The sequence below is a fragment of the Falco punctatus genome (genome assembly GCF_963210335.1).
Source record: "Falco punctatus genome assembly, chromosome: 5".
In the NCBI taxonomy this organism is placed as follows: Eukaryota; Metazoa; Chordata; class Aves; order Falconiformes; family Falconidae; genus Falco; species Falco punctatus.
In genome coordinates this window covers 59,961,209-60,105,387 of record NC_137584.1, presented here as the reverse complement: position 1 = coordinate 60,105,387, position 144,179 = coordinate 59,961,209, and the positions used below count along the sequence as shown (strand labels likewise).

Sequence of the window (144,179 nt, the reverse complement as noted above, 5' to 3'; positions counted from 1 at the left end):
TACAGCCCTATTAATTAGCTTAAACAACTTGCTGCCTGTAACGAATCTCATTGTTAGGGCGTATCCAGGGGATACAATGCAGTTCTGTCTCAGCTGTAGTCCAGCTTCCAAGAAGATCCTTAGTCTTCCACATGTCACTGCTGTTGAGGGACAACCTGCTCTGTATATGTACAAAGATAAATGGTCATAAGATGTACACCTTATTTTTAATAACCTAAGCTTAATAGCATTACCTGCTGTTCTTTTGCCACATTTTGTGCTGTCACCATGTCCTCAGCCCCCCACCTGCAGGGCCTTCTCTCTGCTTTGGCATCCAGATTCCTACACCTACCTGCATACAAATGTATTGTTCAAATTAGGCCATGTCAGCCAGACAACTCTGCGGAAAAATCTTCACCTACAGCCTATAGCCAAGCACAATATTTCATCAGGAATTGCATCACGTGTTTTTGAAAGCCCAGAGAGATTTGTGGGGAGGGGAGAGGGGCTGTGGGCAGAACTGAGAGGAATTGCTTCTGTTTACTGTTATTCGTTCTTTTCCCATCCTTTCAGCTTTTACTGGAAGGATCCTAGCCCAGCTTAGTTAGCAAAACAAGCATGTTAACTTAAGGCCATCTTAAAGGCAGGCATTTTGCTTGTCCATTTAGCTAAGCTGAGGCCTGTCTTTCGTAAGACTTTTTCATGTGTTTAAAAGATCAGTTAGGTTACAAATGAAGAAGTATTTGTAACTCAAATGCCCAAGGCTGGACCTGATTTAAATGAACTTTAGGCTGCAATGAAAACCATTCAGAGTTCTGATTTCAGCTGATAAAATAGGCTTTGACTTCTCATTTCCATCTTAGATACTGAGATACAAATATGGATTCAGGGTGACTCTTATGACTGATCTTAAATAGCCGTCTGGGAAGCCAGCTCCCCAGAAAGTCCAGCATACTAAGAAGGGAGGAATTGCTCAAGACTTTCAGAACAAAACCTTGGAAACATCAACCAAGCGCAAATTTATTCCATGTCCTGAACTCCTGGAATCTAAGAGCAGACAAAAATGAGCGTAACATTTCTGAGGTGAGCCCTCTGTTAAACACTTCCCAGACTTTTCTCCACTGGAAAACTTTTGCAGTAAGCAGAAGCAAATGGAGAAAAGCAAATGGGATTTGAACATCCAGGTCCTTTAGGCCTCTTTGGATATCTTAACTGTGATGAAAACAATTTTTACAACAAATAGGTTCTAGAAAATAAATGCAATATATATTTGTACATATAAAATGTAATAAAGTGGACCAATGCTAATTGCATTACTTCACTTTTCCTGATTAGATTTTGTTCTGGTTAAAGGAAACACAGATCAGGTGTACTATGATACATAGCCTTCAACTAAATAAAATGCATTGAACTAAAATATATTAGGGTTTTTGCATGAGTGTGATGGGCTTTTAAATAAAATTATTAACAAACAGATCATTATGTTACATCAAGATATAATTTTAGGAAAAGAAATACCAAGCGGCATCCAGTAGAGATGCACATCAACTTCCAAAATCAGGGGCTTTGAAGAAAATTTTAAACAGAAGGCCCTCCAGTGCAGGCAGCACTTAGAGAACTTTAACCTTTTGTGTGTGTAGTAATTATCTGCTGTATCATCAGGTTATATAAAATGACTTGCGATATCCAGGAATGGTAACTCAGTTCTTCCAATCTTCCTGCTCTCTCCTTTGACTACCCATAAAACATGAATATTTTGAACTTTAAGGCAGTAAGTGAAACCAGACGATTATTTATTAACAACATCCAGCTGGGGAGCACTTTGATGGCAGAATGCAAACCTTTTTCAATATACACATGGCCAGATTCTTTTCACATTAATTGAGATTGACTGCTCTTCTCTAAGGCTCGCCTACAGCACAGCAGTAAAACACATTTTTCATTTAACAGCTCTGCATGCCAGCATGTCTCAAAGCACACTTCAACAAATTCACAACACACCGGGCAGTTCTCATCTAAGTCACGCAAGTCCGACTCAACACTAAAATGACAACCTTTTGTTGTTGGGGCATGTGAAGAGCACATCTGGCACAGGAATCCATTCCTCCATGGGTCTATATCGCTGGGGACACCCAGAAACCCCAAATGCTCTCCACTGCTGAGTTTTGTAAGGTGTCACACAACTGCCATGCTCCTGAGGACCGCAGGCAGGTTGGGCAACCTGCAACTTGTGATATGGCCATAGCCCCCATATTTTACTGATAAATGTACTGTGGGAATAGTTAGTGAATTGTGAAGGATGATAAAAAACATGCAAACAGATCCTGGGTTTTATATCAGGACGAATTCTATCACCAGCTTGCTGACAGTGGTTTAGTTCCGGCCCAGAATGAGAACTGGTTTGTCCTCAATGTAAAGGAAGAATTATTTTTTTTTCCATTGGAATCTATTGCTATGTTGGCAGTAGTGAATCAAATGTTCCTTGGACCTTTCTCTGCCATCCAGGCAAACCAGCACAGGAAAGCTCATCCACATTAATAAACCCTCCTACCCCAACAGCAAAGCTAATTTCAGTAAACAGAAATCCTCCCTGGTACTGTGCAACTTACCAGTATAAACATAGTCTATGCAAGACAGATTGCATCCTTTCATTGAACATGCATTGTAAGAAACCTTACTAACACCCTAGACATCAATCGGGACAGAATTTAGCCAAACAGAGCTTATTCAGTTTCAGCAACAAACATAGTTACCTTTCTATAAGATGGCTGGAAGATTTGATTCTAACTGCTTTGTGGACCCTGAGTATTCAGGGAAACTCCAAACAAGAAAGAACCCTTTCCGGCAGCTTGCATACAGCTACTAAGCTCATCTAGAAAGAGAAATATCCCTTTGGATTCAGTAACTGCTCTCAGACTTCGTTATTGCTGACTTGTTTGCACTTGGAACTCAAAGGCTTTTTTGCCCGTTGCTGGGCTTAGAGAAATGTCTTTGCTTCATCTGTACAACCTGACAGGCATCCCATTGCACAGATGGTTTGCAGTCACCATGTTTTTCAACATACGTGTGCGTACACCAAACCCCAGTCTCAGTTGTTCAGCCTTCCTGCCCCACAGACCTTTGTGCCCTTGCCAAGATATTGGACATTCCTAGGAGAACACAGATCCTATTCAGCTAAATAAAAAACAACCTCAACACATAGAAATCAACTACAAATGTTCAGGATAGCGAAACAAGCCAAAATGTGCTTTTCTAATTTATTTTCCATATTTTAAAAATGCACTGAACATTTGCAGTCGATTTGTAATATTATGACTTCCTTTACTGTATAGTTTTAATTTGTTTGTCTTATAGTTAACCATTGTTGTCCGTTGTTGTCTCCTGCTGCTCATTCTTTTACCCAGATTTGGAGCAGACCTTGAAGACTGCCTCACTGGTTTAAGATAGAGTTTATTATGATAGCTGCCATGGATATGCTCTGCTAGATGTTGATCTGTTTTAAGGAGAGATCAAGATTTGGCAAAATAAATGAGATAATTCCTGTCTTTGTTTAAAAGGATCTAACCCTCAAAGCACATTCCTGTTACAAGTACACACATTTACACATTTTTATGCTCGACCTCAGAGTAATTGTGTGGAGGAGTGCAGCCTTTCAGTCAGATAATGGATGTAACACATGATAGAGCACCGTAGTACAATGTTTTTTCTGGCATGAGCTTAGGTTGACTGCACTCATTAAGAGTGAAGCCATAGTATTAAAGGACACACTCCCACATTAAGTAGAAGAAACCAAAATAAGCAATCTAGTTCGTAACTATAAAGATACTGAAGTTAATTTAAAGGTTAGCAATTATATACATGTATAATGCATATTCTTTGTATATAAAAAAAATATGTAGGATATACATAGGGTATATATATATGGGATAGGCTACATTTATAGATAATATAAAGTCTATAAAGAAGCTCCATGGACCTGATTCTGTTCTAGTCATCACAACATGTTAAATTTCACCCATATGTTATAATTTTGACCTTGACCCCCTGCACTGCATTGCATCTTGCATGTGACCAGCTCTGTCCCACCAGGAATGGAAGGTTTGAAATATCTGGAGTCAGATTTTCTTTTTAGGGCTGTAATATTTTCAGCACCATTGATTATAACCCAATGCAATTGCAACTGACTACCCAACTTCAGCCCAAAGATGCATGATGAAAACTGTAACATTACTGGGTAAAAGTAACAACTTGAGGGGTCAGGGATGAGGGCAGCAGACAGAAGTACGTGTGAGAATTGACAGTGAGGCAGCAAATGAATGAAAAGAAGCCAGAAAACACTCAAAGGCTATGTTGACACTGTCTTAAAGAGGAGAGTTACAAAAATAAGCATTTTTCTGCATCTAGTTTGCCAGCAAGAGAGCATCTGTCCTCCACCTGCCCACCCTTCAACATTTCAGACCTTACTAGGAAGGAGCCTGGCCAAGCTAATTGCCAGATGTTGACTCACCACGTCATGAGATGTTTGACAGAAGACTTGGGGAGACAAGCAAGGCCCCCTGCAGATTTGGGTGTGCAGCAGCCTCCATGAAGTGTCAGTTCCAGTGCACAAGGCTTGTCCAGTATTGATGCCTGATAGCAATGGGGCTCAATCACAGACCTGGGTTTACACTTTAAGACAGTATAGGTAGATTTTTAGGGACTAGCTGAAGTAGAGTCATAAACATAATTCTTAAGAATTGATTCTCAGGCCAGTAAAGTCAACAGGGGCTTTTCCCATAGGAAGCTGTATCCCATATAGCTTATCCATGTCAGATCTTCTAATAATCTCAAAAGCAAGCCTCTGTTGACTACGTGCAGCCATAAAAGAGTCAATTGAGGTAGATTATACTGATAATTTAGTAACAGATTGCAAATATCAATGTTTGCACTATTCTTGGGTGAGGGAGGAGTATTTTAATTTTTACTTTTTTTGTCTTGATCCCAATGGTAATTAGTTTCCATGCAGAGGAGGCTGCTTTCCAGTACTACATTATATACATAAACTTCTTATTCATGTTTATACGCAGGTGTGCAAAGCTGCAGATACCCCTGTGCTACATAATCCCTATCCAGTAGTTGACACTGAGACCCACAAACTACTGAAGTGCAGAAATATGTGAAAATCCCTACCGATTTCATCAAGACTCCTCAGAAGGTACAATAGTCCTCCCACACAAATCCAATTAATAGCTCCGCCCTTCATCATGCAGAGACCTTTAGTACCTTTGCAGATGAAAAAAATTTGCTGCAAGCCATCATCAGTTATGTTCTGGGGGGGGGGGGGAAACCTGCTCAGCCATTCCTCACGGGAAACAAAACCAAAAATTTACTTTAAAGCTGAACAATCTTTTCTCAAGGATAGCTTTCCTCTGTAGTTATTTCTACTCAGAAGTGTTTTCTGGCTTTCTTCTAGGATTAGAGAAGGTCTAAAGGGAATCTAAAAGCAATCTCTTTCCTGAAATTACTAACAGCAAGGAGTATACCTTCAAGTTTATCTCCCTGTGATGTTAGTAGAGATGGTTTTCTTTTGTCTTTCCACCATGTTCCATGACAGGCTGAGAGACAGCAATCTTCCCTGAAATTCTAGTCCTGAGTACTAAACAAATCTTAGTCCACTATCATAAAACAGCTCCTAAGCAAGTTAATGCTCTGAAACTTGATTTTCAGAACCCTGGGTCTTGAATACCCTTATGGCAACCTGAAAAGAAATAGAGTCCACCATTTGACAGTTTTGTGGGCATAGCTTAATTTCTTCCATGTATTTCACTATATACATCTACTTTTAGCTAGACGAACCTGTCAGGTTTTTATATCAGTTGTTGGCTAATGCATATTCCACTTGCTTTAGCAAGAGTCTTCATGAAAATACATGGAAGCCACCAGAGCAGGTGAACAGGCCCAGCAAAGCACTGAGAAGCTCCAAAGGGAAAAAAACAAGAAAGGTTATTCCAATATTGCAAAACGTAAATGTAAAATTTAGAAAACTCAGAACTGGAGGTGTTGGGGATGTGAAAATACACTACAGTGATTTTCTTTGCCTAACAGTCACTTTTCAAAATTCACTACTGCCTAACTGGGTATTTTTGGAGTCGTTCTGAGCTCCCTTTTCTCCTGAAGCTGAAGCACACTTCTGCAGAACTCTGCCCTGGTCCTGAGTGTGTTGGACATACCCATGGAAATGGCTGACCCAGAAAACCTCTCCATTGATTTTATGAACCACAGTTCTGTCCTATTTTACTTCTAAATTTGGGAAATATAATCTAAATATCTTTTATGTTACCACAAACTTCTAATTTCTTTGTACTTTCTCATCATTGGAGATCAGGAAAGTATTTCTGCTTTTAAAATGTCAGTGAGGCCTCTTGCTATTTTTGACAACCCTGTTAATCATGGGAACAGATCACCACAGACATTCACAAGACTATCTCTTTTCAATCTGGGAATATCATAAGGTAGCAAACAATAGCCTTGCCCTCATTCCTGAATTTAAGTCTTCCTACCATTATATGCCAAACCTAAAGCTTGGGCTTACTGCAGTATCTAAAGACAACAAAAGCAAAAACTTTGCAAAGTTGGCTCTAGAAATCACTGATGAAACTAAAAAGGTAGAATTGTAGAGTCATAAGACATCAGAAGTGAGGTCTGGAGGTCATCTGATCAAAGTAGGGCCAACTTCAAGGTTACCATAGTTGGCTCAGTGCCATCTCCAGTCAAGTTTTGAATATCTACAAAGGTGAAGATTCCACAGTTTTGGTGGGCAGCCTGTCCCCATGTTCCAGCAAGCTTTTCACAGACATCCAGGAATTTAGCTTTAATTTCAGTGCAGACTTCTCAGATTTCTGCTAGTATGAAGAACTTCTAATGGAGGAACCTATGAAAAGCTCTTTCTCAGAAAGATCCTGGGAATGAAGTCAGTGGCAAAACTTTGTCTAATTGCAACTGAATAGGGATTTCATTCCTGAATTCCACTTGCCAGTGATCTACACCAAAAGCCTAAACATGCCACTTGATCCTTATTTTCTTCCACACCAGGAGGTATGAAATAAAGAACTAAAAAGAGTTAAAAAATTAATTAATATTAGGCATCAAAAAACTTAATGGAACAGGAAGCAATAACAATTTCTCTGAAGAGCTAGTATTCACCACACAGAGAAAGAGATACCAAGTGAGCTTGAAACCTGATTCAACAACAGTCTGCTCTGATATGGCAATTCCATGGGTTTAAGTTTCTTCAAGGGTTTGCATCTCCCTGGCACCGTTACAGCTCAGAGGAATTACTCCAGTAATAGGAGTAGGAAGACAGAAATAAGCTATTTAAAATAATTCAGAAGAGCAAGTAGTATGGGTATAGGTTGTAAAGATTTACACATCAAAAAATCTGTAATTCAAATATGACAAGTATAGTGGCTAATTTGTTTGGTTTTGCATAAAGCAAGAAAGGATTTGAAAGAAAAGAGAAAAAAAATACACATCTGCTACTAGTGTACAATGTAGCTAGGAAGTGAAACCAAACACACATTTTAAAGAATAATAATAAACTGGAACATTTTACTAAAGGTAGCAGTTGAGTCTCTGTCACTTGCAAACAGTGACCAAAACAGAAATTAATTCAAAAAGTCCTATGGTCTATATTATGGCAAAAATCCAAATAAAAGATCACAATGGTCATTTCTGCTCAATTCCAATTGATTTTACCAAACATGATCACACTGTCAAGTAAGGTCAGTAGAAAACTAGGGAAACTAATAAACAGAATAAGGTAATAGTAAACGTAACTGTTAACTCCTAGTGAAGCCAGTATGTTCCTCTAAGAGAGAAACCTTCAGCATGACAGAGCCACACGTGTCCAGCAACTGTGGGAGGAATGAATGACTGCTCGGCTCTGGTGTGATTCTCCTCTCCCAGGTCTCAACAAATCTGGTTTTCAGTACAGGACACTCCCCCGAGCTTCACCATAATCAGGGCAGATCGAAAAGCATGTGTAGAAGGCAATACATCTCATATGTCTTCAATATCTGTTTTAGGATGGTAGTCCACTGGTTATAGAATGAGCCTAGAAATTTGGCTTGGATCAAACATTTAAGTTTCAAGTGGCTTAAATCTGCTGACTAGTTGGAAAACATAAAACTAAAATCAGGGGGAAACACTGTTGCTAAACTGGGGAATAGTCTCCCAAGACGCATACAAGAAGCTTTTCGTTTGGCTATTAAAAACAGAATTGAATTACGACAATGGATATACTAAAGACATATCCTGTCTCTCGCAGGCTTTGGTGGGTGGAACAAGTCCCTTCCAGTTTGAATGTTAAGGTACAAAGTCATTAGGGCCACCTTCCAGCAGTCCGTTGAGTAAGTTGCTAATCAACTTTTGCTGCAGGAAAGGGGGTGCAGGGAGGGAGGAGGAAGGCTGGACATTTCTTATCTCTAAAAGCTGTGTTCTGGTTGAAGCTTGAACATAATACTATGCTTCTGAGCTTCACAGGCAAAATACATTGCTTTCACAGCGCTGTCAGGAAACAGCACCGATGGAATAAAGCCACTGGAGACAGGAGGAAAACAAAATGGAAATTTTGTTTTCATTCCAGAGGTTTTGATGTTGCAACCATGATCTATGGCTTCTAACAACCTTCTGGGCAATAACTATTAAATAATGCCACGTAAATTCATTTATACTCTTGGCAGATCAGCATTCGCAAAAGGCTCCTGTTCTGTGTTTCTTCTTTCCAGGACAGGACAGCATTTTAAGAATGTTATTTCTAGGGCATTTTAAATCACAAATATGAAAGTGGAATAAATATTTGTTTTGCAAGAAAACCTTGATCTCTGCAGAAGAGACATGCCTTCCAGTTCTAATGTTTTTTTAAGTCAGAAACTAATTGGAGGCAACCAATCCAAAACCAAGATACAGTGATGGAGTATAAGCCTCTATGATCTGCACACTATCTTGCCCTCCATTTCTTTAATCCCCGGTTCATGTAATACTCATTGCTGCTTCCAAAGGAACAAGTTCCCAGCAGAGTGGTGTGTGGCCACTTGCCCACCAAATGAGACAAGAAAATCATCACTTGCTGCATTGATTTGGGTCAGACAGTGGGTGCTCAGAAGAAAGATGATGTCCACTGACTGACCCTCTGCTTGGATGGGATGTAATTATTTATTCAGATTACTCCATAAAGTGTTATTCACTTAGCATCAACGTTTAAGCATTGGCACCTGAAGTTGGAGTCCAGCAGATATTATATAGCTCTCCACCCTCCCAACAAGCCCCCACATTCTGTGGGAACTCTACCCAAGGGCAGATGGATGCTCATAGCCATGGAGCTGTGACAACAGCTGTGCTGCAGGAACACGTATTATTACACTGGTATTAACAGGAGGCCTGAAGTGCTATTAGCCCTCAACACCTATTCTCTTATTCTTCTACCTTGAAGATTTTTACAAGAATTACATATCATGAATGCAAATACCTACCAGGTAATAATAAAATAAATAAATAAATAAAAAGACAGTAGAACAAAATAATAGTAAAGTGTCCAAATAAGCACTGGAAGGAGTTACTTCCTAGAAGCGTTACTTGTGTCTGTTCCATCAAAAGGTTTTGGCAAAGCTGAATTGTGGATGTTGTCACATACAAAATCTGGTACCGGCTTTTCTGCACAGATCAGTACTTTTTTGTGCCCACAGAAATATGGATAAAGCCCACAGCGGTATTCTGGTTAGTGGGCCAATGCCACGCTGAAGGGGTAGGAACCTTTCTAAGATGACCCCAAATTGATTTCCTGCTGCAGCAGAAAAAGCAAGCAGAGAGGAGATAAAATGTCCAGATATGGGCAATGTTGTTTTGTTTTTGTTTTCACAGGAATTCTTATTTTTTCTTTCCCCTGACATATAAACTTTAAAGTATTTCAAGAATTTCTTGATTATATTTAAATGCAACTGGATGAACCAGATGCCTAAATAAAATGCTAAGTATTTAAAGCTGGTTTATATCCGCTGCTCTGAGAGTCATTCTTTTGTCATGGCTCTTGCAAGGTACAGTAAAAGGAAAAAATAATTGACCATGGTCAAGTAACATGTCCAAAAAGTTTCAAAGCCTGAATATCAGAGTCTTTGAACCATAAAAGCAGACATATTTTTAAGCACAACTCGTTTTCTTTGCCTATAAAAAGGTATAAGCTTGTTGCATAGGAAATGGAATATAATTTACAAGCAAAAAAGGACAAATGCCATTTAATGAACACCACTGTCTTCTAACATGGGTTTATTTCTTCATTATTAAGGAAAGAAGGAACTGATTTTGTATGTAGCAATGGTCTTGTACCTGTTATTTTGAGGCAGAAAGCAATATAAGGTTTGTAGGGAAAGCAAATATAGGCAAGTTTTCAAGCATATGAGATCTGAAGAAGGCCATCTGTGTGCAAAATTTTTTCTATTTCTTCCAACTCCACCTCTTGGTCTAATACAATATATTACAACCCCCATCAAAGCTTGTGATTTTGACATCAAATTTACTTTTAAGTGTTTTAAATCAGTTTTGTCTACCCAGAAACTGACTCTGGACTAGGGTAGGACATGTAAAGTAGGTTTAATAGCTAACACATTTTTAAATTAGACACACTATTTCATATAGGAACATCTACACAGGAAGCTATATGAAAATAATTAATCAAGAATAGTTATTTAAGAATAAATTTCCACATGTATAAATTCTGCAGAATACTCTTAAAGCTGACAGAGGTTTTTCTAGTACTTTAGTCAAATGAAATACAATCAGAAATTGATTACACACGGCACACAACTGTGATTTTAAAACAAACACATTCTAAAAAACAACAAAGATGTCCTTAATTCCAGTGTCTGCTGTTTGGTGAAACTCACCGTCTTCCTACTTGGAACACTCACAAACTGTGATTTGGCAGGTTAGTTTAATCTGTTAATATTTACATTGTCTGAGTTCAAATATTTTGACATTTCGGTGACAAAGTTGTGATATCTGTTATTTTAGAATGGAGTTATTTTTATCTTAACATAAGTTTCCTGGTTATACTGAGCTTGATATCATTTGTGGCAACGCTGTTATGCTGCAAGGAGCTGGTTAATAAGAATAGCTACTTAACTCTGGTCCTGATCCCAAAGATAATTTTTTTATTAGAAAGTGGAACACCAGTTTTTTGCAGTGCTGTCCCTGTTTCATAAAAAACAAAGACATTTTACAGTAAAATACAGTCTGCACCATTTCTGATTAAAGGCTTGTCTGAATGCTTGGTAATATGTGGGGTTTGCCTATTAATGGTTCAATCTAGTTAGCAGGCAACTGCTGCTAGGAAGCCTTGGTAAACAAGGTAATTTATCCTTGGACTTCTGCTGCCAAGCTTTTGGACATAATGGCTTCTAGGAGGAGGACAAGAAAAGATGTTCAAAGCTGCATTTATTCAATCTTTTCTAAGAGCACGTGGTAAAGCAGACCGTCCATAAAGAGGCAGCTGTATGAGACAAGCAGGCAAGGGAAAGGAGAGGGAATTTAAAGTCAATTAACTGTTTATGTAATATCAGACAGAAACCCAGCACAAATTACAAAATTCCACTTTGACCCCCAACCATGAATTAAAATAAAGACCAGTTCCCATTTAACCCACATCTCCATCTCCATCATAGAACCTTGTGAAATACATTTAGTAATAGTGTTTGTTTACCCTCTCTTTCCCTTTATCCCTCTTCCCTCCTTTCTATCCACACTTACTGGAGTGTGGATAGAGTACTTACTGTACTTCTTTGCTGGAGACATTGGATACCATCTTCTGTTGTACAACTGAGGTGGTATGTCCAAAGCCAGGGCATGGTCAGCAGAAGGAAATGAACTTTAAGGTCTGTGAATGGCATACCTCATTTTTATTATAGTATGAAAAATGAGATTGTTAATGAAATGAGAGAGGAACCATCATTTCCAGATTTGTTCCTTAAATCAAAATGAACCAGATGTTAAAGACTAAACAGACTCTTCTAAATAAATAGGAGAGTTCAACACTCACATGACCTGCATGCTTTTTATGGAGACAAATTGTTGCAGTGATATCCAGGATGCTGTGTGATGCTTCTCTCAAGAAATATTGCAATGCATGGGGTCATACTGCATGGAATCTCTTGGTAAAACATGGCTTTTTACTATCGGAAGTGTTTATTGTTGTAAAACAATAGTGGAAGTTGTTATACTGTTAACATGAGTGTGCCAAGTCTCCAGCTTCAACTTGCACATTTTTATAACAAACACTAAGGAAAAGAAATGAATTATTGTACCTCTGTATAAATTCCAGTCCTTCCTTATTACTCCAAGGCACCAGTGTCAACGCTGTCTTTGTAGGCAGGCACACCAACCTTCCTAGCACCACTTCCTAGCCTGGGCTCAGACTCCATCTCTACTGCTGATTTGGACATTGGAGCCTGAACAAACTCAGTACGTTGGCCAAAATTCAGGAATACATGCTTTTTTAGGGAGGAAGTTCACCTTCATCTGGGACCTTATCTTTGGAAGTATCAGATATATTTCACAACTGCTGCCCTGTTATTGCTAAACCCATGCATGAGCATACATTCAATTTTGTGTAAGTTCTACCTGGTCCACAAATGAAATGAGAATGGATAATAGCATTGCGTGACTCTCTCTAAGTGGAAATTTGCTGTGGGATAACCAATAGCATTTTAAAGATGTTTTTACTATCTGCTTATCAGCATTATGAGTTATGTACCATGAACTTCAAGTGCTGAGCTGCTGATCATTAAAGGCAATGGAATTATGATTTCTAGGTCAAAAGCCCAACTTGAGGAGCTAACCGTGGAGTAAAGGAACTAGGAAGTGAATGGTACACTTGATAAGCAAAAATGCTAGCCTAAACAAATGTCCAGATTCCAACTTGATAGAGCCAATTGTCCTGCTTATATTTCTCAACAACTTCAGTATGGTATGCTTCTGTAGAACCATACAAAATGTGTTTAATTTTGCCCTGGATTCAAAAAGGAATCAAATTCAGTGTGACTTAACTATATCAAAAATAGGTGAGTTTGACATCACTTTTTTGGGAACTATGATCTCTTTTACTTTGGTGTACCTTTTCATACCTTTAAAAAAAAAAGAGCACATTCTCGGTATATGTGTCGTAAAAGTTAACTCAGGACCCTTGACATAAAAGATTTTTGCTTTTTAATAGAATGTTCCTTGTACCACATACAGAAAGGCCACTAAATAAAATACTAAAACTCTTAAGGTAATATTCCCCTATGAAAAATTTGAACAATTTACTTTTTCAGAGTCCCCATGCCCCAGACTATCTGATGCTTCTGTCCAGCTGATTATCCTACAGCAAAACTCAACAACAAGCAATACCACAAAAACATGGGACAGATACAACTTCACAATAACTCCAATAGCTAATGAATAAAAGTGAGAGCAAAAGCTGAGAGATTGTCCTCTGAAAAAGCAGATTTTAGTAGCACTTTAGAGTCAGATCACTTAAAGAATACAAGCAGCAAAGTTGCTACTTTCATTCTTGAAAGGAAGGGAGAAAAGTCAAATGATAGGTGGGAGTTGTACATCTTCCCAAAGGCATGCTGATTTTATTTTATTTTATTTTATTGAAGAATCTGGGACTTCATCATCCACAGTATTTTGTGCGTGAATCACATTAGATGACCAATCTTCAGTGGTATCAGATGTGAAAAACTACAAAGTTTGGTTTACTTTATTGACTTTCTGTGACAAGTTGCTAGTAGCAGGTTTCATTTTGAAAGGTTTAACAGGCTGAAATTCTTGAACAAATGAAATCATTTGCTGTTAATGAGAAGGGTGACAATCACGTAATAGGAGCAAATAGCTTACATGCTGCCTCAGAGACCAAGTGCCTAAGACTTCAACCCCTTTATAATGTTTAAATATCACAAAAACCTCAATCTTTGGCTTAAACTAACTGTATTTCCATTATCTTATGTTCCAAATTAAATTTACGATAGGAAGCATGAGATTCCAGTTCAAATTTTAAATGTTTCAGGAAACTTGAGGAGATAAAACTGAGACCAATGTTTAAAATTCTTCAGTACGATTATTTTCATTTAAGCATAGGAAGCATAAGCACAACAGAATGTACCTAGTCCAGATCAAACACAGATATAGAACACATTCTTTTCCACAGGATTTTGTCTGTACATGTTCATCCTTGTGTACATGTTTATCTGAAAAAATATTTTAACTTATCTAAAAATGCACAGTTGCACACAGTTTTATTACTGAGACTGAGTACTGCAGCAAGCTCAATGTACAGATCAAGTTCACTGCTAGTTCATTAAACTTCTTATAAATATAGACCTGGACCAAATTATTTTTACGGTTCATAGATTTCAAGATAGACGACAGACAAAATCTGGATATTGCGAAGAGTCCCTGAGCAGCCTGGGGACAAGTGGGACAGTAAGACATTCCCTCCCCATTTCCAAAATCACGAGTTGGAGAGGAGGGTGTCTTGCAGAAAGACTTTGCAGGAGTTTCTGGAGCTTGCTGCTTTGATTTCTTGCCTTGGACCCTGTTTCTCCCTGCTCAGCATTGATCCTTGGTTTCTGGTTCTTTACATCCTGTTTTCTAGCATCCTTGTCCCAGCACCTGTTCCCAGCTTCCAAGTTCCAGCTCTGCCTTCTCAGTGTCTGATGATGCTATAAGTAATTTGTAATATCTGTTTGATGAGATTTGGAGGAGCAGTCCTTCCTGGGATGAACTTTACTCTACTTCTTAAGAAGTTTTGGTAACAATTATCTCAAAGCTTAACAGCTCTCTTTGCTGGCCTTAGCACGAGCAATAACAAAAAAAAAACAAACAAACAAAAAAAAAAACACAAACAAAAAGAAAAAACAGGATGGACATTTATTGTATTAAAGATGTTTTACAGTTTCAATTCCAGATACAATGGCTCTTGCTGTTTTTCCACTGGCCTTTTGAAACTGCAGCTATGTTTTTGCTTTGATACAAATATTTATGCTTCCTCAAATTGAAGACAAAATACCTTTTTTGGTCAGTGTTAGTTATGTTTGATGGCACTGAGGGTGTCCACAAGAACCAGTACATACTGCTCTTAAAACAATGGTCTGTCTTATAAACGATATGAGTCATCAAAAATATCTGCAAGCATTTCTTCACTTTAAGATATAATTTAACCAGTATCACTCCACAACTAGAAGAAACAAGAACATTTTTTTATATCATATAAAATAACATGAAAGGTAATCGTGGAGGCTACTGGCATTTTTGATTCCATGAAGGCTTAAATCTTATATAATTCTGAAAATTCTATAATTCTGAAATATAGAAACCACCCGCAGTGCAGAAAACCAGGCCCTTGGGAGGCTCTTGCGGGAGCGGACTGAAACTAGTAGTTGTGCTAGACCCGTGCTCTGCTGGTGTTAAGCTGGAGCAGAGACCCCAGCCAGGCGCACCTTATCAGCCCTGTTGGCTCCGAGTGATTGCTGAACAATGCAACCGGTTGATTCGTTCCTGTGGCAGCCTTTCCAGATAGGAATGTAGGCTTTTACCCTTAGAAAGTCAAGTTAGCAGAGCCTGTCAAATAAACAAATCTGCCTGCAGCCTCCTGGTGCCAGCACTGCACTAAATGTTAGACATAACAACATTCTTCCCTAGACAGCAAAATTCCCGAACCCTCACCAGCACCAGGCAGAACAGGCCTGATTCTCTGCAGCACTGCTGCAGAGCTGGAGCTGTGAGAGGTGGGGAGCCCAGTGAGGAGGCAGGTAGCCGCCCAGGTGAGCAGCAGCCCCAGAAGTCTCCATCCCTCCGGCCGTCCACTGGGTCCCGATCCCAGGAAAATGGATGGAGCAGGACGACTCTTACTGATTTCAGTGGACTGCAGCGCTGCTCTGGGCTAGAGTAATTTGACATTGTAGAGTGAAGCCTGCAAACCTTTCATCTTTCCTATTGCTTTGTGTCTTGCAATGATAATGTTTTAGACTGTAAACTCCAGGATACAATCCGTATATTCCACCCTTTCTGGGCACCAGTGAGCTCATTGCCTGTATTTAGCACATAATACATAGTTTTAAAGTACTTAGCAATGATTAGTAGGATAATATTTTCTAAGAATAGACATACTCTCCACAGTGTACTCAGCCAAATGGATTTCTCTTCAGTGTCAGAAAAATTGCTTCTCTAATGTGTCAGCACTTGCCACAGATTAAAAAAAAACAAAAAAAAAACCCAAAAAACCCCCCGAAGTATAATAGAAATTTTCAAGTTCAGTTTTTACTTGAGTATTATCTGTAAGGAAGGATGTGTTAGCCAAATTCCAGCTTGGCTGAAATATGTGTCACCTTTATGCAGCATGAGATTGAGCCAATAATGCTGACTCGGCACCTTTGGCCCTTTCCACTGGTGTCCAGTTGCAGAAGACCCTGGTTTCCCTCCCTGCTGTCCGCTCCGGTCTCCCTTCCTCTCCAGCAGCGATCACGCCAGCTCAGCTCTCCTCTCACAAATGTGAGTAAGCTAATGAGCATTTTGTTGGCTCAGAAAAGCAAGCACCGCTTCAGCTGCGCTCAGAGACCCAGCTCGAGTCTCTATAATCTGCTGCTCAGTCAGAGGCACGCAGTAATTTGTTCAGCTGGTTTTGGAAAAGTGAGATGTCTCTAAAACCACCAGCCTTTCTGCTCCCTGCAACTCTCCAGCTGACCTTCTTTGCTAATCTTTTGCCCCAGGTTATTGTTTTAAATTCAGGAATGAAAAACTGGACAGTCAGACCCTGTTTCTTCATCACTTTGTTTTCTTTGTACTTTGAGCACTGCACAAAATGCCGGAGGGACCTGCTGCGTTAATATGCTTCATGCATTTCTGTACTTTTCTTCTCCCTCTTTCTGAAAGAAGCCTCCTGGCATGCAGAAGAAGCTGGAGGAAAAATGTTGTACTGTTTGTTTTAAAAAAGTCATTTATTAAATGAGGTATTTCCCTTTTTTGCTCCTCTTGTTCAAAGCAGAGTTATTGTAATTTCTGAGTAAAGGTTACTTTTTTGGCTAAAGGCCATGTCATGCAGAGATATCCATACAAACTAACTGATCTGTTTTAGAAACAACACAGCCACATCAGAGCAGGGCTACTAGCCCTGCTCTGGGCTTTCTGCGTCGTTCAGTGTTTCACAGCTTCAGTATTTGATTCTTTGCAATCAGACTGGCTGTCAATATTAGGTGATAGACCACATCTCCGTGTTGCTATTTTGAAATTCTATAATATGAGATACTGGCCAGATAGTGATTTCATGGATGTTAAATTGATGATTTATTTTTACTTTCTTTTCCCTAGAATTAGATGTTTTATTCACCATTGACTCCAAACATACCCATGAACCTATATCTCTTTTTCAATGTTTGCGACCTCAAGCATACTCCATTTCCAAAATCATTTGGTAAGTACAATCCAACATGGTAAGATTAGCTTAGAGTGATGGAATAAAATAGTTTAGAACTGCTGTTCACATTTTTCCAGCTAACACAACAAGGCTATGCACACTTGCTGCAAGGGAACGGGGTTTTTTATAGGCTAATATGAGCAATTTGGCTCAACATGGCCTTTATTTTCAGCATCTCTGACAAGGTTTAACAGCTTTCTCAGTGTTACTGTTACTGCTCACTGAAGTCAGCAGGGAATATCTCTGGACCTTCTCAGATTTTTCTTTCCCTGAGTGAACTTCATGTTTCCTTCTAACCACATTTTTCTGCATCATCTTGCCAAACACTGAGTGTGATATCAACAGTTTCCCCCTTAAATTGACAATACAGGTGGCAAAACACTGTCCAAGCCATCTGTGCTCACAGCCTCAATGTTTTGCCTGGCGGGTTTCATCTGAGCAGTAGCTATGGCACTTCGGTTGCATGCAGTCCACCTGAGGCTGAACAGGACTTTGTGACCAGAGTGACAAAAACATAATCTAGATCTGCACTTAGCTTCACTGATGTTTTATTAAATGGTCAAAAGAATACACCTACATCTACCAAACTTTCCTAGGTTCATATGAAATCTCATACTGCCAGAGGATCAACACTCTCCATAGACACGTATTTTACCTGGGTAAGTTTTTTTCTTAGCAAATTCTAATTTTGTCAGGGATTAACTATTGACAACCAGTAGTCCTTCCTTTGGGTAGCATCCTACCATTTTGTTCTACTTTGTTCCCACCCAGCTTAATTGCAATATAGACCTGTCAGCCTTAATTTAGTTAGACTTTTTTTCATGCATCAGATTTCCTACGTATTCCAATGTTACATGATGGGACTTCAGTACTTCAGGTCCTTCTGCAGTATGATTTCATGGTTATTTTAAACATTTAAAAATCATCCAGGCATTAGAAACAAAAATGGTCAAAATAAACTATCTTTAGTCAGTATACTTTTTGCTTATGTGCAAATTTAACTCTCAGGCATCTTAAATGTTCTCCAGAGTTTAAACTAACCGCATTTTGGTTTCCTTGGGGGAGAGACAGTGCTGGTTTTCAACAAGTCAGTGTATAGCTGTTTTGTTTACAAAGAAAATCTCAAAAAATATTGCTGTCCATGAAATAAAAAGTCCAAGGGTAAAGGGGCTTTATTTATTTCTACTTATACTAAATCTGATGGCAATAAAGACACTTTAAATGTCACAAATTCCACTGTTCATCAAAGCATGGAAGAAAATCAGGAACAGCTCATACAAAAATAGCTACTTACTGCATTTGAATTATTACCCCTTGTAGTAGATCTTCAATCGTGCATTAATCATGCAAAGCAGTTGCCAAATAGTGCTGCAAAAGTGATATTTTTTTCTGAACAAGGATTCAACACTAAAAACACTTGGTTAGCAAGTTCTGCTTTTGTCCCTAGTCTTTCTCCAATTATGCAAACATTTGTGTATCTAGAAATAAGCGCAAGATTGCACTTTGAACTTGTTGTTTGCTTACCACACTGGTAAAGAAAGATTTGGCATTTCTTTGCCATCAGAGAAGAGTTTTGTTTTATTTGAAGAAAATCTGCTTGATAACACATTTCTGTATGAACATTTTTCCCATGTTATGTTCCACCATTACATTGTATATCAGGTTGATTAAGGCCACTGAAATTTTATGAGCAATTTCTGCACATACAGTCTTGCCAAAATAAGTACATGTAAAAGCTTTTTAAAATTACCTACACTATTGAACCTTAAGCACAAATTGCTACTACTGGGAAGTTTAAAAATCAAGACATTTTACCAGAGATAAGTACAATTCAGCTGTATTCAATATGCAATTTAACTACACATACCGTACTTTCAGGTCTTCTTGCTATATGTATAGTTGGTGATTACTTGAGCGTAGAAGAAACTGATACATCAGGTACCTCTTTGCTGTGCTAATTAATGACAGTTCTACTGAGACACTAGGAGCCTCTATGGCAACACTAACATCAATGGGAGGAGACCTCTCCAGCAGCCATTAAATACCACAAGAAAAATGGATCATGGCACCTCTGGAGGTTACCAAACATTACAAAAGTATTCAGGTAACGCATCTGGAAGGCAAACCCCATATCTGTACATTAAACCTACACAAAACTGCAAAAGCTTTGTGCCAGCAGGAGCCCTGGAACAAGGAACTCGATTGTGTTTTAGTTATGACCAGTCACATGTGGCATACACAGAAATGAAACTCGTGTGGGTGTGAAGCTTGGCAGTCCAATTCACCACTTTATGAAAAAAAAGAGAGCTAAATAGCTGCCCCCTCAATAGAGAGAAACATTCCTCTCCAGCAGGTCACAGATTGTCTTTTGATGGCTGCTGTTCATTTGTTATGCCCAATTATGAGAAAATGTGATACCCCACAGACTGTTTTTCTGGAAAAAGGTAGGGAAGTCTGCTGAACATTTTTAATATATCTTTATTAAAGTTAACTTTGCAGACCTAGAGTTTTATATGCTAATGGCTGCATGCCAGATGAATGATTACTGTAAATGTGTCAGTTAAATAGTCCAGTGACAGGTCCATATGTGCTCTATAAAGAAACTAGTTAAGCTGACCCTGATCAAAACCAGAATGATTGACTCAAAATTTCAGGAGCTCAGAAATACAAAGACTGGTTAGCAATTTGAAATAGACTTAAGCAGATTCCTATACCTGCTGCAATTCCACTCTTCCCCTCTGGACCACATCTATGTACATATACTCCAAACCTATACATCTGTGCCTGGAGCTCATACTCACTTTGCAGTTGACCAGAGCACTTGGAGATGCTGTTGCCACTGGATTGCTTCATGGTCCCTCCACCTGCTGGACTTGCCACTGGTGGGGACTGCAGGAACGATCAGACTGGGACACTTCTGCAAGCTTAGTACAAAACCACGCACCTCCACAGAGGTGATGGCAAATGTCGTCAGCTGCTCCAGAGAGATGCCGAAGGGGGCCACCCTGGAATCACATTGCTTTCTCAAAGAGCAGCACGGCACGGGAAGATAGTAACCTTCAAAGCAATGTCCCATACACACAAAGGGCATCAGACTACTGAACATCTATACTATTCTCAAACTGCAATATCTGCTGGCAAGTACTTCAGACAGAAGGTGCATGTATCTTAAACCGATTGTGTTTCTTCCTACAGAAATGACAGACTTTACAAAGATGGCCTTGCTATATATTCTGAGTCAGTTTGAGGTTCAGTCTTTGAAGTAGAGTAGCAGATAACACTAACTGAAAATAGTTTGGTATTGGTTTCAGAGCTAATTAGTTTCCCTCATATCATCAGCTTCAAGAGCTTCAATATGTTACTAATTTTCAGCCACAGAGCATGGCTTTTTAAAGCAATCAGATGATGAAAGAGCCCATGCCTGTTTCTTTTGTTCAATGGCAGACCTGACTTTGATATACTTGAAGACATTTGTACTGCAGCATTTTTCAGGCTCTGCTTTTCAAATTACAGTGATCACTTTAAGATTAATGCCCTCTCCATTGCCTCCTGAAAACTGATGATTTCTATTTCGTCTTAGCATAGAAATGAAAGAATACAGATTGACTCTACATTCTTTAGCATTACTGTGCATGCTGGGTTTAATCCAAAAAAGCTGCAACAGCTGCAAAGCACTACTGCAAGGCAAAGACTTTGGACTAAGCAAATCAAGGTAAGCTTCCACAGACATTGAGGTTTGACCGGTCACCATCAGCTGAGCAGAACCACTTTCTCTGTATTTATCTTAGCACGAAGCCTCCATCAGCCTTCTAGAGGTTATTTGTATTGGTTTGATACGCTCTTTTAAGAATCACTCTACACCATCTTCCTAACTCTTTTCTGGAGAATAGACAGTAAATACAGAGTGCAGAAGGACCAGAAGTCAGGAATGGGTGACAGTGAAATTGTTATCAGTGCACCTTTAAAGGATTAAGGACTGCAGTGCAAAAGTGGGCTCTATACTAGGGTGGAAAGGGTGCACCAATGGTGGGCTAGAAGCTGACCTTAAGATTGCTCTTAGTTGCTGCTGTGGACATATGCCAAGTGTCTTCTAGCCACTGGAAGCCAGGAGAAGCCACAAAATAGTTCCCTAATAAAAAAAGTGAAAAAACAATTAAAATCCTATGTGTCCCCAACTGGTAAGAAAATGCAAGCAAGAAACATTCTCTTCTGTCACAGTAGGACCTACTGAAACAGTGTCCTGAGTAAGCACACAGCAGGTAGGACTGGTTATTTGCTGGCATGTAGCCTGCTTAAATTCAAGTTTTTTGAATCATTATGCATGCTAAATTAGCTGGAGTAAAGTAATCAATTTTAGAGTGTCATCGTGGTTCACTTCATTAATAAAATAACACTATGCAGCAGGAGTAACAAAACACAGTTTACTGCCAGTATGCTCAGTATGCCTAGAGTCTAAAGAGAGAAGTCATTTCTCCCTAGGTACCATTTCACAATGGGCAAAGTATTGCTTTTTAAAAAAACATATTATTAAAATAGATACACACTTGACTTTTGTACTTTGTTGGCATATCTTCAAGTGCCATGTCTTCCATGGCTGTGAAATTAACAGCTGCTAAAACTATAGACTTGTGGCTTGGCTTGTTAAGATTTCGTGGAACTGCAAACTTTTTCCAGCAATGTCTTTGTGTTTGTTGATTATGGTTTCCTTTGAGGTACCTCTACATTTTTATGTCCATTCCTTTAGTGTCTAGTCTTTCTTTCCATGTATTTACTTAGCTGTGGTCTCACATTTTTTTCTTATTCTGAAAATTGACTTCTTACTCTCCCTAAGCAGTATTTTTATGTGTTTTAAAGCAAGTTCAGGTGGTGTTTAGGTCTCAGGATGTGTAAATTTTTGAGTTCTTTCTTCTTCTTTCTGAATTCTAACAAAGACCAGTCCTCTGTTTCTGACACTGTTGAAAAAAGAGCAGCAGCAAAAAAAGCTGGGTTACTCTGTTCCATGTTTACTTCCAGAATTATTTGGGTTTTTATACTGTGTTACAGCAGTATTGAAAGGCCCCAACAAAAAGAGGGTCCCTGAATTAAAAAGCGTATAAGTGACTGTGTCAGAAGTATGAAAAGGTATATTAAGTAATGTCAAAACATGTAACAGACAAGTTGTGAGATGACAGTACCATGAAAAATAATGTAAAGACAGTGGATGAAACTTGATTCTGTTAAAACTGTAGGATCCCAGGTTACAATGAAGACAGCAGTTCCCTTTTAAGGAGAACATCAGTAAAGCAATGTGCTCGTAAAAATGCTAACATGGTCCTTAAAATTATTCTAAACAGATACTTTTAGATAAGATATGGAAGTATTAAGGCTGTTGTGCATAGCAGTGGTGAGGCTTTATCTAGAATACTGAGTACAGTTCTGTTTACAAGAAGAGAAGTAAATTATTTTAGCTTGTTTAGGTGAGCAGAGAAAAAGCTGAGAGGGCGTATGCGTGCTGCCTGAAATGGACATTATTATGAGGACAGACATTAAGGAGGGGATGGCTATTCAACCAGACAACAATGGATTATGAACAAATGTACAAAGACAAACAGGGCAAGCTGTAGGCTGGCTGTCGGCAGAGACTCCCTGTGCAGCAGAGCGGGCAGATTCTGCAACTATGTTGGCAGGACCAAAGCCAGACTACTGCTAGGAGGAAGCTGGATAAGTTTATGAGGGTTATTGTAAAACATACTGCTGCAGCAGCAGATGTAATTTCAGCCCTGATATAGGCAATGGGGGCAACAGGATGTCTTCCAAAAGATTTCTTTTTCCCACATGTAAATTTTGCTTTCATGAGCTCTGAATTCAATGGCTCAGGAGATCCCTTCTAGTCTTGTGATCCCATTTTATACAGATATACTCCAGTGCTTGAAAGGTGTTGAGGGAAAGCACAAAAGTATTTTGGGAAAAAATTACATTGATAAGCAAGAAAGGATAATATCAATGATTCCTAAATGCAATTAAAAAAACCTGACATAACAGTCAGTTTTTCATAATGCTTGGGCTGACCCTACGAGCTAGTGGGAAACCAGGGTACTCAGTATATCACAGAAACTGCTCAGTAGTTTGAAGACTTAGCATCTTCTAAATAAATAAATTATTTCTGTGGTTTACAGTTCAGTCCTGGTCTGCTGACATGAAAGGCAATGTTTTCACTGATGTCAGCAACACAGGAACAGGACAGGTTTTTAAGTGAACTATGTACCTAATGAATCAAGTGCTTTGTCCCCACCGTTCATTATGATTTTAAACCAGATGCAATGTTTCATTTAAAAACACGATTTCTTCTTCTGTGATAAATGGCCTGCTTCTAAATCCTGAACTTTCATGAAAAGCTTTGGAGTTTTGCTTTTAATCTTCAAGGTTTTCACTGAGAACAGAAAGTTCAAACTCTCTTTTTGACTTTCCCTACAATTTTATTTTTGTCACTGAATATATTGAGAGAAATTGTTAGGATCCTTCCTCACAAAACCAAAGTGCTCCCATCCCCATTTATCTCTTAAACCTATTTACATAAAGTATGTTATTTTATGTAAATTGAATGCATTAGGGTTCTGCAAAAGAACATGTATTTTTCCTGTCCCCACTTTTTGTACAAATAGAATTTCACTGTTGTCATTCTTGAAGTTGTAGAGCTCCACTGACTGCTGTGGGACACAGAAATCTCCTCATAGAACATTAATAGCTTCAAAGCGAAGCACGCTTTTTTAAAAAAAAAGGCCTAAATTTTGGCAAAAGCAATTTAGGGGCTACACTGGCCTGATACACAGACTGGTTTGCAGACTTCGAACATGTGTGTTGCTGCCCCAGGGTGCATGGGGATCATGCCCTGATTTCCTCAGAAGACTCCAGAATATCTGGGCAGTCCTACTGCAGACAGCATTTTCCGGGATCTCTTAAGACCTCAGAAAATGTTTTTGTTGTGCCAGACACACTTACACGCATAATTTCCTTCTCTTCATTTTGAAATGCTTGCTGTGGATGGTGGTAACGTGAAGGACACCCTCTCAGACTCTCCATCACTTAAAACACTCTTTACCCCAAGGAAAAGCACACCAATTATTAGTGAATGGCACAGACAGACAACCATTAATGTGGCCATACAAACATTTTAGTTAATTGCTAAATTAGTCCTAATTAATTCACTTACTCCTACCTGGAATATTGCATGCTGCTAATGAGGAAATTTAACTACACAAAGGCCAGAACTTCAAAAGCCTGATGCAGTAGAGCTTCCCTGAAACTGAGAAGCTTTGGGCTAAGAATTTTGGTTCAGCCTCCCCTCTACTAGTAACTAAGGGTCCTGCAGACTGGTATCCATCAGGAATAGGCTTAGCAGGAGCAGAATAGCGGGGTACACCGTAGCTGTACCACTCTGAAATGGTTTCCTTTCTCATTCCGAAGGAAAAGGATCCTCCCAGAATAGTGCATGATGGAAGTTACTAACCAAGAATTACAGAGGTTATTTCTGGCTTGCTTGCCTCAGGCCACATCGTATTAGCTCCTATTAGAATATCTGTTTCAAGCAGCACCAATATTTTGATAAAGCATTCTATTCATGTAATGATTAATAAGGTTATACTAAGCACCCTGGAGGCATGATTTTCTTTTCGAAAAATGATAAACCATTTCCATGACAATATCTGTAATATCCTGAAGGCTGTAAGTAGTGCAGCAAAGTTCTATATACTCATTCAAAGGAATAAAGACTGTGTGCACACAACAACAGTAATTTATAATAAGGGCCAAGGGGGAAGGAATATCTGAAAACCATAGGAAATATTTTTTAGGACCTATTAATCATTTAAATTCATTTTAAATGCTTTTGAAGAGGTAGAGTGGTGTTTTTCAAAGTAACGTTTTCAGCAGTTTCCATTCCTTCTGCTGGATTAATAGTCTTTTTTTCTGGAATGATCTGTATTTCGTAGTTGGGAATTTTACAAGACTCCCAGCATTTCCTGTATGAATGGACAGAAGGACAGAACACCCTTTTTGTGATGATCATGGTAAACACACAAGTTCATCTTGGCTGAGGACATTTTTGATTTAGTTCTGTAAATTACAAATTCAGGATATTAAAGCCCTACAGCACAGAAGCTATGCTATACCATAAAGCAATATTTTCCCAGCATGGTTGGCACAGTCTGATTAAAACACACAAGACACAAGAGACTCCACACCTGAGGCAACAAGATTTGTTCTAGTCTGCTCCTTTGGTATCTTTAACCTTCTTCCCTCCCAAAGCAGGGAGGCTGTCCATACCTCTCCTCTCCTGGAATTCAAGAAGAAACTTGGTCTCCTTCCTCTTGCATCATGAGGCCTCCTTCAAAAGTAGCTAGATGTTTAAACACACTCTTCTGCACCTACATTACCTCTGAAATATGTTGTAGCCTGAACAGCCCCATACTTTGCCATCTTTCCTAGGGTTTCTTCAGCCTCCTTGCACTACACCACCTCCACCTTTGGATTTCCAGATCTCCAGGGTGTGGACCCCTCAAGCTCCCAAGGTTTTAACAAACATGTCGTCTCTTTCCTGTTGTCTCTTTACAGCTGTTCCTACTTTAAACTTACATAGCATTTCTCGGTCATGTGCTGCATCCAGATATTACAACACCTATACAGAATTAGCTTCAATAGAGTTATATCCTCCATGAAAAGCTAAAGAATGGACATGGGTCTAGAAGACATCATTATACCACCTGCATAATACACACCTTACCGGCCTTACTCACTAACTCATGAAATTACCCACTAATTACTGGTTAAGCAAGAGTGTAGCTTCTAGAAGTCTTGTGGCTGCCTCTCATAACTGCAGTTTCCCTTTCCACAGAGACATTCATTCTAATCAGCAGAGCACCATGAATAAAATTGATTCATATCAATATATATATATGCACGTTGGTCTCATAAAGGGGACAACATCAAAGTGTTTTTCAAAAAACGAAATAGTGAAATTGCATTTCCAAAAGAAAAAAACTCATTCTTTTCTTGTCTATAACAATTCTAGACTTATCGCTTCAGCTTCTGTTAGGCTTACCCCTTGCTTTATTCTGAGAAGACAATACATTCCAGCAACGAATACAAGTATTCATAAGCACACTGGGATCCTTCAGGCTGAAAGACATTTCTATAAATGTAATACATACAATACTAACAAGGCAAACTCCTTGGATATACCCAACTATGAGCAGATTTAGATGCAAAACAAACAAATTTATTACATTTAGTAAACTGTTGTAAGTTAAAAAAGATCAACTCTTTACTAGACATAGGTTATATTGGCTTTTTTTTTTTTTTTCCCAGCAAAGAGCAGATTATGTCCTGAATTTGTCAGGAATGAGCAGTTTTCCAAGGAAGCAGTCATCGTGACACATATTTATTTCATTTGAGTAAAATGCTCTGTTCCGAAATTTCCCTTTTTTTCTCCTTTTCCAGGAAAACAAGGAGTTTGGTTCATAGGACTGAGCTCATAACAGTATATACCTAAATTCTTTGCCTATGCTAAGGGTTACCCAGCTCACTAGAGCACAGTTGGAGGCAGCACTGGAAAAAGCATTGGGGATGGGTAGCTTCCAGAAAGTAGTTTACAAGTTAGTCCTTCTAATAGCATAGTAGTTTATAACATTGAGTGTTGGGTTTCTGACTCTATTCTTGTTATTTAAAACACTTTAAAAAAATAGTTAAGATTGACCATAAGGCTATGGGGTAACTAGGAAATTAGAATAAAAGTAATTTAAAATGTTGTGACTGCCATAATCTGTAATTGCAGTAGGCAAAGCCTTGTGCCTCCATGCAGTTCATCGTCAAATTGCAGCCTAATAACTGCATAATTAAGATTGAAATTATGAGAGAAACTATTTATATAGCATGTCCCTATAAAGCATAGTTCAGAAACAGAATAAGCTATCACAAATAACATTAGAAGGTTAAAGTATATGTACATCTTTAAAAAATTAAGTAAAATACACATTAGAAATCCTCCCCACTGTTAAGGAGCCCAACTTGATGAGCTACAGGATTTTTTTCCCCCCTGTAAATGAAAGAATGTAATTCACGCTAAAACAAATAAAGATGTGAACTGATTGTAACAGCTTTACAGAAAGTCCAAATGTAACTTAGGAAAAGAAGTTGCAGAGGTTCAGAAAAAGAAACTAAGATAAACCTCCCTTGAAGAAATGATGAGGGAAAAGCTTTAAGCTGGTACCTCTCTGTATTTTTTTCCATTATCATACAAGTCCCACAGGGGAACTTCACTGACAGAATCATCCAGAACAACAGCCATCATCCCTGCAGAGATAGGATTGGTGACATGTGAGAAGACATGTTTACATAAATGTGTTGTAACAAAACATTGTAATTATAAATTAGCTCCTTGAAATAGTCTGTTTATTGCTGTTGCTATATTCTCTATAGTATCTGGTCAAGCATGGTTCCTCTATTGGTTAGGCTTGTATGACATCTGAGTTGACATAATGGTAAGAAACCTACTGGGTTCACAAACATCTTAATAGTGCGAATTTAAAAAAAAAAAAAAGTTTAAAAAAAAAAGGATTAAACTGAAGATGAAAACCAGAGTAGAGACAGAATTTTTCTATTTCAGGCTCAGCTCAGGCCCCAGAAAAATCAAAAAAAATCTCACCACAGGAACTTCGCTTTTCTATTTCCTACAAGTCTTGCATGGGAGCAATTAGCTTAAAGCATATGACTCTGTAGAGCACAATTCAAATGGCACAGAATATTGAAGTTGAGAGCAGCTTGCCATTCAGAAGACATGCCAAAACCTCATAGCTAGTTTCTTGACATTTTTTTCCTTGTCTGAGAAGGTGAACTGCATGAAGAATTATGTTCAGATATTGCATTTTTATTAAAGTATGTTTACAGAACCACAGAGAATAGGAGAAGTAGCAAGGAGTGCACTTCTGGTAACAAACCGTACACATCTAGGGTACAAGGTTAATCTAAGAGACAATCTGTAAAAGAAACTGTATTCATTTTCATTCAGGCAAGGGTGATACAGGACTGTGCTATTTCAAACAAAAACTAGAAATCACTCAAGTGGAAAAATATTCTGCAAATCCTATGTTGTACATTTTTAGGGCATCTGGACATTCTTTGTTCTTTGCAATTCCCACTTGTCTTCTAAAGATCATTATTAAAGTGTCAAATAAAAACTGCTGGCAAGCCCTAAGTATTTCATAACACATTGTGCTATCTTATATGATAATATCTTGTTAGGGTGTGAGGTGATGAAAAACAATATGTGGAAAAACATTCAAATCAGCAATGTCAATACAAAGCAGAATAAAAGTAGGAAAAGTATTCTCTTTGCTCATTTTCAGTGTCCAGATAAGTTTACATCGCCCAAAGGAAATGGCAAGAGTCTCCTTGTGCCGAACAAAGCACCAAAGAATACCCTGAGAGGAAGGAACAATCATGAACTGAAGGGAAGATAAACAGATGCGCAAGAAAAAAACCCTCCAGACCTTAGTTTCTTTAACTTTTATGGCAACTCCCAAAATATGAGCATCCATGCCTTGGAATAAAATAAAATTTAAAAAAAATATTTAAAAAGCTGCCAATCAACTTTCCAGATTTGGTAAGTTTTTTAAATAGTCTATATGTTTCAGCTGCTATGTTTCACTCACTGGTCCTTTAAATCATCTCAACACCAGCATGACTTTATTGAAACCAGCAGGGTTACAGCATAACAGAGCAGAGAATTAGGCCCACTAGTGTGATTTCTGGTTGCTAGACTGAAAGAAAAACAACTTTTTTTGAGCTTCACATAAGTTCTTTTAATCACTACATGGGCTGAACTAATCCAAAATACATCAGGCAATTCCTGTGCTTGGAGGACATCAAGTGAGCTGGATTTCTTTTCTCCCCAGTCTGGGATGTTACTGAACTAGCATGACAAATATTCTGGACATCATAACACTCTGAAGACACTTCTAATCCCACAGATGTGATTAGCAAATTAACAGAATTGTATGTCAGGAAGAATCAGCAGGTCATCTAGTCTGCCCTTTCACCAGCAAATTTCTTCCAGTCTTTGAGGCCAGTAACCTGTGTGTCTGATTAAAGAATTCTCTGTGTTTCAGTCACAGCATATTTTCCCAAATGATAAACAGATCTTAAGATTTTGAAAGAGATTTACAATTTCCCCAGTGGTTAACTTCATGTTTTAAATAATTATTAAAAAAAAAAAAAAAAAAAAAGGCTTTCCAAGAACATCAGTGCAAAGACCAAAGCTAAATCTGGAAAATATGCCACATCACAGGTAATTAGTAGGTATTCAAGCCAGTAACATCTAGAAAAAACAGCAAATGGCTTTTACCCCTAGCAGGTGATGTGCTGCTGGAAGTGGGGCTCAGGACACCTTCTCAGGACAGCACCAGGAGTCTTCCAGGGCTGCAACTGCAAAAATTGCAATTCTAATACCATCCCTAAAGAAACGTCTCACTTCCAGGCTAAGTAATTCTCTGCAGCTGCTCAGGCTTCATGACACCAAATAGTAACTTGCCCTTCCCAGAATTAAATAGTTTGCTACAGCTGCCAACAGTCATTTGCAGGAATAGCCAGGGCTGAGAGATCCCCCACATTAAAATCTGTGTATAAAGGACGTTACATTGCTTGACTGAACTGTTCTTAAAAATGAGCATTTACTGTACAGTTTAACACACTATTTCTCCCTATATATCTAAAGACACTAAGTTGTTCCCATTACACAATGACAAAGGATTTTTGTGCTTTTTACTTTTTCCAGGCATTCTGTCTCCAGGTGGCAGAAAGTGCAGCCAAAGACACTGTGATTATTTCATTGCAAATGTGCTTCCAGTGTCCTGTAAATAATTTGAAGGGGCTGGGGGATTCTTTTCTCTTTAGTATAGAGACTGTAAAAAGTGGTTACCTGTCTGACAAAACTGTTTTTACTTCATAAACTCAGTTACAGGGAAGCTGGATTGCTAACAAAGAATATGTGATAGAAAAAAAGAAGATTTCCACCCCTCCCAACTGATCTGAAAACGCAGTTACTGAACACAAGCAGGTTTCTTTTCTTCAGTTTGTATGTAATTATTGTACAGAGGGCCCTTTTACATTTTTGAAAGCTGAGGAGCTTTGGGGAGTTTAGATGATGCTTGTTGTGGCAGAAAATGGGAGACAGTAGGAGCCTGCTGGATTTACAGCAGCAAGAGGTGGCAGCTACTGCCTAGGAAGGAGGCAAGGCCACCCCTGCCCTTGCCTTGCAGTGCAGAGCCCTAATGCCATCTTGACTCAGCCACATCCTTCCTTCTCGGCTCCCACTGCCATTTCCAGTCCAAAGTTTGGAGGCGGCTCATAGAATTGCATAACAGTTGAGGTTGGAAGGGTCCTTTGGAGGTTATCTGGTCCAACTCCTCTGCTCAAGCAGGGACACCCACAGCTGGTTGCCCAAGACCATATCCAGACAGCTTCCAAAGGTGGAGACACCACGACTGATGTTCGGAGGGAACCTGCATTTCAGTTCATGCCCACGGCCTCTGGTCCTGTCACTGCACACCACTGAAAAGGGCCTGGCTCCATCCTTTTTACCTCCTCCCTTCAGGTATTTATTTATATGCATTGATGAAAACCCTCTGAGCCTTCTCTCCTCCAGGCTGAACAGTCCCACCACTCACAGCCTCTCCTCATACCACACGTGCTCCAGTCCTTCAGCCATCTGTGTGGCCCTTTGCTGTGCTCTCTCTGGGTGTCACTTTCTCTCCTGTACTGGGAAGCCCAGGACTGGACCCAGCCCTCCAGCTGTGTCTCACCAGCACTCAGTACAGGGGAAGGATCACCTCCCTCGACCTGCTGGTGACACTCCTCCTAATGCAGGATAAGGAAGGAAATGCCAAGGGGCCTTATCTGCACACACAAGAGAAAGGCTGATAAGCAAGTACAGCATTGTTTGAAAGATTCTTCCTGCACATTTCGGCTGATGTCTCTTTAAAGCATCTTACAAAAGACTGCAGTTAAGAGCCTAAACTTCACAAAGCCCAGGCACCTTTTGTATTCAGAAGATGACTCTCATTCTGCAAAATTAGCAACATGAAGTTATTTTACTGGTAGCTGACTGATTCATATCACTGACAGTATCATCCCTCTCCCTGACAATGTCACCTTCCAGCTCGGTTTGAATTTGGATTATTTTTTTTTGTTGTTTAATTATTTTTTAAAAAATCCTGACGACCTGGAAAAAATTGGAAGTTATGAGGCAAAAACTAATAACAATTATGGAAAAAGTCCTTCTCACTTAAATCTTAAAGAGTCTCTGTTCTGATTTTGGACAGTGACTCAGTTCATTAATTTGAAATGTTGCATAATTTTTCTGTTTCTCAAGAATTCTGGAAAAGAAGTGACATTTAAGCATCTGTCTAAAACTATGAGGTTATATTACAAACACTTGCCTGCTAATATCTTGATATATCATCTGAGGACGATAGCTAGCCATATTTTACTAAGGATCCTTGACAAAATCATCATAATGTAACCCCTAATATTCTCTAAAGGATGCTTTTATCTTTTCCCCTTGATTAACAATGGGAGATTAGTGACTATTCTAATCCAGGATGAAATCAATATTCCTTCACTTACAAAACAGTCTCTGAAGGTTGTGTGGGTTTTCAGTCAATAAAGACCTAGCAATGGAAAAATATGAGCATCTGATAAAGAGAGGGGCCTGAGGTCTTTGTCACTGGCATGGACATGTCACAACCATTGGAAAAATAAGGAAAAGAAGGATAAAAAAGAAGAGATACCTTAGAGCCTTACAAACTTTTGGAAATTAGGTAGTCAAGCTCTGGATGGATTAACATGCCTAAACTTTCTGGATTTAGAAATTCCAAGTTTTTTAAAGATTAGCATTGTATATTGGTATTCTAAGTAAAAATGAGCTCAGATTTCAATCTCAAAAAGAAACAAATTTGTAGAAGGCTGCTAGCCAGGTAGATGTGTTTGCACTGGTTCCTGTGATATATGTTACATTTTATATCAAAGATTAGAAAGAAACCACAGACAGATCGTGGCATGTGTAGTATCAGTTCACAGCAGGAACTAAAGATGAAAATCTCTAGAGTCAGAGTTCATGACAAGCTCTAAGAATCCTTCCAGGTGTTTTCATGGAAATTGATACAATAGAGCACAGAGATGAAAGAGCAAATATATATTATTTTAAATCATAGCTTCAGGGCTTAAAGCTAACCTCAGCAGGTACTAGGAGACCCAGCATGGATTTCAAAGCAAATGTACATCTAAAGAAAGCAATTTTTCATTAAAGTCATATCTTACACTTCATTCACTTTTTGTTTTCTTTTTTCTTACCGTTTTCTCTTCCTACAATCTTTTCTTCTGCTACTTCTTATTAAAAAAAAAAGTTTCAGAAAATGAAAAAAATTATTTCTGCTTGCATTTGTGGCCTCTTCATTTATTGTTTCCTGATGATGTGCAGAATTCAGGCATAATTCAACTTACAACTAGGCAAGCCAACAGCTCACACTCTCCATTTACAAAAGCAACAGTGATGCAACAGTAACAATTAAGGCAAGATTTGCTATGTCAGATGGACGCTATGAAAAAGAGAGAGAAGAGACAAGTCCCATTTACACTGAAGACCTGCCATGGCATTCTAGAGAAAACAGCATTTTGAATGTTCCAGTTCTGGAAAAATGTAATTATGGTTCAATTTGATTTCAGAGCGTGCTTTATTGATACTTTTGGATAACGCACTTCATGTCTCAGATCACTGTAAAGACTTCCAAGTTACTTGATGGTTTTCATATGGATGAATAGTATCTGTATATTGTTTGTATTCTGGACTTTTGTATTACACAGAAGAGACACACAGCCTCTAGCACTGTTTACAAATAAATATACAAAGTAGATTAAAAAAAATAGTATTAGCTCTTTCTTTTTTCTGTTGTCAGAAAGGGAACAGTAACATTCATTTCACCTGAATAGTTTAACACAATCCAGCCCTTTGTTCAGTTACCAGCAAAACCACTTTACAACATTTCCCTGGAATTTATAGATTTTTCCATTCGCAAGTAAACTTTTTAAAAGATGTTAAAAAAACTTTAAATAATTAGGAATTGAATGCCTAAGAGAAAAACCTATTCGAAAACACACTGAGGACAGAAACTATGATTTTATCAGACTCTCCCCTGGGTTTCTGCTACCCTGTATGCCAGAACTACAGCCACAGAAAGAATAATATCAGGAAACATCAACTTTGCAATAGGGAACATAGAGCACTTCTTTGCAATTCCAGTTTTAAATGAGTAGAGTACTGATACGGGGATTTTTTTACTCACGCGCAGGACTCAATATAGAAATAATTTTTTGTGCTCTAGTTGAATGCCAAAGGTACTTCCACTACCATATTCTCCTTCAAATAATTGCAAAGCTACGATATACATAAAAGATTACTTGGATATAAGCAAAGAAATGTATAGAAAGACATTGGCAAAGAAATGTGTAGAAACACATTGATTGCCCCCAGATGGATGCTAACTCTGTTGTGGCAAACCATAATATTGCACACTGTTTAGCAAATGCATCTATCTACCGGGTAAATTCCATATAGGACCGTATGAGAAATAGTAGAATAAAAGTAGACATGCATGCTTCACTTCTAAGAGCAATAGAGCTAGTGGTATTTTGGATAATAGGGAGCAAGACAGATCTTGAGGAGAAGGAAAAACAGAAGAGGGAAAAATATTAACATGGTTTGATTTAGGTTCAGAAAGCAAGCAAGAAATCAAAAACAAATACACAAGCTTGAACCAGATATTTATCATCATTATTATCGCATACCTCAATGTTCGACATTTCTTAAAACCATTCAGACAAAGATTCTGAAGCGTTAACAGTCTTTCAGGAAGTAATGAAGGTGAAAGGCAAGGCCACTGGAAGGAAAATTGAGTTGTACAGCAGTTACAGGATTTATCAAAGGTCAGGCATTGAATTGGTGACAGGTGGAAATAAAAGCATGAAGTTTCCATTCCAGCACCCTCATCTCACTACTATATTTCATATAAAAGGTTTGCTGCTTCTCACGGACATGCTGGCAGAAGTTAAGAGACTTAATAGAGCAAAGCAGGACAATCTGCTGGGTTTTTTAAAATCATACTTGCCTGCCTCACCATTTTTTTAGGAAACAAGATTGAGCAAAATCCCCTATAAAAATGTTCTTGCTTCATTGTCAGCTGGACAATTATACACTATGGATCCTTTAGCCATGCAATCACTATGACTAAGCACAGCAGAATCTACCAAAATAATAAGTATCCAAAAAAACTTTTGTTCCCTGAACATCAATATATATGTACATATAAATTAGATACAGATTCAGATAGATATAGATCTGTTTTTAAGTTCAACATTAGTTAAATTATTGTCTGTCTCCACTAGGCATGTCTCACTGGCCACTCTCCCATTAATGATCCCCTTTACTGTTCTGAGCTGAATTTAAAAAATAGGAACAAGTTTAAGTCACACAAACCCAGGCTACTAGTGATGCCATGTAACATGAGCACTGTTGCAGCCATATTTAACACAACAAACAAGGTCTGTTCAGAAGTAGTGCTGAGAAATCCAACCACATTAGCCATTTCTGCTGACTGCTTCTGACTGGGAGCACCGGACCACAGAGTTACCCCATGAGTCTCGTTGTGAGCAAGAGAAGCTGCGTTCATGCACTGAGAACTGCGGATCGCTGTAGCTGACAGGAAGAGAGTCAATGGTAAAGGGCAGGAATAAAAACCTCAAAATGCACTACATATCTTGGAGGTTCACAAATTCATCACAACTTTTTCATGATTAAGTGAGCCAGATCAGTCCTCTAATTGTCTGTGGTTTGTCTGTCATCATTTTCACATGTGCCATGATTACTTTGTAAAAAGTTACCCGTTTGAAAAGCTAACCTCTTTATTAGGGGGCAAGTGTATACCATATATTATAAAAGCACACGGAACAAACAGAATCAATTTTCATCCTTGCAATGAAGCCTAAATGGCCTCCCTCTCTTGAACTGTTCACATTAAACAGCAAGCATGCATAAGGGACTGTCATTTGCTCTCTGTATGTTGCCAGGGCAATCTCCAGAAATTTCCTGCAGTATATCAAAGACCTATGTTGCATGTACCAACATGCATCTGACTTAAACAAAAAAAGTATATTTTTTACAAGTTAATTATCTTCAAGACTAATGCATTGAGGTTAATTTAAAGACCCAATGCCTGCTGGGTCCACATTAAAGGATATGCCACAATTGTGATTGATAGACAATATTGACTGCAATTTCCACACCCAGGACTCTGGCTGAATCTAATTTGCTCTATGCTTCTACAGCAATGAACTGCTAAATTGTAGTGGGATACTTACTGGCATATCTACCAGGTGTATCATGAGCAGTCTTGCATCTGTGTCAGTAGACTTCATATTGTCAGTCTACTGTGGCTTATTGCTATTTAAATAGGTCTTGTATGTGCAGTTATAATGCTTAATTGCCTTCATAAAGTGTTTGGAGATCTACAGGAGGAAAAGCCATGTATCTTCAGGACTGTTCTGCACAAGTGGAAGACTCACTGACTGCATGGTCACTCATGATTGCAGGGAATGAGTTCTGCAAACCAAAACATCCCTGGGAATTCCACACACTTCCAGAAAAACACAATCTTTATGACTAGCTTCACCAGGAAATCTGGGGATCCTGTTTCTAAAAAATAATGCAAAACAGCAGTGGATGGCTTAGCCACAGTCCTAGATTTTTGGAATAAGCAGCTAATGCTGTAAAACTATTCTTCAGAAATTAGTAATGGATAGTCAGACAGTCAGCCAAATTCTGAGCTCACTGATACTCCAGGTAGCTCTATTGAAGTAATGAATTTACACTTGTCCCAGCAAATAAGATCAGAACTGGGCCCATTTAACAGCCCAGATCCCTAGCTGGTGTTATTGTCGTAGATCTGTAATTATCAGTATTGGTTGATGTTCTGACTGTCTCTAGCTTAAGTCATAATACCAGCGTGTTGACAACTCTTTATCATCCAAATAATTTAGCTGATCAAGACATACTATTGATCCACTTGTACCCATCTTTATTGTTTCTTAGGGTGTAATCTTTATTTAGACTGGTGAGTGGAAATCAGTGGCATATTCCTATCTGTGACATCACCACTGACATCAGTAATGACATCAGTGGCAGTGTTACTGATAGGGTTACATGTGGTATGCCACATACTCTTAGCTCAGCAAAGAACTGCTTATAAACACACAACTTTACCTTGTCCCTTCTCTCAGTTGGATTTTTAAGTTGTAATGGCAGAGCTTCACACAATCAGGAATATATACTGTAGTTTTTCATCCCTGCAAGCTTACAGACAAGGTGTTCTGCTTAAAAAAAAAATAAAAAAATTGGGGGGGGGTTAGTTGGATTACTGCCTGGACAGGAAACAATGAAACAGATGTCAGGGAGCCAGATGAGTAATAGAATAATTTTGAAGAGTGATCTGAGCTGCTAAGAAGACAACACTTGAGAGGTCAGAGGCACAAAACATTTTCCACTTTCTTTCCATCTGAACTCAGAACCTGAAGCATAAGTTGTGTGTGATTCAGCCTTGTCGAGCTGGCATGGTCAATGCAGCTATTGTTTAGATCTATTCAGCCATTGTGAAGGTCTTCAACAGCACCACTTGGGTGGGGGGGGAGGGAGAGAATAAACTTAAAAAAAAAAAGATCAAAAAAGCAAAAGCAGGGACACATATCACAGCAAGAGAAACGGTTTTATATAGCGTTCTGCTGTTACAGACACAGATTTACCAGAAAGGCTATGAAAGCATTAGCTGTGCAGCCTGTTGCCGGCAGCACAGCCTGCACCGCACAGCTGTGGCAGCTTCCCCTCTCCCTCCTACCCAGTGAAGAGCTGCAGTCAGGGCTGTCCTAGTGCTAGGTGGATGTTGAATCATTATTTATGCTACAGTGATAATGACAGCCCTTCTTGGTCCGGACGGGGAACCTTCTCCCCACCCCAGTGCTAGTCTCCGGCCAAATGACAGAAAGATATTTGCTGCCCACAAAGTCTACAACCTAAACTGGCAGGACAGAAAAAAGGTGTGTGAGCAACCCTGTTGTTATCTCTCCTCCAAAATGAGAAAGTGGGGCACCAGACTGCAAGGAAGCGGCCTGAATTCACACGGGAACTCTATGACAGGAGGGGAGACAGTGGCATCTCTGTCCACAGGCACTTTGATCACAAAACTACCTTCAAACAGAAGTTTGTAAAATTGACAACTCTTTACCCAAGTATAACTGGCCTGGGTAATAATTCTATAGAGGATAATGGGGGTGTGTACAGACCTCTCCACCCTCAACATGCTAAGGAGCCAAAGTCCAAAGAACACTAGAGGGTACAGAGGAGCTGAAAGGGGACAAGGGGACCCTAAATGTACAAAAAATGAGCTTGTGTCCCTCCCACCTGCCAAGGCTTTGTCACGAGGCATGCTGTAACTCTGTACCAGGGGCAAGTGGTAGCTGCAGTCAGAGGAATTCTGTAACAGCATTACCACGCCATTAAAATGCAAATTGCAAAGTATTCAGTTACTCTGCCTTTATTGCCGTACATTGCAAGTTATTTCTAGACAACAATTAGTAGACTTTCTGGGGATGTTGCATCTCGCACTGAAAGCTCTTTGCTTCAGAAAGCAAGCACAGAATACATCTTCATTTGCTTAGCTAAAGTGTGTCTACTGTAGAGAACCTAGACAACGCAGCCACAGGGGACTGAACCTTTGTATGGAAGTAAGCTGCTGCCACCTTCGGACCAAAGGGAGGATTAGCAGAACCCCCACGGAGCTAAAGCCCACTGCAAAACGGGGAGGAAAAGGCAAGAAACAGTGAACGGCTCAATGCCGTGTTACAGGTTGTTCTGATACAACATACACCTTTGAACTGTAAGAAAGAGAGCAGAATAAATTATGACCATGCTTCCTTGAGAGCTTAACACCTAGTTTTTACCGTTCTCTACAATGGTCTTTGCTTATAAATAGAGGCTTATAAAATGCTTTAGTATAAGCACACGGATTCTTATAAATAAAAGCTTGTAAAATGCTTATAATAAGCACATGTAGGTTCTGTGTATTGCTACTCAGCATTGAGAAGTCTTTCTCTTGCAGTGAAAGACAATTGAAATGAGACTGAGAATTGCAGAAAACTAGAAAGCAGTTGTTCAGATCAGATTTGGGCCAACACATGGAGCTCGGTGTGTTTTATTGCTCCCTACAAAGACAGCACGGATTTCTTAATATCTGTAAATTACATGAGCACGATCAAGGAGAAGAAAAATGCAAAGGAAATTTTTCCTCAAATAAACCACAGGAAAAGGACAGACAGTTTTTTCTTTTCACCTTCACCTCAGAGAAAATCCCTGGATTCCTCTGGTATTTGTACAGATTTTAGGAATCTGGCAGAAACTTGGAACTAGCCATGAGAAGCCTTTTCCCTCAGCTTTGAGATTTGATTGCCCTTCTCTGCCAACTTCTTGGCAATGTGGCTGCTGGAGTCAGGATTTCAGCAGCTCACCAGCCAAAACTTTACAAAGCCATCTGTAAAATTAGCTTCTGAAAAGTGGAGAGGGCGTACAGCAAACCTAAGGAAGCCTCCAGCTGTATTTACTTTGTTAAGTGTTTGCACAGAGGCGGGATGTCTGTACACACTCTGCATGTGATAACCCAGAGAATTCTCACTTGTGGTTCAGGACAGCAGAAAGATGATTGTGCCACAGGTATTGCCGTCACCCTATGCAAATCAGGCAAAAAAGTAAGCCACCAAGGTTGTTTTGGTGGTATAGATCAACAGAGCCTAGCTGAATGCCACAGGTGGTGAGGACCTCAGAGTCCACAAGATGGTACTCACAGCACTGTCCAAAAAGGACTTGCTACATAAACCCCAACACTGCTTCCCAACAAGCTCAGAGCATGGAATTTAGCTGTAAGATCAAAGCAGGTTGTTCTGTGGCTCAGCGCAGAGAGCAGTCTGTGCCTTCCAAAGAAACACAGCCAAGTTCAAATACCGGATTTCTTTCTGAAAATCAGAAATCTATCTGCATCTTCACAGGCAAGGCTTTAAAAAAAAAAAAAACAAAAACAAAAAACACCAAACTTCTTATGTGGGCCTAAATACTTTTATAAAATACAGTATTTCTTGTTAGCAGGATTTCTTAATGATGACTTTCACTTCTTCTCAGATTTCAGTTATGGTGAAAAAAAGTGAGCATAGCAAAGATCAGCCTGCATGAAAGTCTGCACCAGTCATTTTATGAGCAGGAACACATCAAAGGGCTTCAAGGGGTTTAATAATGGAACTACGACAGCCTGAAGAATAAACAGAATCTGAGTGGACAGATGCACAGGACTTAGAGCTTAATCTAGGAGTCTGCAACTTGCTGAAAGGAACCAATATTAAAGTAATTATGCATTTAAAACAATTACTATTTATTCTTCAAAGAGTCATACTCAAGTGAAGTAACCCATTTTAAATTATTTCTGGTAATTGCATTGCATCCCCAAATTATATGTGTGCATATTCTTTGAACTATGCTTTCCAAAAAAAACCAACCCACCCCTGTATTTTTGCTTAAAGATTACCCCCCATCTTGAATACTTCCCCTCTAGCTTGTCATTTCCTGCAAATGTAATATAGGGTGTTAAGCCTGAGTAAATACCACTAATTTTAGTTTCTGTATGTAGGACAGAAATCAGTTTAACAATGAACAATTGCAAATGCCCATTAACTTTTGATAATCTGGGAAATTCTACAAAAGTATCAAGGCATTTCTATTAAAACTGTAGTAGCTCACCAACATATAATTGCACTTAGCAAAATGACTGAACACAAACTTAGAAGGGATCATTGTTCTGCTTTAGATAGCATAAAATAGCTTTCCATTCAGGAACCTCCACAAGCAAAATCTGATTTAAAATAATTTCCAGAGCGCCCACCATTTCTATTAAGACATCATCACATTATTCTTGTGTAGCAGAACACAGGGAGCAAACTCAGTCACCTGTACCTTCTACTCACTAGCTGGGACAGCAGTGTAAATTTTCTTTCTAAGTATAGTTAACATAGTTAATGACTAGTTTTTGGGTAGAGTCCCACTTAAGAATATATTCTGCTCCTATATACGTGCAGAGTCTAACTTTAAACCAGCTAGCTGTAATATTGCTGGCAGTGTAACTGCAGCAGAGCATGCTCCTTACAGACTCCCCTACATGGAACTAGGGTCATTTTGGCCAGCTGATGTGTGCCAAGATCCAGCTTACTGCCACCTGTGCCGCCAGCAGTACCCACTGCTAGCTAGTTGACAGCTGGCTCAGACATGGCTACATGAGGTGCAGTCCCACTAGGAGTTTCACATTTGCAGTGAATGCAGTGCTGATTCTAAATGAAATTATTGAGATTGCTGCAGACATGACACTGCTCCTCCCAGTCTGCATTGAGGCCACCAGACCTACTCATTCTACCCAGAACTACTACTCTCCCTCTCCATGCTTTGTCACACTGCCCATCCTCTTTTGTTCCACCTTGAGAGTGTGTCTAAGGCTAGATTTATCTCACACAGGCATGTACTAAGCTAGTTGTCTCTTCTACCTGTATTTTCTACCATATCAAAGGAGAAAGAACAGCATCTCCAGAGAGGGAATATTACATCTACTTCAGACCCTCTCTCAGAGGAGGGAGACCTGCCCATTGAAGAGTAGCTTCCACAACACAGAAAGCCTTTGAAGCAAGATTAAAGAGATTTCCTTTTGTATCATTTTCACTATTGCTTTCTAAAGTAAGGACAGAATTCCCCTGCCCATAGAGAGACCACAGATGAGTTGCTTAGACTAGTTCTCTGAAACTGAATTCAGTTGCCTAAACATTGGCATCTAGCAGGATTTGAGTTGCCACAGAGTATCTAATACATCCTATGGCTTTGGCAGGTATGACAGATCATGTATAAGAAGCCCACTCTGTTCTGGTGTAGTAGGCAGCAATCGCACTGGATACTATCACAAATTGCACAGATGCCTACATTTATGCAACTGAAGTGAGTCTCTACTGTTTAAGCATCTAGAGTTAGTTACAACTGCTCCCACGCTTATCTTCTAAGAATACATCCTCACTATAGAAAGAGTGTGTGATTTCCATTTTCTGCATAACTAAAGCCTGTGAACTATCTATCCTACAGCAAAACCACAGTCAGAAGTGGGCACTTGCACTTTACTGAGGATAAGCCTTCTCATGACAATTATGTGTCGTGGACCTCACAGCCACACTAGAATGACTGGTTTTTGCTTGTTGCAGCCTCTGGATGGATAACATACTTTATCTACCTTGGGTAAAAAACATGGAAATGAGCTCTAAGTATTTACTGGATCATCTTAAGAGCTACTTGTATCTTAGCTCTTGTTCTATTACAGATTTTAATTAATATGGGCATAAAGCATAAATAATTGAAGTCCTGATAACACCTCTTTAGAAGCCGTTTAATCCTGATTAGAACTCACTTCCTTAAGTAATTTCCTCATTTAAAGTAATTAAAGATCAACCTATTCCCTAAGTTCCTTGAAATCCCCTTGTAGATGTTCTGGGTGCCACCCCAATTTTTTTAAGTAAGGAAAGTTTAAGCAGGCCATTACTACATTCCAAAGCACTATCAGCCATGCAATACCTAGAGGCCTTTTCCATGAATAAGTAAATAGGATATTACTACATTGTCCCATCAGTCTCCTACTTTAATTCAGTCTTTCTCCTGAAAGCACTTAGAAATATCTTGGCATCACTCCTGTCTTTATCCTGAGCTAAAAAGATACAATTCATACTGGCCGAGGAATTACGCATGAGACTAGATGGCAGCTCTTGTACAGCTGGCTCCTTTTCTCGGTCGCCCGGTTTTCTCTCAAGAGGTCTCCCACCTTCCACATCTTCCCTGAATCAAAAAGCTCAGTGACTGCAAGCATAGTCAGTCACCAGCACCCCTGAACGGGACTCAGGATCTCCCCAGCACCCCATTCCAGCTCCAGGTGTCCAGCAAGTTCTGTGGATCACACTGCCCGAGGCAAGCGAGCTGTGGCCTTTTTACTTCTTTATAATTCAAACGCCTTTCTCTCAACAATTCCTTGAGCTAATCTTTCCTGTGCTGTTTAAAATTATTTTTTCCCCATTCTGTCTTCCTCCTGCCTTCTGGAAAAGGACACAAGAAAACAAGCATTTTTTTCTTTTGCTTTTTCTTTCAGCGATACTGGTTTTTATTTGTATGGGTTTTTTTCACCAGTCAGCCAGTACTCACTAAAAGAGCCTTAAGCTCACAGCTTTTGCTTCCTAATGAGAAAGTATTTTACGTGGAGTCCAGAGCTAACCCACTCTGTAGAAAAGGTGTGAAGTGTCTGTCCCGGTCCTGAGGGCACCCCCAGCCCTGCCTGTCCCTGCCCATGTCCCCGGGGCTCTCCCCACCCTGCCCACAGCCCAGGACTCCATGTCAGCCGCTGGGGCCTTCAGCCCCTGACACAGCGAAGCTGCAGCATGACGAGCGTCCAGCTCCCCACCACCCTGCTCTGTTGTGGGCCCACTGGTGGGCCATCGCACCCTTCTTCCTCAGGGTGAAGGTGAGAGGTGAGCACCTCTGAGCACCTCAGAGGAAGGGGCCATCACAGGACACCCAGCAGGCAAGGGTACCAGGAAACCCTTCCAGGCAAGCAACACAAGCAGGACTGCTCCTTTTTCAGTACATCACGCTGTGTATTTTCCATACTTTCCAGCTTTTGACTGCCTGACCAAGAAATACAAGAAATTTCCTTTTCTTTAGTTAACTACTATCACTACCATGTTCCAGATAATCAGGGTTCACCGTGCAGACACTTACTTAGGAGGATGTTTGGGACATGTTCAGTCAACTGTATCTCAAATAAATGTGGCTGTATTGGTCTACCTAGAAACAGAGCATCTCAGTGTAGCTGTGTCCCACCTCTAATTGATCAGTGGTGAAATCTAGGAAAGGGCTGTAAGGAGAAAGTATGGAGACATACTTGCAGCTTGTGAAAACATGTACCTTAGGGCATAGTAAGTCAGAAGCTATATCCATATCCTTGAATTTAATAGCTCTAGGGGAATCTTATTCCCTGAATTCACCCAGTTAGTTTCTGAATCCATTTATATTTTTGGCCTACACAATATTCTGAGTTCCAAGATAAGACTGTATGTTGCAAGAAGTACTTTTGTCTGCTTTTAAGCTAAGTCTAGTGGTTCACTGTTATTCTTAGAGTTCACACAAATGTAATAGTTATTTGAAAGCACAGCTGGGAACTCATAGCTAGGATGAAAACTGCCTCCAGTTCTTTACTTGGTCTACATCAAAGACCAATCCCATTTACACTATGCTTGTAAGACTCAGCAGCTAATACAGCAACCCATTTCAGAAGAACTCTGTTCTTTCTGAAGCAAAAAAACCCCTGAATTTTCAGATTGAAACATCAGTTTTATATTAGACTGCCTTCCTTTCAGAGGAATGAGTTCAGATCTACTGCCCATAGATGCACATACAAACTGGGTCATGATCAGCAACAAATATGACTTCTGTCCTCAGAAGTATATTTCTCCAGTAATAGCTCATGTAATTAATTACACGTTGTACATACATTGGAGAAGGGAGTAAAGGAAGTGCCCTAGAACAACATACATGTAGAAAAGCTCTTCAAATACACAAGCAGTTGCAGACTAAAATAAATTCATAAAAACAGACTGAAAACCTGCAGACAAGGAAGGCTATAAGGATAACTAACATGGGAAGACTCTATGTGAAAAAATTACTAAAACTGCTATCTCTACTGTAAATAAATTGATTGAAGTCGTTATTGTACCAAGAAAAAAATTCCCAAAAATGAAGCCATGTAATGTTAGGATTGCAGTTTAAGAACAGTTGCTTTTGTTATGTCTTTGATTTTGAACATGAAACTATTGTTTTCTCCTAGTATGAAAATGTGCAATGATGTGGTACTCTAGAGCACCTGTTTATAATTGACAAATATCATTGCTTCTCTCTGACTGTGCACACTTAGTAAGGATATTGTGCTCTTATTATCACTATTTCAGGCCTGTTATTTAGTCATTGATTTAGCATCCTTCAGGTCATTTCCATAATTGTATAACAAGAAGAAATCTGTGTGAGTATCAATATCATGTCAAGTGAAGCTAAAAGCGTTTGTAAAGCATACCAATATCCATTGCACACAACCAAGAAATCTGCACTTCACTGTCAGCTGAAGTAAATAGTATGGCTTCCACAGACTTGTCTCCCTACCTGAAGAAAAGCGAAGTAAAAAATGTGAACCCATGGATCTTTGGGTTGCTTAGTTCATCATTTCTGCTAATATCTTAAGCTGTCTCAACAAAAAGTGTTCATGAGGGTTCAACCAGGCTTATTTCATATGTAAAGTGAGGTTCAGAACAATCCATGTACAAAAAATCCTTTATTCCAAGGCCAATAAGGGATGCAGCTCAGTTCCTGTCATTACATCTAAAATATTGTAAAGGTGGCTGACAAATATTCTTGCTCTGTGAGCAATATAACAAAATCTTCATCTGCCTGAGAGCCCCAAGACATATACCACACCCTCTGAAGTCATGAGAAGGAGCAACTCCTGGAATAGTTCACAAACAGGACAGGGTAAGGGTTCTACAGGGTACCACTGTGAGATAAGGTTGGGAGGCTGGGAACGCCATTGCATCCTCAGAGTGCCCACACAGTGTTTGCTGAATAGCGCTTGATGACTTATGTCCTCCCTTAGTAAAAAGAGAGATGCCTTGGAAGTGCAGCTGAACTATTCATGAAACATGCTGCAGTTCAAAAAAATGCAAGCAGACAATATCTATTTTAAAGTAAGGGAAAGACTGGGGTTTAGAGTCAACTTTTTCAGTGCTTAGAAAATTCTTTTAGAAGTTTAACTATAAAAAACTTGAGAGACAAATATTCCTATTTCAAAAAACAACTTTTAAAATCCCGTCTTGATTCCCATTTAATAAAGTTATTTTTCTGCAGAATTCTTCTGGAAAAAATGTTTTAATGGACATATATTAAAAGATAAAAACCCATGTATTCTAGTCACTTCACAGTCAGCTTTTAGACAAGGCAATTTTCATGTCTTTACAAGCACAGACTTTTGAAATAAATGCATTGTGATGACTCTATGAGTGGAATACACATGTATCAGCTATACAAAGTCCCTTGTGAAGGGTGTTTTAACCAGAGCATTAGAGGTTTCTGTTACCCATAATGAGTGATCTTCTTTTGCTTGATTTATAGGGCAGATAAATGAGAATTATCTATGAACAGAACCTTTTCTTTTTTTCTACTCCCATGTGTTTGTATGATGCTTGTGCCACATCCAGCTTGACAAACCAAACATCACCCCAGTCCACAGCTCTCTTCTCAGAGTTTCTTAGAAAAAAATCAACCACATCAGCTGAAACTGAGTTGCTTGGAATAGTACCTTCAGCCTTGGCAGGTGAGAGGTGAGACAGGTTTGTCAGGGAACTGCAGGAAACTGGGTTTGTGATCCTGCTGTTCCTGGTGTCAGAATAATAAATATCCCCCCAAGCAGCTGCCTTCTCACACACTCTGACACTGCCGTTTGACACCAGCAAATTTAATTTTCCCTCTCTCCAACACACAGGGATCCAGAGCCATTTTTGTCAAGAGCCTGCTGTCACACGTTATTGACTGCTTTGCCTTTATCCAAGTTGGCCTTGCCTCTTGCTTACATTGGAGGCAGCCAAAGAGTTACCACTCCCTGAATGCTAGGCTATGCCCTCTGTCCCTTATCCCTTCTTATAGTAAAAGCAAAACAAAACAAAATCATTGTCTGTCTCTTTACAAGTGTTGTGGGTTTTTTTTACAGTAAACAATAATAAAACCCCATCAGTTTATAGACATTGCATTTGTTAGCATATACTCTGCCAAATTTTACTGCCAAACTGCCATACTATACTTGGGTGCCATATAACAAACCTATTTATTGGCTACTCCTTTTGTTGGGATCAAAGCAGATTCGGAGTAAGAAAAAAGCTCCAGGCCATTAATTTGAACATGTGAATATTTATTTATTCTTAAATGCATTTCAGAACCATTTGCTCCAGGCTGGCTGTTCTGTCACAATGCAGACATCAGAAATAGCATATGCCATGTCAGACACAGCAGAAGTATCTTCACTCAGCTTCTTTATGGAAGACAGAGGAATCAACCACCTTGATAGTTTAAATCCTAGAAGGAAGATATACTTGAGGGACTTGGACAAGAGGTGGGCTTCCCTGTGATTTCACCTTGACCAAGTTGGTATGAAGTGAATAAGATCTGCCCGAGTGACCTTGAATTAGATACTTGGATAAACTGCCAAAATCTTGGAGATATCATTTTCTACTTTGCCTATAAAAACATTCCGCATTCCAAGAGAGTAGTTGTCAATGACATCACCTTCCTCTTGGCCACTGCTTATGAAGTTCTTGTCACTGAAAAACACAAAGCCATTTTTATGCATGATAGTTACACTGCAAACATATTCTAGTCTCCTGTCAATAAGTGCCTCCACAGCCACAATGACCAGAGGTGACATTGAGAATCTGAGCAGATTATAGATGTATAATGAAATGCAATGTGAATAAAACAGTCTTTCAGCTGCATGACCAGCTGTATCCATTCACATACTCAAGCATTCTGAAATCACAATTCCCAAGTTTTCCAAAGTCACAAACATGTTGCTTTGGAAGAAGACTGTAACTGGGTTCTGCTGCACTTGAAATGAAATAACCAAATAACAAAAACACCCAGACTGCTAAGTAAAAAGTTAACTAATTAAAGTCCTTCAACACTATCTAGTCATTCCACAAAACTTTTTAACTATGGTATGATCTGAAGAATATAGTTTAAGAAACATCTTAAATTTTTCTTTGTGGTTTGCTTTCTGAGACCATATCATAACATAAGCATTACAAAATTACTCTAGGAATTTCAGAGAGAAAAATGAACACTGACACTGTCAGAAACACTATTTATTTCTTCTCTGTAGTCAAGTAGTAAGCACAAGTGACTGTATTAATTATAGACTGATATTATGCTGTTATCTCAGCTGAACAGATCAGGGTTCAGCCCATAAGCATGTATCTACCAACCTGGTAGATATACAGTTACTGAAAGCACATTCTAGATCAATGACATTGATCAATGATCCAAAAAACAAGTAATTAAATCATTATCTACCTGAAGCTGCAGTCATGGCAGTCTCAGAGAGCAATCTCATCACTGTGAGAGGTATCAGCAAGGAAACAGATACAGATGATAACTTGCATCCCTTTCTACACCTGGATCAAAACACTCCACCCAGAGGCAGTGCTTTCACTTAAATTTATCTCACACACTCAGAGCTGGGTTATACACACAGAAATTAGAATTAGAGTCCTTCACAAGATACTGCATTTCAGGATTGCTTTAACAGCTATTTTTTTTAGAGCAATTGAATGTCTGACTTTCTAAGTGGATTCTCAGTTTTATTTCCATCTCTTACAACAGAGGAATCGAATCACTGACAAGTTAAGAGCTCTTTTTACTCCTCATTGTGCTTTGTTTGACTTACTGTGTTTTCATTGCTCTGACTAAGCAAAAGGACCTTTAGATTTTGTTTAACCCAGCAAAACTAAAAATTCACCTCCACCGGTTTCTTTTGCTTATACCAGCTTTAACTCTGTGGTGAATATGTGGTTTAAAAAATAAAGTAGGTAAGCCAGATGCCTTCTTCCAAACACTTTTCAGGAGTGCCACACACTGTGGTTGTAGGAATGACGGATGAATGCTCTTTGAAAGCTTTTGCTCTGAATCTGTAACAAAGGCACAGCAATGGCTCCTTTCCAGCAACTCCCTATCCCATTCTGACAGCCATTTTCCAGCTATATCTACAGCTAGGATCTATAACTTGAATAAGAGGGAAAGAACAAAAAAGATGCTAGAAGATTAATGATCTTTGGAACTATATCACCATGATCCCAGCTTCAGTCACCATAAACAGAAACACATGAACAAAACTAATATATCATGTTGGCCCAGTCACTGAATATGCTTTCTATAAACTTCAGAAGAATAGCATTAGGCTAACTTGGGCCTCTAAGCACCACCCTGAAAATCAACTATAGCATATCCAAGAATCTTCTCAGAATGCCCCTTATGAGGCAGAACTTCCTCCCCAATTATCTGTCCCCACAAAGAGTAGCAAATGTTCTTTGCTTGAACAAAGAAACATTGCAGACTCAGTTTTGCTAGTAAGACTGCATCAGCTGATGTGTCTGAGGGATGCATGCTTGCCCCATTTTCCATACAGTCTCCCCCCAGAGACAAGCTGTAGGTGTGCAGTGCCTGATAATGCTGGATACCTGGAGCACCTTTGAGTAGCCCACAAACAACTTCCCAGATGTCTACATCGACCTCAGCCTCTGCGCTTCTGAGATATCTCGTAAGTACCCAAGATAGCATGCAATCTGGACTAGTAAAGATATGATGCAGGGTAGCCAGTGTTTCCCTTTATGCTAAAATTGTAATATTTTGCATTCTTGGCAATTCATGCTGTAGCTGAGATTTCTCTCCCACCTGGCACTTCATCATTCCCCTCCACTAGAAACAGGGAGTACACCAGGAAGGATTCAGCCAGTGTGGCTAAGATTTTTGTTCTGTCCAGACCTAGGCATGTGAGAAGCATGTGTCTGTCTGGGCTAAAGATCTGAGAAGGACCTCAACATTCATCCAGATCAGTCAGTAGTGAATGTGCTCCCCACAGACTAGGGCTTCATAGGTACCAACAAGCCTATCTAAGGAGGCTGCAACCTTGTTCCTTTTCTGGCCTGTCTTCCTCCCCTCCTCCTCTGCTCCTAGCCATGAAGACCCAGTGTCTCCTGCACAGGCTGTGGCATCCACTGGACCCTGCCATAATCTGATATAACTCATTAAGACAGATGGCCATTTTTATCTACTATATTAGTAAGCTGTATCACCTGAGACCTAGAGCTAGAACAAGGTAGGCAATGGGAGCCTCAAACAGAAAGGTGCAAGGCAAGGAAGTAGGAGGGGAAGGAGAGCTTTCCTATTTCACTGGTGGTAAGCTAGTAAATTAGAACACTCTGTACAACAGTAGCTAACGAGTCCAAGTCTGGGTACTCACCTGGTGACTCTGAAGTTGTAGTTAAAGCAAAGGCTTTTCTCCAAATTCCTTGTCCGCTGGGCTAAGAGATATGACTGGTGATGGAATTGAAACCCATTTATTAATATCTAGAACTAAAAGACTTCCCTGGTGAGCCTTCTCTGTGCTTGATAACTACCTAAGTCCATGCATCATGGACAAGAGTTTCATTATAACTCCAAAATAAAATGCCAGTGGGGAGAGTATAGTGTTTATATATGAAGCAGTTTCAAATACAAAAATGTACTTATTACAGAATAACCAAAGACCACGCCATCTTGGGGAAAGAAAGTGGGAAATGAAGCTTCAGAGAGGGTGGTCAGCAGGCTAAATGAGTCAAACCTGCACCACAAATGCATAGGCATCAGAGCTCATATTTAAAACTCAAAGCACACAAATGCTTTGAGTAGGAAGCTTTACCATCCTCCCTTGTATGCACTGCCTTTGAAAATACTAAAAAAGCTACATAGTAAATATACTACTGTGCTGTGTAGCTGCTCAAACCCAGGCTAAAGACCCTTTGTTAGTAAAAACAATAAAATTGCATTGCTGGCATGAACATACTAGGAAATTCCAAAGTATGTTTTAGCAATTGGAGATATTTTTCTCACATCAAAGATCTCAGTCCATAAGAGGCTTCTGACATACAAGAGAAAAAGAAAACCTAATTAAATTGTATGGGAAGTTAGAACAATAGGTGGCCTAATTATTTTCAATTAATCCTGCCCAGGAACTCACACACAAGGTGAACATAAACAAACAAATCAGTGCTGTGGATAGCTTCTTATACTTAAGACAGAGGCAAATAACACAACAGAATTAGGTGGCATTCTTATCTAGCTATGAATAAAAAAGATGTATACTGGATGCCTCCAAACTTACTCCTTCCTGTGATTCACCTTCGTGAACACTGAAATTTAAGCTTTCTCCTGAAACTTTATGGTTCCTATACCTGTCCTTTAAGATTTCCTCTATCACTGTGCTCGGTTCTTTTTGCCCTTGGACCCTTTTAGCTCCAAAACTGGAGTTACACAGACACAACTGTCTGATTTCACTCATACAAACAAGATTATGAATCTTCTATACCAGCACATTCTGGCCAGCTATAATCTTATCAGATGCTAACTCTGTGTTGTTCAAGATGAAGCAAATTGCAAAGTATTTTTAAAGTTCCTAAGGAGATAATAAAGTCAAAATAAGCAAAATCAATAAGGCCACACATTCAACCTTGCAACAGGTCACCTTGTGAGCTGCCTCCTCTTTTCCTACATCTCACTGAAAACGGACCAGTGTACACCAAGGACAGGAAGCAGGATTAGGTGGTGCTTAGTCAGAAGTTCCTTATCTGTCTACAAAACAGGCATTTCTACTAAGTAAAGTTCATGATGGCAGAGAATAAAATCCACCTAAATATATATTGACATCCTGCCCTATACATCTCCCCAGATGATTATATATTACTCTTGTAATGGCACTCCAGGCTTCAATAAGAATTAGCAAGCTAAAAGAAAGGTGGGTTTGCTATGAGGCAGCAAAGCTCACCCCAGGGGAATTATGTCCCTTTTTGCTGTGGGATGATACCTCAGTTCTGTCTTCCACTGCTATTCACAGCAAATATATGTTTTTTGCATTATTACTTGCAGCTAAAAGGGTATGTGGATATAAAAAATACAAAAGAATATGCACTTCACAGTAAAACATTTTTCTTTGATAGTTAAGGAGGAATTAATCTAGATGAAATTTCCATAGAGCATTCTATCCTGCAAGTGCTATCACCAGGAATACCTGACAAGTACTTGGCTGGAAACTGCACCTACAATGAGAAAGAGACATGAAGTAGTAATTTTTCAAAAAAACACCCTAAATTCTAATTATCAAGTAGCCTAGAAATATTTCTAGAATTGCTGTTAAACATGTTGCATTCACTTGCACATAACTACTTACAATACCAATACAGTAGGCAGACCACATAAAGGAAAAGGTAATCTGAATTTTTGTCTTGTTGGATCCAATTCCCAAATATTTGCTGTGTTTCTGTTACGATTGATCTAGAGATTAAGCATTTCCAGCAAGGAAAACTTCTAATACTTGTAAGAGTGGGTTGGATTGCAAGCAGTTTAGAGTTCTATGTAGGGTTTATTGACACACTGGTTTGGCAGTGATACTAGAAGCTTCATATACTGTTTTCAGGCTTAGCCACTCAGTGCGTTGAGTACCTTCTCCCTACCCCAGTGCGTGTCAGGTCACTGCCATCTGTACCTTTCCTAGAACACCCTCTGAACCAAGTTGTGGGAGACACATTACTGGAGAGGAACTGCTCCAGGGAAGTTTTTTCCCCTTGTTTATTAACTGGAAAATGAAGGAGGGGACCAGTGACCTAACATCTTCAATAGGACCACCTGCCTTCATTCTGTTTTAAAATAAAATTACCATAGACTGTAACTGACACACATAGAAAAAACAACAGTTTACAAAAGAGTTACTGCAGTGACCCTTTTTTCCCATTACTGTTACTTTTTGAAATTACTGATCTTCAATAAAAGCAAGATTCTAGAGATAAGACTCAAATTACATGCAATGACTCTGGTTTGCCCTCCTCTAGAGAATACTGGATTTCCTCAGAGCAAAGGAAAGAATTTGGCCAGTGTGCTAAAGGAAGGTACTATGAAAAAAATAAATTAGTGAAAAGGATTTTTTTTTTAAAAAATCCTGGCATCATTACCTGTGCTAAAACTTAGAGAAAAGCCATAGATACATACTGTTTGTAGGAAATGTATAGTGCTGCTTTCCTGGGATATATTCATAGTAGTTTTCCCTTCTTGTATTATTATCTCAGAGATTACCCATATCTACAAATTCTTCCAGTTCTGCAAGTATGAGACTACTACCTTCCGATCCTGTCCATTTAAGTAAAATCATGGCTGGAAAAATCAAATACACAGTTTCAAGAAGACAGTCTGAACATCAAAATACATTAATGAACACATTAATGTAAACAAACTGTCAGTAGGAATACATACTGTTTTCTTCCCATTATGAAATGTCCCCCTAAACTCATGTAATTAAAGACTACAGATTAGTAAATTTGTTCCCATATGAAGTATTTGTTCTGTATACAAAATGGTCATGACTTAAAATGTTAGCTTTTTCCTTTGTAGGCATGGCTTATTCCATTTGTAAAGAAACATTCATGGGCTTCTTGCATGTGGACCAACAAGATTTCTTATATCAAATTTCTAAGGTGTCACATTTCCAAATAGTAATGACTTATTCTGAGTTATATAAAGGGAAGAAGGCACAGGAGGGCATGTGTTTCCCTTCAATTTTTTTTTGTTTGAGTCATACTAACAAAGACATAGGTGAATCAGTCTTATGACAGATTTGCAAACTGTTTCCAATACTCCTGTAATCATGTTTTGGTATCTGTGTGGTATATACTCCAGAAACGATTTTGTGGCAGAACTTAAAGGAATTTACTTGGGGGAGGGGGGGGGGGTGTGTGGTTAGGCTACCTGATCTAATTCGAATGTATTTTTTTTTATTTCTGAGTAAAATGACAATATGTCACAGAGAAGTGTGACTAGTACAATCAAATGGTACTGACTTGGACTCTTCAGCCTGTAAAAGAAGTGATGGAGATAACAGATATGACAAGCATGTGAATAATCCTGAAGCATAGCAGGAAGACAGTGAACAGGGAACAATTTTTCAGCGTCCCTCATATGCCAGGAACTAGTAAACATCAGGCAGCAGGTACAAACAAGTAAAGAGAGATTCTTTCTCACACACAGTGTAAAACTTAAATTCATTGCCACAGGATCTTGTGGGAAGAAAAATCCATCAAGGGCTATTAAACACTAAGATATCACCTTCAGCACAGGAAATCTCTGAGCCATATATCACTAGAACGTGAAAAGTGGGAAGAAGGGAGAGAGTATAATATGACTGATTATTCTTCCATAGGCATCCACTACAGCCACTGTCAAAGAGCAGATGCTCCTTGATAGGATAGACAGGTCCTTAATCTGAATGAGTGCAAACCGCTTTATGCCATCATAGGTGATGTAAATGAAAAATACATTAACTATATCATCATATATTTCCCCTTTCTGCATATATATATATACATGCACATATATATGCATATGTGTATATGTATATACACATTCATACAGAAGTGATAGCCATGACTTTCTTTGGTTCCACATACCCTTTTAGCTGCAAGTAATAATACAAACTGCTGTCTTGGGAAAGCATTAGCAGTCTATTGGTATGGGGACACTGTTAGCACATATGATATGAACTGTGTCACTGAGACTCCTCACGCTACACAGACTTCTGACCTAGCAGAAACTGCAACTTCGATAATGTTTTTTGACAGTTTATTTTGTGTAATGCCCTAGATTAGACGAAAAGAAAAACAACACACCACAAACAAAAAACGCAAAGAAACCAGCCCAAATTCCAGCATGCAGCTCCATAATCGGACCCACATGTGCCTTTTGCAGGGCTGGAACCTCTTGCTCTTCCCTACAGACATCCGCCACTAACCAGCTCTTCCAGGCATAATCTGGAACAGCCTTGTCGCTTCAGTTTCCTCAGGTCTCCTAATCCCTGCTTCTTCACCTAGTGAGTCTCAGTCCCTCTGGCTGTAAGCTTTGCTCAGTCACCCTGCTCCAAGAAGTGAGTCTTTTCTCAGTCGCTCTCCTTTGATAAATGTCTTCTGGTCTGGATGTCATCTTACAGACTTTAGATTTCCACTTACAGATATCTTTCCCCAAGCTCCCGAATCAAGAATCTTTTCCCAAAATATGCTTCACCTGTGATCTTACTTGCCCTTTCTCCTCGACCCCCAACCTGTCCCAGTCAGTTTTGCTCTCCACTTCCTGTTAATCAGGCTTTTGCCTAATCTTATCAGTTTTATCTTTTCCTTGTCTCTTCCCTACACAAGATTTTTTTCCCCTGTTTTGCATTTAAATTAGGTAATGTCCTTCTGCAGTTTCCCTCAGTGGGTCTATGCAGCCACGATTTCCTTCTCTCTGCCGTATAAACCAGATGGGAAAAGCTTTTTCTTCCCCAAAGCAAACTTGTTTAATGAGGAAATACTTATCCAAAATAATTAAGAACATTATGACACAGTTTTATGACCCAGCAGTGCATCTGATAGCATATAGCTTTTTGCTCCTTTTGTTGACAGGTTTTGGTCTCAGACTTTGTGCTTGTTTTGCATGTGTTGCCAACCATGTGTCATCTTGTGCCACTGCTCAAGAGGCTTGTGCTTTCTGCCTTTGTAAAATTTTGTCAAGTTGTCCTTCTGGTACTGACTGATATCAGCCATGGCTCTGGCAATGGATTTGGAGACCATATGTATCTTGGAGAGTTTGAAATTATTTTCCTCCAGGACCTTCACCACGTGGCATTGAGCCTGTTCCAGCTTCTGGTCATCCAGTTGCATCAGCAGGTACTTTTCATCCTTCCCTTGTAGATGTCAGGCCTTGATCTTTGCCATGATGGTGGCAGCAGCATGGCTCCAAGCACAACAGGCACATGCCAAGCAAGAAGAGGACCCACTGCCAATCTGGGTTCATCCTCTCAAGCCCGGGCTATTAGCACATGAGACCTGCTCACCACCCTGACAGGGAAAGAGATGCAGTGTAGTCAGTGATCACATAAACACGGGGATTTTAGAGTGCTATATATCTGAAGGCAAGCAAAGACTGCTGACTTAATAAATGCATTTTACCCAACCATATTCTCAATAGTAGCTAAAATATTTTGATGGGATTTTCTACACATGCTCACAACACCACCAGTCTGTCACTGACATCTAGTCTATAACATTTTCCAAGTGACAGTGGACAATTAATGACTTTAACAGTTGCATCTATAGTAAAATTAGTGGCCAACCTTTTTTTGCTTAACATTTGCAAAAGATGTGCAGTCTTTCACACACAACCCAAGTTACACTGAAACAGACACTAATAGACAGCTAACAGCTCTGCACACTTAATTAAAGATTGAAAAATCATCAGCTTAGTCAAAGGTAAAGAGAGGATAGTAAAGGTAAATTTCTGCATTGTTCTGCAGGCAGTACATGCATTAGACCTTCCATATAATGTGATATTTAGGTTTAATGTAGATACCCGTATTTTCTCCACCAACTGCACACCTAAAAGAGATCATGCTTCCCTGCTTTCTCTGCAGGTCTCCATGCATGGGAAGGGATGAGGGAGGCCAAGAGGAGGAAGCAGTAATACGCGACGAGGTCTAGGACTGCAGCTGGGACTGGGTGAATGCACGTCATTGCTTTTCCTGTTCTGGGGAGCTTCCCAAAACAGAAAGATGCTCCATGACTCCAGAATGGACTTTTCAGCTAAAAGAGCATCTAATCTTGGCTCTGCTGAGGAGTGACACACACCACAGACTGCCAAAACTCCCACAGAGGACTTTCTCTCCACCACAGAGGCAGTTAGCTATCCAAACATTTTTCAGCTAAGAAAAAAAGAGCAGGGCTTTTTCTTTTTCCTTTTTTTATTTTATGGGGGTGTTTAATGAATTTTCTTAGTGACCAGCTTTGTAGTACTAATCTCTCCCACCGTGTTTTTAATCTATTGAAAACTAAATCAACTATTAATCTTTACATTATCTTACAGTTCAGATTTGCTAAAGGTCATGAACTGTGCACAGCTAAAAGGCTTCGCTGCAAGGGAAGCTATCATCACAGATATTTCACAATAAGCTGGAGGATTTTCTTCTTCCTTTTTTTTTCCCTCTTACTCCAGGTTACTAGAAAATATGAAACTGTTAAGAGGAACATAGTAACGGCAGCCAGGACATTCTGTTTACTTCCCTTTAATCTTTCTGCTGTAATGCTAGTGTGATAATTGATACCAATTATTTTCAGAATTCTATATGCATTAAGAAGATTAATCTAGTCTGCAGGAAAAAACAGTGCTGTATTTGATAATCTCCAAGGTAAAGAGTCTTCTTTATCATCAGTGATTTTTAAGATTTCTGTCCTTGGCTTCGTAGGCAAGTTTAAAACACTGTGAAAAAGCAAAGTCCTATCCGGAGAACTTTGAGAATTCTACATAACAAAACCAAGCACATAAAATGTATTTATTGAAACAATCACAGAAACACTGAATTATCATTTCCAACCTGAAGCTATGGAGTTCCAAAATGGTATGCAGACATACAATTGCAGTATTACAAGAGTGATCTCAGATTCAGTCCCATGTCACCTTTGCCAAAGTAAGCCTTTTCTTGCAAAGATGACCTGTAAAAATATTTTCTAAAGTATTTTAGAGGATTAGCAACTTGCCTAAATGAATTATCTTGAACAGATTCCAGTAACTAGAGAACATTAAGACGATACAACGAAGAATACAAAATACATTAAATCAATGTTGAATGTATGTCTTTTCTCTTTTTCACTTGTGCATTGCATTCCTATCTTTAATTACAAGAGCACACAATGATATATGTGTTGCAATCGCTTACAATTAGCCACACATGGATAATCCATTTTAGCATGCATATTGCTTTGCATATGCCATGCTAAACCACAGAAGCTATTTATATGATATGTAAGTATAAATTGCATTTACACAATATGCTACAAATTAAGGATAACAATGAGGAAAGTAGTAAATATCTGTTGACGTATTAAGCCAACAAAGTACTCAGCCAAGAGTTGTCTAGATGGAAAGCTATATGCTTTTATTTAAGGTTTGCATTTAATTTAGTTAAACTGATATAAAAAGCTATGCAAAAGATTATTTCAGTTTACACAAGGCTTATCTCTATTTGGTTTATATCATTTAGAAATAAGCTTAAACCTGTAGAGACTTTGAACTTAAGCTAAAGAGAATTTAGCTCTTATCTTGTTCTCTCCTTTATTTTAGAAAGTAAGTTCTGTGTAACAACCTCCTCATTCTACAAAATAACTGTAAGCAGTCTTTGCAATATAGTGTGGAACATACATGAAGGAGGACAGAAAAAACATATGCATGTTACAATTATTGTCTAGTAAATACAGTGAGAAGCGCAAAGAGGTGCACAAAGAAGCACAGATTCTAAAGAATTCATTGCATTTTAAAACTGCAGCACAGTTTATGAGCCAAATTAGGTTTTGTAACGTGGTACAAGTTACAAACTTCTTTCATTTTTGCTTCTAAAACGCAGACCTTTAAGAGTGCCAGATGACTACTTACTATATACTGTATAATACACTGTGTCATTTTCAGCTACCTCACATTTTAAAGTTAAGTGTATTGAAACAGTAAATTTTGAAATAAAATATTCTAAAATGTACTAAACTAACAAGAAAATAAGTGAAAGGGTTTAAACTCATCTAAAATATTAACAGTTCATTACAATGTCCAATATGCACAGCTATTTACATTTTAAAATTAAAAAATAAGCACACATACATACACACCATATACACATAAAGCATGACAGAAGAATTCAAGAGGATGCTGTATGAACTCCCATCTACATACAAAAAAACGGAAGAAATGCTGGGCAAAGTTAAAATCTTCAACTAGTTATCATTTTTTAAATGAAGATTTTAACTTGGTTAATCCTCAGCTTTGTAAATTTTTTGCCTGTTAAACAGACTACTGGCATCACATCATTTTCTTTGTTAACCTTTTGAAATACCCAGCTTCCAGGTGAAAAGAGACTTCCAGAGCCAAAGTAGAAAAAGTGTAATAGGATGAGGCTTGACTTAGAAATTCTTACAAATATTCTGATTTATTCCTCTGTTAAGCGTGCAAATACACTGCCTAAAAGCCTTCCCCTTCCAGCCCTGGTCCTCCTAGGAAAACATGTAAAGTCAACTATGTGCAGGCTAGCACAAGCAGAAGATATATTTCCTAAGGGCCATTCTCACTTGCCAAGTACCATGAAGCATTTTCTTAAGAGAGAAACTTCTCTGGAGCAAGTAAAAAGGAGAAGAAAAAATACATATTCCCAGAGGAAATCTATTTGCCTATTAACATTCCTTATTGCTCAAGATATTCTCTAAGGTGTTATTCCAAGCTTTCTGCCCACCCAGTCAGACAGCTTTGCAGTTCTGGTTTTGTGGCGCCTGCCTTGCCAAGAATCAAAGTGAATCTGGTGGTACACAGTTGAAAATCAGAACTTTAGTCAAGGTCCGCAACAGAAAGTCCACTACCAGGTAGCCTTCAGTCTCACCTGTACTCATAAGGCACAGTCCTGTGAGAACTAAGGAAACCGTCTGATATTTAACAAGCCTTTCCAGCTTCAGCTTTGTATTGTCAGACTTGGCTGAGGTTGCTGAGCTCTCATTCAGACTCAAATCTGAATGCAGAAATCCCACAAGTTCAGCATTAATAGCACTGAATGCTCAAGTTTTCCCACTGCTGATTTCTGAGATACAAAGCGGATATCTAAATAAGGATCTAGATACAAATCTCAAGTTGTACCTACAAAACAGCCAAATAAAGGTATTTTAATTCTAATGCAGGTGCAATGAACTCAGTTTTAAAACATGAGAAAATTACATGCAAAGAAGTTATAAAAAACTGTGGTTGTATTAGCACAGATTTCTTTCCTGTCAGATCTCAAAACTGAAGTGGGATTGTCAAAGGAAACATTAGTGAAATCATCAGCAACACCCTTTCTTTACATACTAAACAGAGAAACTAAAACCACACTTTTCAAGCTAGGACCCGTTGTTGCCTAGGGAATGAGGCACAGGACTGAAACAATTTTTGTTAGGGGTCTTAGAAGTATCCCACTGCAAAGATGTCAACTTCAGTGCCCTGGCAAGATTCAATTTTGGATAATTGTGGCATTCTGTTTTCCTAAAATTTTGTTTCCTTCACAGTAGCACCACGGATTTCCTATCCTACAATGCTGTACAGTATCGCTCTGTGTTCTTTAATGTTTTTTTAGCAGTACCTTCACTTTAATAATGTACATACTGCTGCCAAAAATGTTTATAGATCTTAATGTTATACCAACATGTATTTTTATGAACGCCTGTATCCAGTGTCACTTTCCTGCATCACCAAAACCTATGACAAAAAATTCCAGACTTCCATTTTTCCTCTGCTGGGTTGGGGTTGGGGTTGCAGTCTTTTATCTCCTGCAAGTTCCTCCCTCAAACCCTGGGAAATTTGCCCATGAAAATCCAGCACAAGGTTGGCACTAGAATTTTCCAAGCCTCTCGTGATCCTACTTGATGATAAGCACTATATGCAGAATAAACTGCACTATGGGATGTGGGGTTCAGGATAGACCAGAAGTTATAAGCTCCATTTTCTTCAATTTTTCCTCTGATAGCAATGGCAGGAGTGCCGACATTTGCTGTTGCAGCATGAACAAACTTCTGCTGGTGGTGTTTTAAAGGATACAGTCTTAAAAATATTTGTGGCATGGGCAATCAGCCTGTGCTGCTGATTTCAGTGTTGCTGCCACCCACAGAGATGCTCTGGCTGTCACATTACTCGGAGAGCAGGAATAACTAAGAAGGTTGCACAGACAAGCTTCTTCTGCCAGATCCCAAGCCAGCCACAGACTGTGATAAGCATTCAGTCAGAGTTTTAGTGTTTACATTGTATTTTCCTTCTGCTACACTGTTGAGGAATAATTGTGGTTTTATTTGTCCTAATGATGTCATTATGAGTTGCATTTGCCTTTTTCAGGTGATGTCAAAGGAGCTAATGGCATCCCCTCAGGCTTAAACAACGCACTAAGCAAATCTCAAACCAAGGTAGGTACTTCTCTGGGTATAAATATATCCAAAAGAGATGGATAGAAAAATACAAAAGGCCAGACATGTTGTTTCCTCTAGCGGAAATAACTGAATTTTATACATGTAGCGTCTGGTGAAGAGGATTTTTGAGGGTGGAAGTGTTCCAGTTCTACATACATACTTAAAAACTATTTTATATGTTTATTTAGATATAAAATAGTAATGTTTTGAAGTACTGACAATCTGTAATTTTAACAAAATAAAATCACTATCATTACCCATGCAAATTCTAAAAGTTCATTAGGGATCTTCACCTGAAAAAGCACTACTTAAAAAACAACAGTCTTCCTTCGCTTGGGAGTCTTAAAATCAAACCTAAATATGCACAAAGCTGACTAAATAACATTGGCCAGACTCTCCTTTTTCTTTCCCATATCAAGTGAATTGGACTTTGTATTTTTATAATAAAGGATAACAGGAGAGCTTATTAAAAGGATTTTCATTGCCTTGCCTTCACATCAAGGCAATACAGCATAACTGAACAGCTTCACAATTGAGGGTTTGGTTTTTTTTTAAATTAATGGCTATTCTATTTTACTATATTTTCAAGTGAACGGAAATTGACCTTCATTGTGTCTTTAGTCAATCTAGCTCAGAATCAAAGAGCAAGTTAATTATAACCATTTAAAACTTAACAGTTGAAGTCTTTTGATGTAATATCGCATTCATTTCTAATTAACTGTACATATGTCTTGCCGAGTTATCCAGTAACTCTTGAGGTCTGTCAGCATAAAACCTTAAAAGCATGAACACTTCAGGATGAAGATTAGACAATCATTATTTAAGAAGGAACAGAAGGTGACAGGGAACAAGACTGCGTATAGGAAGAAATCTCTGCCTAACTGCTTTCCCTAATGTTCTTTAAAATGTGGCAGCTGTTGCTGCTGCATAGTGGCTCAGTGTCCTGAGAGTCTGGGTTGTCAATTTTAGCTTTAGAAGCAAAACCAAAATACAAGCAGCTGTATATTTCAGACTTTTCAGTGACTCATTGTGTAAAGTTTTAAAGTCGTCAAGCATAAACATCACCTTTCTGTGGCTACTTACAGCCTCTGTCCTAGAACCTGGTCTTCAAAATCAGTGAAAGTCATCCCAGCAGCTCAGTGGGGTAAGCTGAAGTCAAGGGGATGCTGTTCCTCTCCCAGTGAAACTCTTCTCTTCAGTGACCAGATTCACTTTGCAATAAGGATCCAGCAATGTGCTAGGAGAGTTTGGGATGTTTCTCTAAAAATGAAGCCACACTGTTTCTTAGTTCATTAAGTTTATCGTTAACATCATTATTCTTAACACCTTTACTCCCCAAAATAAGCCCTCTCGGAAAAAAAGACTTCACAACATGGTCCTAAACATGATTTTCATTCCATAGGGTTCTTAAAATGGCAATGGTCTAAAAAGTAGGGCTCTGAAAAAGATCCAGAGTCACAGTGTGCCTGCTTTCTTCAGAGCTGCTTCTGTCACCCAAGGGATAGATTTGTTTGGAGGGTTTTTTTACCTGATGTGGGAAGGATATGAGCAGGTTGATTCTCCACTCTGCTTCTTCACTTCAGCTTTGAACCTTACTTTGGGTCAGGCAGACAGAACAAAAGTGAACCAAGCACTGTCCTCAGAGCTCTGTGCACCCCACTGGGCACACCTAGCCACAGCTGAGGAGTATATAAAATGGAGTGTAATCTGTCTCCTCAGAGTAGTGAAGGGATAAAGTGAAGTATCAAGGGATAAAGGTCTTTGTTGTCAACAGTAGTGACCATAAATCAGGGTAAGACTGATTATCACGTGGAGTAAAGAAAACAGAACCAAATAGCCAGAAATCCTTTGGAGTGGATGAAGATCTGGGGAAGGATGCTGGAAAAACCAAAACATCAAGATTGGGGAGAAACAGCTATGCTGGTTTTTCTTAATTATAATTTAAATGTTATTTGAAGGTTGCTCTGGGAATAAAGTTTACGACACAGCCTTGAGGAAGGTCCAGGACAACTGAAAAAAAGTTGCAAATCCACATTATGCTAAGGGATGTAATTTATTACGGGTTACTGTTACCTTGGGAAAGATGAAAAATAATATGTGCTAGATAATTAGAGGAGTCAGGAAAAGCAGCAAGACTGGAGCGACAGTAGGCACCATCGGAGGAAATCTGTGTATTACAACATTTTCATTTATGAAAGTGTGACACATCATGACTCATGCTTCTGCACATTATGCTCTGCTGAGCTCCATTCAAATCAGTGAAGAGACAGAAGCAAAGAAATGTCAATCACTCTCAAAGTATGTTTTCCATATTTTTCCCCAGAAAGAGGCTTGCTTTATTTTATTTATTGATAAACCACTGTACTCAGTAGATAGGTGCAGTATTTTATTTTCACTTCAATGGATTTTTTGCCCACTGAATATTTGCAACCAGTAATTTTTTATTTGCCAAGGTCTGGGAAGAATCAGACAGAAAGACTTCTGTTGCATAATTCTGTATCCAGTTAGACTTAAAATAAAAGCATATAATTGACCACAAAAATTAGTTTTGTCCTCATAAAATCTTTCCAAAAAATACTGAAAGGAAATTATGTCACTGAGAATATTTTGTATTCAAATGTTTTTGTTTAGCTTCTCATCATAGCCAGCTAGCTGTCATGAAAGTGCTTTTATATTTACAATGTTTCTCAGCATGAATGATCCCAAAATGTTTTGGGGTTTTGTTTTTGGTTGTTTTTTTTTTTTTAATGGGAAAATATTCACCACTGAAATCCAGCCTCTTTGGCTTAGAAGAAGGCAGGCAGCTAAACAAATGGGATATGAAAAGGCCATGCAATATAAAATGGAAGTAAATTATGGCCAGTGCTTACATGAAAAGCTATGCACCATACAAGTGTGACCAAAATTATTTTAATATCCATACACTGTTTCTGTTTTGAGGGTCTCTACTGAACGAGGTCTGCACTGAAACAAAACTTAACAGAGATTCACCTGGGAAACTAGAAGGTGTTGGTCTAGAGTTCTGGGGTACATGAAACCTAATTTATCAGCCTTAAATCTCTCATTGCCCTTGCCCTAACCAGATGTTAGACTAACATGGGAAAAATTCAAATGTAATTCTCCAACTTGTACTACCTGCAGTGCACAAACATCCTATAATTTAGCAGCGTACTGGCCATTTCCTCAGTATAGCTGTACTAGGTATCTGGCAAATGGATAGTATAATTTAGCTTTCCTGGGTCTTGAGACACTAATGGTTGAATCTGCAGAGCTTTCAGGTTCTTCCCACTCTTTCAGCTCTAACAGCAGCCAAAATACGAACTCTTCATGTATGGCCTATAGCCTTTCAAAGATCTATCTATGTTCATTATGTTCTTGCTTCTAATAAATTTAAAATTCCATCAGAAGTTGTCCTTTTAACATGAGTTGAAAAGCAGTCCTTGTTATTTACAATGCTGAGGTTTAGCCCAGTCTACTTTAAAGGACTGACTACAGATACATCAATCACTTTTGAAATGTGATGGCCCATTTACCAAGCAACTAAAAAGCTCCTTCCAGAAGTACTACATGAAATCCCATTCAGGGATTCACTACCGAAACCAAGCAGAGAGGTTGGCAACTTGCATGATCAAAAGCTTTCTGCGTAGAAAAAAGTTCTGCACAAAAATACAAAAGCTGCTTATTACTAAAACCTGAAAATTCATAATGACAGGACTTAAAATCTGAAACAAAAGGAACTTGCATTGGAAAGCAATTACCTAGACAGACATTTATATTTAATGAATGTGAAAACTCCATTTTGTGCAAAAAGAGCCGTGGGATGCTCCTTTAATTCCTAGTCTTTTAAAACCAGTAAAAGACGAAGCTGGGAAAGGAAGACTGAGGTCCAAACATGCTGTGACATTCTGCCATATCATTCCTTTCAGAAACGCAGTCTCAAGCAGTGTGAGGTTTGCTCTGTGTTACTTGTCCTGGCAGGTTATTCCAGAGCATTAGGCTCAGATGGTGGGAGGCTGCTTTCTCCATTCCAGGATGAAACTGTCTGTGCTCCTCCACAGACTTTGGCACTCACCTTACACATTTTTCCCCCTTCTTAATATTTACTGGTCTCTTGTCTTTATAGGCAACATAAACAACCCCCTCCCACTCTTTTTCTCCCTGAGCAAGATGATCCTTCCTTTTTGTCTGTGGAGTTACTTCTGCTCCCAGTTACACCCATACAGGTCCCAGGTGTCAACCCCTGAAGAGAAGACTCTTCACTGACACTGACACTTCAAAACTAAGAGGAAACCCAAGTCTCTGGTCTTCTAAAAACTCCATGTAGGGTTTTTCAGAGGTACAATGCCATGACATGGATGCCGTGATCTCCAAGGAGTCTGTTAACCAGAAAATAGCTTCCACAACAGGACACTGCCCTATCCGGGACAGCATTTACCTCACTGAGCTGTACACACTGGCATTAGGCCCTTCAATATCTAATGCGATGTGTACATGGTGTACACATGGTACACGTGGAAAGGTTTTGGTCCTGAGGGGCTGCAGGGTGGCCTCTGTGAGAGGCGGTGGGGCTGCCACACACCGGGCACAGCCCGTTCCCACCGGCTCCAATGGCCCCATTGCCAGGCACGGCCAGGCCCTGCCGCCAAGATGGTGGTGCCTTGAGGAATGCGTGTGTAAGGAAGGGCAGAAAATGTTGGAGCAGGAGGAAGGAACATAAGGAAGCTGGCAGATGAGCGGACTGGGGCAAACAGCAGACAAAACACCACAGCTGGGAGAGGAGGAGGCACTCCATGGCACAGCAGGTACCCCCAAAGGCACTGCGGCCTTGTGGGAGACCCACATCTGAGTGCAGCAGAAGAGTGAGGAGGAAGGGGCAGCAGAGAGAAACCACCATGTCCTGACCTCAGCTGCCTTCTGCGCTGCTTGAGGCCTCACTGAAGGGACTGACTGCAACCTGCAGCAAGAACAGGAGTCTGGACTGAAGGAGTGAAGCTGAGTCTGTGAATGAGGGCGGACAGGTGTTCTAAATGTCTGTGTGTTTCCCAACACCCAAGTCAGTACTCAAATATTTAGATTAATTGGTAAATTATTTCCCTGCTTTTATTTTGACCCACAACCTTTCCACTCTCTTGTTCTTCCTACTTTCTGCCCCCATCCTGCTGCTGGGGCAGTGAGCGAGCAGCTGTGTGAGTACTTGGCTACATGCTGGGGCCAACCCTGCACGTATAAACAAGATGCACTTCTGAGGTAAAACAAAAGTCTCTGATCATCTTCCAGAAAGTCCAGTTGAAGATCTAAACATTTCATCTTTACCTTCTTATTTGTATCTGCCTGTAAAAGGCCTGGAGGAGAAGAGTTTCTGCCTTCTACAAAAGTAAATGGAGAGGACCCCAGAAACCAGGATTCACCAAAGTCTCTGTTTTGGGACTGAATGTTACACACCTAGTATCAGAGTCTCCTTACCCGGGTAACAGAAAGAAAGGAAAGGTCAGAAAACAGAAGAACCTAAAGCTAATGTTACTTATTCAAAATTTTAAGGAGAAAATGTCAAGGTTAGCAATACTGCTCCAGAATGACTCCCAATGAAGTGTCCATCAGATTAAAACCACCACAGATCAAAAAGATCTGGTAGATGAGAAAAGGCAAAGCTTGCAATCCCCAGAATAAGAAAGAGAAAGAAAAAGGCCTTGATATGATGTTCATATAGGTTAGATGTTTTCAAATTTGCCTGGTGGCCTTACACAGTTGCTTCTAAGATGCCAGCAAAGCAGGCTGCTGCAGCATGTCTGCGATTATTCCTGAGAACTCCTGGAGGAAAGGGGAGGCATCAGAGGCCTAGAAAATAAAAAATAGTGCTTATCCTTGAAAAGGAGATAAAGGTTCAACTCAACATAACTTCAGTTCTGTTTCAGAAATCAAACAAAATTTGATACTAAGTAACTAGAAGAAAAGGAGGAGAGTGGGAGTTTGTCAAGAAGACATCATTTCAAACCATTCTAGTTTCCTTCTAGGGCAATGTAATAACTGACTTTAGCAAAGCCTCTGTTTCCTACGTGTTCCTACTGAACATGTTCTGGATTAAATATCCATAGGATGGAAGAGCATTGGTAGATAACCATACCTACAGAGTACTTTCTAGTGTGGCACTGAGAGACTAGAAAGATGTAGCGACTGAAGTTCTGTAAAGGTCTTCCCTGGGTGCAATACATTCCATATCTAAATTAACCACCCAAATCACCCAGTACAGAGTATACTTAATACAAATACCAGAAACACAAAACTGGAAGGGATTGCAACCATATTAAAGGACAAAATAACAATTAAAAATTTATCTTTTTCAGGAAAATTAAAATGTTATTCAGGTATGAAAAATGCAAAAAAATAATTTCTTGGAACCAGAAACTAGGAAGCTGCTGGCTAAGTCACAGTTCTACTGAGACTGACTGGAAGGTTATAAAGAATTACAAGCTAAACATGAGTTAACAACATCATGCTGTTGCCATAATAAATTTAAAAAATAAATAAATAAAAAGGAAAACAACACACTAGACTTCTAATCAAGATTAGAGATTGCAAGATTTATAAAGGGATCCTTCTGTTCTGTCCAACATCAAGAAGAGCTTTAGTATAAAATATAGCTCTCCACTACAATTCAAGGAAGATGAAGAACAACCAGACAAGTGTAGAGCAGAGCAACAAGAACAATGAGAGCTAGAAAACACCCTTGGCTAGGGAAGATGGACAAAATTAGAAGAGAAACTTTGAGCAGACATAGTAAATCTTTCAAAAGCAGAATAAATGGAAATAAACAGGAAAGGATTAGTCTATTCTCTTACGTCATTTTAGATGCCCTAATGTATCCCACTTGTCCTCAATGTCCTGTCCAGGCCAGCATCCTGTAGGAATTGTTCCACGTGGGCCAAGCCTCCAGAGATGCCATAGGGCATCTAAAATGTCACTTTGACAGCAGTCTCTCCTATGTGAGAGAAGATGACTGGTACATAGATTATGCTGTGGGCAACATACCTCAAGGCTAAGTTAATACTGAGCAATATGCCTTCTCCCTACGTTCCACTCACTTTGGGAATGACTCATTTCATCCAAAAGTCTTATGTCTGAAATAAATTAGATGACTTGCACTGTAGAAGTTGAGAGTCTTGCACTCTAGAACTTGCATGCGTTCTCCACAGGGGCAGAGTGACTAAGGCAGGTGTAGATGTGTGTCCTGTAAATATCCACAGTTGTATGACATGAATTTCCCCCCATTGTATAAATATTACCTCCCAGGCCATCCAGTATTTTCACTCCATCACAAGTAATGGTTTTAATGCAAGAAATACAGACTAAAGTTCTACAGCCTGTGCTAAAAAGATCAGATCATAACCCCCCTGTTTATTCTTTTAACCCACTGTGTATGAGCAATCTCTACTCTTCTGTACAGTGTTCCACAAAGCCTCCTGAACCAATTTCTCAAAACAAAAGAAAAGGAAATTTTAGCTGTTACTCATTCAACAGAGAAGTAAAAAACTGCACTGCAATATGGCTATGCTTGGTATTTTATCTCTATATCGTGTTTTAAGCCTCATTGTCAAATGCTTATAAGATCAGACAAAGACCATATTTCAGCCTCAGTAAAAGGCAGAATGTTTTCTGTCTCCAAAAATGGACAAATTCATCCACAGTAATTGGCCATCCACCTAGCAAGACGTAATCCAAAGTATCCCCAATTGGTATCTCTTAGTTTCATCTTTGTTTTGAAGGAGGGAAGAGAATATCAGAAAGAAAACAAACCATTGTTTCTCTGCAGAAATTTGGTTTTAGCTTTTCCATCTTGCCTATTTACTCTGTGACAGATAGTGCATAAATGAAAGAATGGCAAGAGCACTTCTGTGACTTTTTTCCCCATCTTCTGGCAATTCAAGAAAATAAAACCCAGTCCACCTGGCAAACACAAACTGCTACTGGCAACAATTTCTTCAAAGAAGTTCTCGAAGTAGTCTATATAAAAAAATGAATTTTCTGTGACTGTGATTTGCTTAAGCAGGACTTTGGTAATAAAATAATTGCCTTTATTTTCTGGAAACTGTCACTGTCCTTTAGTAACACAATGTAAAGCATTGCTGGAACAGACTGTACTACAGACTTGTCTTGGGTATATATCTGTAAACTATCAACTGTCCTGGCTCTTTGATTCCTTGGGGGGCCTTTGGTATACTTACTTAGAAGGAAATAAATTGCCGTTGAGCTTCCATCTTCAGTTTCTGACATGTTAAATGGTGAAGTTTACGATATTTTTATGATCCTTGTAGCATAAATACAAGCAAAGGATACAAGCAAAGAAATTAAGTGAAACTGAATGGATTATGCATGCAAATCCCTACCAAGCATGCAGTAAAAACTCTCAGGATCTTCTATACCATCAGAGCCTAACTTGGATTTTGCACTTCCACTCCACATGAGCTGCTTCATCACCATCCTGTAGGCAGTGTGATATACTGTGCCTAACTCAGAAAGCAGCTGAAATGTTCACACTAGTGTTTACAAAGATCACATCATATGATGGAAAAATTCATGTACAAATAACTGCATACCGGTTTCTGTCCTTCATTTATATCTCTGGAATATCTATGGATCTGAGCACAGCCACAAAACAGGTAGGGTTTTTGCAATACTCTGGTGGCACAAACCTCAGTATGAAACTGTATAATAAGCAATGGCAACTGAAACAAAACTCACTCACATGGATTCTCTCACACCCAATTGCTCCTGTCCAAGTAGTCTGGCCAGGGTCACTTCAGTGACAAGGAGGACAAGGGACACTGGCTATGCATCACACCACCTGTCTTCTTACACATCACATCACCTGATTGGCAACCATGTGCTGGTTTTCTGATGTGTCTTCTGTACACGTTAGGGCTTGACAGAAATGGTGATATTTTGCCTTTTCCATCCTGTAAGGCTTCTGTAAGTCATTAGGCAACACTGCTGATTTCCTCATCATTCTTTGGACTGTTTCCACATGTAGCCTGTCCTTTATCATAGCCTGTCCTCATTTTCTTTGTCTGTATGTCTTGAGAAGGTGGAAGTAAATGTGCTCTGTTCTTTACCAGCTGCTAATCTGGATGCCATCAACACATGCCTTTCTTTTATCCTTTCTTCTTCTTTATTTTTTTTAATTAATTTTTCTGGTACTTTCATATCTAGACATTCATTTATGTCAGTCTTAATATTTCTATTATAAGTCTCTACATTCTTAATGCTGAAAACCAGTAGGCCAAGGTAAAGATAAGTAATCTTGTTAGCCCTTTCCCTGTTTATCCATCAAACAGTAGACCAAAATCCTTTCCTCATCTGAATGCGTAATTCAGAGAGCAAATTACAGCATAAAAACAAATAAACAAAAAAATCAAATGACAGGATCAAAATGAGAGTTAGAATTTACTTCCATTCTATATATGAAACGTCTTTTGACACTAAGAAGAAAGCACAGAGGTGATAATTCTGAAATTTTCATCAGAATCAGTATCTGCAATTCAAACTCTAGGACAAAGGAAAGCATTTTAAACAATGAAATATCAATTACATTGATCAGCATGTTTTTATAAAAGGCAGTGCCACTCAATCAGCATGACCATAACAAAACCACATTTAATAGGTTCCCCATCACTTGGCTGATATACCAAAACAGTGTATGGCAAGCACACACATCCAACAAATTCAGGATACTTTAGCTAATTTTAGTACTTTTGTCATCGAAATGGAAAGTATAATGAGCATAGTCTTGAAAGATGTTTTTCTCTCTGTAGCTGGTAATTCACTACATCTCACAATTGCCCAAGTGCATTATGATATCAATGTTCCTACTCCTGCACATCAGAACAATAGCTATTTTCAAAGGCAACAGAAGAATGATGGACAAATGGTCTAGCATGAACTAAAAAATCTTAAAAGGCTTTTGCCTTGTGCTCCATTCACCCTTTTGGAAAGGAGCTTTTGTGTTGTCCCTATGGTTTAGTTGCACTGCACATACCATTTCAGTGTCTAGAAATCTCCAAAGATATTACAATGTGTCATTTAAGGGAAAGCATGGCATTTTTCAAAGTACAGCTATTTTTCAAGTGGTGACGTATTTAAGATAATTATGCCATCTACTTCATAAGCCTAAAGGTAAGGGTTTCAAACTAGCCCATATTGTCAGCAGAAAGGTCCTCCTTCTCTTAAAATGCTAGAACAGGACTACAGAAAGAGCTACATACTGGAGCAGTGGCGGGAGGAAAGGTGGTAATTCTGGGAAAGTAAAGGAAAAGGTCTGCTGGGTTAGGGTGTCCTTTATCACAAAAAAAGCTACTGGGGAGTCTTGTTGCAAGTGTCCATATCCCAGCAGAGAGGAGAAAGGGGATTGTTATGATGCAGAGAAACCTACCTCCTCTCAGGGTGAAGGAGAAAAATGATGTCCCAGCAAGGCTAGTAGCACTGTAAGCTGCTGTCTCCACCATAGTCTGAAGTCCTAATAAAACAAGACCTGCCTGCCCGAACAGCCTCAAACATCTCAGCACCCAGGAACATGGTGTAGCTTGCAATACTTGCTGCAGCTCTATACTTTTCTGCATCATTATGGTAGAAGATTCAAGTATTGTCCATCATTTTTTACACTCATATGCACCAAGAGTACACTGATACAAGGAATACAGGTTACCCCTTGTAAAACTGTATGAGCAAAAAATGACTAGAGAAAACACAAGCATTAAAAAACTCTCTTGGCTTTTAAAAAGAATTGTTGATGCATAAGAATGTAGAATCAGAACCTAAGTTTCAGATGTTATCTAAAACTTAGACTTTATCTAAAGCTTATCCAAACACTAAAACTCTAATCAGGAACAGGCACATGGTCTCCAAAGGCACACTCTTTGTACTCCTTTATTCCTCACATAGATGGGTGTCTCTGGTTACTTGAAGTGACAGCTGGCATTCACGTGGAAGGAAGGAGTTTCTTGTTTCACTATTACCTCATTGTATATACAAAGACGTTTTTCTGAGATATGATGTGATTTGACATGAAGTGAGGCAATGGTAAAAAGAATTTTTAAAGGTTTCTTTCAGCTTGGGTGATTCCTGTCAACTCATGAAACCACCACAGAGCAAAATGTTTTGTGAATAATTAGCAGGTTAATTACCCATAAGCAGTGAGTAATTTGTATTACCTATGTGGTTAGCTCACCACACTAAGATGCATGCTGATTGCACATGTCTCTTACAAATTAAAGGATCAACCCTGCAAGGCACAGTCTGTCCTCAAGTCCTATTGTTGTCCCAACAGTGCACAACACCTAATCCAAAAGAGATTCCTAAGGGATGACAAATGGGTGGTGGATTTCAGATCGGCTCCCTTAGGACAATGTACTTTTGAAAGTAAGACAGTCAAGAAAAGCAAAGAAAGAGACAAATTTAAGTAACTGAGCCCCACCAGAGCAAAATGAAGTATTTGCTGTTCTGGCTATAATACTCTTCCTTTATCGTCTATTCGGTATTCATAAAATGACAAGATCATCTGTTGTTGGAGGAGCTGGGACAACCATTACTGCTGCAGTGGCTGTACACATGCCTGTATGCCTCATCTGTGCCCACCCCATCCTCAGACTCCTGGAGAAATTTCTCATTATCCCCAGAGACACATTCCCAGACTTCGCCTCTTTAGTACGTGTCTGTGATTTTCAGTCATACAAAGACTTCCACATGCAATTTGTAGGTCAGTAGAGTTGGCTACCCTTATTAAATAGACCTTTCTCATTAAATTTGGAGAAATTTGTGGAGTTTTACTATATTGACCACAGAGAAACCAAAATATCCCCTGACATCACTGTACTCCCAAGTCCCAGGAGAATTCATGAGGTCATTTGGTGCTCACCTGGACTCAAAACAGATGTAGCACAGCACTGCACCAAGATGCATGCCAGAAAGGGAGCTGCTTCTCAGCCTGTCCCCACTGCACTCAACCAGGTAGAGTACTGAGGATAAAGGGCCTCCTAGGGTCATAGAAAGCTGTGAGTTTAAGGCTCATCTCTACTACGCAGGCTCCTCCTCTCTCACCAGGCTGTGCAGTGCACCTATTATCTCACAAATGAGCCACTGCTTCAAACAGATTTCCTTTTAATTTAAAAAAGCATCAAGGTGAGCTGCAAGACAACCTGTCTCTGGACTTTGCCTCAACTGGAAATTGCAATGCTAAACAAGAAAATTATCAGTCAGCAACAATGACTCAGAAGTAAGTTCCTACTATTTGGTATCCAAAAGCTCTAAGTAAGGATCAGAATGCCAAGCAACCTAAGCTGCCAAGGGAAGTATGTCTGAATGAGGCAGGAGGAAGTAAAAGTATCCTGAAATATGTAGAAATGTAATGCTACCGTCCACAGGAAACACAGCTGGATGAATAATCATCTTTGATTTAATATCAAAGAAGAGATACTGTTTTATAGTAAGCATAAAATAATGCCAGCTCCTTCCATTTTCTGCAAACTGTGCACAAACCTCCTCCAGTAGAAAGTTTCGCCTTAGTTTCTCAGCAAAACACTTAAAGGCTTACAACGGCTTGCTTTCCTAAAGGCCTTGAAAACTGCTGGAAAACAGCTGTGACCCTGCTGCTTGCTACACATCCTACAACACAAGAATTAGTATATGCTACATATAGGTAGAATAAAAATTGCAAGCTGTAATATAATATAAACATAACTTCAAACATTAGATTAGTGCCTGTGTAAGACGGTGCTCCAAATAGCAAGCAAATTAATACCCAACATGTCAAAATTCTTTGATTTAACATGTGCTTAAAGATGGGGTATTTAACTCCATTTCTGAAATTAGCTTCCATGGGTTCAAACACGACATTTAAATGTTATTTGAGCATAGATTTATGGGTGATTCATTTACCAGAAATTAAATGTGTGAGTTCTTCTTCGTCGCAAATCATCAATATGTGGTCTGTTGAATAGATGCGCCTCCCTCTACTCAAAAGCTGTGCGCAGGATGTTTTCACTGGTATTTGAAATATTTCTTAAAACCGCGACTTCGACTACTGGAACAACGTTAGCACCACCTAGAGGCACACGTTAAAATCACGCTTGCATTTTGCTCGGAAAGATTTTAATTTGGAAATGCCTCAATGTTATACCTCTCCAGCTTAAGGAAGTTTCCTTTCGCTTATGGTTTTGAGAGCTATTTCTGGTACAAAATTGTACTCCAATGTCTTCATCCAACATGGGATATTTAATTGCAAAAAACCACATTTTCTTTGCTTGTCTTCTGCTTTGAAAGAAAGAAACCTAGAAAGACAATTAATTTAGCTTTATTTTCATATAATTAAAAAGGAAAAAAACCTCCTTAACAACAGAAAAAAACCACAAATGGTTCTCTTTTATTGTCTTTAAACAAATTCATGAATTCTACTAAAAGTGCAATCTTAGTACTGATTTTGAATCTGATTTTGAACACAGCTGATCAGATCTGTCTTTTAAGTGAACTCACCCATTTTAAAATATTCCCATATATAAACACCTTCAGCATCTCCTGAAGACTCAGAAATACTTTGCCTGCTTGATGGTGTCTTTTTCTTGGCCCATATCATGTCAGGGACTCCTAGTCATCCTGTGTTTATCTTGTATATCTAGGTCCTGCATTTCCTACAAATGAGTTACAAGTTTACAGGAGAGTTTTGCAGTTGACCCCTCCATACATGACTTGGCATTTTGTCGTGTTTCTTTCCTCATGCCATGAAATCACAGGAATCACCAGTGGTTGGTGGAGCTGGAGCAAACGTTACTGCTGGAGTGGCCACAACTGCTGACCATATATATACATGCCTGCATGCCTCATCTGCAGCCTCCCCATCCTGGGACGCCCAGAGAAACTTCTCATTTTCCCCAGAGACACGCTCCCACAGTTTCCCTCCACTCTCTTTAGTATGTGTCTGTGGTTTTCAGTCATGCAAAGACTTTCTATCACTACCTAATTTTTCTAATATTCCAGTTCTTCATCGTCTCAAAAATGTTTCCGAACTTATTTTGTCTGAAACGTCATAAACAGATGAAGAAGAGGTTTTCATTCACATCTCTGAATAGTTTCCTAAATTTCTAAAAATGTACCCTTTTGATGACAAGACCTTGAATACTTGTCTGTTTCATACTGTATTTTATTTGAACTTAATAAATTCAGTTACTATATCCAGCTTTTCTGTGGTATCCCAACTGCTTTTTAAAAGTTTGTTTAGTAAAATACACTCTTTTTCTCAGTTCAGAGAATCTTGGATGATGTCAGCTTTCACTAGAAGCAACTGTGTCCCACTGTTATTAATATAATTTTGCTCTTCAGCCTATACTGGTGTCCTGGTTTCAGCTGGGATGGACTTAATTATCTTCTTAGGAGCTAGTGCAGTGCTGTGTTTTGGCTTTGATGCAAGACTTTGCAGGTCCTCAGGCCTTGCTAGCAAAGAAGCTGAAAGGGCACAAGGAACTGGGAGGGGACATAGCATGGTCAGCTGAGCCAAACTAGCCAAAAAGGCATTCCATACCATGGGACATTATACTTTGTATATATATACCTGGGGGGGGGTGGCCAGCACAGGTGGATTGTTGCTCAGGGACTGGCTGGGTCAGTGGGTGGTGAGCAGTTTGCACTGTGCACCACACGTTGCTTTCTTCCTTTCCCTCTGGATTTTATTCTCGCCCTTCCCCTTTTCATTATAACTGTTATTGTCATCGTTGTTATTATTGTTCTTTCATTTTTATTCTATTTCAATTATTAAATTGTTCTTATCTCACCCCTCAAGTTTTACGTTCCTTTGCAGCTCTCCTCCCCATCCCTCAGGGTCGGGGGGGAGTGAGCGAGCAGCTGCATGATACTTAATTACTAGCTAGCATTAAACCATGACAACTGGGAAATGAAATCCAGCCATCCTGACTAAGCACTTCATTCAATTTATCTGTCTAATAGTATTAAGTACTCAAGACATCCCTAATCAAATGAGAGTCAAAGTTTTTAGGAGATACCCAACATGATACAATCAAGCCCTTCTTATTAATTTTTTTCCTACAAAGAGAATTTGAACCTAGCCAGTTCTTTTCCTTTAAAGTCTGCCACCACTGCAGCATGCACTACTATCTCACCATTATGCAGTCTTTGGGGTTTTTTTTCTAATCTCATCCAACATACCAACACTGCATTACATACAAATTCTTCCATCATATGTATCATCTGACTGCTCTCCATGTAATTTTCCTTTTCCCTTGCTACGTTACTCTAATAGATGCAAGCAGTTTGAGTCTACCATGTACCCTTTTTGACACTTAAATGCTTCACGCAGTCACACAAGACAGGTACTCGTTGGGAGCCTCTGTCTCTGCCTTCGTGTGCTAGAATTTTTCTGAGTTGATGTAAGGAGAAAAGCACACGTTAGATAGTTAAATATTTCTTCCAGGCCCCAGGAAATATGTATTTTATTTAAATAAAGATCTGATTGTGATAGCAGGATTCTTGATCCAGAAAAATTAATTCATAGAAGCACAGAGGTCATCCAGTCCAATCCCCCTCTTTGCTTTACCATCGCCATGGACACATCTACCAGCTGTGCTCTGCAAAAACAAAACAAGGTTATCCTTGTTTCCAGATAAAACTTAAAGGACTGAAATTCCTATTACTATACACAGGTGCCATTTTCTGCCATATTAAAATGTTTAAATTCAGGAGAATTGTGGCATAGACAGTTTTCCCACTGGCTGCATTGTGCATCTCTTTCTTAGCACAGAGGTTGTGACATCATCATTGACCAACGTTTAATTTTTAACACAGCCTAGACAAGTGAGGATTAGCTCCACTACTTGGCAGGACACTGACGGGTGTCACCACCAGGTCTGCCTGTCCACTGCTTGGGGCAACACAAGCTGAAGGAAGACCAGGCACTTCCTCCCCAGGCCCCCAAACCCTGATACACCAGAGTGGCATGCTGACCCTCCGCTGGGGGCTTGGCCGCAGAGGTGAAGGCTGGAGGCCTTTTGCTAGGTTGACTTGGCTGGGAGCTCCCTCTGCCCACCCCATGGGCCTCAGGCCACCCCATGGCCACATGTCCCCTTGCCAGGCCCAGGGGAGGCTTGGCCCACAGCCTCCCTCAAGCATCAGCAAAGAGGGAAGTGTTGTCCCCATCACCCTCCAGGATTTTCCTGTGTTATTTTTTTACCACCAAGCAATTGCTTGCAGCCAGCCAGCAAGGCAGTACCAGCCACCCAAGTGGATAGGCAGAAAAGGGGTAAACTAGCAGCCATGCTGGCAGCCCCCTCACCACAGGGGGCATGCAGGAAGATGATAGTAACAGAGGAAATAAACGGCCAGCAAGACGAAACAATAGCAAGGGCTTCTTTATAAGGGAAACTAAGGAGATCTCTGCAACTACATGCACCTGCCAGCAGGCAGCGACAGGGAAAGGGCCAGTGGGGCACAGAGGAGGAAGAGCGGCGCTCCCACCGCCCACGGGCGCCCTTCCGCCATCTTGGTTAAGGGCAATACCTTCCCTCGCCCCCGACGGTGTCACGGGACTTCCGCCCCAGGCCAACATGTCTGCCCCGCTCGGCCTCCCCGTTAGTGTGGGGGGGGAAGGAGCGCAGCCGGGCTGTCGGCACGCTGCCCCGCTGCTCTGGCCGGTGGCGGTTGCGCGGCAGGCCTTGGGGCGCGGTCAGGCGGGGTGGGCGCGGTATGGAGGCGGTGGCGGGGCGGCCGTGCCTCAGCTCCTCAGCGGGCTGTGGGCGCTCCCTCAGGCCAGCGGGTTCAGCTCCCTGGGGCGCAGCGAGTGCCACGGGCGAGGAGCGCAGGGCTCGGCCTGGGGAAGCGCAGGCTGTGCCAGCCGGGTGACCCCCGCCGCGCCCGCCTGCCGTTGGCGGCGGCGCCGCCTCTTCCCTGCCGCCCCCGTGAGGTGAGGCGGGCTCGGCTGTGCCTCCGCCGCTGCCTCCTGGGTGGCACCGGTCGGTGAGGAAGAGCTGGGGCTTTCGGCCTTTGCCCTGCACCCAGTTAAACTGCCGTTTCTGCCAGCCTGTGGGAATTTGATAACTAGTGATACGGGAGCCTCAGCCAGAAGTGCTGTCACATAGCGTCCGTGTTCAGCTTTTAGCTGTGGGGCAGCGTGGTGAGGCCTCAAAGCTGGTTCTCTGGTGATGTTAACGAAGTCTTCTTCTGCCTTGTGTCTAGGTTGCTTATAGCTGCCGTGAGAGTGGTCCCAGGTGACAGCTGGCTGAGTTGGAGCGGTTGACAGTTTCACAGTGATTTTGGTACGTGTATAGGATGGCCTGACATTAATCCTTACCAGCCTGCTGTGAGGATTGGCTGTAGTATAAAACTAGGATGTGTCTTCCCAAATCAAGAAAGCACAACTTTGAAAGGAAGGCTGTGCAAGAATACTACAGTATTTAATAATGCCTGTCTTCAGGTAATGCTATGGATCCTGTTTGTACCTGTGTCTCAGAATAAATGAACACTTCAAGGCATCACACAGAGCAGTTAACGTGACCTTAGCAGTGATCTAATGATTCTGACTGATGTTTACTGAAACAACTTGGGAAAGATGTGTGCTCTTTTCTTGTTGATTTTATTCTGCTCTTGAGCATTTACAGAAAGAAGTAATTTTCATTAATATGGAAACAAGGTTTTTTTGAGTCTGTTGCTTCCCCTTAGGTGAAAGTCAGTTTAATTGATGATTCTTTTTAAAAAAATAAAATACTGTTTTCTAATGCCTTAAATAGCAAAAGGCTCTGTGTGGTTTCTTTAGGTGAAAAGATGGAAGTGAGGCAATTTGGGGGGCGGGGGAGTTTATTGGGTTGGCTGTCTTGACAAATCAATTACAGTCCAGGCATTTGGCTTTAAGGCCTAGGGGTGAAATGCAGCAATTGGTACTCTTCTTGCTATAGATCTCTTTGTCTTTCTCAATCTGTTATTTTTCTCAGAACTTTCTTAGGGTCAACAGTATTAAGGCTTATGTGGCCAAGTTCTGCTGGCAGTCATGGGTAACAGCTGATCTATGCCTTTATGAAGTCTATACAATGTTTGTGTGTGTCTTCGCTCCTGTGACACTTGAAAAGGTATAGCGTCCTCCAAATCTTAAAAAATTTAGTGCCTTCATGGAAGAAAAAGTCACAGGTTACTTGTACTGCCACAGGAAGGAATTCAGCTTAACTGTTGGAAGAGACAGTAGTCAGCTGGGTGGCCATCCAGAGCATACTGGTCAGACTTCGTGTCTCACTGCCTTACAGGCAGGATGTGCTGCACCCGACCTGAACTCGGGTGCGTAGATGAGGGAAACCAGGGGCTGGGGGAGGAATTGTGGTAAAGTAAAGGGGACAGAGGAAGAGTAGGAACCTGCAGAGAAGCTCCTTGTAAAAAGCTTTGTCAAGAAAAGGATGGATTGTTTGGTCTGTTAAATGTGGGTTGGCTCACTTGAGATATGATGAAGAGGCTGCGTATGCTTGTGAAGCACAGTTTCTTTTGCAGCGCACAACTTGAACGGTGTAAGAGAATGGACAGATTCAGCTGAGGGCCCACTTGGGAAGGACTATAGCCATCAGGAGAGGATGTGGGGACTTTTTTTTTACGCGAAGCCTGTGACTTACAGGTTTGTGTTATGTTTAGATTGTTGAGTGATAAACTCATAGTTGTGGCTGAAAACAACTTTTTAATCCATGTCTGGCAGGAATGTGATAATCTTACAAAACAGTGATAAACCACAGTTAGTTAAATGCATTACATCGGGTTTATGCATTTATTATTTTAGGATAATACTGAATTTATGATTCACTGGGCAAGATTTCACAGAGGGCTTTCTGCTCATGCTCCCAGAAACTTGGTAAGTTCTCTTAAGAGCTTTTTATGGAGCTTTAGGTGTTGGGGCTTGAGACTTTTGAATCTTCTGTGTATAGTCTTTTTAAAAAAAAAAGTCAAGTATGAGAGATTCCTGTTTGGATTTCTTTTGAGACTGAGTGAGGACTGTATCTCAGTGTCTATACGTAGCTAGTTTGTGTAGGGTTTATTTGATTCTGTAAAGCAGAATCATCATTTTGAACTCAAAAGTCAGGCTGGCTAATTGTTTCTGTTAGGGTGATTAGTTCTTGGTTTTTTAACTATCTTCTTTGTCTCTACAGATTTTTATGTGCTGGAGGAAAAGTGTCAAAAGTATTTAGACTTTTTTTTCCCCCTCCTCATTTTTAAAAAGCTGTTTAGTTGTGAACTGCCAATGGATGAAGACTTCTCAGGCCAACAGGTATATTTCATGGAACGCTGCCATTGAGTTACTCTGGTTCCAGAAACCACACTATGTGATGGCAGAAGTATTGTGTAGGTTTAAATATTAAGGTTTCATTAAAATATGTGAAATAAGGGATTTCAGTTCTGAAAAGAGTTCTGAAAAGTGATTTGTCATTCATTACTAAAATGTTAATTGTGAAATCCTGAGTCAGTAAAAGTTTTTCAGCTTTTAAAATGTTAATTTTGTGGCTTATTCCGTAAGTGAAATGTATTCGGGCCCCTCAGTGCATCTTTTTAATAAGATGCCTGTTACAAGTTAGTGGTGTTTACAAGCTCTTGTCTAATGCGGTGTTGTGGTAGTTTCAGTGCAGAATGTAAATATGCAGCTAATATGACAAGTATAGAACATTATGATTTGTAACAGATCCACTGGATAAATGTGAATCATCTCTTTAAAGATGATGGATGATAAAGAGATGGAGAAATTGCCTAGAATGTCCTTTTTTGTATTGACATCTCTGAATCTTCATACCATCACTCCTTTCTCTTTCATGTGTGTATTTTTTTCTTTATTTGTAGTTTTGGGGTTGTGGTGTGTGGCTGTAGTATTTTGGGTTTTTTAGAACAGTCTCCCCCAAATGATCTCTGGGGACTAGCATTAACTTTCCTGTAACTTCCTTATTTGTGATGACAGGATCAGTTAAAGCTTGATCTCTTACCTTCTCAGGAACCCGCTTGGCTCCTCTTTGTGACAGAACCAGGCCCAGGGAGCACTCCAACCTGCATTGAGTTGCTGTTAACGGGCTGAGAAGCCGGCAGGTGAGTCACCAGTGAAGGGACCATGTAGGTTTTCTTGACCCTGTACTGCGTTCCAGGATCTGCTTGTTGTGCAGGGAAGCAGGTTAGGTTGCTGATCAGTCAGTCCTCTCTTTGGCTAGGATATCTTTTTTGAGTTAAATATTCTGCTGTGAGAATATGCTTAAAAAGACAAAACAATAAAAAAGGCTAGTCATGGTAGTAAATATTTCTGTGAAGGTTTAAAATGATCAAACTGAATTACAAAATCAAGATAATTTGTACTTAAGTTCCTAAAAAAGCCTTAACCAATATGCTTACTGACTTGATTGTTCTTGAAGTACTTTCATCATGACTCTCAGTTGTGTTACTGATTAAGTTTAAAAAACAGATTTTCAATTTCATGCACTTGCTCCACTTTCTGTACATAACAGTTCCTAGAACAGTTTAAGACTAAAAAAATATCCTAGTATTTATTGTCTGACTCCCTTGCATGAGAAGGAACGTAGCCAAAGCACTCAGTGCTTCTTGCAGTACCATTCTCAATCACAGTGCTAAAGCAAAGTGGAAGTAATCACCTAGAATTGGAGTACAATGTCAAGAAGACTGAAAGCACAGCCTAGTAATTTAACCTCCACGTTGAAAAGGCAAGAATTGGTTTGCTTTTGTCTTTAAAGAAATTACGACCTGCCTTAAGATTTTTTTCATGGGAAAGGGGTGCCTGTAATACCTATGTAACTGAAACCTAAGGGATACGAATAAAATATTGAATGCAATTGCATGGAAAGACTACTGGATTGAATGGTGATTGGTACTTATTCTTTAAGAAACAAAAATGTACAAGCCCAGACCTGTTCTTGTGACTCAAAAGACTGAAAACACAGTATATTTATTAAAACAGATCTTAAATAAAGGCCCAAGTTGTTGGATTAGCAGCATGCCATTCTGGTCATTTGTACTACTAGCTCAGCAATTGCACTGGCAGGGAGAGCAACAAGTTTGGAAAGCTGTGCTAAGCTTTCTGACAAGTGCAGAGCAAGAATGAAAACACATGTAATTACATCAATTCTGTAAATTGCTTATCAATATTTAAAATGTTATATTATTTTGGTTTTTCAAATAGTATCTATTAATGAAGAGTTACAAAAAATCTGTCCTCTTACCCTGTCTTCCATATACATTGGTCTTCACTGAGCTGTTTCCTCTGTGTGTCTCTGTTCCTCAGAGTTTTGTTTGTTTGTTTGTTTTCCTGTTTAAAGATTAAGCTCATACATACTGAAATCTGTGATTTTTGGAATTTGTCAAAGTCTGTCCCCATACCCTTAAAAATACATTGAGCCCTCTTAGTTGCACTTCCATCAGATTTGCTACAGTTGTGTTATACCTGCTTGATTGTCTTGTCCAATGCAGTATCTTGGAGCACAGCCACAAAGGTTGATTAGAAGCAAAGGCAGGATTCAAAGCCCAGTACTTAAAGCATACATACCCTTGGTTTGAAAAGTACTTACTTTGGTCTTAAGGCTTGAGTTATGAACCTGTCAATCAGACAATTGTTTCCCTTATTTTTTTCTGCAGAAAAATGTAGTGTTTCCGAACTTACAGTATACCATGTCTACTGTCTAATTCATTAATTTAGTATAGGTTGCTTTGCATCTGATGAGGTCTGTCTTACCAATTGTCTGAATTTATTTTTTATCTTGGCTTTTATCCTGGTATTCCACTTTTAACAGTGTAACTTCATCATTTTATAATTGTTCATCAGAATTTTCTTCCGCTTTAGTTTTCCTAGCTAGTTTCTCTTTGGTTAGAGTGAAATTTAGAAGCATCTCATGAATGCATCTCATGTAAGCTGCAAGTCAACCCAGCAAAACTGGTTTACTAACATTTTTTATAGATATATTGCAAGAACCTCCTGCGATTCTATTTTCTTGCACAAACTGCCTGAATAATCAGTCATATCCTACTGAAAAAACCTGTTCCAAATACTGTGACAAATTTTGTAAGTATTTTTAGTAATCCTAAGACAGCAACAAAATTTTCATCTTTGAGTGTGGTTTTTTGCACTCTACTGCTTCTGTCCTTCTTTCTTACATTATTCGTAGCTTAATAGGAAAAAATATTTTATCTGTTATACTTGGTAATTCAGTGGGAACAATCAGAAACAGCTATAAAAAGTTTAAGATAAACTGAAAGAAATTTTGTACTTACTGAAAAATGAGATTTTGAGGGAGGAAAAAGAATGTATGTGTATGTTTATATTACCCAATATAAGCTCTTCCAATTTTTGCGAAGTACAGTTGTCATATATTCCTCTTTGAATTCTTTTAACTTTCTCCTCTTACTGTTTTTTACCCCCAAATAGTATTCTGTAAGTTTCCTTTGCTGGGAACTGCTGTCCTTCTCAGTTCCTCACTTGTTAGGTTAGATTTTCTGGGAAAAGGGTGCTTAGGGGAGTTGTTCTTTCTAAGAATAGAGTTTAGTCTTACACTGAAGAATTTCATGTGTTAGTGGCTTTGTTTATCGTAGTTTCTCAGTGGGTGTCAAGATGCATAGTGCATCTTGAACTGAGCATCTGGGCAGTATCTACTTACAGAAACTAGGTATCACCCAGAGGTTTTATGGGGGCATGCATTTGTTGGTGATAGGTGTTCAGGTTTTTCACTCCTGAGCTTTGTCCAACCTTGGAAATCTCAATACCATTTAAACTTTAGAGTACTTGTAAAAGACCTTCAAATTCCCAAGGGAGAAGACTCCTTTCTCTCCTTCCCTCTGTCTTCCCACCTCCCAGTCCCATTTCTGGGGGGAAAGCTCCAGTCTGAGGTGTTTTTTTTATTATTTTTTTTACCCAAGGTCATAAGTACCTTGGCCATATCAGTTTCCAGTTTTGGCATTTGGACATACTATTTATTGTCTTTGCTAATGCAAGCCTTAACTGTTTCATTTTGCCTTTTTCTTTGGACATAGAGATGCCACTTAAACTTTGAGTTTTTCATTTAAATGACTTTCATAAAGTTAGGCAGGATGAGTTGGGCTTTGCTAATCAGGAACAATATAGTTCTGGCAAGCACCAACATCTGTCTTTCAAAAAAGAACAGGAAATGTAGCTGTGAATTATAACAAAGGAAAGTAACTTCAGTTTATGTTTCTAGGTAATAATATCCTGAGTTAGTTCATAGATTTTTAAATATTATATTTCTACTTAGTCTTAGGATATCTCACAGATATGGATACATTCTAGTCTTGGACTCTTGGTTAGTTGTATTAGCCTTGTAAGGTATGAAAGGCTTTTATCAAATGTTGCTGGAGAGTGTCGGTTAGTGTTGCTACTATTACATTATTCTGGTTGCAGACAGTATGACTACAATTTCATAGTCCTCAGTATTTGCCCTGTGGTACAAGAAAACTTCATGCTGAGCAACCCAATATATTATATTCAGTAAAAAATATCAAAAGACTTTAAAGGCACAAACTACTGTCTCAGAAAGCACAACTGTGTATGATCTTGAAATGCTGGCAATTCTTGCCAACCTAACGTAACATTTGTGTCTGAAAAGCTGTAGAAATAGCACTCTCATTTTTTAATTTAAATATGCTTCGGTTAATATGAATGATGGAAGTGTGCAAGCTTGCTCATTCTGATTCTTCAATCGCGCTTCCCTTCTCCTATTCTGTCACCTGACACTAAGGGGACAGAGAGGACTGAATGATGATGGCACTAAGCTGTAGTTACAACTAAAGCTTTATTTTCTTAACAGGATATTAGGATTAGTATAGCACAGCACTTGTGATTGGAATGCACAGGATTTCTACAAGCAGAACCGATGTAGTACAGCTTACAAGTAGCGTAATACAGCATTTAAATACAACTGAAGTTTTATAATCACCTGGACCCTCTGCAGGGCAGGGCAAATCTTAATACATGGTTTACTGTATCAATATAACAATCATAACCTAGACTCAAAAATCATATAAAAGAATCCAAGTCAATCCCTCAGTCCTGGGAGGAAGCAGGTGATAGTGGAGGCGTCCCTGGTCACAGGGCTTCCCAGGTCTTGCTGTCCAGCAGCAGTTTGGGTCCAAGTTCCCCTCTTAGGACTTGTAACTGCTTGGTTTTACAGACAGTGCTCTATGTGCTGCTATGCTCCCCAGTTCTGTGATGGGGTCATCGACAGCACCTGGTTGGCTGTGTGCCTGGGACCTTCAAGGCCAGCAAGGAAGGGAGTAACTGGCCTGGCACCCAGGAACCTTGAGGCTGGTAGGGAGGAAAAGAAGAAATCTGTTTGGTCTGTCTACTTGATTCACAGAACCTTCAGGGCCTGATAACGAGGGAAAGGGAACAAATATGTGACCTGCTTGGTCACAGGGAATGGCTGCTTGCCTTATAAAATGGCATTAGTTGTGCTAACCACATTACCAGGGGTCTGGAGCAGGGGGTTACTGGTCACATTACATGCTTCTTTCCTTTTCATGAACCTTTTCAAAATGTAAGATACTAAATAGAACAACTTTTTAAGCAGTTTTTTTGTCTCTTTCTCACTGCTTTTATTCAGTATTCTATTTTGGTTGGTTTAGGGACCTTTACCTTGTATAGAAATTGGTAAGCGTGATCCAGAGGAGACTGACAAGGTGTTAGCAGTTGTTCTTCAGGTTCAAGGAAAATAGGATATAATTGATGCCACACTTCAACCATTAAAACAGAAGGATTTGACATCGTAAAGCTGTCATGTATCAAGACTGTGAGCATGTGGATTCCTCCTTGGTTTATGAGTGGGAGGATTTTTGTTTTCTTTTTTGTAGTCAGTCAAAATCCTCCTTTGTTTGGGTAAATAGTCATTCCAGGTTTTCTCTTGATGGTGGAAAACTCTTCCATTATGAAATTGTACATTTGTCAGTTGCTACAGGGACCTGCTTAATGGGATTGGACTGATCTGATAATGAAATGTTGTAGCCAACAGCCTGCTATGTACTGCATTTCATGGGCTGGGTCACTGCATCTGTGTCATGTAAAGCATTGCCATTTTTTAACAATGAACCACGTTCTCAAATAATGTCTTTAGGATGCCAGTACTCACCAAATTAATAATAATTTCCTTTGCATTCACGTATCTAGCAGGGCAGACAATTAAAGAATTAAGGTATCTGCTAAACTGAGAAACTCTTATGAAAATCGGATCTGTTATGTCAGTTTCTTCTAGTATGGGATAAATTACCTTTTGGATGTGTGGGGCTTCCTGATTATGGAGTCATTAGTTTAGACATCATCTTTTTAGATGCCTGAAGGTGGCTGAAAAGTAGTATGCCTGGAGTGCATTATACTTGTTGCAGAGTTAGTTATGTCTGATGTGCAATTGCATTATGAGAACACATTGCTTAAGCAGAGGTTTAAATCCTGTATTGTAAAAGAAACTTAAATTGCGTAAGGTGTTCTTGTGCAACATAAGGCTTTTCATGAGAACTTCTAATGGTGAAAGCCAAGGAACCAGCTGAAGACTGGTACCTCACTGAGACTTTCAGAGCTTTTGTGTACTTTGTTGAGGAGTTGACTTTTAAAGCTAACTCAGGAGGCTGTCAATGGGAGTATCTTGGATTTACATAATCTCTGCTTCTCCATGTAAAGTACCATGTATTTTCATTGTTCAGGATGGTTTGTTGGCTAACTTTCTCCCCCATGTTGCTGCTTTTTTTCTAAGAGAAACAGCTCTTGCCGTACAGGAACTCATTTTAATAAATACCACTGTGATAGTTAAATTCTTCCTTGTTCCCAGGGATTGAATTTCATCCTGCTGCCTTTTTCCATAGCATTACATTGCAGACTTAAAATAAGCAAGTAGGGTGCTGCTCTGCCAGTCTGGGGAGCTCCCTGAATATACTGTATTCCTGTATGTGAGGGCTTTTTGCGTGATTGGTATAGCTTTTTTGCTGCTCATGACAGTTTGATGAAGTGCTTTAACAGTCTTAAGAGATTATGCGTTATGATGGTACGTGACTCTTAACCAATATTCTTATTTTTCACTTACCTCTTTGTAGAGACTGCATATGGTATAATATGTATCAGATGAGGCTTGTGGAGGGAGGTAATTGTCTTTTATTAGACTGGTTTATAATGGGACAAGGTGCCATGCAAGGTTTTAGTCCATGGTGACCTCAAAGGGCTTATGTGCCCGGAGTACATCAAGTCTTTTTTCCAGCTATATTAGTCTAATAAAAGGTATTACATCTCTATAGAAACACTGCCTGACTTGGAGCCTTCGTGCTCTAAGGATGCAACGACATGGCAACCATTACTGAGGCTGACCAACACGCTCTTCTGTGTACTGTTTCCAGTTACCTCCTCTCTTGTTTGCCATATGCACTTTTTTCTTTTCAGGTTAAGGGGTTTTATATCCAAGATGTGGTTAAGTCCTCTTTAAACAACATGGTCTTTTCTTTAAGTAAATTGTGAAACAAAATTTAATTTGTTGAAATTGAAAATACCACTTGGCACTACTTCTAGCATCTTTCAACATCACTTTAGTGTATGTTTTTAATAAATGAGACCTAGGTTTATAACTCTGGGAACCTAAATGTCTTCCATTCTTCATGTATAAGCATGTGTAATTTACCACTGTCATGTATGTTTGCTTTCAAACTTCTTTGTGTTCATGAGCAACACAATGTTTCATGGCGTGACATTTATTGTTGGCTTTCTGTTACTAAATAAAGGATACTAGAAACTTTTTTCTGATGCCTTCTTTACGCAGGATGTATTTTCTGCTTGAGATACTAGTTAAACTGCTTTTCAGTTTAGATACGAAGGTATTGGGATGTGTCAGTAACGATCTCTTCACTTGCCCTGTTTTGTCTACATAGATCTTACCTGTTTTACTTCATCATGAAGGGAGCATTCAATGATTGTTTTGAGGAGTTTAGTGTTACTTACAAAATGCTCGTTTCCTCTCACCCTTTCTCAATCAGTGTTGGGCTTTCTTTCTTAAGATCTACTGAAATATTTCCCTTGAATTTTCAGGGTAGGGGGGACTTCCCTTTGGAAGGAAGTTACTGATCTTAAACAGAAGCAAATGAGGCATCGACAACTTTAAGACAGTGAGTAAACATAGCTACTGAGTAATGCTAAAACAAAACTTTAAAATTGTATGATTATGTGCAGCTTGCTTATGTACCTCTGACACTGAGGAGTATACTGGTCTTCACCTGTAATTCCCAGCTGTATGGACTTCTAAGACACATTTTGGTTTAAATAAATAAGAACATCTAGTGGTGGTTTATGTTACCACTCTTCAGAATTCCTTACTTACCTCAGAGTAATCAGGTATATTTCAGGTGAAATACTTAATGGCTTTCCTTCTCTCATAAGTTAGTGTGTGTGTCTATAAGTAGTATCAATATGACATATCTGTCTAGGCAGATACAATGATCAAGAGGATGGAGCCAGCAAGGCTCCTTCACCACTAGTGTTTGCTGTGGTGGTTTTTATACTGTTAACAATTCCTGTAGTACATCTGTTCCATTAGCAATAAAAAGTTTTGTGCTGGCAATATAATAGCTAATGGCTTTCCAGTATATAAGTTGTCTTTTTTTTTTACTGCAATCTAATTAGTTATGGAGAAAACTGCTGCTTTTCTTAAGCAGAAAACATAACTGTAGTTCCCCAACATGTAAACACACACAGTGTATGAAAATTTATACTTTTCTAGCAAAATGTACAAATGTTCCCCAGGTCTTATCTGAAGAAGCCAGATTTCAGTGTGCTTTCAATTATAGAAATTATGATACTTTAGTAATTAATGGAAGAATAGGGAAGTATTTGATATCCCTCTAGCTATAGCATTCTCCAAATACTATAGGCTTTTATTATGGCTCTTGATACGTTAATTTTGGTCAGTTACGAGTGATTATCCTCATCTTCACTGGCTATCAGTACTCTGACTCTTCCTTCGCTTCACAACCTCTTTGCAGTATTTTTTCTTTTGAAAGTTATGGCATCCTTATTCTTAGGAAAGAGGAATTTAATATAATTAATGCTACATCATAGTTCAGGTGTTTTGGGTGGGTTTTTTGTCTTACAGTTGCAAACAATCACAGAATGGTAAGCGTTGAAAGGGATGTCTGGAGATCTAGGCCAACACCCTGCTAAAGGAGGTTCACTTAGAGCAGGTTGCAGAGAATCATGTCCAGGTAGGTTTTGAATGTCTGGAAAGAAGGGGAGTCCACAACCTCTCTGGGCAGCCTGTTGCAATGTAACCCTCAAGGTAAACAAGTTTTTCCTCCTATTCAGAAGGAAATTCCTGTGTTACGGTTTGTGCCCGTTGCCCTTTGTCACTGGGCGCCACAGAAAAGAGTCTGACCCCATCTTCTTGACACTTGTCCTTAAGATTTGTAGACATTGATATGATCCCCTCTCAAGTCTCTAAGTTAAATGGGTCCAGCTCTCTCAGCCTTTCCTTATAGGGATGCTCCAGTCCCCTCATCTTTGTAGTCCTTCACTGGAGCGTCTCCAGTAGTTCCCTGTCTCTCTTGAACTGGGGAGCCCAGAACTAGACACAGCACTCCAGATGTGGTGTCAGCAGGGCAGAACGGTGGAGGAGGATCACCTTCCCTCGATCTGCTGGCCGCGCTCCTAATGCACCCCAGGGTCCCACTGGCCACCTTGACCATGAGGGCACACTGCTGGCTCATGGGCAACTTGCTGCCCACCAGAACTCCCAGGTCCTTCTCCGCAGAGCTGTCCTCTAGCAGGTCAGCCCCCAGCCCGTACTGGTGTGTGGGGTTATTCCTCCCCAGGTGCAGGACCCTACACTTGCATTTGTTGAACTTCATGAGGTTCCTCTCTGCCCAGCTCTCCAGCCTGTCCAGGTCTCACTGGATGGCAGCGCAGCCTTCTGGGGTGTCAGCCACTCCTCCCAGTTCTGTATCATCAGCAAACTTGCTGAGGGAACACTCAGTCCCTTCATCCAGGTCACTGATGAATAAATTGAACAGGACTGGGCCCAGTACTGACCCCTGGGAACACCGCTGGCTACAGGACTCCAGCTGGACTCTGCGCTGCTGCTCACAACCCTCTGAGCTCTGCCATTCAGCCAGTTCTCAACCCATCTCAGTGTCCCCTCATCTAACCCACACTTCCCGAGCTTACCTATTAGGGTGCTGTGGGAGGCAGCAGCAAAAGCTTTGCTGCGGTCAGTAGCTGTCATATTGCTTGTCTTGACTGTGAATTAACAGCTAGAAATCTAGAGTTAGGTTGATGTAAGAAGGATTATTTTTTATTAACTGCTGAGTGGCAAGTGGTCTGTTCTTCAGTTCACGCTACCCCCACCACCACCACCCCCACTCCCTCCCTGAATGTTGCTTTATAGTCTTTAATAGTCAAACTTGGCCTGCCACAAAAGCAGTAAATGAAATGGGTGGTAAAACTCAACTTTCTGAAAATATCTGACCCAGGTGGTTTTATGCATTGATTTGCATTGTTAAAATGGTATCTCCTGTAGGTTCATCTTAGAATTTTAGTCGTCTTTTGTCAGATCCAGTCCAGGAAACACTTCCTCTCTTTGATATTGAAGTAGTCTAAATGTGAGAATAGCAGGGTTTTATTCCCTCTGCAAAATATCTAAGAAGGTAAGCGATTACTTAAAAAGAAGTCCTTTTGGTAACAAATCCTGGATTTGCTCCGTAGCTAGTTGAGTGATTTAAAATTCATACTTGTATACAAGACTTTGTAAATGAGGGAAACTTTTTCCAGAACTTTGTTTTTTAACATAGTAAACTTCACAGTGTTTAAAGTCTATATCTAAATCTGTTTCAAGCCTCTTTCCCAATGGAACTATTGGGAAAGTTTGTGGTGGATAAGAGCATACAAATACAGTACTTGCAGTTTTAGCAGATTTAGGTTTGTTTTTACCAGCTATCTTTTGCACATCTCTTAAAAGTAATTCATGTTCTACACACCTGAGACTGGTTGGAAACAACTGGTCTTAAACCCCCATAAAATTTATCATATTTCTCTCCCTTCACCCTGTGTTCTTAGCCAGTAATTGTTCTACCACAAACCCCGAGAATTTACTGCTTTTCTCTAGAGTAATTGGTCATATTCAGCACACATTTGCTCTGTCGCAGCTGGAGCTACTCTCAGTCTACACTTCAATACATAGGTTATGGGTAGATGTTACAGTGAGGATAGTAGTGTACAGTCAGTACTACTCAGCACTTCCTAAGGGTGTAGAGAAAGAATTTTCTTAGAGATTTTTTATTTTCTTGTGAGCTGTAAATCTCACTAGTTTTTTAGCTTGGTAGTAATGATCATTATTTTTACGGTCTTAAAACAATACTGATGCAGATAATGGAGTTTTTACAGTGTGTTTGGTTTTGTTATTACCAATGTGAGAGGTAAATAATTCTGTATGAAAGCAGTAAGGAATGCATACAGCTGGAAAGTATGGAGTAACTTCTAAGACCTCACTGTAAGAGTTCTCTTGCCCCATTCTGCATAGTACCAGTGCAGTTTTTTGGTAGTTCTAATATTTTGGTTTGTGTTGCGTTTTTTTAATAAAAAAATTATAGTTTTGATAAATTCAATGTGTCAATTTTAATTTTAAAAAAAAAGCTTGACTGGATCAGTTCTAACATGTTCTGATGTGTTTTTTTCAGGGTCAAATATGTGATTGAAAAAAGCATATTCTTCATGGCATTGTGAAATTAAGTCTTTCATGACAGTAATTTTTACTACCTGCCTATGGTTATCCTAAATTGCTGTTCTTGAATGTGTTTAAGTATTCAAGTTAATACAATGTGGCATTGAAACGGCATTTGTTCGGTCTTGAGTCAAAGAACCTCAAAGTGGTAGAAAAATATTTTAGTAGTCACGCTATACTGTTAGCACAGTAATCTCAGTATGTGGAAGTTGAGGAGTTAGCTTTTTTTATTAGACTCATTTGAAAAATATTCACTTCCTTGAAGATATACTATATTAAGTATTGCTATGGTACTTATGCTTTATCTGAAATACTGAGAAAGAATGTTCTGTAACTTCAGCTTAATCTTTTACTTACTAGTTGTATGGGGCTGTAATTTAGCAAGCAAGGATAGAATGCACTTAAATGAAAACTTCTTAAAAAAAATATTCTTGGGATTGTTACCTGGGATTATTCAGTTCCCTACTGAATTTTGAAGTGCCAGATCTGTTTTCTGGATTAGTTGGAAAAGTTTGTTTATTAAAAACTCATGGTACCATTAACGTATTGACTGAAATGGAGTTTGGAGCCTTCAGAGAGGAGAGTTTTGAGGGACTGTAAAAGTAGTGTGCCTTTCTGAAAGAGTAGAAAAGTTACTTGGTGGCCTCACAGCTCGAGTCATCAGAGGGGCACACTCATTTTCATGACAGATGCTAAGCTGTTGCTGCTCAAGCTGCTTGGATAATAAGGTTGATAGTTTGCCTACAAAGGTTCCCATAAAAACACTGAACAACTAAGAAAACAAAAAGGATCAAGTTGAATGTAGTGATTATGACCAACACTTCATGGAAAACTTACTTTCTCTTGAAAAATAATTTTGATAAATTCAATGTGTCAGACTTCCAAATTTGAAAATACACTGTTAGGAAGCCTGTTCTTGATCCTTGCTGATGTTGATGAACAACTCCATGTTATCGATAACTGACATTCAAAGCCCTCATTTACTGTGTAATATCTACACTCAGACTGAGCAGACTACTGGAGATCCATCCATTCTGTCCCTTTAGCAAGGCTGAAGCAAGGGCACTTAGCGGTTGTTCGGTACTGTCATTAGGTATCCTCATTTCCCTGTTTGTGCCCATAGCAGTTTTTTTCCTCAGTCTTTCAATAACCTAAACTTAACTTGAATGATTCCTTGTGTAATAAATTAAATAGGTCCACATAGTACTGAATTTTATTTTAGTTTAGTTTACACTGAATAAAGATTTAATTATTTCAAAAAGAATGGCAGTTTGATATAGGGCAAAGTTGGGTATTTGGGGTTGGCTGGTGGCTGGGTTTTTTTCCCTCTACAAGTGATCACTGATTTGCCCTTTTTTTTCTTTCAGAATTTGGAAAATCAGGGTGATGGTACAGGAAGTAGAAACAAAGTTGAAGCTGGAGTTTGTGGCCTTGATCAACAACAAGTTGGAGCAGAAACATCTCAGAGTAAGAGCAGTGCATTTAATTTTAAGGGGAAAACAGTAGCAGAATACTTAGATCTATCTAAGCAAGGAAAAAGACTGATCTTGTAGTTGAGCATTGTTGGCCTCTGTGTAACAATGAGGGGACAGCTTTGCTCTAAGCAAGTCCAACTAATATCCTTCCGCCTTGTTTCCCATTTACCTTCAGTTGTGGCTGAAGTTCTGGCAGTTGGGTTCAACATGTTCTAGCTTGTGGTCATAGCTGGTTTGTTTTAGCTGTTTCTGAACTAAAAAACAGGTACAAAGTAGGAGAAAGGACGTGTATTATGTGGATCAGGATTGTATGTTGGGAAGGGTTAGTAGGCATTGCATATGTTTGAATGTGGGAAGAGAGGAATGAGATTGCTTGAAAAATTGTGCCACCCCCTCCCATCTGGCCTACTGTACTCATGAGTAAAGAAAAAGAAATGGAGCTTCAAAAAGCTCCATTCAAATATGAGGGGGCTGGGAGCAGGCCCTTATGTTGACAGGAACAAAGGTGAGAAAAGGGGCCCCTTTTCTGTCTCTGTGGAGACTTTTTCCTTACAGGCTTGCTGATTCTCAGGGTATTATTCCTCTTCACTTGGCAGGTTATGAGTTGAAAAGCGAATCTTGGGGTTTTTTGCTTGTTTGGGTTTTCTGTTTTTGTTGGAAGTGGAGGTAAAGCAGAAGCAGGCAGCGGTGAGGGGAAAGTGTTCAGTGAATGTAAGCTATTGCGGTCCAGCAGTTGTGCCAAATGAGTTCAGAGACACATGTAGTTTAGTTCTTGCTGTTGAATGTGAAATGGAGTTTTGCCATGTACAAAAGCAAAGGCTTCAGAATGGCAGCTTGGGTTCAGTGTTGGACTGAGGTGAGAATTTTTTGTTTTGTTTCATTTCACCTTCCTTTGTGATGAGTGCAAACGCCAATTCTTGGTGCAGCTCCTCTGTTGCATTAAGAACAGATGTCCTAGTTATGTTTTCAAAAGGGAATTTAAGTAGCATTCAGCATGTGGGTATACCATGTGGACTCTGAAACTTCCATCTGAGATGGTAATGAAATATATCTTCTGGAACAAAACAAAGATGTGAGGTTATTCTTTGCTGCTTTGAATGAACTTTAATTTTTTCAGACAGTTCAGTAATACTTGAGATCTGTCAGGTAAAATCTAACAAACTGGAACCATGCATCTTGTGGTTTAAATGTGCCTTTCTAGAATATGCTTAAGAGTGTTTCAGTCTTTGACATGTTTTTGACATACGTTTTTGTTGATGTCAGGTTACCTCACAGGCTCAACTGCAGAATAATTTACTGAAGCTTGAAGGCTGGAGTTAGGGAGCTGTGGAGCAAAGATACCCTGTTTTGATTCCATGCTTTAACTATTTTGCAACAAAGCAAAAGACCAAATAAGTCAATAGGAAGACCTCTGTGTTTTGGCACCAAGGGAACAAAACAAAAACTTTAAAAAACATAGTGATTGCCACCTGTATAGTCCTGTAATTGGAGCTGGTTACTCTTGACAGTGTAAGTGAGCACTTCAACAAGGTTGAGATTGAGAAGATTTCTGCCAGTCTCACTTTGTTTATTGCTGACACTGTATGTACCAGACACGACATACACAAATCATACTACTTGAGTACATTATCCAATGTTTTTGATTCCTTAGACTTTACTGTTAGTTTAACTTGACTAATATCTTAGTAGAACAGAACCAAGCCTTTGTTAGCTTCTACTGCCTACTGTGAGTTAGAAGGACATACAGAAAAGTTATGCGCAGAAGAGAGAGGCTAGCTTACCATTTCATTTAACAGTTTTGTTTATTTTAGTTGAAATGCCTTTTGCAGGCAGGAACAGAATACTTGATATGCAGTTTAGGGGCATGGTTTAGTGGTGGACTTGGCAGTATTAGGTTTACAGTTAGACTCTATTTATCTTAAAGGTCTTTTCCAACCTAAATGATTCTATGATTCTGTCATTCAGAATGTAGCTAACTGATTTCGCTTCTCTGCTACAGGTTATGTGAAGCTATCATCATCTTATAAGTAAAGTGAAAATTTGGTTAACATTTGCACAAGGCAGTGGTGTCATGGAATTACAAGGTTTTCGCCTGGTCCAGTCAGTAGAACTTGTCTATGGTGTGGCTGTTTGAAGTGTTTCTATTGCTTAAGATTTACCTCTACCTGAGTCCTGTTAAGCTTCTCCCCAGTTGCAAGGTCATTCACTGACACATTCTAAGAAATAACTCGGCCCTGGTTGCTACCTTCAGCTTAAAGTTATGGAAAAAATTGCTTGTTTGACTATTCACTATGCATACACTCAGAAGCACCCATGTTCTTGCACCCATGTTGCCTGTGGCTTCCAAAAATGCTGAAAATGAACATTACTTGAATTGAAATTACATGGGTTTATAACAAATTTTACGTACAAGAAAATACTTCACTTTAGTAAAGACATTCTCCCTTTTTTTACTGCTTTGCCTATACAGCTTGAGAGAGAATGTATATCTGCATAGTAGTACTAATACAACAATTTGAACTTACTGCATCGAAAAATGCTACAACTGAGGTGCAAGGCAAGTCAGTTATTAAAGAAAAAATAATCATGTGCTGTGTGCAAACCAAAATTTTCTTCAGCACTGGTATTTCAACTCCTGTCTGGCATGGCTAGTAACTTTGTTAACGAGGAAAACTCTTTTTTAACTGGCTATGTTATCCCAATGTTTGTGTAAATGAAAGAAGCTAAATTGTTAGATAAAACTTGTTTGGTTTATGCAGTGAAGCATGTGGCTGACTTAAGTTACCTTTGCGGGTTTTTTGAGTAGGTCTGAACTTTTGCCTTTGTTAGCTTTTATTGGAGCACATCTAAATACTGTTATTTGCTGTTGCACAGCATATGGTGTGTTAATGCTTTCTTTTTATTTTTAGTATGCCAGAACTATGTGTTCCTCCCTTCAGCATGAGCTGGCTTTCCTTGTTCACATTCCTTGCAGTTCATCTGCCTATAAATGTTTTTAGAGTACATTGAATGATGATGTTAAGATACTGATGTGTTAATGCATTAACAATAAAAATCAGACATCAAATTGTATGGTGTATTTGGCCTGAACACATTCCACTACCGCCCCAAAATCAAGTAGTCTCTGTTTTTTAACTAAAATCTTATTTGGAAGCTTTTAGTCTAAAATCAGTATTTGTTGCATTTGTCACATTTGTTGAGAACATCTTTGGGAGAAAATCTGAAATTTTCTCCAGTAGAACACCTGGTGTTTTGTGGAGAGGAGTCAGAGTGGTTTGGGATGGAAGGGACCTTCGCGATCGTCTAGTTCCAACCTCCCTCCCTTGGGAAGGAAAGGTCAAAAGATTACTTGCTATTAGGGCAGGCAGTGTAGAACAAGTTCTCTCAGACTTGGGGAGAATCTGGGTGTTTTTTTATGAAATGAAGGAGCCTGAAAGAGGATACGTGCCTGTTAGACACAATTCAGCTAGTAAGTTATATTTTCTGAGAGGTGGGTGATTTTCATTGGAAAATCCCCATCCAAAACAAAATTATTATTTTGGGATGTTGTGGTATAAGACACTGTATATTTGCAAAGCAGTAAAGGTTGCCACCTCTTTTTGCTTCACCTCCGTGGTTATTGATCTGAAAATACTAATTTACACTTGACTATAGTTCACAAGTTCCATTTTTTGCAGTGGACTCATCAAGATTATTGAGCGTACTTTAGGAGTAATGCTTGCTCTGGCGGAGCCTTGAACTTAAACTGTTGTTAATCAAGAGTCCCAAATCTTGTGTTCCCACAAGGGAAAAAGGGAAAACAGGTGGTAGGGCTGGATATAATGGTTCTTTCCATTTTTACCAGTGCTCTGACAGCTTGCCCTAGGAAACTTTCTCTTTAGAAGAGACATCAAACAGTAAATAGAACTGGCTAGGCATACGCAGTGCCTGTTGGTCTCTGGCACCCGCCATCTGCAGTAAAAGTCCTTGGGTTTAAGAGTTGGTCCTTTATTCATTTATGCAGCAGCAAACAATTTTATTCCTTGATTTAAAAAAAAAAAAAATTAAAATCTTTTGTTGTCAGTGTATGTCATGCTTCATTCAGTAACACTGTAAAGTAAGTGTTGTCTGTCAACATCTATGTATAACTTAAAAAAAATATTGAGTAAACAGTTCATTCATAGCAATCTCTCTGTATTTTTTACTAGTTCCAGATAGTACCTAAATAGTAGATCAGCATACACCCACAGTCTTGTATGTAGTAGTACTTTTATATTTAATATCAGCATTTTCTAACACAGTTCTTTTTTCCCCAGGGTAGAAAAGATTTTGAGGTGAGAATTCTGTGCTGTGTTTGAATCTGTATAGAGATCTCTGTACTAGTAAATGGGCATATTGTTCTCGTCAACAGCTGCTCTGGGATGAGCAGAAACCACCATACCAGTGGCACAAACCTAGGTTACATCAAGAAAGAAGAAATAGGCAGTGCTGATGCTCCATCTGGATCAGCAAGGCAGATGCTAAGTCAGAACCCTCCAACACTCACGTGAGCATTGCGTCCAGGTTTGGATCTTCGTGGGCAGAATGCTTGGGAAAGTAAGTCTTAAATACTTGTGTATATATGCCACTTCTGGCATGTCAGTATCCAAAATTCTGTGGGTTAACCAAACTTTTTTGTAAAAGCATGCTAGTCTACCCCCTTCTATCTTAATTTTCTCTGTGATGCAGCCTGTTCTTCAAACCCATGTGCTAGTAAGTATAGCAGCATCTAGCTTATGTGAGCTTATTTAAGTTATCTTAAATGAGTGTTTAAAGGGTTAAGCTCTGATTAAATCCCACTGATTCTATGCTTTAGGTAGCAGGGTGACTCAGAATGCCTTTGTCAAATGTCTTTAATCTCACCAGCTGCCCTGTCAGTGAGGATGAGTCAGCAGCTGGAGTCCTACACTCACTAAATCTGGAAGGCCCAACTGTTAGTATAACTGATTTGGCAGCTTGGGGCAGGATGTGGACTGCTGCATTACTGAGGTGACAGCAGCCTTTCTGGAGTGCTGCTGCATCTTTTATAGGAGAGAGGAAAGTCATTTGACTTTTTATTTTATTCTACACTGACAGTGAAAACAGTATTTTCCAGGAGAACTGAGCTGGCTGTGGGCAGATAGCAGAAATAGCATTCATGGGAACTTCTCGGGCTGCTTGTATGGTGGACGCTTGTTGGCTTTCTATACAGAAACAGTAAATCTGAAAACTGGGAGAAGGTGCTGAACTTGCAGCACATGCATGATACAGGAGTGACTGGTCTGCAGTCTCCTTGAGCCTGAAAGAAAGTGGGTGGCTGGCCCACTCAGAAAGGTCTTCATTAAGACTTGGGCAGCCCTGCTGTTTTAGTAGAGATACACGGCATACGTGCAAACTGAGTTTGTGTTCAGTCCTGGTATATTTGCATAAGGGGTTAGGAATCCTGGGCAGAATGGTGATGGCACTAAGCTGTAGTTACCACTAAAGTTTTATTTTCTTGACAGGATATTAGGATTAGTATAGCACAGCACTTGTGATTGGAATGCACAGGATTTCTACAAGCAGAACCGATGTAGTACAGCTTACAAGTAGCGTAATACAGCATTTAAATACAACTGAAGTTTTATAATCACCTGGACCCTCTGCAGGGCAGGTCAAATCTTAATACATGGTTTACTGTATCAATATAACAATCATAACCTGGACTCAAAAATCATATAAAAGAATCCAAGTCAATCCCTCAGTCCTGGGAGGAAGCAGGTGATAGTGGAGGCGTCCCTGGTCACAGGGCTTCCCCGGTCTTGCTGTCCAGCAGCAGTTTGGGTCCAAGTTCCCCTCTTAGGACTTGTAACTGCTTGGTTTTACAGACAGTGCTCTATGTGCTGCTATGCTCCCCAGTTCTGTGATGGGGTCATCAACAGCACCTGGTTGGCTGTGTGCCTGGGACCTTCAAGGCCAGCAAGGAAGGGAGTAACTGGCCTGGCACCCAGGAACCCTGAGGCTGGTAGGGAGGAAAAGAAGAAATCTGTTTGGTCTGTCTACTTGATTCACAGAACCTTCAGGGCCTGATAACAAGGGAAAGGGAACAAATATGTGACCTGCTTGGTCACAGGGAATGGCTGCTTGCCTTATAAAATGGCATTAGTTGTGCTAACCACATTACCAGGGGTCTGGAGCAGGTGTACTGGCCAGACACCTGATGCTGGTTTTGGTAGTTCTAGGGATGTTTGGAACACCCCTGCTCACAATGAGGAGGATAAAAGATTTCACAGAAAGTTATCCTGTGCAAATTGGTTAGAGCTCATATGTCAGATTTGTGGCCTTCTCTGCCTTTGAGCTTTTGAAAGGAGAGCTCTGCACTTTGTGGTCACCTGGCAACTGCGTACACAATATGAGGCAGTGATTTTTCTCTTTTCAAGTTAACATCATCTTGATTTAGACATAGTCACAAGCTGCTGTTGTCAGGTTATAGATTATTTTTTTCCTTTTTCCAGAGAAACTCCACAGATCTTACAGCAAGCTTTTATAAATTTTAAATGAAATTTAAATGAAAAGACTTGTAATTTTAGGTCTGTAGGCATAGAGAAACATTGTTTTTCTGTATTTTGTTAATGGATGCATGTTTTGAGTACATTTGTGTTTTGGTTTTGCTTTTAGTATAATGTTAAAATTATTATATAAATAATGCTTTCATTTTACTTCCACAATATATCCTGTGGGCTTCAGTAGAAACGCATACAGGAAACAAGGTTTAGTCCTAGCTTTATAATACTATTTTTTTATTGTCTTCTTAAAAATACAGCTTTTACAGTGGTAGTTGTAATATTTGCAACTTTTTTGAAGATTTTTTTTTTAAGCCAGCTGGATTTGGAGTACTTAGCTGAATAGTTGTGAAAAGAAACCAGTCTGTATAATAATAATTTATTAAGCCTGAGATCTGATTTAGTCAAGTAGACTAAAAAGACTCAGCAAGGAGACTTCTTTGCTAAGGAGACAGTGATTGGATATGGGATTGGATAAATCTCTTAAAAAAAAAAAAAATAAAAATTTTTCTGGCCTCAGAAAAGGTGCAACTTCTGTGGTAACGGTAGGAGAGGCATGTAAGAAGGTGAGAGGAAGGCAGCACACCAGTGGTATTTTAGGACTGGGCAAGGGTATACTCTACAAAAGTATCCCCAATGTTTTCTACAACTTTGGGTGTTTTCTAAAACTAGTGAAAGAGTTGCTGTGTGTTTTGGATTTAACTCCTACATTTTTTTTCACTGCTGGGAAAAAAAACTTGAAGAGAACTGGTCTAAAAGTATGTTTTTTTCCATGACTGAAATTATGCATTGTGTTACCACACACAGCTTACACCCAGGTTTACCTACTCTTTCTAGAACGCATCCATCCAATATAGATTGGGTACTCAGACATCAGAACAGAAGCTGCAAAAATCAAGAACGTCTAGTAAGAAAAAAATACTGTATTCTTCTGCCTGCTGGGTGTTTTTTACATAAAGAGAGTTCTTATAACCCAAGGCTATATTGTTTCTAATACGTTATTGTTGACACAAATTTTATTGTGGCACTTATCTGTGGTGATCAGGAAAATAGCAAGCACTTGGAATATGGTTTAACCTATGTTTCATCCTGTGATTTAAAGTGTTTGAAAACAGAATTGTCTTGTCTTTATTGTACTTCACCCCTTTTAATAAATCCTTCGCTGGGAGGAGAGAATCTCAAGGTGTTATATGCCCTAACTTAAGCTTCCTAGCTCTTCTAGTTGAAAGAATGGTCTAGGAGTGGGATGATACAATCGCTTTTGCATCTGAATTACCTGAACTGGATTACAAAACTGATACACGTTAAAAACTTACTTTCCCCCAGGTGTTTAAGGAATTATGTTTTTGTGTGTTTTTTTTTAAATCCAATTTGCTTTGATCTAATAGTTATTGCAGCATAGCACAGGAGGTAGCACAGCAGGGAGGGAGTGGAAAGGATTGAATAACATGGCATTGCAGGGGGAGGCTGGGAGGGAAACTGTTATCAAACTACAGCCTTTTATGTCCTGAGGCTGCTTGCAGCGTTCTCTCTGTTTCTGAAGGAGCAGCACCTAGCTGAAGAGAACTAGAGGACAGCAGTTTCTGAACAGTAACATGGAGGAAAAGCTTTGTTTCTTCAAGGGGAAAAAAGATTATTATGTTTATGGGGCTGCTTTAGTAATGTAACTAGTAAATCTGCAAGTGGAATGGCCTAGTGGTCCTCTGTGTATGTGACTGCCTTGGTAAAAGAAGAATTCAGTATACAGCTTTAGAGTATAGATTCTGGTTCTTAGTATTTGTCATTAATACAAAGCACCGTGGCTTGAGACTTGTTCCTCAGCACTGAGTGACAGACCTTAATGATGAGTAGGGAAATGAAAGAAATTTTAAAATTTTATTTGTAATGTCCCTAAAGGAGGTGACTTTTGGATAGGATTGTAGCTCTTTAATAGAGTCGGGCAGAAAAGGAAGTAATACAGTGGTGAGACTACATTAAAGTTTGAAGATAAGGCAGAGAACATGTGCAAACAACAGCCAGAATCTGCCAGAACTGTGAAGTCCAGATGCTCTGTGTATTTAGTTCTTGTATCTGCAAAATACAGAAGACTACCAGTTGTGGCTTTGTCCTTTGTATTTTTTAACATAATGGCAAATTTGTGTGGGGAAGAATAAACAGCCTAGTAAGAAAAAAAAACATTGAGGCAAATTAAAAAATAGCTTGAATTCATTTTACTAACTAAACAAAGGTGATGACAGCTACAATTGCAGCATAGGTAGCATTTCAGTCACCAGCTGTCCACTGTGGTGTGTGGCTGCTACAGCAGTAGTTTTAAGCAAACTGGGAAGGAAATAGCAGAATCCTGTGAAAACCACAAGAAGTCATTACTTTCTGTAGTATGTCTCACAATACCAGAAAACTAGTAATTTGGGTCACATTTTTGGAAATCAAAACTTTTTTTCCCTTATAAAACCTTAAAGGAATCTGAAGAAGCAATGAACAACACATTAGACACAGCCATGGAAGATTACAGTTCCACCTGTTTGGATTTGGGTAAATTAGATTGAGATTAACCAGTTTGGTTTGTTCTATTTTCAGTCTGAGTGTTTTCCAGTTTAAGCAGGCTGAAGAGAGTTGTTAAATGGCCATTAGCGTGGGGAGAGATACAACAAGACAGACTCCACAACCACAGGGCAGGTGGTTTTTGTCCATTCAGATCATATCTCTGAATGACCTTAAGAAGAGACTAATATAATTTATTCTTGAAAATAAACTTAATTTTAAAACTTCATAAGAACACCATTCATTTAAAGTGTCAAAATACATGGTTAAAGTTGCTTACTGGTACTTTGTGAAGAATTTCTGAGGTGCGTTGTGCTTTTGATAAAAGTAAACCAATGCAACAGATGATAGTCTTTGAAGAAAGCATTTACATGCTCTGGAATTGAGCTGGCAGAAAGTTACTTTGTGGAGATCCCAATGTTTGGAATGTGAAGTAGCATGAAATGGAGGCCTTTGAATAACTACATCATGTAGTATGTGCTTGCTAAACTAGCTTCAGGTTATATAAAAGCTTCTCTTCATGCCTTACTTGGCTTGATGTATGAGCCCTTCATTATCATAACGTTCATAACTTCCATGAAATCCTACTTGAAGAAACAAAACTTTGAGAAAATTGTGCTGTTTTTTGTTCTATCTGCTTTTCATTTTGGAATAAAACAGTGCTAAGTTTCGATGACCAAATGAGCACATACGCTTAGGGTTTTTTTACCACAGGAACTGTTTTTCCACAATTACCAACACATGGCCACAACAAACTGCTCTAAAACTTCTGTGAAGTTTCTGCCAGGCATGCTGCCCTGGAAGCCTTCTCCCCCTTTTCTCAGATCTACCATCCTTCCAAAAACTTCAATAAAAAGATCAACTTTGCAGAAATCCCTGAAGATCAGATCATCTGGCCTGAATTTGGAACTCTTTCTTAGCATGTTGAGAAATGGTCTTGGACTCGGGGGGGTTTCTTGTCTCCTTTTTAAAGGAGTGGGGAGTGAGGGGTGCATGGCTTCAAGCATTTTAAGGCTGGAATTTTTTTAAAGAAAGTGACTGCATTTAATTGAATGCTACCTTAACTTGTTCAAAATACACCTTTTCCAAGTTTGTAGCTCTTCCTTATAGTATGAGAAAACAGTCTTTTAAGACATACTGAACATTTTCATGGAGTGTAGAAGATCTTGTCTAATCAGGAAAAGCCTAAATCAAGTATTAGTCATACATAAGCAAATAAGAAATGGATACCACTTCTGAGCCATTTCCATAGCAAGTGATCTTGAAGGGTTGTTAGTAAATATGAATGTAGGTCTGTATTTTCCTTTCAAGGAAAAAAGCCATTGATCATAAATGGAAGTGGGTTTTAGTTATCATAGCTTAATTTTAAATATACTGTGGGGAACAGTTACCATAACTTAATTTTAAAACTTACTACCAGCCTTTATTGTATCATTGTCTGATATATATCTGGTGTGCTGACTGTGCTGTCTGCTTTTTCTGCAGGGCATGTGGAGAAAAGCAGGAAAATAAATCACTGCCATCAAAAAAACTTGAGCAGTACTTGAATCAGATGTACAAGGACAGCATAAAACTAACTGAAAGGATATTGGCTTTGGAAGAACAATCTCTTCAGAAGCTCTCTGTCGTCCTCCATGCCTACTCTAGTGAGTTTCATCATGAACACAGACTTCTCAAAGGCTGTCCCAGGTTCAAGCAGGATTAATTTAAAGCACTTTTAATTCAGGGATATCCTAACATGTGCAGAGTTGAGACTCCCTACTAGGAATACTTTCAGTTATTTAAATCGTGTAATACCTTTTATAAAGGTGGAAGGCTTGCATTAAATTCAGCTGTGAAGTACTGTGCAGTGTTTGATACTACAGATGTTCCAGGATGGTTTACTTGTGGGCACCTGTGCTTGTTCCAGGGCCAACATATGTGCAAGCTCAGTGACCGATTTGTTTTTTGCTTTCATAGGGATCAATACATACAAATCAATAAAGATAACTGGATCTGAAACACAAATTACAGCATGCCAGAGAGTTACAGGACAACTGTGTCATCCTTTCAGTACTTAAAAGAGGCTTATAAGAAAGATAGGGACAGACTTTCAGTAGGGCCTGTAGTGATAGGACAAAGGGTAATGGCTTTAAGCTGAAAGAGGGTAGATTTAGATTTGATATTGGGAAGCAATTCTTTCCTGTGAGGGTGGTGAGGCACAGGCACAGGCTGCCCAGAGAAGCTGTGGATGCCCCATCCCTGGAAGTGTTCAAGGCCAGGCTGGATGGAGCTTTGAGTAACCTGGTGTAGTGGGAGGTATCCCTGCCTATGGCAGGGTGTTGGAACTAGATGGTCTTTAAGGTCCCTTCCAACTCAAACCGATCTGTAATTCTATGATTCTTTACTACTTTATTGCCAGAACCTTCAGGTGTCATGCATTTCAGTCAGGACAAGTAGTGGTCACAAAAAGAGGAGAGTATCACCTTGAAATCTGTCACCCAACCTTTGGCTAACTTGTCATTTTTAGTTGCTTGTGTTGTATCGTGCTGCTTGTCTTAAGAAGAATCCCTAGACTGGTATCCCTTGGGCAGCTGACCTAGGCATTACTCAGGGTCTGATGTGACAGGAATTCATGCAGATTGTGCTTCAGACTTGACAAGAGCTGTAGCAACAGCCTGTAAGGAATGCTTGGCTGTTGACCCTTGCTGTATATTCCACTATGGTGGAAGAAAATAGGAAGTGAGAGAGGATAGGTGAAGTTCATATCAGGACAGTGTTGTTACGAGGCTGCGTTGCCACCTTGTTCTACAACATATACAAATCTACAAAGAATCCCAATCCCCAGGTTTTTTTCACATAAAAATGGCACTATCAGTGGCCAAAGCTCCTTTAAGAGAGTATGGCGTTGCGGTGGGGCTTGATTGCTGCTCTAGTGTGAGAGGAAGAGACCAGTAGTGGTTGTGATTCTAAGCATATGTGATGTCAAATGAACAGGTAGTGATATTAACAGATATCTGGCTTTATTCTCTTGGCTTTCTGCCCAGATTTGAAGTGCTGCTGCCTGTATAGCCTCTCTGTGAAAGCTGTGAGACAGAGTGGTGGAAGTGAGATGATGTTGCTTGTTGGCAGCACTCTCTTAGTCCCCAGGCACTGTGTCTTAGCTGGAACTCCTGCCTGTGGGCGCGTACCATGGACCCCAGGGAGGGGGAACGAGGCTAGGCAGGAACAGCATCTGCTGGGGCTTGAGGGATTAGTTGAGGGATATGGGAGGAGATCTTTCTGAATTCCCAACATTTCACAATGCAGAAAAAGTCGTACTGGCGAGGGGAGGGTGCAAACTGTATTGTGAAAGATGTAAATAGCTTGACCTGTCTCAGACTTTATAATTACCGGATTTCCACAAGCTGAGTGGAGGAAGATTTTACTGCAGAGTGGAAAACGATGATTAATAGCACTGATTATGAAGATACTGGGAAGTCAGATAGCCCCAGGTTAAAGACTACAATTGCTGACTTGTAAAGTAACATAACAGGAAGCTTTATGAACATGGGCAAGGTATTACCCTGTGCTCAGACCTTGTAAGATAATAAAAAAACTAATTGAAGAGTTACTTGAGTTGCACATCACTCACACTTTATGCCAAGTATTAATTTAATAACTTCCAGTTCTTAAGCCTTAAGGCTTCAGAAATTTTTTTTTTTTCCGAAACTGAGGTCTAGCAAGAAAGGTTAAAAGAATTCTCTCAACTATAAGATGTTGTAAATCAAGTTATACATTAGTCTTTCTCACCAAGATGATGTTCCATCTACTAGTGAAGTGTAAAAAAGTGCATGGTTTTACTTCTGTCTGAGCAAAAGATACTGGAATAGCATCTTAACTTTTTGAAATAATTCAACATTTACAAGCACAATTTGAAATATTGTCCAACAGTTCTGCAAATCAACTCCTACTTTCAAATATATGTTGTGAACAAAAAAAAAAAAGTAAAATAAAAAATATTGTGTCCAGATTAAATCACAACCATATTCTCTCTGCTTATCTAGCATTTGTAGCTAGATAAATGGAACCTGGTAGGGTGAAAAATTACTTGGATAATTGCAGTAAACTTGTGCTTAAATTTAAAAATCATTCTTTTAAGTTTTATCATTCCAAATACTGACCCTGAAAAGCTAAGCCATAAACTTAGTAACTGTGACGACTTCTCTGAGGAATGATCTGGTGAATGCCAGTCAGTGAGTTTGTTACACGCTGTTGTAGCCTGCTAACGCTGCTAGAAAAGAGAAGCTGTGTGATACAAAGTTTGAAATGGAAATACTTATTTTCCTACAGGCTACTAGGCTAAAGGTTCTCGGTCTTTTTTTCCTGTGCCGTTGTACTTTATTCTCACTGCAAACTGAAGCAGATAAAGTTGACCTTGATTATTTGAGACTTTTTTGAGAAGTCTCCACAAAATAAACCATCAGTAACACTGTCAGTTGATGGGAGTTTGTTGTGAAAATACTATTTTTATTTGCATAGAACGGTTTTGTATATTATTTGCAGTTCATCTTGTGATTAAGTTTTGTAAAATACTTGGTAGGGTATGGAAATAAATTAATTAATTTTAGTATTCATTAAGCTACTTTCCTGGAGGTAACCTTTTGATTTAAATAGGTTTCTTTTCAGAGTCTCTGTAGCCAGTAGGTCTGAAATCTAAACACAACATGCCTTGGAGAGGGGTCTCCTAAGGAACTGCCCAACTTTTTATCTAGTTAGCGTAGATGTTTCTGTTGTGCATATGCTTATATTGCTGTTGCTTTATGTTCTTTTTCTTAGATCTTGTATCTAATGATCTAATATGCTATGTGTGCCCATGTTTTTTGGCTGACTACTCTATTTCTTAAGCTTTCTACTAGATCTTTCTGAAAACAAGCGATTGGGTAGTCTTTAAAAAGACACGTTCTCTGCACCTGTAAGTTGCTGCTGAGACCTTGCCAACCTGTTCTGCTGCCCCCTTGGATCCCAGGCACAGGAGAGAGCAGACTGCCGAGAGAGAACTGGCAGAAGTGACTCTTTCAACTAGTTTTGGAAAAACTGAAACTGAGGAACTTGAAAGTGAGATTTTTTTTTTTATTTTATTATTACAACTATGAAAAAGCTTGAGGATGGTAGATGAGTAGTCTCCTGTTACGCCTACATTGGCAAGTAACTTGCCAAAATGGAAGTCATTTAGTGGGTTGAAGGGGACGGTGCTGTGGCTTTGTGTTTTGGTGGTCCTTCAGCTCTGGACATGCTCTCCACTACATAGAATCGTAGAATTGTTTAGGTTGGAAAAGACCTTTAAGAAGATTGAGTCCAACCATTAACCTAGGGCTGCCAAGGCCACCACTAAACCATGTTCCTAAGCACCACATTTATGCCTTTTTTTAAATATCTCCAGGGGTGGTGAGTCTACCACTTCCCTGGGCACCGTTTGGGTTTGGTACTTTCTGAAGGGAAGGGACTGACTGAGTGATCTTTCTTCAGCTGAGGGATTCCACAAGGAACCAATACTCTCCTTGACATTTTACACAGCTGATACTAACACACGGTGTTTAGTGCTGCTGTGTGTGTAGTGTGGGCCACGGGGCAGGGAGATGACTGGTGGGCATCTCGGCAGATGCCGTTACAGTTGCTGCCGGCCTCTGCATGCCCTCAGCCACGGCCGTGATGCGGCGGTGCCCAGCCCCCGCCGTGCCCTGCGTGCCCTCGGTGAGGCCCGAGGAAGGCCTTTCCCAGCCCCCGGGGCCGCGGCGCGCTCCCGGGGCCGCGGCGCGCTCCCGGGGCCGCGGCGCGCTCCCGGGGCCGCGGCGCGCTCCCGGGGCCGCGGCGCGCTCCCGGGGCCGCGGCCCCTCAGCCGCCGCCACCGGCCCGCGGCCCCAGCGGGAGCGGGTGCCCCGCCCACAGCGTGACCCCGCCCCCGAGGTGGAGGCGCGTCTCCATTGGCCCTGGTCCCTCCACCCGCTTCAGGCCTGCCCCGCCCCTGCCGTGTGCCGGGAGGGCGGCCGGGCCCGCGCTGTTGTGACACGTGAGGGCGGCGCACGTGCTGCCGTTATGTAAAGCGCAGGGGGACGGGGCGGGGAGGCGGCTGTCCGGCGCGCACGCGCACGTGCGGCGGGCCGCTGCGCATGCGGGGAGCGCCCGGTGCGCAGGCGCGCGCGAGGAGGGGCGGGGGAAGGCCGGGCTGGCTCTCCTCCCCCGGCGCCCCTCCCCCGGCCAGACGGCGGAGGCTCCCGAGCGACAATGAAGCAGCAGCAGCCGCAACCCCCCCAGCCCCAGCCGCCGCCCTCCGCCGGCGCGGGGGTCCCGGCCTTCCTCAGCAAGCTGTGGGCGCTGGTGGGTGAGGCCCCCAGCAACCAGCTCATCACCTGGAGCCAGGTGCGGCACGCGGCGGCTGCCCGCCCCGCCCGCGTGCGCGGGGCGCCGGGGGCTGCCCCCCCACACACACACACACACGCGCCCTCGGCGGTGCCGGACGGTCCCTCCCGCCGCGCCCGGGGCCTCCAGGGCAGGGCCTGCCGGGGCGGGGGCTGCGCGGCGGGCGGGGAGCGGCGGGCCTCGGCGCGCGGGGAGCGCGCGGAAAAACCGGGCACGCCCGTTTGGCCTGGTCGGGCGCCCCTCGGCCGACGTGGGGGAGATCCCCCCGCCTTGGCCGCCCCCCCCCGCCGGGCCGCCGCAGTTCTCCCGGGCCGGGCGGGGCTGCTGTGGGGAGGCCGGTTGGCCTCGGCGGCCCTCGGCCGCTGCGTGTCCTCTGGCCGCGGGTACCTAGGGAGGACGAGCGGCGCTGCCAGCCGCGGGGCGCGTCCCCTGCCGCTCCCGGGGTGCCGATTGCGGCGGGGGCTGCTTGCCGGCCCGGCTGAGCAGCCTGAGGGCTCCCGCGGGAGCCCCGAGCCCCCGGGGGAGGGCAGGGATCCGAGGGCGGCCGGGGTTTGCGGGGCGCGGACGCGCAGCTTTCATTAAGCCGTACTACGGAAAACGCAGATGCGCGGTGGGATTTTCCCCCGCGGGTCGGCGGGCTCGTAAATATCAGGGCTCGCCCTTGGCGAGCCGGGGGCTGTGCGACAGCAGCCTGCTCCAGGCTGAAAGCAGATGGGGAGTCGGGGCGTCCGCGTCGCCTGCGCTCGAAACGCGCTGGGCGGCTGCCCCCGGCCGCACCGCACCGAGCGGCTGGCGGCGGCGCTTCCGTGGGGCCCCGGGCCGGCCGTCAGCCCGCAGGGGCCGGCGGGGAGCGGCCGCGCGCCTTGGCGAGCGGGCGGCCACGTGGGGCGACAACTGTTGCGGTGGGGAGGGGGTGGCATGCCGGGCGGGCACCCTCCGGGCCGCGCTCGGTGGGGGGTGCGGGCATCGCTCGCGAGGCAGCCACTTGGGGCCCCATCAGCAACGACTGCGGGGGGACGGGTGTCGCCTCTGAGCATCACAGTCACTGAAGCCCCTGTCCTGAACTGCAGGGTACGCATCTGCTGTGATTGTTTTGTTAAAAAATGAAAAGCCTGAGCTGGGTGGCCTTCCGTCCTGAATCATTTCTGTTCGCATCCAGGCTGTTGTAGGTGAGAAAGAAGCATTATCAGAGCAGAGTTTACAGGTATCTTAACATATTGGAAGGCAGGAAGCATCCACTTTCATACAGTGTAATGAGTTTGCTGCAGTAGCATTATTAACTCGTAATAAATGCTAAGCAGATCTTTTTAGTAACAGCTTGTTTTCTCTATATTGTAGATGTTTTTAAAATAATTTATATAAAAAGTCCTGTTCTCAGACTGTATCAGTATTTCCAAGTAACATTGAGACGGCAGGTCTCAGCTGAATTTATTTTAAACACTCAAGCAGTGATAAAATGTCACCTTAAGCATTTTATTGAGAATGAGTTACAGTAGCTTCAGCCAAAACTTCCTGAAGAAGGAGGCAGATAGACTTGGTAGATTAGAGAAGCTCTTCCTACTAATTTTCTTTCTGGAAGAGAGATGCTAAGGACTGTATGAAGATTCAGATGTTGTCTAGCTTAAGAAGTGCTATTTTTGCCACCTTGCGCTCTTAATGGAGACTTTACAAATCCACTGTTTTATCTCAGCTACACACATCAAGGCTATTAGATATCCTTGTGTTATTTTCTTAATTAAAAATAAATACTAATTGTTTTATATTCTGCAAGGCTGAAGGAAGATGCAATAATCACAGTTGATGTTATTGTCATCCAGCAGATTTTTTGGTGGGGAGATACTTGGATCACTTGGTACACAAGTGGTGACATCTTTTAAAAATATGCTATGTCAATATTGTGGGGTGCAAAAAGTATACCAAACGTATCAGGGAGGGAAGAGTACGGTTACCATAATATTTCACTTTTCTGCCATACGAAGCCATATCCTTAACACTGTAAGGATAAACGCCATCTGAAACCAAAGGATTTTGTCTCCTTGTATACCTATCCCTGCCACAAATATGTGTTGTCCATGAAAACATGTAGAAGGAGTACCAAATGAAGTACTTGGAAGATGGCTGTACGCTGCAGTCAGTAACACTAGGACTTGAAGGTATTTAGCTAGGTGGTAATGCTTCAGTGACTGCAAGTCTTAATGTCTTACGTAAAAAGTCTTAATGTTGGTACAGATTTGCTGTAAACAACTGATGGGGCAACAGGAGCTAGTAGATGTGTTTCCCAGATTTTTCTGTGCTAGGCCTTTCTAGGCTTGCTGCATGAAAGCTGTCTGTTGGTGTCACAGGTCACTGTAGTGCTGCTTGTTCGAGTACCTTCAGATGGGGGGGTTGTTAATGCATGGGCTAAAATGGTCTGTACCTGTCCTTCCTTTTGTTTCCCCTTTCCCTTCCACTGACTGTTTCTCAGCAGGAGACAGGTAGGTATTACTGCGGAGTTCTTGTCTCCTGCTCTCCTCTTGGTCTTAAGCTTCTAACTCATCCCATGGTAAGCCGTTTATAAATTTTGTTTCATGGCGATCCTTGCTGGTTTGTCAGAAACAAGCTCTTGGGCAGGCATCTTCACATGGTCTCATGGTTGATTCTTTATATTCTTCTTGGGACCGTAGAACTGCTGGCATTTGGGGGTAAGAAACAAATGTGACTTGTTGAACTAAAGGGCTTCTAAGAAGATGCAGTGTTAGTGTTGATGTTTGTTGAAGATGACAGGCTTCTCATTAAATGCAGGGCGAGAGTGCTGTGGATATACAGAGGAAACCTGAACCATTATTAAATAGCTAATTTGGAGTCTTCCAGTTATTTGTCCTTTAGTTAATGGAGCACAGTCATTGAAGAACAAATGGCTGAGCCTTTTATTTTAGTCAGAGCCTGTGGATGAAATAAAAGATCAGTCGTCCCTCACAACTGGCATCCCAGGAGTAGGCGGATGTTGCTTTGGGTGGTTACCTTTTTGGTAACCCCAGAACCCAGTGGACACCCTCAGCTCTTTGACAGCTCCCTCTGCTCTACAAATTCTATCAAACTGTGCTTCTATACTGAAAAGCAGAAGGGGCTTTAAGCTAGTGGTTGGTGGGTTTTCCTTGCACAGTCTCTTTGTTAGATTCCTTCCTAAGACTGTGAAGCTACATACAAAATTGATAGTGTTGTCCTGCAGTGAAACTGTGGTAACTATTGGTAAACAATTAATTAATCTTCTTGAGGAAGCAATGTGTAATAACAGAGATGTTCCCCTTCAGATATGGGTAGCGATGCAAACTGGTAATACCCTGTTGCTTTGCAACTGCAGAGTTTATACACTTTTTGTTGTGGAAAATTGTAGGCAAGCAGATCAGTTACGTACTGCATGCACAAAGGAAACATTCCTATCTGATGATTAATTCTAAAAGTCCAGCATGTTTTCTGCAATGGTCTTTAAGTAGCTTAACGTGTCTCTCTCATTTTAGAATGGCCAGAGTTTCTTGGTGTTGGATGAACAGAGATTCGCAAAAGAGATTCTTCCCAAGTACTTCAAGCACAACAACATGGCAAGCTTTGTCAGACAGTTAAACATGTGTAAGTTCTTGGGGGTTTTGCTTTCTAGCATAGTTGTAGATCCTGTACATGTTTAGTTGTAGACAGTTTCCTTTGAGCAGTGGCCACTGAGATACTGTCACAGCCTCAAAACAGGTAACAGGATAGTTGGGACAGCATAGTTTGAATTTCTTCATGTGGGTTTTAAGAGGTTGTTGGTTTTTTTTCCTTTGTCTTTTTTTAAAGATGGCTTCCGTAAAGTTGTCCATGTTGATTCTGGGATTGTCAAACTGGAGCGAGATGGTCCAGTAGAGTTTCAGCACCCATATTTTAAGCAGGGCCGGGAGGACTTGTTGGAACACATTAAAAGGAAGGTTAGTGAAAACTCAGTATGTGGAAAACCTGTACGAGTAAGTACAAATCAGTAGCAAAGTTCATGTCAAATTTAATTGCAGGATTGTGACTGCAAGTAAGTTTGGAGTTAGGAGAAGCAAACCGCACTGCTGACATATTTATCTTGACTTGTTTGAAGATATTTTGGGGGATTTGATTAGGTTCCTTCGCCGAACCTTCTTTGCTGTCATTATAGTAAGTTTTACAGGTGGCAAAATTGAGCGAGTTATGCAAATATGACATTTTGCAAATGGGTATTAGAAGAAGTGCAGAGCATGCTTTGACTATACCATCCATAATATAACAATCTGCTTGTTTATATAGCTTGTTTCAGAACAAAGCTACTGTAAGCATTAAACTTTTCACCAAAGAGAATGGGGGAAACCTATAAACATGTTTGTTATGCTTCTAAATGTGATTCTGAAATTTGCTCTACTGTTTTGGTAAGTGAGGTGAATTTAGATACCAAATAGAAATCTGGCAAGTTAAACTGTAGTGAAAGGGTATCATGGTTTAACCCCAGCTGGCAACTAAGTACCACCCAGCCACTTGCTCATCCCCCCTGTCAGGATGGGGGAGAGAGTTGGAAGACTAAAAGTGAGAAAACTCATGGGTTGAGATAGACAGTTTAATAGGTAAAGCAAAAGCCGTGCACACAAGCAAAGCAAAACAAGGAATTCATTCCCGCCTCCTCATCGGCAGGCAGGTGTCCAGCCATCCCCAGGAAGGCAGAGCTCCATAATGCCTAACAGTTACTTGGGAAGACAAACGCCATCACTCTGAATGTCTGCCCCTTCCTTCTTCCCTCAGCTTTATACACTGAGCATGACATCATATGGTATGGAATATCCCTTGGGTCAGCTGTCCCGGCTGTGTCCTCTCCCAACTTCTTGTGCACCCCATGCCTTCTTGCTGGTGGGTTGGGTGAGAAGCAGAAAAGTCCTTGGGTCTGTGTAAGCAGGGCTCAGCAATAACAAAAACATCCCTGTGTTATCAACATTCTTTTCAACACAAATCTAAAACACAGCCCTATACCAGCTACCATGAAGAAAATTAACTCTGTCCCAGCCAAAACCAGAACAAAGGGATATACTTACTAGCACTGGGCTGTTGTGAAAACATTATGATGAAGTAGAGCACTTCAGAGAATGCCTGAAGAATCTGAATGTACACAAATTTTTGTAACAACTGAAGCTAATGTGGCGACAGCTGTAAGAAGGAGTTTCTGTGGGTTTTTATTTGATGCTTTGTTTATTATTAACTTAAATGCAGTTTATCAATGCTAGAAAGAAATATACCTGATTACCAAAAGAAAATAATAGTTAACAATGGGTAAAGGAAGGTGTTGTTTCTGGATTCTAATCTTTTAAAGGTTTCTTCTTCGAGACCTGAAGAAAACAAGATACGTCAGGAAGATCTCTCCAAAATAATAAGCAGTGCTCAAAAGGTGCAAATTAAACAAGAGACTATCGAATCTCGGTTATCTGCTTTGAAGAGGTAAGTTGCTCCATCTGCAAGTGATACCTGAAATTGAGTAATTCTGATAATCAGTATCAGCAAAGACCTAATTGTAGGTGTATCTCAATTTCTTACTGCCCAACTTTAAATATTGCTTTAGGAAAACAAATTTCAATTAAAAAATTGCATGAGAAATTGAATATTCTGATATGGCTGAAAGTAATAGGCAGTGTCAGTGTTTGAAGAACTATTTAGTAGTGTGCAATTAAATAATACCGTTAATAATAGTTCTGTAATGCTGCTGAAGCTGAATATTCAGCTTGGCTCTTAGCGTAAAGTATGGTGGTTTACATCTTCAATTTGAAATAGTTACTGTGTTTAGTTTGAGGCAGTTTGGTTTATGCAAATTACTTATAATACTTTCCTAACTACAGTTAATGTCTTTGCTCATTGCTTTTTATTTTCCTGTTGTTTTAATTCCTCCACTGCTAAAAATTGCAGAAGAGTTAATGCCTGTGAAAATCTGTTTAAAAATCTAATTTGGAAGTTCATTAGTTACCTTGGCAACAGGGGTACAGAAGCTGAAATGCAAATGTAAATAGAGTATTTTTAGAATTGCCTTATTACCTATTTAGTAATTAAAGTTTATTCTCAGCAGTGAGAGAGGTGGGTGTCGCAAATTTCTTAATCCTTTGGAGTATGTAGATACAGGCAAGGTATATGAGCATATGCTCATGCACTGTAAGTCCCAGCACCTCAACAGTAACTCTGTCTCAGGACTCCTTAACTTACGTTGAGAATTATTGAGAATAAATTATTGTGTACCTCTGTGGCAGAGGTCACTGATTAGTTCAAGTTCTAAGAAGTAAACGCTGTCATTTCTCGTCTTCAGTTCTAATTACTTGAGTGGTAGAAGATTCAGAGGAAAAGTTACATTGGCTAAGAACAGTCTTTATTAGAATCTGGCCAGTCCAGAGTAAAAATGTTCATATTCATTCTTTTCAAATCATAGATAAGTTTGGGTTGGAAGGAACCCCAGAAGGCCATCAGGTCTTCCAGAGCAGGGCTCACTGGCTGAAATGATGTCCAATTGCTAATGACCTGACAGTTTGTAGAAACGAGAAGATAGAATGGTTGGTCTTTTGACATTCGTATTGTTGTCTCATCAGTTTAAAGTGATTGTGGTAGAAACTGGAGCTAGATCAGAAGACCTAGTCCTACAAAACATGTTAATAAACCTAGTGAGAAAGTGGAGAAAGTTCGGAATCACTGACCTCAGTTGTTGAATTTGTGATGTAACTGTACTGATAAATTGTATGTTGGACATAGGAGTAGTTTGAGCAGTAAGTAATAAGCTTCATCACGCTGCATATAAACAACCATTTCTGAAAACTTAGCTTAAAGTTTCTTAAAAACCCAAACACCAGCAGAGAGATTTTCCTCCTTTTTTTGGCATATATGTGTTGAAAGCTAAACTGTAAAAGAGAGGAGGGTGGTATGTTGTCTTCCCTTATTCAGGGAAGATTTCAGCAGTCATTATCTGCCTCTCAGCATGCTTTATGCTGTTGGAAACAACAGGGTTCATGGATACGATGGCAAGGGCTGCTTTACAGCAGTTTTTATACTGCTGCAGTAACTGGACTCCTGTGAGTACTGGAACAACCAGTGTTTATAAAATGGCATGCTATCTCTGCTGTGCTGCTATTATTTTTTAGCATCCAACATGCCCCTTTACTGGAGCTAATAGAGGCAGCTATTAGAATGACCTACAGCTGCATGCATGACTTCAGAGCTTGTTCTGTGAAGATTCTTTCAAGGTGGATATACAGTTGCTGACAGGTGGCTTGCATCTAGCGAGAAGTGTGTGAGGGAGGTGGGACAGGCTTGATACAGATCAATAACTTTTTTTATGGTGGCAAGAGGAAACTGTATTCTTATGCCATTTGGTCATTTGCTGCTGCCAGAAACCAGTTGTATGCTTGATTATTATTTTTTTAATTCCTTAGGATTTAATTACTAGAAGGGAGAGGAGAAAATAACTTTGTTACAGGAAAGGAAACAAAGTAGTTAATTTTTAAATGCTGTATGATAAATACTGGAAAATCTGGGTTATTTTTTTTTTAAGGAGGCTGGAAATTCTCTGCAGGCTATTTGTTGTGTTTGGGTCTTGTAATTATTTGCCAAGGCTGCTGCCTGTGTGGCTTTCCCCCTCCCTCCCCATCTAAAAACACGTTCCAAGAGCTTTAGTGAAGCCAAGTAATCTTTAACAAAAGTTATTAATGTAAATACATTAAAACTTAGTTTTAGTTTGACTTTTAAATCTTCATTTTCAACAGAGAGAATGAATCCCTTTGGAGAGAAGTGGCAGAACTGAGAGCAAAACACTTGCAACAGCAGCAGGTTATTCGGAAGGTAAGGCTTCATTTGAGTGTCATATGTGAATGAGTGAGGGAGTGCTTCTGAACTAGGAATACTGTGCCTTGTCTTCTGCTTATGTAGTGAAATAAACTGAATGTTTGTTGCACAAAGATTTATTCACCATACACCACTCTTGTTTCTATTAAAGATACATTTCACACACTACAAGAAAAAGAGCGAGGGCAAAGCTACCTATGAGATGTCTTGGTACTCTGAGAGACCATTACAGAGTAGGGTGATTAACAGTAGTGTTCTTTCCCTTACAGATTGTACAGTTTATTGTTACCTTGGTGCAGAATAACCAACTAGTGAGCCTAAAACGCAAGAGGTAAATATGGGCTTGAAAACTTGCTGTCCGGTCAGTATACTGACATGTTTTCCTGACTAAAACCAAAGACTCACGTTTTAAGATGGCTTTCTTCCTTTACTCTTTCTGATTTAGGCCTTTACTTCTGAACACTAATGGGCCTACAAAGTCAAATGTATTTCAGCAGATTGTGAAAGAACCAGCTGACAGTAACCACCATGTAAGTTTTCTTTTATATGTACTCTTTGTTTATGATGAAGGAAGTTGGGGGCGGGCAGGACAGAGGGGTCAGACAGATCGAGCAGATGGTCTTACAGGGAATAAAACATAGCTGTGCACTGAGAGCTGTCAACTTTGAGAAGTGATATGCCATGTGTTCCCTTCAGAAGCCAAGTGTGTTGATAATCACCATTCACTTTTCAATATAAGCATGTATAAGCCAGTTACTTGTGTATAAAATACAGCTTGATGTGATTCTACTGAAAGTAGTTTGCTTTTAATATTAGTGCTATTAGAAATAGCACATGTATGTTGTGTTGTTATCTCTGGGAGTTAGGCGCCCCTAGCCCTGTACAAGGACAAGGATCCAGCACGTTGCTCTGCAAGGCAGCATTTAACCCAGCAAAACCATGTCAAGTTCCTGTGCCATTTGCATGTGTCACACCACTGAAAGTTATCTTCTGCTGTCCAAATAATGGTGGGGAAAGCATTAGAATGAGTGCTGTAGCACAGTACTAGAATTAATAGCTTTATAACAAAGTACTATACAAAGGGCAGTCGCTCTTTTAATATTTATAGCTCTTGTGTAGTCCTGGTGTCACAGCTTTTTTGTTGTTTTTGCTGACAGTGCTGGTGTATTTTTATTTCTGTGCTGTAGTATTTGCCAAACATTTTTTTTCTGTAGCTGCTACTATCCAGCTTGAGCATTTATTTGTAAATTTTTTCTACTAAATGTAGATAGATATAAACAGCTTGTAATCTCTACGGTGTAGGAAAGCTCTTACACCTCTTTAGAATTGAAGCATTATAAGGTACAATGGTAACTGTCAGAATGTTGAAGCTCATTGTCCTTCTGTCCCCTGACTTTTCAAAATAATTCTCAGGTACCGCTCAACAGAAATGAGGGCTTAAAACAAAGGGAACAGATTTCAGATGACATCATTATTTATGATGTCACTGAGGATGTGGGTGATGAAGAAAATCCCATGGGTGATGAAGAAAATCTTCCCATTACACCAGAAGCAAATGAAGATACCACTTCGGATTCTTCCAAGTAAGAAGTCTCTAGAAGCGTATATAGATAATTGGCTTTCAAGTGTTGTATAATACGCAGTAATTCAGATGTGTTAGATAACTTTTTTTTAATGAGGTGGTCAGAATTATTCAGTAGTCCTGCACTTATAGAAGCTTCATCTGTGATTTCGTACTAGGTTCTGATTTATTGATATCTGGATTTGTTCCAAATAGTTAATTGGCTGTCAAGAGTTTTTAACGTGTGGAGGATAGAGATTAGTGAGAAGCATATGAACTGTTACTGCAGTCTTGGTAAAAACACTACGTGTCCAAAGACAACGTGGGTGATGATGTCTTAGTTTTGGTTATAGTATAGACAGGAATGACTTCCCTTAATTTTAGATTTTTATGGAGAATAATTTGCGTGTGTCAGGTGTTGGTTTGGTCTTTGAACTTCATGAAGCCAGCTAATTTCAGGGGTTTTTTTTCAGTCCTAAGTGTTTGTGACTGCGTTCCTTCCTGTCTGTACGTAATACTATAGAAGTAGTTGATCTTTCAGCTATGAGCAGTTGAAACGTGGTCCAGGGATTGAGATGCAACTCTCTTCCTGAGTTGCATTGCAATGACGGTGCCTGTATTATGTGTCAGGGAATAAAACTTATTTCTAGCTTACACTTGGAACTAGTACCATTGTTCTTGTTCAGCTGATGTGTGGGAATGCATTCTCTGGTGGAAGAGACGAAGATAAGACTGTGATAGAGAGGGTGCTACCTAAGGGTTAAGAAAACTAGAATACGGATGAAATCAAATTACTTGAGACTCTTTCTTGGGTTTTAGGTTGCCTTCCTGGTATACATAACAATGTTAATTAACTACAGCAGTGTTGACTGAGATTATGTTATGGATACCCCAGAGTTGATTATTTTCAATAGGAAAGATGCAAAATATATATTGTCTGTCGAGTTCGATGGCTTCATATGCCTTGGTCCACTTCATACATACTTCACATTTATATGCAAGCTTACGGTTATTCTAATGTTAAAAATTAGTTGCTCTTATGTAAAAAAAATCAGTGTTTCTGTACATTTTTAGTAGTTATTATTGTGGTCTACCACAACAGTGTTTGCTAGCATTAATTATATTGAACGTTATGACACCATATCAACAGAAAATAGATATTTAGAGTATCTTGCTGTGTTTCATATTAAAAAGCAGTAGGAAGGTTTGTTTCCTTATAGCAGCTTGACTGAAGTGAGAAGTAACTAAACCTGTGGAATAGTATCAATTTAAATGAGTGTATGAAATGGTTTAATTCATTTGTCTCGTATTATAGCTGTAGTCATTCTCCCGATATTGTAATTGTGGAAGATGATAACGAGGAAGAATACGCCCCTGTAATTCAAGGTGATAAAAGCACTGAATCAGTTGCTGTCCCAGGTAATGATCTGCTCAGCCCTGTCAGTGACAGTACAAGCCCGCTCATGTCAAGTGCTGTACAGCTGAATAACCAGTCAACTTTAACTGCAGAAGATCCAGTCTCAATGATGGATTCCATACTCAGTGAGAATGGAGTAATTTCACAGAATATAAATCTTCTTGGAAAGTGAGTAGCCTGGTCTTCTGTTTTTTTCAATTACTGGAACTGACTGTTTGACCGAAGTAAAAAGAACCGAATAGTAGTTTCTATTGAGAACTTATAGGTCACCTTTATTCCAGCCAGTTTCTAAAGATCCTTCTGTTTTAAGATGGGACTCTGATTTTCATCGTGAAGCAAGTGAGTCGGGGTGCATAATCTGACTGTGTTAATGTTATAGGTATCATTGTTTAAAGTGTTAGGATTTAGCTGTGTAGCTCTTACAGGTGGATGGGACTCACCACCTGGATGCAAGAATCACATCTCTGCTAGTGTCATGTCATAGTGTTATGTTGATGTGATACCTGCTTCGGAGCATCTATCTGATTTACTTGAGTTCTACTCCAAAGAGGCTAAATGTTTTTTAGATACATGTAGTACATGTGTGTAAAGTTTAATTCTGGATTTCTCTTCCTTTTGTTAAGAGATGCAGCAATAAAATATTGTTTGTCTTCTAGAGTTGAACTTCTGGATTATCTTGACAGTATCGACTGCAGTTTAGAGGACTTCCAAGCTATGTTATCTGGACGACAGTTCAGCATAGATCCAGATCTCCTGGTCGATGTAATTGTCACTGTTTAAGTATTTTGGTAATACACTGCAGAAAATATTCGGGTGGGTTGCTCCTGTTTAAAATGGATTTCAAACACAACAGGGGTTTTTTTTTCTTTCTTTTAAAAAAGGGAAGTTACGAATTTGTGAATGTGTTTCTGAGGCACTGGTATAATTAGTGCAACACCACTGCTCAAGAAAATGCTTAAGTTTTTGATTGAAGAATGAACTGCTTCATGAAATAATGCTTGTATTTGTTGCTACATGAACTCAGGCCCCAGTTAGATGAATACTTTTCCTTTGAAATAGCCCAGCACATCATCTGTGGCCTTCTCAGTGAACTGGAGTTAAAAAGGTTCTTGGCATTTATTTTACAAGCTTCTCTGCCATTTCAGGTGATTTCTTAGGAGTACGTATATGTTCTCAATTTCTCTTTAGATTTATGTCAAGTAGAATGGTCTAGGTCAGAAGGGACCCATGCATGGCATCTAGCCCAGCCTCCTTGCTCAAAGCAGGGCCCACTCGAAAGTCTGCTCATGTTGCTCAGGACCTTGTTGACTCAAAATCTGAAATCTGCAGAGATGGGAGATCCCACAGGCCTGTTCCAGTGCTTGACTCTTCTTTGTGAAGTATTTCCTTATGTCAGTCAGTTTTCCCTGCTGCAGCTTGTAGTTCTTGCCTCTTGTCCTCTGTCCACCTGTGTGGAGTTTGTCTTCTGTGTAACACCTCTTCAGAAGCCCTGGAAGAGTGCAGGTATCCCCCCTTGCCTGCCCTCTCCAGACAAGATCAGCCAGGCTCCCTCAGCCTCTTGTATGTCATAACCTCCAAATGTCTGTGGCCCTCTGGATGCCCTCTAGTTGGAAAACTCTTGTACTGGGAAGCCTAAAACTGGACACTCTTCCAACAAGTGCCCTCAGGTGCTGTGCAGAGAGAAGTAACTGCTTCCAGTGACCTGGCTGTGCTTTGCCTGTAGCAGAGCATGCCTCCCTGCAGCAAGGCTGTGCTGCTGGCTCATGGTAGGGTGCTGTCTACCACAACTCCCAGGTCCCCTCTCAGGAGCTGCTCCTTTTCTGTTTGTTCCCAAACCTGGGCCACTGCATGGGGTTACTGTGTCCTGAATGAGTCTGGCGGCTGAACCCAATGGAGTGCCTGCTGGCCCCTCTCGCACTTTGCTGAAATTCCTCTTAACAGCAGCTCTGCTCTCCCACGGATGGAGGACGCCTTCCAGTTTGGTGTCACTAGCGAACTTGGTCAGGGTGTGTTCTTCCTTACTATTCACAGAATTCTCCACGCAGCAACATAGGAAGGAGTTGGTATTTTAAGACTGCAGCAAACCATGTTAATCTAAGGTAGATGCGATATAGTTACCTTTGTGACTGAGGTTCACAGAATTCCAAACCATTGCACTCCAAAGCTAGGTTCTCTTCACAAAAGCCGTAACTACCTGTAAATAAACCCTAATCCTGATAGAGCCTGAAAACATTAAGTACAAGTATTACTCTCACACATTCAGATGTGATGTTCTTGTATTCTTAATGGCAACATCAAGGTACCTAAAACTTGATGTGTTTTGTCTTATTCAGCTTTTTACAAGCTCCGTGCAGATGAATCCCACAGATCATATCACTAATACCAAAGTAAGTCTTAAATCCATTGCTCAATGTACACAGTACTGTGAGATGCAACCTTTATTCATCTTTTACTGTTTTCTTTGCTGGTATAATATCACTTTTGTCATGCTCTGGCTTTCAAGACTTCCATGAGAATAGGAAGGCTGCAGCTGAATTTGTTCTGTTTGTTAGGTTTTAAATAAAAAAGGGAAAAGCACACTAATTAATAATGTTCTTTAAAACTCGTATTACCTTGAGGCCAGTACCCCTGCATTGTACCAGTCCCTTGACTTCTGTATCTTCTAAGATTTTAACAAGTTGCAAACATGTAGACACTTGGCCAGAATGGTTTCATCTGTGTTGTCTGGTGGGAAAAGAAACACAAGAATAAGCAGTAAAGCAAAGATCTAGCTCCTTTGAGTTTGTCCTACTCATTTGTGAGCATTAGTTTTGGTTCTTGCCTGAGTGAGCCTGTGTTCCCATTTCATGTTTTCTCTGCCAGGGTCTGTTAGTATAGGTTACTGACACCACTGCATCCCTGCTCAAGTGAAAACTTGACTTTTTTAATAGTTGGTCAGCTGTTTTCTAGTGGCCTTGGAAAAATGCTTTTAAACATGTGTTTTAAGATTCTGCTTTCGTTATCAGATGGAGGCAAAGGGAATAGAAACCACCAAGAATAATGCTGGTGCAGCGGCTTCACAGGAAACACAAGTTTCTAAGCCCAAATCAGGTTAGTTGTGTTTTGTTGAAACAGTTTTAACAGTTGAACAAGCATTGTTCTAAAAGCCATCTTGGTTTTTTGGTCTTTGTCTGGTTTTGTGTCATGCTGATAAGTGAATAACCAAAACAAAATACTTATGATATTTGCTTTTTAGGCTTTTGGCACTGCACAAAGTGCAGAGAAACTGATATTTTTGCAGGAGAGTTTGAAAACAAATAGTGTTATACATGGATGTAACAATTCTTTTAATCACTCACTGAAAACAAACATGTAAAATGTTTTTTGTTAATTATTCTTCAGATAAATTCTGTGGGTTGGATTTTGGTTTTTTCCTTCTGCACATGAAAAGGCATATGAACTGATAATGGTTTTGGAATTTTTTTCCCCCTTAGATAAGCAGCTCATACAGTACACTGCGTTTCCACTCCTTGCATTCCTCGATGGGAACCCAGGCTCCGCTGTGGAGAGCGGGAGCTCCGCAGCTGAAACTCCTTCCTGTGTCGACAAACCCCTGGAAGTGGACGAGCTCCTGGAGAGCAGCCTCGATCCTGAGCCCACCCAGAGCAAACTGGTGCGGCTGGAGCCACTGACGGAGGCAGAAGCAAGCGAGGCCACACTGTTCTATCTATGTGAACTTGCGCCGGCACCCATGGACACAGACATGCCGTTCTTGGATAACTAACGTAATGGGGACTCTGTATATAGTCACGAAGATGAACTATTTATTTAGAATATTGTTTGGTATATTGAGTTTTTTGTAAATCACTGTTTTATGTAACCAGGTAACATGGAATCTAAAATACCTTTCCAATGTTACTTCCTACAAGCAATTGTTTAACGGCACAGTCAGACAAGCTGTTGGGCACGGTTGGCAATACCAAGTTAGACTGTTACTGTACTGCTGTGAAATACTTGGTATTATACATATCGCTAAATACCCCAGGTAACTGAACACTTGTTAATAGTAAGCTTTGATTTATGATTTGTTATACTTCTGGTCTTACATATGATGACGTAAACTAGTAGTGTATGGTTAGGGAGCACCAACTTTCTGTATCTTGGGTTTTTTCTATTTTTTACAAAATTTTGTTTAACAAACACGAGGCTTTTTTTGGGGTGGGGGGACAACCAGGACCTGATGTAGGCTTTTTTTTTCCCTGCTTGAACTGGGAACAAAGTGCCTGTACCTTGCTGAATCTTGGTTCTGCCTTACTTTCACTTCAGTGGAAGTGCTCACACATAGCACAAACTGGGGAACAGTTCCTTACAGCCACCCTGCCCCTCGACTGCATGAGTACTTTTTAACTTGGACCATCTACTCTGTTAAAATAAATGTTACTTAAGTGTGATACTTGTTAAGAGTTGTCTCTTATTCTATGTGGCAGGTGGTACCGGTTTAAGAGCCTGTGTTTTTCATGCCTTAGGGACTGTGCAGTGTTTACAGGAAAACAGTTTAGTTGACTTCAGGGAGTGTGTGGCTCCAGTGGTTTGTCAGCTGGCTAATGCAGCATGCTGCATTCTCATTTAGCAGTACACAGGAGTGATTTCTTCTTGATTTTCTTACTGAAGACTCCAGCAGAGCCCTGTAGCTTCCCTTCCAGTGGAAGAGCTTTACCCTTGCTCAAAGGTGTACTTCCATGTTTACTCAAGTAACCTTACAGTAGTTTGTATTACACAGCTGAATCACAGAGGGGTTACAACACCACTGGATGAAGGTGCAGTTGACATACTTTTAACTATACCTTACCCCAGGCTCCTGATTTACTATAAACAGTAGGTTAAACTGTAACTGACGGTAGGCGTTCTTCCCTTTTTGCTCTCAAATCTGTGGATAGGGAGTTTTGAGAAGCTCTAGTGAGATGTTCCCATGAAGGGAGGAACTGCATTTTAATAACTTCATACACGCAACAGGAAGAACACCTTCCACAGCTCTGGCACGGCATTCAAAATTTCCTTTTTTTTTCCTTAAAGGAGTAGCCTAGCCACTTGTACAGGGAGCTGAATCCATCGCCAGCTGTCTGTTTAGCTTCCTAATTCAGTGGACCAGTGATTAGTTACAGGATACAGGAGCTGCTATGGTACAACTGGTGTTGGGGTGTTCTACCCCCACTGAACAGACACCGGTGTGATCCAGTGCAGCAGCAGGTGGAAGCAGGAATGCAGTTACAAGAGCAAAGCATGTTTGTGGTTCCAGAGAGATATCACTGCAAAGGGCACAGAGAGAAAAGAACCATTAGAAGACTTCACACCAGGGGTTACACATGATCTCCCAAAGAGGCAGGAGTTGTGTCTGCGGCACAGTCAGCTGTTACATCTCAGGTGACAAACACTATAAAACATCCTAGGAGCAGGGCATGAGAATACAACACCAAACCACACGCTATCCATGTCTGGCAGCAGTATGAGACATCAAAAGTCACAGGAATTCTTCATCCAAATTTATTTATTAATAAGGTAACAACATATTCCAAATTATTACAAGCCTTTACTAATCCTTCCATTACAGTCTCAAGCTTGACTGACATGTCAGACTTCCGCAGTAAGTGTCAGTGTTTAGTTACTTAATTAAAATAAAAGCTTCGAGACCAATTAGCAACAGGAAGTAACAGTATAAACACCACGATAACAGATCAGCATGACATCTGCTGAAGGCTTCAGGGTCACTCCCAGTCAGGCTGCTCTAGTCTCAAGTTGTAGCAAGTAAGAGAGAGAGATAAATAATGCAGCTTACCTACTTCAATTACAAAGCAGCAAGCACAAAAGCATGTAAGATTTCATAACTGCACATGAAATATACAGTGGTTTAACCAAACCAATTAATGTCTTTCCTCATGCCTAGACTCAGACTTCCTAGGCCCAAATCCATCCCTGGCAATGGACAAGCAGCAAAATACCTAATACATTAGAAGATTTCAAAATTCAGAGCCCAAAATATATTAAGAAACACTTCTGTTGAAGCCTGTTAATGCAAGCCTCCTTTAGTTACTGTAATTTCAGCATCTCTTTTCCTCAACTTTCTTAACCATAATACCTAAAAATTTCCTCTAAAGGGCTTACAGAGTTTTCATCACTCAGCTCCTCGCAAACTCAGTGATTGTAGCTTAGCCAAGAAGAAAGTGGTACACAAAACAGTGATAAATTACAGCACAACTATCCCATTTACACTACTTTAAAAAAAAAAAAGAAAGCCATAGATGCACATTGTAAACAGGTGCCTTAAAAACATGCTTCTGAGCATCTGATACCAGGATGTTTTTCCCCAGGGTGTCTGGCCTCCAGCCTGCAATGGGACACATCAGACCCAACGGCACCGCGGAAAACATCCGTTCCTCTGCAGCTCCAGGTGCAAGTTACTCCATTTACCATCTGCGCTAAAGGTACTGCTGCCCTCAGTACGGGAAAGTGTTGGGCTGTTTGTGCCAGGCTGCTGCAAGATGTCCAGGAAACTCCAGCACACAGGAGGATCTTGAGTCTAGCAATGCTTACTCAAGACTCACTTTGGAATCAAGGCAACAGAGATCATCAAAGGCAGCCCCTCCTTTGCTCGCAAAGCCTGATCTAATACTGTTTTGTTACCCTAACTAGCACTTGCACTTTTTCCTACAACTATTTAATGCAATTGAGGGGAAAAAGACCCTACTTCAAAAAGACCTTACATCTAATGCTCCCGAAGCACTTGATCTAGGAGTAATCCTATGAAAACCATCACTACAGCAATTGTCACTGAGCTCAGCTAGAAAAAGTCATTTAGTGAAATGACAAAAGACATGATTCAAGGTAGTCATGCAGAATAAAGCAGGGTATACTCCATGGACAGCACACACGCGCACGTATTTACAACTGCACTATTAATTGGAATACTGTTTGTTTCAAAGACACGGTCAAGCTAACACAGTCTCCCTAGAGAGCAGCACAGCTTAGTCAAAGTCACGGTTTGTAAGAACCAGCGGAGCAACCAGTGTCCACACGTACAGCACAATGCCAATCCAGCTGGAAGATATCTTCACCCAGACAGATGGCCACTTGCTGGTCATAGTCTCATAAGACGAATCCGGACTGTGGAAGAAAGGGAAAAAACCATAATTTGCGATTTTTTTCAGTATGACATACTTGTGTAGTAAGCCACTTTTCAACACTGTTTTCACAGCAGATCATTTTCACTTCAGCTTGACACCTCAAAGAGCATCTCTACCTTTCTTCTTCCAGGCAGTTCACACCAATCTGTACAAGAACACCATTTGTAAGCTAGTGTCACAGGAAAGTGGAAAGAAACAGCAGCCCAAAAAATATTTATTAAGAGAAGCTGTCAAGAAGCAGAAATAATTACAAGGAATCACTAAACAAATCTGTGGAAAGGCAGGAAGTAGACACCATTTATAGATACAAATAATGCATTTTACCTTGCCAACAGACACCACCTTGAATAAATAATAATCTTGATACCATATTGACCCAGACAGGGCCACAAATCAAATCCACAGCAGGGCTATCTGTTAAGAGCTACTTTTGAAGGAAGGACCTTTCTTATGGTGCTGTTTTGATACAAATTGTCCTTTAACAAATATTAGAGACCATAATTTATATTTTTAAATTCTGAAGAACAGCTGCTCAAGCTGCTAACCTAGTAACAATTCACACAGAGGAGGATTATTTTATTGTGAGGATTTTTTCAGGGAGCAGACAACATAATCCCCTTCCACCAGACTCCATCACAGAATGGCTGAGGTTGGAAGGGCCCTCTGAAGGTCATCTGGTCCAACCTCCCTGCTCAAGCAGGGACACCTACAGCCAGCTAACCAGGACTGTGCCCAGACAGCTTTTGAGCACCTCCAAGGATGAAGAACCTCTGGCAACCTGTGTCAGGGCTCAGTAGTCACCCTTAGAATGACAATGTATTTTCTGATGTTCAGAGGAAATCGCTGTGCTTCAGCGTGTGCCCACCGCCTCTGGGCACCACTGCAAAGAGCCTGGCTCTGTCCTCTCTGCACCCTCCCTTCAGGTATTTACATACATTGGTAAGATCCTCCCATGAGCCTTCTCTCCTCTAGGCTGAGCAGTCACAGCTCTGTGCCTCTCCTCATATAACAGATGTTCCAGTCCCTTCACCATCTTTACGGCCCTTTGCTGGACTCTCTCCGATATGTCCATGCCCCTCTCATACTGGGGACCCAGAACTGGACCCAACACTCCAGGTGTGGTGTCACCAGAGCAGAGTAGATGGGAAGAATCACCTATCCCTTGACTTGCTGATGTAACGTGTCCTATCTCTCCTTTTTCCGGCTCTCTGTACCAGACATAGGCCTGGTGTTTACTTATTTTACTCACTGCAGAATTTAAGCCTCTATCCTATTCACTTCAGCAAGACATATTTCAGCAGTCCAATGAATCATGAGAATTATCCTAGAAAACATGAAAAGCACTTGTGAACAAGGCTTGCTACTCCAATTTTCAAATACAATTAATTTAGTATAGATCAAACAGTATACTTCCCTTGAGAAGTCTCAGCTAAGACCTACGTTCCTCACAGCACACAAGTTATACCACCTTGTCCAGCAAAAGACTGCACCTTGTATGCCCATTATTAGCACAATGTATTATCAAACATAAATACCTGTACCAGTTGGTAAGCGTCATCATGATATACAGTGATGCCAGGAAAAGCATGAAATGAAAGAAGGAGTAACTGTAAGTAACTCCATCCCTCTCGTTATCTATGGCTCGGTGAACATCATCTCCATCATCAAGGGAGCCATCACTCCTGGGCATTCCATCCTCTATCAGTGTGGATTCATCACTGGTCAACATCAGCTTGTTAACTTGGCTGTTGTTGGATGTTCGGATGCTGTATTTGACAGGAAAGGACACAGTACAGTTACCCAAATAAATACAGTTTAGTATTACTTCTCATTGTCGGATACAAATTAATAGGAATTTTTTAAAGGAATCTTACCTAGAATAGAGAACACAGAGCAAAAACAAAACCAGTCCTACAATTCCTTGTGCATCCCACCACTGAACTACCTGACCTTGGGTTGGAATGGTGGTGCTGTTGTAACCAATGATGCTCAGCAAACTCGGGTTACAGTGCCTATCTGGGGGGGGAAATACATTAGAACTTACAAAAAGCAAGAACAAAACAGATACCGAATACTACATTTCCACACTGAATGCATGGTAATAGAAAGGAACTTGGTGACCGTGACAGTCTTGAAGTACAAATGCTTTGAATCTAATTTTAGCCTACCGAGTCTCTCTAAAGCAGGCAAATGACAGTATGCGGCATAAAAATTTGTCTCTTGAGCAGACAGAAGGATTTAAAACTTATATAAGATATGCATCAACTGCTTTACTGTTCCATCTAATAGAATTAGATGCAATAAAATAAAAATGCTCTGCATATTAAGCTTCAGAAATTTTACCACTAGAAAACAAGTTTGACAAACACATACTCTATAGATGGGGTACCACTCATCTCAAGAGTTGGAAAAGAATATGAAACTGACTTTGTAGCATTATCAACAGTTCCCAACCCACAGCATCCACAGATAGCACAGATGGAACAGTTGAAAGCAGCAGACAATCTTACTTCCTCATAACTACTGCAGGAATTACACATGACTCATACATATGCTGTTACACAGCAGCATCAAAGATTGTCCATGATTAAGATAAAAGGGACAGAGACCCAAATTAAAGACACCAAAATCATATTTAGCAGTTTATTTTAATCACCAGAATTTCTGGATTGATTCCACCCCCCTCCCCAGATGCTCAGCTGTTTTCAGACACAAGAAACAGTGAAGACATTTCTTGATACATTTTTTAAAATCCTCAGTTTGGAAAAACATAATCAGTAAATCTCAGTCACCAGGTAAGAAACTTGAAACTTGGTAGGGAGATGAACCTTACAGACAGCTTGGAAAAGTTCCAGTAATCTGCAAAATCTAAGATTTAGAATACTGCAATCCTGCCAATAATAGGTAGAAATTCTTCCATATGATAAACATAAAAGCAAGTGAAAAACATGTTATCTTTGCAAGAACTATTTCTTCAGTATTATTACAGAAATTTGGGGTCAGGGGAAAGTACAGAAACTAACGAATCCTGCCTATAACTTGCATGCATTGTAGTACCTTGCTCTAACATGGCCTTGCAAAAAGGTGAAGGCACAATTTACTGCTGAACTGGTTACCCAAAAAGCCATATACTGCTGCTACACTTACCTGGTTCATTGGTCATAGCTGACCAAGTCAAATACATCGTATAAATTGTGATCACAGAAGACTGCAGCAAACCAGATCTTGGCTGAGATTCCTACACAAAGTAGTCATGAAACAGCAAAGTTAGGCAATTAAGTCTCCAGCACAATTATATGACAGGTTTCTGCGACTTGGTAATACAAAAAAAAAAATCCCTTAAGAGGTAAAAAAATTAAAACTGTACCTGAATCTTCGGCAGAATTGACATTACAGAAGCACCAATACATAGCAGCATATTAACACTGATGAACGTCTTGTTTTCAGAACAACCTTCTGGATGAGTGTAATAAACATAGAACAAGACAATAGCTACTAGGGACAGCAGATAATTGACAGCTGTAGCTGACAGCAAAGCTGTGAAGAGAGACAAAAACCAGAGTTAAATTGGTTAATAACGGAGAGTTATTAAAATAGAAATAATATTTCATGGTTATCAGGTTTTGTATACAGTATACAATGATGATTAGAGAGCAGCTCTGGGCACTGAAATCTAAAGGAAGTATGTTCTTCTCTATAGTCTGAGGTGTTAAAAAAAGAACACAATAAACGGGAACTCTGAAGCCATACCTGATTCTCCAGTGCTCTAACAGAAACAAAGGGCAGCAAGTATGAAGGAATACAGTTGTACTACATACACTTTGGCTAAAAGCTTAAACAAGAAACTAAAGAACTACTCCAATAAAAATGAAAAAACAATCTTATTTCCAAATTCCACCTTATTAAAAACATTGAAGAGTGAAGTGGCCATTACGCAATGACAGGCTGCACTGTCTTTTGAAACACCTAAATTATCACATCTGAAATGCTTTATTAAAATTAACATACCGTTTCTCCAGTGAGATTACTTGTACTCTCCCTCACTATCTTGGCCTTTCACTCAGTATATACCAGGGGTCCTCAACTCAAATTACAGCCCACGGGCCGGATCCAGCCGGCCCCCCCAGGGTCCTCAATCCAGCCTCCGGTATTTACAGAACACACCCACACCCCACCCCCCCCTTCATCCATGCACCGGCCCCCTGTTTAAAAAGTTTGAGGACCCCTGGTATATACCTTTCATGAACGACTGACCAGCAGACAGAAAAAAAACCCAATTATTTGAGATGCTTATGCTCAATGTGAAGCATTATAAGGCTGGTTCGGTTTTAATCAGCAATAAGTGTAACAAAACCTGCAGCTAAAAAAAGAAAGCAAAAACAAAACCACAAAAACCTACAATTGCCACTCCTCTGCTACCACAAACTGATGCCCTGCTCCCAGGGGTCAGATCTTACTACTCAGAGGCTGCTGCCCCTCTCCCTACCCATCCTTACTGGACATCAAAAGGACAGCAAGACAACAGAGCTGAACTACACCACCTGAGAAAACGATACTTAAGCATGAAGCAGCCTTTCTGCACTCTGGTAAAATGCACTACTCAGTGAATAACTTAAAAGTAATGCACAAGGAAAACTGAAACTTTACTGTAGTACAGTCCTTTACCTGCATACCAGCATCTTGAGTTTCCTTCCTCCATTTTTTCAACCCAAGACTCATTCCAGGAGTGGGCAAAGTCAATAAGCAATACCAGCTGTATAAGAATAAAGCAGAATGCTCCAGCCATACCTACGTAAAACCACACTAAAAGAGAAATAAAACAAAATCAGCTAAAAACCATAGATAAATTACCACCCTGTCTTAATGTTCCTGAACACAGAAAAGTGCTATAGCTACACAGCTACAATTAAAACTGTAAAACATCAGGATGCACTTAGTTTTGTTTTAAAACCAGTTATGAGTGCACCATTATACAGTGGAAGAAAATACTCCCTTACCTGTTGTAAATGGTCCCTCTGGTATGAAGAAAGCTCCAACACTAATTGCAAGTGCTGTTGCAAATTTAAAGAACCAGAATCTAAAGGTGCGGTGAAGAGGAGGAAAAAGTAAAAGAAAAAAATTCAGGCAACTGCTGAAGTCTGATCCAATTCACAAAAACTTGAAAGTACACTAAGTTAACATCCTTTAAAGCTGTTTTTCATTCACTCATTCTTAACTCGCTTCTTTAGAAATAAGATAAAAATCTCATTTTATCTGCCCAAGAGCTTTCTCCAGAAAATTATGCTTAAAATATGCTAGACTGACACAGTTTGACACACTTCCCAGAGATATCTCACTCACTTATTAAAATTGAAGCCAGGGTGGAATATAATTGTGAGTTGTGGGGTTTTTTAACAAAGGTTTTAAACTAGAGCAGTGAGATTATGGAACTGCCTGCATATCAGAAAAATGTGTTTAAAAAAACCCTACCTGATTTTAATATCAAAACCAAAAAGGGAGAAGATCTGGTTGGTGCCTACAATGACAGAAGACATTATGCTGGAGCTCTCTATCAGTCTTGATTTGTTTTCTACAAGAAAAGGAGGTACAAAAGTCTGGATTCTTCCCACCTAACTTCAGACTCTTTAGGCCTACATCTGATAAGGGTTTATCACAACAAAAGCAAAGGATTTATCCTTCACAGAAAGGACACAGTCAAATTCTAAGGCCCTATAAGACCTATTCCAGTACAGTAGCATTGGATTATTTTTTTCCCCAGTAAAAGATATTATCCTGGTTTCAGCTGGGTTAGAGTTAATTTTCTTCTTAGTAGCTGGTACAGTGCTGTCCCTTGGATTTGGTGTGAGAATAACTTCGATAACACACTGATTTTTTAGTTGTTGCTAGGTAATGTTTATACTAAGTCAAGGACTCTTCAGGTTTTTGGGCCCTCCAGTGAGAAGGCTGGAGGGGCACAAGAAACTGGGGAGGGGACACAGCCAGGACAGCTGACCTGAACTAGCCAAAGGGGTATTCCATACCACAAAAGATCCTGCTCAGTATATAAACTGGGGGCAGCTGGCCAGGGCCTGTCAGTCTCTGCTTGGGGACTTGCTGGGCATTGGTCAGCAGGTGGTGAGCAACTGTATCGTTCATCACTTGTTTTCTTTTCTCCCTTCCCTTTGGATTTTGTTCCTTTCCCCTTCTCCTCCTTTTCATTATTATTATTACTGTTGTTGTTTTATTTCAATTATTAAGTTGTTCTTAACCCTCGAGTTTTACATTCCTTCCTGATTCTCCTCCCCATTCCTCCGGGGGGGCAGTGAGCAAGCAGCTGTGTGGTGCTTAGTTACCAGCTGGAGTTAAACCACAACAGATACCCACCCATGCACAAAACAGCTCAGATGTTTCCTAGAAAGCAGACCAGAAAGTATCTTCCACCACAGATTCACCAAATCCACCCCAAACACAGACTGTTTACAGATATACCCTGCATAGGGAACTCCAAATCAAGTAGTTATGCCAACAAACCTATAAGGAGGTGAAGATCATTTTTTCTGAGCACTGCGACAGGCAGCTCCAACATAGGCATCATCTACGTGTACTTCAAAACTGTATATAGCACAAAGACATGTACCACACTCCCACAACATCAAACACTTGGATGGTTTTCAAGTTTTCTATGCCTTCCCATTCTCTCCTGCACTTCGAACAAATTTAATCTCCTTCTGGCTATTACAATTAGGTGATGGTGATCAGAGGAATAAATTCCAATTGCGTGGAGAGGTACTACGTGAGATGACTGAAATGCAGAATATGGGAAAAATGGACAAGTTCACTGGGATACAGAGAAGTGACTAAAGTCAGTTTGAAAGTTGAATTACCTTATTATACAATGTTTACTGTTTAATACATACTCCACTAAAACTAGTTTTTGAATTCACATGTGGAAAAAATTTTTTTTAAATCAATGTAATTCTCAATTATAGAAATAAGAACAGGTTCAAGCCTGTATAAGTTTCATCTAATTCCAGACTTTTTTAGGAGATCTTAACACTCTACCCAGATACTGTGCATGACTGCTGAAAACCATACTCATCTGAAGTAACACCTACAGCTGCTATGCATGCCGTCCGTGCAAGCCAGCAACAATCCTGTGAATACATTGTAACCAAGTTGTTCTATTATTATTAACCTGAGGCAAGAAACTACTTTGACTTCTGTTACGAAAGCAAAGAAGGTGAACGCTGGCACTGGACCATACCGCCGGGTTTAACTTGCATGCAAGTATGAAAAAGTTAGTACAGATACATAGAAAACTCTTAACATTCTGACTATTTCAAATCACTGATAAAGATTATATTGCAAAGTACTAGTAAATATAGACAATTTTAAAAATCAAAAGCCATTGTTTTCATAAAGCTATCTGTAATACATACTATTGAAGCAACTAGCTATTATGGAAGTGTTGGAATTACTAAATATTTTACCAGTAACAGTTAAGTATCATTTTTCCTTTTATCCTAGTGCTGACACTAGATTGGCTAAGAAAAGTAAACTGCTATGGGTTGCATAAATAGTACCAAAATCTGGACTGGAGAGCACAACTTCAGGTTATCAAGAAGATCCCCAAACACTGAAGAAGTGGTTTTAAGTAAAAAGATTCCATATCATGTGAAAGATACATTTTATTGTTTGGTTGTTTTTTTAATAAAAAAAAAAGTGTTGATACAGAATGTGCCTGAACCATTTTCTTCTTGCTTGTAAGAAGTATGCTCCCCTGTACAAAGCAGGGCAGAAGGAAAGGCTGAACTAAGTTACTGCTGCTAACACATCTTAATTTGAAGGTTTTTCTCATTTTATGCTAGAAATGTTTCATCTTACAACACTGAATATAAAATAAAATTACTTCTTCATTTTTATGGCTTAGCTGTTCATAGCTTCCATTAAATATACTCATCCTGAAAAAGCAGTAGTCTAAAGCAATCGCTATGACCACCAAGACTAGGCACCATAAATGGTTTTATGCTTTTTAGTGCCATGCCCTATCACAAATATTTACATCTCCCTGGTTCAAGAAGCTACGTTACACATAGGCTGAGCCTGGATGAAAACTACCTCTTGTGTCAAGACACAAGCTGAAATTCCACTGTTATTTTCCATCTGATAATCCTAACTATAATGAAATACAGAAGAAAAAATTTTGGGTACTGGGAAGCTCAGGAACTAAATACATAACTCACTCTTCTTTATGCAGAGGGGAGACCAAAGAAAAGACAGCAGAGTGGGAAGTAATATGTTTTTTATATAGATGTATCTATTATAGTCTTTAAAATAAAACTGTTCAGAAAAGAGCAAGCAGTCCTTACAAACATCAAAGTTAAGAGGAATGTAATTCCTAGAGGACAGGTGAGGTTTTTTAATCTTTCTATTTGTTGAAAAAAATCTCGGTGGAATGAAACTTAGGACCATTATTCATCTCTGAATTTTGCCATTTCGGGCAAAAGCAGAATCTCTAATCTTGGAAAACCTCTGGACATATTATCTATTGTCACAATTCAGGCTCTGAGAAATGACAGCCATGTATATCTTTTCCTCTTAAAAAAATTAATCTGCCATGTCTAAGAACTCTAATAACTTCGAACGCCCTCTGCTGCAACTATACTCCTCTAGCTACTATGAAATTTGTCATTTGTGGAATAATCAATTTGACCAGCATGCTCAGCCACAAGCTTTATTTTACGGTAGCTGTATCTCATATGCACCCATATGCTCATCTCAGTTCTCATTTCCGTATCTTACCCATTGTGCACTGCTGCTCTTGGGTCATTGCTGCTCTTCACTTTGATCATCAACAAGGAGAACAGAAGGAAGAACATGGCCATACCAAAGCACACACGGTACACAGCTTTATAACCAACTAGTACATCGCAATTCACGTGGCCGTGCACACCAGGAATAGTTGTTCCCATCCCTCCATCACAAAACCCAGGAATCTGTGATAAATACAAGATACTTCAGGAATCTATAGAAGGCCTCCTGTGAGTAAATACATCTTAGCAGTTTATTAATATGCAATTCATTACTATTGTAAAACTATGTGACTATAAACATTGCTAGAAAATATGATACTGAATGGCTGTATTGTTAGTTACAGTCCAACTAGAATATTAAACACATTCAAGGAAAAAAATCTGGCATAGGCAAACTGGGGGGGGAGGGGGCACTCAGGGAATCTATATCTATCTTAATAACAGTGGGGTGGGGTTTTTATTATTAAAAAATTTGGAACTTCTCCAAGAAATGCAGTTTTCACTTGTAGATCTGAATCAGGAGATAAAGAAAAGCTCTGGTATTTGGTAAATATGAATTGACAGGTACGGTCAGGTTCAGGACATAGAAGGCAGCCCGCTTATATCTCTTTAAAACAGAAACAGCCTCTCCCAAAAAGTACATCACCATCAATTAGAAGTATTTGTAACTTCCAAATGAAACAGCTAAGATTACCCTTTGCATTCACTACCAGAACATGAGCAGTATCTTTCTGAAGTCAAATCATACTCCAGAAGGCTGCAATTTTCTTTCCTAGGTGACTAACATGCTCTCACTGAAGCTCTCATCTGGTTACTATATCACACGGAAATAAAAATTTACAGATCAATCATTTGGGGGTAAGAAATTCAAAAGCATGCCTAACAGAAGTTATTACCTGCTAGACAAAAAATTAAAGATAGCAAAATGAAGACTAACAGAAAAAAAAACATGTGCAAGCCAACTTCAGTGAACCCACAAGCTCACTCATAACTCAAATAATCACTCTGTAATTTATACTGTACATTATGTAAAACAATAACTCCTGCACTATCATATCTTCATATAACTAATAAACTGTAAAATCCTACAAGCACTTCCCAATTTCCTTCGGGAAAAATATGCTAGTATCATTAGGTAAAAATATTTTTGTTACACATTTGCAGACCTTAAAATATAATTTTAATTAGTAAAGCACAATGACATTAGAAGAAATCTTAGATTGTGGCTAATTTTTTCTTTTATTAACAGCATTCAAAGTCAGTCAAGTACCACAAATAAAAGCATCTCAATAATATATAATTTAAAACTCCACATACATAAATTACATTTTCTTTTTGATACAAGATTTTCTTTTTTCTGCTCTGAGCTACTAAAGAAGAGATGAAACTTTATTCTCGATAGTGTTTTTCACCTATGCATTGACTGTCCCACAAGTTCTTTGTTTATTTCACCTACAATCAAATTAACAGTGACTGTGAAGCACAGGTAGCAGCCTAATTACCTATTTCCAAATAAAACCCATGCTTTCAAGATGCCATTTACAATTATCTGTAACAGTCATTCTACCAAACATGTTAGCAAAGAAGTAACCTGACCTTCTTCAGCTGCTCTTCCATGCCTGGTATTAACATCACACAGGCAACACTCACGCCAAGAAGTAAAAAGAATGCATAAATCAGCCGTGTTATGGTGGAGTTGTTTCCACTGGGGCAGCATCGGCAGAGCAGGCACGGGGCACTTCCACATAAGCATGGTATCTGACAGAGACAGAACATAAAACAACAACTTTAAAGAGTTTTGCATTGCTAGATTTAAATATTTAATTAGGCTGCACAGATCATCAGAAATTATGATGGGAAATGACTCATCTCACGCATTCCATCACTAGCGTAGGCTAAGTCACTGCAACACATTACAGAGCACCCTAACAATACTGGCAGCGCTTCATAATGCACCGCTGTCCAGTGAAATTAGTGCTATGTCAAAAGTAATCATATATCCATTCAAAGAAGATAAACGCTGAATTCAGACTTTATTCTCTTGAATTTTATTTCATTTCAGCTACATGAGATGCAAGGGCTGCTTTTTGTTAACAACTACATCCTCCCACAGCTGCAGAGACTAAATAAATACACTGCAGAAAAAAAGATCTAAGCAGACCTGCCATCTATGTACACTTTCAGCATCTGGCAGAGTTGGTCCACAATCCTCACTGGGGCCATCGACATTACTGGAGCACAAACAAAAGGCGAAATAGCCTAAATCTTAGGTTGCAAATTATTGTGTATTTAGCAGCTACTCACATATCACATAATTCTGTTAGCTGGTAAAATTAACTAATGCAACGTAGAAGTTAGGAACCACAAGAACATATTGAACACATAGTACACACATTATTGTTGCTATCAAACACCAACAGCAAGAGCGGACAGGAAAGCTGTGCAGTTGTAATATTACAAGGGAAAAAAACCAGGACAAAAATTACCGGTCTTTAATTCCTAAAGACAAAACTGTGGAAAGAAGGAAAGGGAGCAAATAGTGCTATTTCACCAAGGTTGGGGGAGCAGGAAACGTACCTCACCCCTCTGCAATTTTCTGCTGCTTGCTGAGCAACAATTCAGGAAGCGGAAGAAGGGCAAGGTTCCACAAGTAAGTAGAAGCCAAAAGAGGAAAAGTACAATCAAAACGTTTTAGGGGTTTTGTTTTGGTTTTTTTTTCTTAATTTACAATTAAATTATTTTGCCTAGAAGACATGAGAAATCCCGGTGAGCAATTAACAGCTAAGTTTTGGAGGCCATGCATTTTTCAGCTATGGTTTGTAGCTACCAAGTGAGTGCTGCCCTATCTGAGCTACATGCAACTTCTGACAAAGAAACTGAATGGTGGGTAAAACCCAGCTTCTCCCCCAGCACATATGCAGGGACACCTCCGCCAAGTGACAAAAGCCACAGGTATTCAGTACCACAAGAAAAACACCAAACCAGTCACATAAGAACATGACTAATTATACGGCCATGACCAGTGCATGTCAATCATCCAGTATGACTGGCATGTGTCAGAAAGTTCTTAGAAGTTTAGTGGTATGACAAACAAAAATGCCAGCAGTCTGCTGCTAACAAAGGCCCCTGGGCTTGCAGGGAAAAGCAGGCATTGCCACAACACTGCCAGCAGCTTCCTGAGAAGCCCTCAGGAAAAGGCTCAGATTTTCAGTTCTTACAGGTTCAACCAGACGCACACACTGGACTCCCAAATTTGGTCTTTTAAATAATTTCCTTGATTTAGTTTTGTACTTGTATTCCTTTCCGAGGATGGAAGCATCAAGAATTTTCACTCCACTATGCTACAGAATCATCTTTACATCAGCAAACTTCACTATTAAATTTGTCTTGCTAGAGAAGTGAAATTAAGTAGACCCTCATTATAACTATTTCAGTATGTAAAAGGTATTATATTGCCCTTTTTTACCTCCTCTTCCACTCAGTATCATTATAGCACAGAGTATGGAAGTGTTGATTCCTGAAGAGGTTTCATCTCAGTGTAATAAAGACATTTTTTACAGTGAGAACAATCAGTCACTGCAACAACCTCCCCAAGGATAAGAGTCCTCATTCACTGGAAGTTTTCAGATTTGATTGGGCAGGGTGCTAGATCATGTCATCTAGGTCCCTTTTCCATGAAAATTTGGCCCAGACAATCCTTCCAGGCTGTTCTATGACCGCAAACAACTATATTAGGGGTATCTACTTACTGCTTAGTAAGCATGTAATGCATGACAAAAATTGGCTCAGGGTGCATCAGGATTTTATAGTACTAATGTATTACACGTATTTCCTCTACACACACAAATAACCTTTCTATTAAAGAATATTTCTATTCTCTTTCAAAAAATTAGTTTCTTGAACTAATTCTGTCTGGATTAGTATTTTTAAAGATACTGTTGAATAAAAGGTTGAGTTTGGCAGAGGAGAATGTAAGCCTAGGCTCGTCTGCTGCAGAAAATTTGGTGCAAGGTCCATCTGGTGTAGAAGTCACTTCTCTGGTGAATCCCAGCGTTGTTTGTTAAATACCTAAATAATTCAAGCAGTTTCCTCCTGACTGCATCAAGGGGAACAGAGGAACACGTGTTTCTACAGGCGGCCTGCAGTGGCTGAAAGATGGCTGTCTCCACCTCAAACAAGGCAATATGCCTCATTTAAGTGTCCAAGCTTCAAGAACAACTTCTAAAACATCTTGCCCCCAAACCAGCTCATCATGCTGTGACAACCCCAACAAGCTGCAATCATGTACATCTCTGAACAAGAGATACCTACTGATAATTGATACTATTTATAGAAGTCAACCACCTCTACAAGGAATCACATTGCAGTCCGAGCCCCTCTTTCTTTTGGCAAGACAGAATAAAATATATACCATTCCAACAAAATAATATTATACTATTGGCAAAACCACTTCTAACAAGTGTCTTCAAAAAGAACAGAAAACAAAGAACATTCCGGTCGTGAAACTGAGTTTAGTAGCAGAGGAAAAAGGACAGTTTGTGCCACTTCCCAAATTCAGAGCATGCCTCCTACAAAAAAAAAAAAACATACTACAGTACAAACAGACACATACCACCACACAAATCAAAGCTTAACTCCCCAGGTGAAACTCAGCTTAGTCATAGATGCAGAGAGCATTAGTTCTGAGCTTATTTTTGCAAGGAAGCTTGGACAACAGTTACTAAGTTACAACTGCATTTATCTATTGACATCTAGTAACTTTTGTACCTACCAACCAAGTCACATCCCTGTACATTTTTGAGAAAAATAAGCAGCTCAGTGGTGTTCTCTGAGGCAAAATAAGAAAAGATGACCCACACACATCCGTGTGCAGCCAGCTGGGAGCAGGCAATTTAATTCATGCCTGCTAAACTAGTCACTTCATTCTCTAGGGCAGTGGAAATTGCAGGAGGAACACAAGATGAATATTGCAGGACAAAGGAGAGAGAAAACCCTACAAACCCACTGAAAAGTCAAGTGTTACTGACCATGATGCACACAGAACAGGTTTTTCACATCAAATGTGATTTTCTTAATAGGGCAAAGATGATTATATACTGAATTAAGTATCTGCAAAAACACCAAGCCCCCCACTGGGCCTACTCAGGTTTTAGCTACATCATCCCTACTCATATGCTTAAAGGAATAGATTCAATCAATTTTTGCCTTGATAGAGACTATTAAAGTGAGCAAAACAGCAGCTGAGGTGCTTCAGAGAACAGAGCAACAGAGGCAAGATGCAGCAGAGTGAAAACGGCACTGCCTGACCAATTGAGGTCATCAGAATTAGAAGACTTTTGGTGAGATGACAGTGCTTTTAATAAGGCTTTCCTACCATCCAACAGGCTCATCTTTGCCCTTAAAAACACTAAACTGAAACACTGCCTGATCAGCACATAGTAGGGCAGAGTTATAACCAGCAGTAACACCACAGAAAAAAATCCAGAAGACATAGAAGTATGAGGCCAGATGTTGAGGTCAGTTACCCAGAGCAGCTCTGCATGGCACAACACACAGCCCTGCAGACAAGCGACACGGCTGAAGCAATGCCCACAGCAATGTCTTCCCAGACAAAAAAGTAGTTTTCCCAGCTGTGACAAAGCCTGCACTAGCACAAATTCCACTACATCTGGTTCCCCTGCTACCTCACACTCACAGCTTTTTTCCTCCAGAGCCACAAATGGCATTTATAGTGACATATCCTTTCAGACCAGTGCAGACAGATTTCACCTATAAGAACTATCATAAAGGCTTTAAATGCTGCTTATCTGTGGTTTTAGATTTGGAAAGAAAATCAACACTTTAAAGCCATAAGTATAAAAAAACCAGACACACACACAAAAAAGCCACTCCAATTTGTTTGGGTACTTTAAAGGAAGGGATGGGGGTACTCACAGTAAATCCAACTTAAAGTTATTTATACAAGCATGTAATCTTAGATTATCTGGAAGACAACCATTGGCTGAATTTCTCTGTACAGAAACAAACACTCAAAACCAAGAGCAAGTATACAGGAATTACTGAGGCACTACGAACACCAGCCAGTTATCCAAAAAGGCTATTTATGTACTTGAAAATACAGTATATATTAACTCAATTATTTGAATTAAAACCTATAGTTATACTGTCTCTATTTGACAATAATTAAAAATGTTAATGTTAACTATACTCAACTAGTAATTAAACTCTAACTGGTTAATCCATCAAATAGTGTTTAAAATGCAAATTAAAACAAAATGGAACACTGGCAGTACTTCATTAACAAGATATTATCAGTGTTCTAGTCACTTATTTACATGCATATCAATCTGGGAACTTAGCTCATACAAATTTACCAATTCTAAGATAATTTTATAGAATTTGTACAGGAGATGAAAGAACTAAATATCATATTTGTAATTAAATATCACTCTGCACTAGGGGAACCAAAGTCGATGTATTTTGATAACACAAAAAATAGGATCTTGAATCAATGTAATTTTTTGTTAGACCACCAAGTTATGTGTATTAACTGTTTAAACATATGTCATCTCATTTAATCCAAGTATGGCAGTGTTTTTCGTGTAAAAATCTCAGGTTTTCAAAATGCCACTAACATTTTAAGATAAATGTCTAAAGATTCACAATCCACCTGATCATGTCTACTTGCATAGGGACTAGACTTGGTAAGACAGCAATGCCTCAACTGAAAAAGGATGCAGGATCTCTACCAACTTCTCCGCTTTTCTGCATTTGCATAGTGTAACAGTTTTAGAGCCATCTCAAATTACTGTTTCCCACTAACAAAAATCACCTGACAACGCTCAGCGTGGTGGTGACACATCACCAGACTGCCGTGCAGCGAGAAATGATGGTTTGATAAGACAAAGATGCTATAAAGGGTGGAGCTGCTCAAGACAAAGGCGTAAGAAAAGAGGAATTAAATACAAATGTTAGTATCAGGGAAACACGCGGGTTTTCTTTTTCCTGCAATAAACGCCAAACTTAAGAATTTAGCTAGATTCTGACCCCTTTTACAGATTTGGGGAGGGGGGAATTTCAGTGGACACTGTAACACCTCCCACACAGTAACGCGGATTAAGCGGCAACCAGCAGCGCGACAGACCGGCCTGCCTGAATGAGTACGAAGCTCCTCAGTGAAACCGCTTCGGAGGACCCCTGGAGACCCCCGGATAAGACCCAGAGGGCAGACCGACCACCGCGGCGGCCGCCCCAGGGCCTGCCTCCAGCCTGCCGAGGAGGGAGCCCGGCCCTAGAGAAGCAGCAGTAGCAGCGGCCCGCGGCGGAGAAAGCCCAGCTGGGACCGGGGAGGGGGCCTGCAGCCTTCCCTCCCTTGAGGAGGCGGGAGGGCACCGCCGCAGACACCAACGCCCCCACCCCTGGCACACAAAGGCCCAGGGAGGCGACGGGCGAGGCCCAGGCTCGGGGCCTCCAACGGGCAAGGAACCACCGCGCCGCCCGCCCCGCCTTACCCAGCTCGCCATGGAGCAGAGGCCCAGGACGCCGCCCATGGTCCGCGGCGGGCTCGGGCTCCGGCTGCTCAAAGATGGACGCGCGGCGGCCGCAGGCTCCCGGCGGGCTTGTTTACTGCTCCTCGCGGCGCTTCCGGCTGCTCTGACGGCAGCGCCTGCGTCACTTCCGGTGGGAGGCAGGCACGCGGCGGCGGAGGGGGCGGGGGCGGCTCCGCGGAGCGCCTGCTGTTAGCGCTGTGCGCTGGGGCGGGCCCGGGCAGGGGGCGTCCTGCCGGCGCTTGTGGCTGGGAAAGGGGCTTCTCCGCCCGGAGCGCCCAGCTGCGGCAAGCCGGGGCCCGCCTGCTCCCGCGGCAGGTGGCAGCAGGCCGAAGCCGGCGGCCGCCTTGCTGGTCGCAGCCGCCGCGGCCTGCGGCTTTCCCGGGGTGGCTGCCACTGCCTCCGGCGCCATCGCGCCTTGGTCACCTCCCCTGATGCGTTAAAAGAGTATGAGGTTGGCCTGGGCTGCTTCAGGGCCTTCCGACACATACCTAAACCGGGGTGTGCCAGAAAGCCGGGAATACCTTGCCCGGAGCGATAGGCGAGCCGCTCAGCTGCCAGTGCTTGCTGTGCTGTTTTCCTATACCGCCCGAAATCGGGTAACAGGCCAGAACTGCATGGCTGCCTCACCTGAGCAATGCTATCAGGTAGGCTTCATCCCATAAAAACCAAAAAAAACCTTACAGAATTTTCACCACAACAAATCTCTTTAGGGACCGCATTTCTTACAAGTACTGACAAGAGCATTGATCCTGCAGGACCTTCTGCCTGTCATCATCATGCTATGTAGAGGGTGAACATAGTCCAAAAAAGAAAAAGTCAAAAAAAGAAAACAGTCCAAAAAGAGAAAACATTCCTAAAAAATATTTCTAAAATATTTGGGTAATCAAGGAACAGAAAATGATCATTTTAATAATATAGACATAGTAGTTTTGAGGATAGTGTCTCAGCTGAAAAATACAACCATTTCATTTGTCAAACGTGTTCTAATATCTAAAAAATATCTACAAGTAGGCACTTAATAAGGTTAAATAATTGAATTGGATTTTTAAATAGTACTATGAGGCAGTACATTTCATACAGAGTTTTATCATATCATTTTCCAAGCTAAGAAGCATTTTTTACTTAAGTTTATATTCCAAATGTATGCAGTGATTATGGTACTACATACTGAGCTACTTCTCTGATTGGATTTACCTATGAACGTTGCTAAATTTATCATTTCTAATTGATTTTAAAGGCAATCCTACTTTTAAAATCAAACATGAAAAGGAAAAGCTAAGAAGGAACTTTTGCAGGCTGAGGTTTAAGGCTGCAATTGTTGTCCAGTGATAAAAAACGGAATGGGAATAATTAACAAAACTATTATGGCTTAGTTTGAAAGATAAGTACACAGAACTAGTGGATATTGAGTGCTGAATTCAAATGAAATGCATCATGCCTGTCCTTACCAAAAGGTTAAGAAAGCTTTGGAAAGTCTCTATGAAAGTAAAAATGTTGCTAAAGTGGAAGTACTTAAGAGTGGGAGATGGGATCGACTGTTAGTTAGGGTGCACCTGCTTCTTGGTTAAATAGTCTACTCACCAGTGGCCACTAGGCCCTCCTTAGTCTGTTGCCAATAAGCACCTCTTAGTCCTGCAGCAGTCAAGGGGCAGATGAGCTCTGATTCG

General features: G+C 40.2%; 2 protein-coding genes and 1 long non-coding RNA gene across 15 annotated transcripts; 2 read left to right on the top strand and 1 right to left on the bottom strand.

Moving 5' to 3' along the window:
* Window positions 1-76,138: 76,138 nt before the first annotated feature.
* On the top strand, window positions 76,139-106,283 carry LOC308064064. Of its 11 annotated transcripts, XR_013928184.1 has the most exons (9): window positions 76,139-77,826; window positions 79,323-79,394; window positions 79,690-79,808; window positions 80,520-80,611; window positions 87,594-87,670; window positions 88,654-88,836; window positions 90,073-90,199; window positions 92,640-92,739; window positions 97,043-97,279. It is a non-coding gene; the product is annotated as an uncharacterized lncRNA (long non-coding RNA). The 11 variants fall into 11 exon arrangements; XR_013928183.1 differs by lacking the exon at window positions 88,654-88,836; XR_013928190.1 differs by lacking the exons at window positions 88,654-88,836; window positions 90,073-90,199 and having other exon boundaries at window positions 77,091-77,826; window positions 97,043-97,060; window positions 97,138-97,274.
* A 1,706-nt stretch (window positions 106,284-107,989) lies between these two features.
* HSF2 (heat shock transcription factor 2) lies at window positions 107,990-123,443 on the top strand. 3 transcript variants are annotated; one of them, XM_080387934.1, is made up of 14 exons: window positions 107,991-108,205; window positions 111,703-111,811; window positions 112,016-112,143; window positions 113,535-113,659; window positions 115,957-116,032; window positions 116,305-116,366; window positions 116,481-116,565; window positions 117,449-117,618; window positions 118,912-119,015; window positions 119,106-119,181; window positions 119,670-119,775; window positions 121,347-121,400; window positions 122,019-122,103; window positions 122,487-123,443. In XM_080387934.1, exons 1-14 carry the CDS (start codon window positions 108,071-108,073, stop codon window positions 122,774-122,776), a joined length of 1,605 nt encoding a protein of 534 aa, XP_080244060.1. In that variant the 5' UTR covers window positions 107,991-108,070; the 3' UTR covers window positions 122,777-123,443. The 3 variants fall into 3 exon arrangements, with proteins under 3 accessions (XP_080244059.1, XP_080244060.1, XP_080244058.1); XM_080387932.1 differs by having other exon boundaries at window positions 118,912-119,181; XM_080387933.1 differs by lacking the exon at window positions 121,347-121,400 and having other exon boundaries at window positions 107,990-108,205; window positions 118,912-119,181.
* A 1,076-nt stretch (window positions 123,444-124,519) lies between these two features.
* SERINC1 (serine incorporator 1) lies at window positions 124,520-142,634 on the bottom strand. Its single transcript, XM_080387936.1, has 10 exons — window positions 142,474-142,634; window positions 136,559-136,720; window positions 134,952-135,145; window positions 131,168-131,247; window positions 130,836-130,973; window positions 129,538-129,707; window positions 129,318-129,408; window positions 128,045-128,186; window positions 127,706-127,936; window positions 124,520-126,150 (listed from the first exon to the last, which is right to left on the bottom strand). The coding sequence occupies exons 1-10, from the start codon at window positions 142,510-142,512 to the stop codon at window positions 126,012-126,014; spliced, it is 1,386 nt and encodes a 461-aa protein (XP_080244062.1). The 5' UTR covers window positions 142,513-142,634; the 3' UTR covers window positions 124,520-126,011.
* Window positions 142,635-144,179: the final 1,545 nt, after the last annotated feature.

What these genes read in the sequence shown, in the direction of transcription:
- SERINC1 (XM_080387936.1), bottom strand. Translation starts at nt 142,512, where the DNA reads ATGGGCGGCGTCCTGGGCCTCTGCTCCATGGCGAGCTGG. An exon ending in AGCTATGACCAATGAACCAG is followed by an intron (nt 128,187 to 129,317) that starts GTAAGTGTAGCA and finishes TTCCCCCCCCAG; the next exon opens with ATAGGCACTGTAACCCGAGT. An exon ending in CTCTGTGTTCTCTATTCTAG is followed by an intron (nt 127,937 to 128,044) that starts GTAAGATTCCTT and finishes TGTCAAATACAG; the next exon opens with CATCCGAACATCCAACAACA.
- HSF2 (XM_080387932.1), top strand. Translation starts at nt 108,071, where the DNA reads ATGAAGCAGCAGCAGCCGCAACCCCCCCAGCCCCAGCCGCCGCCCTCC. An exon ending in CGGTTATCTGCTTTGAAGAG is followed by an intron (nt 113,660 to 115,956) that starts GTAAGTTGCTCC and finishes CATTTTCAACAG; the next exon opens with AGAGAATGAATCCCTTTGGA. An exon ending in AGCAGCAGGTTATTCGGAAG is followed by an intron (nt 116,033 to 116,304) that starts GTAAGGCTTCAT and finishes TTTCCCTTACAG; the next exon opens with ATTGTACAGTTTATTGTTAC.